General features: G+C 42.2%; 2 protein-coding genes across 2 annotated transcripts; one reads left to right on the top strand and one right to left on the bottom strand.

Moving 5' to 3' along the window:
- Positions 1–9,475: 9,475 nt before the first annotated feature.
- FAM124A (family with sequence similarity 124 member A) lies at positions 9,476–76,908 on the bottom strand. The gene is made up of 5 exons (XM_077806810.1): positions 76,713–76,908; positions 67,071–67,102; positions 31,135–31,285; positions 21,565–22,304; positions 9,476–10,312 (listed from the first exon to the last, which is right to left on the bottom strand). Exons 1-5 carry the CDS (start codon positions 76,744–76,746, stop codon positions 9,476–9,478), a joined length of 1,794 nt encoding a protein of 597 aa, XP_077662936.1. The 5' UTR covers positions 76,747–76,908.
- A 53,026-nt stretch (positions 76,909–129,934) lies between these two features.
- Positions 129,935–136,151, top strand: C1H13orf42 (chromosome 1 C13orf42 homolog). The gene is given in 4 exon segments (XM_077806812.1): positions 129,935–130,320; positions 133,626–133,677; positions 134,693–134,828; positions 135,919–136,151. Coding segments are annotated over 4 exon segments (807 nt in total).
- Positions 136,152–139,973: the final 3,822 nt, after the last annotated feature.

The following is a 139,973-nucleotide window of genomic DNA, read 5'->3' on the forward strand; positions in this document are numbered from 1 at the left end:
AAGCATACAGAGAATGGAAGATGGGAGGGATCAGCAAGGAAAGCTACCTTATTGAGGTCAGAACATGTAGGGATAAAGCGGGACAGGCTAAAAGTCAAGTAGAGTTGGACCTTGCAAAGGGAATTAAAACCAATAGTAAAAGGTTCTATAGCCATATAAATAAGAAGAAAACAAAGAAAGAAGAAGTGGGCCTGCTAAACACTGAGGATGGAGTGGAGGTTAAGGATAATCTGGGCATGGCCCAATATCTAAACAAATACTTTGCCTCAGTCCTTAATGAGGCTAATGAAGATCTTAGGGATAATGGTAGCATGACAAATGGGAATGAGGATATGGAGGTAGATATTACCATATCTGAGGTAGAAGCAAAATTCGAACAGCTTAATGGGACTAAATCAGGGGGCCCAGATAATCTTCATCCAAGAATATTAAAGGAATTGGCACATGAAGTTGCAAGCCCATTAGCAAGAACTTTCAATGAATCTGTAAACTCAGGGGTTGTACCTTATGACTGGAGAATTGCTAACATAGTTCCTATTTTTAAGAAAGGAAAGAAAAAGGTGATCCGGGAAACTACAGGCCTATTAGTTTGACATCTGTAGTACGCAAGGTCTTCGAAAAAATTTTGAAGGAGAAAGTAGTTAAGGACATTGAGGTCAATGGTAAATGGGACAAAATACAACATGGTTTTACAAAAGGTAGATTGTGCCAAACCAATCTGATCTCCTTCTTTGAGAAACTAACAGATTTTTTAGACAAAGGAAACGCAGTGGATCTAATTTACCTAGATTTCAGTAAGGCATTTGATACGGTGCCATATGGGGAATTATTAGTTAAATTGGAAAAGATGGGGATCAATATGAAAATTGAAAGGTGGATAAAGAATTGGTTAAAGGGGAGACTACAGCGGGTCATATTGAAAGGTGAACTGTCAGGCTGGAGGGAGGTTACCAGTGGAGTTCCTCAGGGATCGGTTTTGGGACCAATCTTATTTAATCTTTTTATTACTGACCTGGGCACAAAAAGAGGGAGTGTGCTAATAAAGTTTGCGGATGATACAAAGCTGGGAGGTATTGCCAATTTAGAGAAGGACCGGGATATCATACAGGAGGATCTGGATGACCTTGTAAACTGGAGTAATAGTAATAGGATGAAATTTAATAGTGAGAAGTGTAAGGTTATGCATTTAGGGATTAATAACAAGAATTTTAGTTATAAGCTGGGGACGCATCAATTAGAAGTAACGGAAGAGGAGAAGGACCTTGGAGTATTGGTTGACCACAGGATGACTATGAGCCGCCAATGTGATATGGCCATGAAAAAAGCTAATGCGGTCTTGGGATGCATCAGGCGAGGTATTTCCAGTAGAGATAAGGAGGTGTTAGTACCGTTATACAAGGCACTGGTGAGACCTCATCTGGAATACTGTGTGCAGTTCTGGTCTCCCACATTTAAGAAGGATGAATTCATAGATTCATAGGTATTAAGGTCAGAAGGAACCATTATGATCATCTAGTCCGACCTCCTGCACAACGCAGGCCACAGAATCTCACCCACCCACTCTTGCGATAAACCTCTCACCTATGTCTGAGCTATTGAAGTCCTCAAATCGTGGTTTAAAGACTTGAAGGAACAGAGAATCCTTCAGCAAGTGACCCGTGCCCCATGCTACAGAGGAAGGTGAAAAACCTCCAGGCCCTCTTCCAATCTGCCCTGGAGGAAAATTCCTTCCTGATCCCAAGTATGGCGATCAGCTAAACCTTGAGCATATGGGCAAGATTCACCAGCCAGATACTACAGAAAATTCTTTCCTGGGTAACTCAGATCCCACCCCATCTAACATCCCATCACAGGCCATTAGGCCTATTTACCATGAATATTTAAAGATCAATTAATTACCAAAATCATGTTATCCCATCATACCATCTCCTCCATAAACTTATCGCATTTAATCTTAAAGCCAGATAGATCTTTTGCCCCCACTGCTTCCCTTGGAAGGCTATTCCAAAACTTCACTCCTCTGATAGTTAGAAACCTTTGTCTAATTTCAAGTCTAAACTTCCCAATGGCCAGTTTATATCCATTTGTTCTTGTGTCCACATTGGTACTGAGCTTAAATAATTCCTCTCCCTCTCCTGTATTTATCCCTCTGATATATTTATAGAAAGCAATCATATCTCCCCTCAACCTTCTTTTGGTTAGGCTAAACAAGCCAAGCTCCTTGAGTCTCCTTTCGTAAGACAAGTTTTCCATTCCTTGGATCATCCTAGTAGCCCTTCTCTGTACCTGTTCTAGTTTGAATTCATCCTTCTTAAACATGGGAACTCAAACTGGAACAGGTACAGAGAAGGGCTACTAGGATGTATCATCCGCAAACTTTATTAGCACACTCCCACTTTTTGTGCCGAGGTCAGTAATAAAAAGATTAAATAAGATTGGTCCCAAAACCAAAAGAAGGCTGAGGGGAGATATGATTGCTCTCTATAAATATATCAGAGGGATAAATACGGGAGAGGGAGAGGAATTATTTAAGCTCAGTACCAATGTGGACACAAGAACAAATGGATATAAACTGGCCATTGGGAAGTTTAGACTTGAAATTAGACGAAGGTTTCTAACCATCAGAGAGTGAAGTTCTGGAACAGCCTTCCAAGGGAAGCAGTGGGGGCAAAAGACCTATCTGGCTTCAAGATTAAACTCGATAAGTTTATAGAGGAGATAGTATGATGGGATAACATGATTTTGGCAATTAATTGATCTTTAACTATTCATGGTAAATAGGCCCAATGGCCTGTGATGGGATGGGATCTGAGTTACTACAGAGAATTGTTTCCTGGGTATCTGGCTGGTGAATCATGCTCAGGGTTCAGCTGATCACCATATTTGGGATCGGGAAGGAATTTTCCTCCAGGGCAGATTGGAAGAGGCCCTGGGGGTTTTTCGCCTTCCTCTGTAGCATGGGGCATGGGTCACTTGCTGGAGGATTCTTTGCACCTTGAAGTCTTGAAACCATGATTTGAGGACTTCAATAGCTCAGACATAGGTGAGAAGTTTATCGCAGGAGTGGGTGGGTGAGATTCTGTGGCCTGCATTGTGCAGGAGGTCAGACGAGAAGGGACCAGTATGATCATCTATCTATGAGTCTATGAGCTATTGCAATTATTTACAGTGCTGCACACATCCTGTGAAACCCCCATAATTATGGCCCATCCCCAGAAACTCATGGACCTATTCAGATTACAAAATATTTGTGCAGGTAAATTTGCCCTACCAAAGGTCATGGAATAGAAAACCCAGTTAGAGTCTGATCCTGCTCCCATTGAGGTCAATGGCAAAACTCCCACTGGCTGCAATGGAGCTGGATGAAGCACTTATTCACCATATCCTCTCACTAACCACAGCCATCAGCACAGAAGCAAAGAAATCCTATCTTTTCTCCACCATAGCAGCAGCCACTAATTATACCCCAGTGAACTATTCAAAACCATGAGTGCAGGGGACTGGACTAGATGACCTCTCGAGCTTCCTTCCAGTCCTATGATTCTATGACCACAACAGCTGCATTCCGCTGGACCAATGTCAGGTTCAAGAGCGCAGGACACTGGATCTGAAAATCACTCCCAAGAGATGACAATGAACCTCAAGGCACCTTCGAAGCAGAATGCAAAACGTACTTCTAAAGTGGCACAATGTTAAACTATAAAATACAATAAAACTCCTGACATATCTTTGTGTATACTGTGGAATTCTGGGACGCACTCAGATCCCGTGATGATGAGTGGCTATAGACAGATAGAAAGAGAATGTCATAGTGTAAATGTGGGACAAAGACCAAAAAATGAGGGCCATATAAAAGAAAGTGTTATCACTCTGACCACCAGGGAGGAATTGGTTGCGAATCTGAAGGTTGAAGTGAATTTAGGTGAAAGTGATCATGAAACGATAGATTTCATGATTCTAAGGAAAGGAAGGAGTGAGAGCAGCTGAATAAGAACCACGGACTTAAAAAAAGATTAGCTGAAATTACTGTAAAGTGGGTGCAAAACCAGCTGAAAGACTGTACTGAAAGAGTAGTTTTAGGAATGGTTCATTGTCAAACTGGAGGTATGCATCTAGTGTGGGGCCTGCAGGGCGTCTATTCTAGGGCCAGTTAAGGTGACCAGATGTCCCAATTTTATAGGGACAGTCCCGATTCTTGAGTCTTTTTCTTATATAGGCTCCTATTACCCCTCCACCCCCGTCCCGATTTTTCACATTTGCAGTCTGGTCACTCTAGGTCTAATGAAAATATTGAATAGTACTAATGAGCTAGACGGTGGTGTAGAGATTATGCTTATAAAATCTGCAGATAACATCAAGCTCAGAAGAGCTGCAAGCACTCTTGCAGACAGAGTTAGAATTTACGATGACTTTGCCAAATTTGAGAATTGGTCTGAAAACAATAAGATGAAATTCAATATAGACAAGTGCAAAGTACTACACTTAGGAAGGAAAAATCGAACACGTAGCTACAAAATGTGGAATAACTGCCTAGGTGGTAGTACTGCTGGAAAGGCTCAGGGAGTTATGGTGGCGCACAAACTGAATATGAGTGAACAATGTGATGCAGCTGCAAAAAAAAGGCTAATATCACTCTGGTGTGCATTAACAGGAGTGTCATATGTAAGACATGGCAGGTAATTGTCCTGCCCTACTCAGCCATGGTTAGGCCTCAGCTAAGGTATTGTGTCCAGTTCTGGACACCACACTTTAGGACAAACTGGTGAGCATTCAGAAGAGAGCGACAAAAATGAAAAAAAAAATTTAGAAAACCTGACCTATGAGGAAAAGTTAAAAAACCTTTGGGTTGGACTAGATGACCTCCTGAGGTCCCTTCCAACCCTGATATTCTGTGATTCATATTCTATGAACCTGGGCATGCTCAGTCTTGAGAAAAGAAACTGGGGGGGTAGGGGGGGGCGAACCACTGTAGTCTGCAAATATGTTAATGGCTGTTATAAAGGGGACAGTGATCAATTATTCTCCAAATCCACTGAAAGCAGGACAAGAAATAATGGGGTTAATTTACAGAAAGTGCGATTTAGTTTAGATAGGAAAAAATTCTAACTGTAAGGATAGGTAAGCACTGGAATAGGATTGTAAGGGAGTTTGTGGAATCCCCATCATTGGGGGTTTTTCAGAACAGGTTAGACAAACACCTGTCAGGGATGATCTAGGTTTACTTGGGCCTGTCTCAACATAGGGAGCTGGACTAGATGACCTCTCAAGGTCCCTTCCAGCGCTACATTTCTATGATTCTAATACAGGAGACAAACTGAAGCGGGATTCATATATGTAAAATTTTTCATAACCTGTGTTAGTCATTTAGCTTTACTGGGATAGATAATTTGCAATAAGAAAAGAGAAATAAGACCTGTTTGTAGAGGTAAATCTGAGTCTAAAATAAGAGACATCTCTTGTATTTAAGGCTGTGTTTATTTTATATTTGCTCTATTGATCAACATTGCCCAGAAGTGATGTGCTTATGTCTGATACAGTGATCTTTTGAAATCTGAGGAAGGCCTTGCTAAAGTGACCAATATGACTCCACTGTGTTTAATAAATGAACACACAGAAGTTTAAATACAATTAACTTTCTGACTATTTTATTTGATAAAAGCAACACATGCTGGCATGGGAGAAGAGAAGTAGTTAAGGGGAAATCTGCAATGTTCATAACATAACAACAGTGATATGATACATAAGCAAAATGCCATAGCACGAATCTTGTGCATCTCCAGTCATCTGGATAAGTTCAACTCCCTTTTAAATTATAGAAAAGGGAACTAATGACACTTATTTTAATTGAAACACTCTTCAAAAGCTGGCTTTTATTATTATAACATAAAAGGTTCCAGTACAATATTATTATTCCGTTTCCTCTCAGTGGAGCATTCTGTGATTCCAAAATTTTGTTACACACCCCATGAATTATTCATACAGAACTTAAAAAAAATAGAACATTATTTTCTAGTTAAATATCAGTAAACAGTGTAGAAGTACTTGGAAGAACAGAACCATCTGAGACAATATAAATTCTCTCTTCTGAGTCTGTTGAAATTTATTTGGCTTCCTTCCTATATTGGTTTACGTGATACAGTCTGGAGTTTAGATGTTCCCATTCCTGTATATTTACACCATATTAGTTGCTACTTGGTAATTTGCGATCTTGTGCTAATTTGCAGCCTTTCAACATCATCAGTATTTCTGATGAAGCCAGGCTATTGCTTTTAGCTACGCTGAAGTCCAGTCATAAGGCACACTGTTGGTTGACAGATATTTCCAAGTCTTCTCTCCAGTAGCAGAACAAGCCAGCTTCCGTCAGGAGTCTGAATACTGACATGGTTCCAGGAACAAATAGACATGTCACCTGAAGTCAGTTCTCTGAAGATCTTTTGATTCCCTGTTCTTACGACTTCTTATAAGTATTATAAATATTGTGAATATGCTTTTTCCCCAACAATGAATGATAAAACACATTTTTTGACAAGGTTGAGCCAATTCTTTCCTGTTTATTGTCATATCTGAAAGTGGCTAATGTTGGTAAAAAGGCTTCATAATGTTATTTCGTCATTTATCTTTGTGCCACCACAAATTTTAGAGAAGAATATTGTGCCATTAGTCTAAACCAGGGGTGGGAAAACTTTTTGGCCTGAGGGCCACATTGGGGAATAGAAGTCGTATGGTGGCCCATGAATGCTCACAAAATTGGGGTTGGGGTGCGGGCTCTGGTTGGCGGTGCAGGCTCTGGGGTGGGGTTGTGGATGAGGAGTTTGGGGTGTAGGAGGGTGCTCTGGGCTGGGACTGAGGGATTTGGAGGGCAGGAGGGGCATCAGGGCTGGGGCATAGGGAGAAGCTCGGGGTGCAGGCTCTGAGTGGCCCTTCTCTGGCTCCAACACGGAGGCGCGGCCAGGCGGCTCTGCATGCTGCCCCATCTGCAGGCACCACCCCTGCAGCTCCCATTGGAGCACTTAGGAGCTGGAGTGGGGCCATGCTGCAGCTTCCGGGAGCCGTGTGGAGCGGCCCCCAACCCAGCACCCCAGCTGGAGTGGGGCAAGTCCCAGTGGGAGCTCGCAGGCCAGCTTAAAATGGCTTGCGAGCCAGATCCGGACTGCGGGCCTTAGTCTGACCACCTCTGGTCTAAACCTTTTGGGCCTGATTCTTCACTGCCTTGCACCTTGCATAGTCATTTGCCAAGTGAGTGCAAAATGCTACCATTCTGATCTGGTAGTGTTCTACACATATTTTGCCCAGCTGTAAATAATTACTTATAGCCCATGACAGTGGAGAATCAGGCCTACTGTGCTCTAAGAGTTCTCAGACCCTGCAAAGGAGAAAGGTCTCAGAGCCTGGGCTCCAGCTGAAGTCTGAATGTTTACACTGCAATTTTTAGCTCCACAGCCCGAGCCCCACAAGCCCAAGTCAGCCGACCCAGCCTCAGACTTGATGCTGCAAGTTTTTTAGACATACCCTAAAGTCTCACCTAAACCCCAAGACTCCCACTGACTTTGATGGGCTTTGGAGCAGGCCGATAGTTGGTAAACATTCAAACACCATGTTAAATCCCTCATTCATGCTGTTTCTGCTTCCAAGCATCTCTAGACAGGATTGTTTATCAAAAGTTGGAGTGAACCCAAACAGCTCTGGGTGGTAGTGGTGGGGAAAGTGCTAATATTCAGCTGGGTGTCCAGATCTGAAATACAATCCAATTTTTATAGTTAATAAGGAAGACAAGGTTTCCACGCAGTTCATGTTGTCTCAGTAGCTGACAACAGGCAGGAAACTCATAGATGAAGCAGATGCACCATTCTCTATCACAGTGAGGAAAAAAAAAAGCAAAAAATTCTGAACAGCATACAGGAGGGCCAGTGAATTGACTGCCAATTCCTGCAAGCCTTTACTGTCAATTTCCTGCCTTTTGTGGATTTGGGTTACAACTTTAATGGTGTTTAAACAGAATGATTTTATATTTATTTCTTCCAGACTTCATGTTTTTTAAGGATGGTTTGTGAAATGGTATAAACTGTATATTTAGTTGGGGGTTAGAATGGAGGTTTCTGGAGCTGTTCCACTCTCTTATGTAACTATTTATTTAGGCTGTTTTAAAACGAATAGTATTGTTGTGAGTAAGGCTGCTGAGTAATACACACAAGATCATTTTTCCTCCCTTGGCTTATTTACTGACTGGTCAGAGTGGATCTTCCGCAACTGTACCTGTCTATTGATTAAATACAGATTTGTATACACTACTTTAAACCAGGTAATGTTCTTAGTGCCTAGACCAGAGCAGCAGTCAGCGTCAGTACTGTTTAACACAGAGATATATTGTCAGAACAGTTTGAAATAGATGGTAGAAATCCTCATAAAGGTACTTAGCCATTTCTCAGACTAATGGCTTCGCCATTTAAACATTTTTCCAAAATACCAAATACCAGGACAGCTTGCCACTGTAACAACTTGCCAAAAATGTAACTTGATAAAAGGTACAATTCTACATGTTTTTCCCTTCAGATAAATTAAAAATTCTGATGAAAGTTTGGCAAGAAATTTGTTTTACAAAGAAATTGGGCTGCGACCACCAATATTAAGTTTATGTACGAGGTGAATTTTTTACAACCAAAATAACAAACCCCTAAAAATAGGGAGCCTGCAGTGCATTTCTAACAGTGGGTCACCCTGCTCCCTTCCCGTATGAGGTGGGGAGAAAAGCTGGTCCCCTCATGGCATTTTCCCCAAACCAGTCCCGCAGATTGGGGATGTGGTGCGGGTTCCTTCTTCCACATGAAACAAACAAGACATTCTCTCCCCAAATCTGCAGATTCTCAAAGATCAGCTGGAGGCCTGTGCCCCTACACTGGTTCTGGGGCCCTCAGCCTCCTTGTCTGGCTCCACTGGAGCCATGCTACTAGGGTCTGCCCTTTTCATACCTGCCTCTGGAACCTCATAAAGGAGGTGGGGAAGGGTTTGCCAGCGTGGAGAGAGCTTCTCAGAAAAGTTAGTGCAGCTTGAGGTTGTATTTTCCTTTCAGTATCTTTACAGCTACTTGTCAGGGGAAGGTGGGTTACCATGTGCATCCCTAGGCACTTCCTGCTCTACATGCTAATGGTCAGTCTCCCAAACCCCTTTCGCCAGAGCTAAAGGACACGGAGCACAAACCCCCTATCCGCACAGCTATAGACAGATCTACACATCGAGGATCCTCTCCACATGAATCCAGTGGACACAATCTCACCTGATATTATAATAAACATTTATGAGGCACCCATTACAATGGTGTGGGGGAACCTTTTACAACATTTAGCACACAATGGTGTAACACCTTCCCCTCAAGAAGGAGCAAGGAACCTGCCAGCCCAGATAGCTCAGATAGTGGAAATGCACTACTATAATTCACATATGCACAAATTTACATTAAAAGGTTCAGCATGGAGAAAGCTCAGATGTAGAATTCCTCCTCGTTGGTTGAAGAGCCTGGCTGAATGCTGCCAGGTGTCTTCCTAGCATTCAGAGAACAAGGGTTTGCTCTTGGTGACTGTCTGAGTTGGCAGTGAGATGCTAAGGGGGATGCTGAAGATGACAAGAAAGAACTGGAAGACCACTCCGAGAGAGACGGAAGTGAACTACTAGGGAGCTCAACAGTACTGCACATGGCTGACAACGGCCTTCTCCTGGAGTCAACCCGTTTAGATCTACTGACACTTTGCCTTTGTGAGGGAAGAGAAGCTTCCAAATCACTGCAAAATCCATTAAAGGTAGAGTAGGCTGAGACCACGGACAGATCTGAAAAGGACAGCTTCATCCCTGTGTCGACATCAGTCTCCTGTGAACCCTCCAAGTCCTCAATGTTAAGCTTGGGGCTGCATCTCCATGTTTTTAACCTGTTCACAGGTGACCCAGTATTTAAAATCTGGAATGGTTCACTAAAGTGAAAGGAGTCAGAGCCTGGGGAGGAGCTTGTTGTGGGCAAGCAGAACAGAGACTTGCTTCGCTGAAATGACCATGAAATGCTGGAGGCACTACTGGATCTTCGGGTGAAGTCTCCTCGGTCACCATTTCTCAAGTCCTGCTGGGAGACACCAAGGTACTGACCAAGGCCATTTGCCCGATGCAGCTTGATTTGACCAGCTGACTTCAGATGCTCACTAATTTGATCAGGGGCAGGTCTGTGACTGTGAGGAATGTAGCTTGGTGAAGACGTGAAACAGGAATCCCTTGAAGATGGGAAATGAAGCTTGTTCCGCTTAGCAGACTTCCTATACCAAATACGTGCCTGCTGTGGGGGGCGGGAGGGGGAGGAGAGAAAAGAGGAAAGACCACATTAACACAGACTTGGCAATTTTACAACTGTAAGTCTTCATTGTTGAACTGTTACTGCATGTAACTATAAAGCAAACTGTCACTCAGTACACTCACAGTAAATATTTCACTTTAATAATAAAGAGAAAGCACTGTGCCAAAATCCAAATATTTATATAAGGGTCCTTGGAGGAAAACAAAAGTGAAGCCTGGAGCCTTAAAACTGTCCTGCCTCACAGGGTGAACTCCATGAAACAATAGTGAGATCCTGAGAAAGACACACATCTCCTGGAAGACAGGTGACATTTTAAGACTCTAGGACTGTAGCAAAATTTTCAGATGTGCTCTGAGAATTCTTTATGTAAGATTTTTAAGAACTATAGTATTCTATATGAGATTTCAAAACGCTGAGCTCAGAAAGACCCTTTTGAAAGGCATCTAATTTTATTCCAATTTAAAACAACCTGGCTCTTTACTTGTTTTTAATGTCTCATCTGACATTCAGTAAATCCTGCATTGATTGATTACACACTTAGATAGTATGTGAAAAAACAAAACTATAGGAAATTGACATAAAAAGTCTCTGGAGTTTGTGTGTTGAAGCTCAGGGCACAATTGGATGGGTGAGAAGAGCTAGTTAGTCCAGCTCACCAGGTTTTCCTTTTTAATCACAAAATCCCCAAGTTTTTCTCATTCTGAATTTTAATATATTGATTTATTTATTTAAGCTTTTATGTAAAACCCAAAGAGAAACTGTTTATTGGTATTCTACAAGTTTAACAAGCATGGACTTTTTAACTAATATAGATTATTATGCAACTTCATTCATACTCTACTTCCAGCATTTCTTCTTTTAGTAAAGGAAGTTGAAGATGAATAGTTCTTTCTCCATTCATTTCTTCACTAAGGATGGTGAGAAGTTTGCTACATTCTTCCTTTTGATTTTGACCACTGCCATAAACCCAGAAATCTCATTCTCCCTCTTTTTCTCTGAAACTCACCACCCCTTCCACTTCTCGCTGATCCAACTCATCCCCTACCTTATATTTTGTAGGAATGAAAAGGGCAGGTTACTTAGCTGTAACTGGAGGTTCTTTGAGATGCGTGATCCCTATCTGTATTCCACTGAGGAGATTCAAAATCTGTGCTTCCTGCCTACTCTTGTGAGCCTTGGAACGACTCGTTCCTCCATGGCCAGAACTTGTTGACAGGGCAACATCCTTCTTGGACTTGGAAGAAGACTTTCGGCCATGTTTACGCACATGCTTCCATGACTCATGGCTAGGTCCCTGCATTGGGTCCGTAGGACTGGTACTTGCAGAACCAGATGGAGGTTCCATGGTAGGGGGAGCGCTCTTAGGTTGCTCAGGCTGATGGACAGAGGGGATTCCCTGGCCAGGATCCAATTTTGGCCCCATTGCAGCCTCCATGAGGTGATTTTTGAGGCAAAGAGCTCAGCTTTCCCATGTATGGACAGGGAAGGAGAGGAAGATACTGCACCCAGACATGATGTGGGATTTCCCCAAACAGCACTGGTGCTCATCACTGATGGAAAACAAGCGAGAGCAGAAAGCACAGATTTTGAATCCCCTCGGTGGAATACAATAGGGACCATCACTCGAAGAAGAACTTCAGGGCCATCAACAGCCCTTTCTCCCCAGCCTTCCAACCTCAATTCTTATGATAGAAGGGCACCAATGCCACCACTGTCACCTATAGCCTTGCCCTTATATCATTACCCTGAAACACTCCAATTCTTAGTGTCAGTCAAAACCCACTCTTTGAAAAACACTCACGTCACCCTTCTTCTCTTTTAACATTGCCCTATCTCCAAGATCTATTGTCTGAGCAAGGGACCCTCCCCCTCCCCCGCCCCACCCCCCTACTCCTAGCAAACCCTTTTTGAGTGGTTAATGACTTCCTGGATCCTTCTCCTCATATTAGTTATTTCAATGTGGCTTCAACAGTTTGTATTTAAATCACTCCTTTTGACAGTTTTACTGGAATTTCTCACATGATGCAAATACCAATTTTTGCCCCCCAGATATGCTTTCATGCAATTCCCACAGACTGCAACAGGAGCTTCACACACATCCAAAGTTAGAATTAGGCCTAAATAAGCCAATACCTTATATTTTGTCCTCCACCTCATGACTTAACATGGCATGGTTCAAATACTGTACCACAGAGACAGTGTATCAGAACTGAGAAAGTATCTCACCTCTCAAGTTTCCACATCCATTACTTGACAGCTTGCTGACTTATTCAGCAAATGACTTCATTATTTATATTTTAAATGATGTTATTACTCGATAAATTTTAAGAATTTTAAGATGGTAACAACTGGAATTTAGTGCAGATAGCAACCTACTGTTACTTTAATGCCTAGACAATGTCCAAGCATTGTTGTTGCTCATTTCTCACTAGTGCACGCCCCCATGGTCTTAGTGGCAAAGATGTGCTATTGTGTTTAAATCTTTCATTATCCATTACATTGATTTTAGAGGGAACAAGGTACTTTCACATCTGCAAAAAATTGTTCGCTCATTTGTAACTGTCCATGCCAAGGGTACGTTATGGGACATAAACCCTGTTGAGTTCACTTATGTATTGTGGACGAATACACTAACACATGAAGCTATGGTAATTCATAATACATCTTTTCATAATGTAATAGGCTATTCTTCTTAATGCCATATAGAACTAACTGAATCTTTGAATAAAATTAACTACAGTATTGTACCAGTTTAATTAATAGATAAGGGATCATGATTTCAAAAGAGTCAAACAGAATGGGTCAAACTGAATGGTAGTCAATGAAGTTTTACCAGAGATGAATTTGGAGCTATGTTTCCAAGCTATATTATTTTTACTTATGCAGAAGGCAAGATAAGTTATTTTAGAAATTTCTGCATCAATTTGTATTTGAAGAAATTTCTGGGTAGCCTACAGAATGCAGTATTTCATTTTCAAGGACACAAACAAATTATCCCATTACTTTGTGTGTTTGTGCAGGAAATTATTTTGTTATATTGTTGTCAAGTATATGAATACAGTTTACACTCACTAATGATTCAGATTTTTCTGCAGAATTGTTCTACTGTGAGATAATCCATCTGTTTGCCATACAGCTGAAGTAATTAAAAAATAGATAGTTGATAAATATTTAGACAAAATATGCACCAGTAAAAACTGAAGCTAGACTCAATGGGCTTCCCTGCAGGTGTTAAGAGTTCATATTTGTGGATTCCTGGACTAGAGCCTTTGAAACATTAGATCACAAATACAGTTATCAAGTCAAATGACTTGTACTAGAAAATCTAAAAAATGCTTTGGGGGACAGATGTACCATTGACAAAGAGGCTGGTCTTATGGATAATGCAAAGGACTGGAAATCCAAAGGAGATATGGATTCTACTCTTGCACTGTCAAGTCTTTGGCAAGTTACCATATCCCTGCACCAGTTTCTTTGTGTTAAAATATTTGTAATGTAATGACCTATAGTTTATGGGTCACATTTTCAAATACCATCTTAAATTATATGGGCAAGTGCAATATTTTCTGGAACACTTTCAGAAGCCCTTTATCCCATATCATGGGAAACTATCCTAACAGTGAGATGTATTAGACTGTATAATAATCTCCCAAGTGAAGTAGTGGCAATTCCATCTCTTGGCACATTTTATACCAGACCAGAGAAAACTCTAGCAAATATAGATTAGTGCAGAGGTGGGCAAACTATGGCCCAGAGGTCACATCCAGCCCGCGGGACCGTCCTGCCCAGCCCCTGAGCTCCTGGCCCAGGAGGCTCGACCCCAGCCTCTCCCCTGCTGTGCCCCTCCCCCGCAGCCATGCCGCCACGCGGGCAGCACGGCTTGCACCTGGCTACCTCCCAGACTTTCCAGTAAGCCTGTCCTGCCGCTCTGAGTTGCATGGTAAAAAGGGGCTGGGGGTGTGTAGATAAGGGGCAGGAGGTCCTGGGGGGCAGTCAGGGGACAGAGGGCAGTTGGATGGGGCAGAGGTTCGGAGGGGACGGTCAGGAGACAGGGAGCAGGGAGGTTGGATTGGGGGTGGGGGGTCAGGGAGCAGGGGGGGTTGGGATGGGGAGGCAGTTAGGGATGGGGGTCCCAGGAGGGGGCAGTGGTGTGGATGGGGTCAGGGCAGTCAGGGGGCAGGAGGGTTGGATAGGAAGTGGGGTCCCAGGGGGGCAGTTAGGGACGGGGGTCCCGGGAGGAGGTGGTCAGGGGATGGGAAGTGGGAAGGACCAGACAGAGGGTGGGGACCAGGCTGTTTGCGGAGGCACAGCCTTCCCTACCCAGACCTCCATACCGTTTTGCAACCCCGATGTGGGCCTTGGGCCAAAAAGTTTGCCCGCCCCTGAATTAGTGGATACTCCTCTATTGGTAGAGAGTTGGAGTAGATAAAATGAATAGGACTTTTCCCTCTCTAAATTCTCTGATTTGCTGGATATCACAGAGGGAAAACCATATTTTAGCCTGGATTAAAACTCAGGGGAAATTGGCTCCCAGTCCTGTGTTGAGGCCACTATGCCATGCCTTTACTTACTAGCCAACTACTGTATACAGAGAGCTAGGCAGTCTACTGTTCCTCTTTGCTTTTACCAATTAAATGTATATAACATTTAAAAAAAAATAAAAGAATTGGAACCCATTTTCAAAATGTGATGGACCATAATGAGCCATGAAACATGAGCGAGAGAGACTGATCTTCCTCTGCTACTCTGACCTTGGAGAGATGAAAAGAGAAAAACAAGTGTTTTTCTCTTTTCAAGTAAATGACATGGACATCTCAGATGTTCTTTTTAGCATAATGCCTTTATATTCCCCATGTGGGGCAAATCTTTTGTCTGACTTCAGAAGCAAAATCTCATCAACTAACTCTTTTTTTTCCCCTTCAGCCTCTTTACAGTTTGCTTTTTGCCATGCCCATTACCTCACTGCAGACTGACAAAGCACTGTCTGGTATATCTGTGCTGCTTGTGCTAGAAACAAAAGCTCCAGCTACACTGGAAAAGGATCAGCCATCTGACAGAACAGAAATGCTGTGTACAAACTGACATGCCACTTGCAGTCTCTAGAACACCAAAAAGGTTGATTTTGATTGAAATTCCAAATATAGAGGACGATATATCTGTCCACACCATCTAAGCCTTTGCATGAATACCCATCAGAAAACAACTGTTGATTGAACAGATTAGCTCTATAATAAAAAAAATATATTTTTAAAACCTAATGCTTGGTCTGTTACCCATGCTCACTGTAGTCTTCACAAATCTTCATAAAGTCTATGGGAAATTACAATCTCTCCACATCTCAACAGAATTTTTGGAGGATAACCAGTCAAACATTCAGAAATGAAGGAAACAACTTTTGGTGAAAGCTACAGAGATCTACAGAGGCTATATTATTAGGGCCTCATACATCTGATGAGAAGAATCCAGGACTGCTAGTTAACGTTTTGCATGTTGACAGAAGAAAGGAAATTTCTACCTTAAAAAAAAAAAAAAGATTTCTCTTATTAGTCATTATTTTTATTTCAGTAGTTCCTAGAGGCCTCAACTGAGACCAGGGCCCTGTATAAACACAGAGTAAGGGACAATCCCGACTACAAAGATTTAAGGGTCAGATTTTGACCCTTCTTTACACCAATTAATATCTTACTCTGTTAGATGGGCTGTTGTATTAATTTCAATGGAATATATGGACCCAAAGAGTCAAACGTGTTAAAATGACCTTGTCAGAGATCTCCGCCTGCTTAGTACCATGGTAAACACATTATTACAAATCTGTTAAATCCTTGATTAAAGATACAGAGAAGAAGGAAACAGTTCAGCATTTGACATGTAAAGTAAGTAAGGCTTTTATTTTGATAACATCCCTTGCTCTCTTTCCTTTTAGCTGGAGAGAGTCTTTAGAAGGAAACCCCCCCATTTGGCAGTTTCTTAGATGGCATTAAAGATAGTAATAACTGTCCTTTTTTGGGGGGAGGAGGGAGGGAAAGAAATGAGCTGAGATGAACTGGAGCTGTGATTACTATTGTTGTTGAAGTCTGATCCAGTTTCCCAGAAGACAAAACAAGACAAATACACACAAAAGAGGAGAGAAAAGAATAGCAAATATAGAAAATGCAGCTTCTGTCTCTGGTTGACTTTCACTTGCAACCTCACTGATGGCAAAACACAGGTATGGCACTTAGTCTTATTAGCTTCTCTGAGACCTGGCGAACTCGTACCAGCACCAAGCTACTTAGAACATTGCTTTTAGTTTGCTCTCTTGGCACAGAGTTTCATCAATGTTGCAAAATATCCAGTCTTGGCTGCCTAAGGCAGACTCTTATTAGACAAGAAGAAAACAAGAGAGGGATACGAAGGAGAACAAAGTGAAGGAAAAGGACACACACACGGGGCAGGGATGACAAAATCTCACATCCCAGTTGATGGTTGGGATTTAGCCAGAGCCAGTGGAGGAGGTGACATCATCAGGATCCCTCTCTTTCTCTCTCTCTGACCCAGTCTGGTCAGGACATCTCTCAGGACCAGGGCAACTAAGACTGAACAGTGTCATCATAGATCCTGGGGTTCCAGGAGATGGCATGGGTGGCAGCCAGGATGGTGAAGCTCGCTCCTTCCTTGTCTTTCAGTCAGCCAACATCCACATCTGTCCGCAATCCCCCCTGCTCCCTGAAGTCTTTTCTTTTTAAGAACCCAAAAAGGAGTGTGGTGTGTGTGTGATGGAATAGCCCATCCCCTCATTATTTTGTTTACTAATTAGGCCTAATTCCCAACATACCAATATTGATCCACTGATTTTTGATCCTACACTTTTCTTGTTTGCCAGGCAGGATCCTTGAGTTATACTAGTAGGCCTCTTTGTTTGGACTAATTCAATCTGTCTGTCTTCCTTTTGCACCTTTCCCTATCAACATTTGTTGTTATAGCTTATTGTGACATTTTATAAACTTTCACTCACTTTTTACAGCTGAGCTCACAATTACAGTAAATTTGTAGTCCCAGTCATCACAACAGGAATCTTGTAACATTATATATCTACACTGGCTTTTTCTGACTGTATGTTATGTTTAAAATGGCATTCAGTATATTGATATGCTATTAAAGGTAATTTTTTAAATAAAAAGATATAAAAGAGGTTGTCTTTCTCTCACTCATGGTGAAGGACAGAATGGCTGAAAGATCACTTCCTGTTTTACTTAGCTTCCAAGACCTCAATTTAGGATTGTGTGTTTCTATTAAAACCATCACTGATACTAGAGAACCCACAAACATCTAAGGTAGAAAAGGCAGAGCACATCTTCAGGGAGAAACACCGAGAGGACAAGATTTTTAAAAATACGAAGCAAAAGTTAGGTTCTTATATCTGTAACTAGACACAGGTCTTATCGAGTCAACGGTCTGCCATTTTCAGCAACATGTCCAACACATGCCTATCAAAAGATGTGGTGTACCTCATCCAGTGCACTAAATTCCCCAATAAAAACTATGTGGGTGAAACCAGACAATCACTACGCTCTCAAATGAACCCACACAGAAAAACGATAAAAGATAAAAATACCACAGCACCCATGGGGGAACACTTTTCACAAAACGATCACTCCATATATGACCTCTCAGTCCTTGTCCTCAAAGGAAACCTACACAAAAGATGAGGCTAGAAGCTTAAATTCATAACTTTACTAGATACTAAAAATCTAAAGACACTGGATTTATGGCTTAGTACAACAATCTATAAGCCACCAATCTCCCTTTTTGTCTTATAAGTGCTGGAGTGTTAACAGGACACTTCACCTTGAATGGTCGCTTGAAATATGTGTTAACTATTTATGCTAAACAATCTGTTCCACCTTGTACTTAGCTGTGATGCTCTGAGTACTTTCCCAGACCTCAAGAAGAGCCCCGCGTAGCTTGAAAGCTTGTCTTTTTTACGAGCAGAAGTTGGTCCAATAAAAGATATGACCTCACCCACCCTGTTTCTCTAATTTTCAGCACACTAAGAAATTAAAGGAAACCTTTGTAAAGGCTATTCTTTTTGTCCTTCCAGTCAGAATTCCTCCTTGCCTTCCTTTCCTTTTACTGTTCTATCAAATTTGTTCTATCCACCTGCACCATTAATTTAAGATGTCTCATGCTTTTCTTTAAATCGCCATCCTTTCGTTTTGTTCCGCAGAAGTCGCATTTCCCCGCCTTTTTGGGGGGCTGCCCTTGACTTTCTATTTCCTTTACACCTCCTTTGATTTCTAGTTAGTTTGTTCCCCTCTTTTCCCTTTTTATTTGTTCTTTTAATTGCAATTGCTCAGACTTTGGAAATGGAAATGCATACTGCTATTTATCTCAAAAAGTGTTTGTAGCTATACCGGTTTTGAACACAGGCAAGATAGATAAAGGCAAACCTTTCACTGAATTAACAAATAAATAGTCATATACAAGCTTCTGATCCCTTTTTATATAGTACAACTTATTTGTTGATATTCATTTAGCTCAGTAACCTTAATTCTTTGTGTATTTAAATTTTCTGTACTGTACATATTTATCAGGATCACACAGAATGCCTTCATTTACATAGGTGGAATACCTCTGCACTCACAGATTTACTTCTGGGAGTTACACTGAAATGCTTGACAGTTATTTACTGAACTACTACATACATTGTAAAAATTCAACATATGAAAATAATGCCAGAACCAATACTGATCATAGACAATCTTGCTCACGCTAAATTCAACAACATAGCTACCATTGACTTCAGCTGGAATAAGATCAGGCTGTCTGAGTTAATTTGAGGAAGCAAACAAAGCAAAGATGCCACAACAAAACATTTTTGCGGGGTTTTATGTTTGCAAACAAAGGATATCAAATGCCAGTCTCATCCATTAATAGGTTTTTTTTCTTGCTCTTAATCTAAGGGCCCCAATAATTGCATTTGCAGAATGGGTTAAGAGGATGGAGCAATCTTACTGGTTGGCAGGAGTCCCAACCCCTGTAAGCATGCCACAAGATACACACAGGTCACATTGCTGAGGTATATTAAAATCCCAGTCACATTAAGTACTTTCTTGTTACTCCGAAGTATAAATTTATTATTGGTGGGTATAAGTGATACTTTTGGCATGTGTAGATAATCTGAGTTTTTAGCAATCAAAATATTCTTGTTATTAATAACACAAACCTATATGCAAGTTGAAAAATGTTAAAATGTCATTTTGATGAGAGGTGAAAATTAATACGGCTACTGTGGCAATAGCCATGGAATGTTTAGACCCCTATACAGTACCCTACACACAGACATTACAATTTTTTTCATTCAGTGTCATTGTGCTGTAAATTATTGTAGTTGGAAGATTCACTATTAAAAACTGGAAATCAGAGAGAATTGCTGTAGCTCACGAAAGCTTATGCTCAAATAAATTGGTTAGCCTCTAAGGTGCCACTAGTACTCCTTTTCTTTTTGCGAATACAGACTAACACGGCTGCTACTCTGAAAAGAGATTACTAATAGGATATGGACCCTTTAATCTATAGAAGAAAAGCAATAAGTGAAGGTGATCCCAAGTGGTTACCACATCAAGGTGGTTCGTGGCCATTTTGAAATAAACTGGTTATCCCAACCTAGTGCCTATCCAGTCCACGTCACAAAAACCAGTCCAACAACTAAAGAATTAGTGGCAGTCTCAGCAGAGAGGCCAAGGACTGGATGGTCAGGAAGCGTGAATTGCCTTCTCGGCTGCAGTCAGACTTGAGGCACCTATGATGGGCAGTGCAGTTGCTGCCAGTGGGATAGAGCTTCTACATAGGTGGGATCTGCAAGAGAGGTCTGGTGATCTTGGCAGTGAGAAGAGCTATGGGTACACAGCTGCCCCACACTGCAGAGATGGTCTGCGCACACCCAACTCTGCAGAAGCGTGCGGAGGACAGAAGGAGATATGGGTGCTCAGCAAGTTCAAGCAGAACCTCCCACAATTGTCAGCATCCTGAGCTCCACGAAGCAAAAGGATCAAACCTAGGGTGCCTGTTCTGTAGATAGAGGACTTCAGTAGCAAGGGCACCTTTCACAAAGAAAATTCACTGTAAACCTCCCCCCTTTAAAATCGGAATGATTACATTCTTCTAAATGTAAGGGTCTAACTTTCCTTGACACACATGCTTAGCCCTATTAGCATTAAGAGCATGTGTATTTAGGGAATGATCTGTCCAGTGGATTTTTAAAAATAAAGTGAGCATTAATAGTGGGAGTGGGCTATTTTTATTAAGCAGAAATATAAATCACAAAATATTTAAGAATAAAAGGTTAAGCAAGCCTCAGGAAACCTCTTTAGCGAAGCAGTGGCTTTGAGGCACATTGTTAAGCAAACAGCCACAATGTGTAACTGTGAAGCAACATGCCTCTGTTCAAGCTGTTGTATGTATCTTGATGAAGAGTGCAGTTTTGGAAAGCTTGCTATTTGTTATTCTATTTAACTCACTTGCATATGTTGAAGTGACTCCGAGCAGCCTTAGATACAGTATGGGTACTGTGCCTTTCACAACCTTTCCCCTCCTATTGACCAAACTCTCCATAGAATCTGTCTATGAGTACATGCAGCTTGAGATAAGATTGAGAGGGAAGACTGCAGGGAGCATGTCTCCTAAACAGCTCAGGTTGCTTCTCTGCTTCTCTCTCCTTTTTTCTGGGTCTGATAGCTATTTTGCAGAACAAGAAGATTCCTGGGCCATCTATTGAGGTGCAGTTGGTCACGCAGTGTTTTAATACATATGTAAGAAAATAATTTGTACTATCAAAAATTCTGTTTACCGCTAATAAAAAGCTAGTAACTAATAGCTATTTTATAAATATGTGTGACCTGGGTACTCATGTTTCTTATAAAAACTGCAAAAACATGCACCTTTAGCTATCAGTTCACAATCTTTCCCATTTCTACACTTGGCTCATCTCAGTCTCTTCTTTGCCGAACATGGGGCTAAGGGATATCTGAACATCATGGTATCACCTACAGCTGTATTGATTTTTATATTTTTCCACGCATACAGCATTTTATAAGCTCTCTTTTTAGCAGTATTTTCTTGGGTCTGCCTACCAGGATATTGTTATGGAAGCCCCACTCTTTATTTGCTGTTCTGGGACAAATTAGCATTCTTATACAAATTAACAAATAGATTTCTGTTTCATCACATAAAAAATTAGAGATGTTAGAGAATACCTGCAAAAGGATCTTATTCCCATCATGGTCTTCTGTTTGCCACCTGCCTTCACTGATTGGGCTACAAGGACTGGGCAAGAGAGGAACAAGCTGTCCAACATCTTCTACTCGGAATTCCAGCACCGCTGACTCTGTAGGGGTTGGAATCTGGCCCTTAGGAAGTCTTTTTAAAGAGAACTGAATGTCTATATCCATGTTAGAATAGACAGGAAAGACACAAAAATCTGCCTTTTTCTGACACACTGGTCTTTTCAGGATTAACTGGTACAGTTTCATAATGTCAACAAAGTTTTCATTCCTGCAGTATATGGCAAAGCGGATAATTTCTCTCCCATAATGCACTGGTCGGATGGCCCACAAAGGGGTCCCATGGGCCAAAGTGAAGAAGTCCTGACTACATGGCATGTAAGGGAGGAACTTGCCATGCACTCGTTCTGTATGGTGGTAATGCCAAGGTGCTCTCTGAAAGGTTTCATGGAGCTGTAAGATTGGTTCTTCTCCATATTCCTCTTGCAAAAACAGAATGACTGCAAGGGCTGGCTGAGAAACAGCAGCCTTACCAGACTTCCTGTGCTTCCTCGAGACCCGTCTTTCTGAGACCTGGAACAACTGGAGGTCTGGATGGATCCATGCTAACAGTTTATCAATGGCTTGCTGGAGAACTTTGGATTCACCAGGGTCTGTGATTATATGTATACTAACAAGGAAAGGGTCCTGATTGTCTTCCACAGAAAGTTCACCTGATAGTATAAAAAAAACAAAATCTGTATTAGGTTTTAAAAATTTAGTAATTCCTCGTATTGTGACGTGATTTATGTAGGTTTTGAAGGAGAAATACATTATTCAGTCAGTTACGTGATTTTTCTATATCAAGCTTGCCTACAATAGTCAGTAATATCTAGAGGTAAATATAGCCATAAATAAAAGAACCTAACAGAAAACAAACTAGTATTTATCAAGACAATATACTGCAATAATTATTATTTATACTACTCAAAATGGGCTAGGCACTGTACATTCCTGTGTAGAAAGAGACAGCCCCCTGCCAAAGAGTTTACAGTCTGAAAGGCAAAAAAACAAAGAATTGGGAGAAAGCAAAACAACAAACAAAATGGTCAGGATCAAAATGGATATCTGGCTTGTTCATTCCATGTTTTCGTTTTAATTTGTGCCACCTGGCTTTGTGCATGAAATTTACACGATGGAATTCTATTCTATCACCTTGCCATTAGTATTTCCCACCAAGTTAGAGTATTCAAGGGGCCTGAAGGCAAGTATCAGAAGATTGTATATGCGTAGTGAAGATATCTGCTTAGTAATAGCAAGTAGCACAAACATCATGGTATTCAAAAGCTGAACATCATTCAGGCAAAAATTACTTGTTACCCCTCAAATGCATGAGGGAATCTCTATGATGTAGTCCCTGAAATCTCCATGACTACAAAGAAGTAGGTTTGGCTAATACCAAGTGACAGCTGATTGGAGGTCAGTGGAGACATTGCCAATTTCGCTCTGTTGAAGCTGTGTGTGAAGAGAGGTGTATGTAAGCAGAGACCCCAGAGAGCTCAATAAATCACTTGGCTAATTTAGCTATTTAGTTGAACTTAGGGCTGTCAAGCAATTAAAAAAATTAATCACAATTAATCACATGATTAAAAAATTAAACGCGATTAATCGCTCTGTTAAACAATAGAATACCATCTATTTAAATTATTTTTGGATGTTTTCTACATTTTCAAATATATTTCAACTGCAACACAGAATACAAAGTGTATAGTGCTCACTTTATATTCATTTTTATAACAAATATTTGCAGTGTAGAAAACAAAAGAAATAGTATTTTTCAATTCACCTAATACAAGTACTGTAGTGCAATCTCTTTATCATGAAGGTCAAACTTACAAACGTAGAATTATGTACAAAAAAACTGCACTCAAAAACAAAACAATATAAAACTTTAGAGCCTACAAGTCCAATCAGTCTTACTTCTTGTTCAGCCAACCGCTCAGAAAACAAGTTTGTTTACATTTAGAGGAGATAATGTTGCCCATTTCTTGTTTACAATGTCACCTGAAAGCGAGAACAGGTGTTCGCATGGCACTGTTGTAGCCGGCGTCACAAGATGTTTACGTGCCAGATGCACTAAAGATTCATATGTTCCGTCATGCTTCAACCACCCTTCCAGAGGACATGCCTCCATGCTGATGACGAGTTCTGCTCGATAACTATCTAAAGCAGTGCGGACTGAAGCATGTTTATTTTCATGATCTAAGTCAAATGCCAACAGCAGAAAGTGATTCGGGTTCTGTAGTTTCTGCATCAGAGTGTTGCTCCTTTAAGACTTCTGAAAGCATGCTCCACACCTCATCCCTCTCAGATTTTGGAAGGCGCTTCTTGGGTCGAGTGCGGTAGCTATCTTTAGAAATTTCACATTGGTACCTTCTTTGCATTTTGTCAAATTTGCAGTGAAAGTGTTCTTGAAAAAGAACATGTGCTGGGTCATCATCCTAGATTGGTATAAACACGAAATATATGACAGAATGCGGGTAAAACAGAGCAGGAGACATACAATTCCCCCCCCAAGGAGTTCAGTCACAAATTTAATTAAACACATTTTTTTTTTTAACAAGCGTCATCAGCATGGAGGCATGTCCTCTGGAACGGTGGCCAAAGCATGAGGAGGCATATGAATCTTTAGTGCATCTGGCATGTAAATATATTGTGACACTGGCTACAACAGTGCCATGCAAACGCCTGTTCTCACTTTCAGGTGACGCTGTAATTAAGAAGTGGGCAGCATTATCTCCTGTAAATGTAAACAAACTTGTTTTTCTTAGCCAGGGGTGGGCGAACTGCGGCCTGCGGGCTGGATCCGGCCCATCAGGTCTTTGGATCCAGCCCGTGGGACTGCCCTCTGTGGTGCCGCAGGCCCCACACCACTCTCAGAAGTGGCTGGCACCATGTCCCTGTCGTCCCTATGGGGTAGAGGGCTCCGTGCATTGCCCTTGCCTCCACGCACCGCCCCCCGCAGCTCCCATTGGCCGGGAATGGGGAGGTACCTGGAGGCGTGGCAAGGGCAGTGCATGGAGCCCTGTGCCCCCCTGCTCTCCCAGGGGCTGAGCAGGGCGGTGGCTCTGGCCGCTTCCCAGAGTGGCACAGCTGGGGCCAGGCCAGGCATGCAGGGAGACTGCCCAGGCTCCAGCGTGCGCTGCTGCCACCCCAGAGCCACTTTAGGTAAGCAGCGTCGGGCCAGAGCCCGCACCCCGAACCCCTCCTGCACCCCACCCCCCAACTCCCTGCCCTGAGCCCCGTTGCACCCTGCACCCCTCCTGCACCTCTGCCCTGAGCCCCCTGCACTCCCCACCCCTCCTGCATCCAACTCCCTTTCCTGAGCCCCCTCATACACCCTGCACCCCTCCTCTGCCCCAATCCCTTGCCCTGAGCCCATTCCTGCACACTGCACCCCCTCCCACACCCTGCACTCCCTTCCGCACACCAACCCCCTGCCCCAGCCCTTCATACAATTTCCCCACCCAGATGTAGCCCTCGGCCCAAAAAGTTTGCCCACCCCTGGTCTTAGTGATTGGCTGAACAAGAAGTAGGACTGAGTGGACTTGTAGGCTCTAAAGTTTACATTGTTTTGTTTTTGAGTGCAGTTTTTTTGTACATAATTCTACATTTATAAGTTTGACTTTCATGATAAAGAGATCTCACTACAGTACTTGTATGAGGTGAATTGAAAAACACGTTCTTTTGTTTATCATTTTTACAGTGCAAATATTTGTAATAAAAACTATATAAAGTGAGCACTGTCCACTTTGTATTCTGTGTTGTAATTGAAATTGATATATTAGAAAATATAGAAAAACATCCAAAAATATTTAATACATTTCAATTGGTATTCTATTGTTTAACAGTGCAATTAAAACTGTGATTAATAATGATTAATATTTTTAATTGCAATTAATTTTTTTGAGTTTATCATATGAGCTAACTGCAATTACTTGACAACCCTAGTTGAAATGGTTCTCTTTATTTAGTACTCTGATATTGCCTACATGCATGAGACTGAAGTGGAGACATAATGCCTAAATATGGTAGATTGACCAAGGGTTCCTAAGCTTTTAATTGTGTGGACCACATTTTAATAGCAAGATTATCTTATGGACTGTCTCCCCTTCTATTGGCAACTGTGTGAACGCCTTCTCTCCAGACTGGCAACTGGTATGTACAGCATATACCAAACATGCATTAACCTACAGGAGATTTGGGCAAATCAAACTGATTATGAGAAATATAGTGGCAGCAAAGTTCTCATGTCTCTGTCATGAAATGGGTGATGAGAAGTGACTGTGCCAAGTGGTTAATGGAAGAGAACAACAACCTGCAGCAAATCAATCACTGGTCATAATGATGTCGAAGGGCTCTCCTGCAGAGAATACTGCACGTGCTATTGCTCCAAGGCATCTATTGCTGATGTCCCTCTACAGGCTAGGAACAGTGGCTTTGAAACAAGGAATGGGAATGGGGACAGGGGGGAATCTAATAAAACCAAAAAGAAAACCATGTGGATTAGTTATACAATCACACTTTTTTTAAGAGCGGAATGCAAGATGTTCAAATCTGTTCTCCCTCCATTTCCTTTGATAGCATCTATGTAACAAAGACTGTAACAAGGGACAGGCCTGATATTTATGCAAATAGATGGCTACAGCTTTGTAAGAAGCCTGGGCAGAAGGATGTGAAGCAAAGAGCTGCCATTCCTGTGGGCTGCTTACTTTGCATTAAAAAAAAAAAAATTCACTGAGCATGGCCTTTCTGCCCTCTTGTCGCTCAGCATGGTAGAGGGGTGCTGAATGGTCTAAAGCATTTTTCAAAAGCCAGGCTTTGTGAGAACCAGCATTGGCATTAGTATTCCAGAGCTATCACCAGATGTACCCGTCAGCACAAGACGCTAAAACAAACAGCCTCAGAGGACCACCAGAGTACAGCAGAAAGCCATCATTAGGAGCTAAAGCTACGAATACACCAGAGAAAATCATCTTTTGTTGTACTAGAAGAAACCATGAACTAAGCCAAAGCGGGAATGAGTGTAACTAATAAAAGCTGAAAGAGCTTCCATATCAACTTTACATTAGCAGGAACACTTCTACTGCAGTACTGGTCCTACCTTTTTCCTGCAAAAGACAGCCTTTTCATTAAGGTGTGAAAAATGTAAACAGGAATATGAAGAGAGGAGTTTGATGAAAACGCTCCTAAGCTGATTACATGGTGTGAACTGCTTCTGTGCTATTAGCAAGGCTTTCTACTTCAGCTTGCACTTATCAAGAAAGGGGCAGGGAAAGCGCCACCGCTTCTCAAGTTAGTGCAATTCAGTTTGCCCTCTGGCCAATTGTCATAGAAGCAAATTAAAGTCTCAAATAAATTTGTTAGTCTCTAAGGTGCCACAAGTACTCCTTTTCTTTTTGCAAATACAGACTAACACGGCTGCTACTCTGAAACCTGCATATATATTAGGCTCTCTGTGCAACTGATTAAACCCACCAACAACAAAATGCTGAAACATTTATTTGAACATAAACCGTACAGTTCTCACAACTGTTCTATTTTTGCCCCAGCAGACGGGAATTGTTTCTTTTTAGGGTGTCAGAAACATTAAAATTGCTAAAAGGGAAATATTATCAAGATTTAAATAATATTTATATATATTTTGACTTATCTGTTAACTTGTGTTACTACCATCAGCTGGAAGACTTAAAACTGAGCTATATTAGCAAACTGAGAGCCTGATCCCACAAGGACTGAGTGCCCTCAATGCCCATTAGCTTCAACGGGAGTTCAGGGTGCTCAGCATATTGCAGAACTGGATCCGGAATTTTTCTTTTTCCGCGTGTACAGCTTGATATTCTGTTGCTGTTTGCTTTGTTTAAACTACAGACGTTTATTTATTTCCTGGGCAGAGAAACCGGAGGTCTCATAATGGCAAGGCAGCAGTCCAATCTTCCCTATATTCTCTCATCAGATATTACAAGTATATCTGGTGAGGAATTTTCAACTGGAATAATTTTCCGACAGAAAATGCAGTTTCCACAAAAATCAAAAACTTTCTATAGAAAATTCTTGATTTTTCCGAAAATTCTTGATTTTTCCATCAGGAAAATTTAAATGAAATATTTCATTTGGGGTCGGTTCAACATGAATATGAATATTGTGTTGTTTGAACTGTCCAGTTTTTTCATTGAGACACTGGTCAATAAATCACTAAATTGCATTTTCCGATTAGCTTAGTTCTGGGCCCCATTCTCTCCTATGGGCTGGGCTCCCCGGAGAAGTATGCGTCCCATAAGGTGAAGTGTTCATTTCACTCATGCGAGTCAGGTGATTCTGGGTGCATTATGGGAGATGCATGCCAACCTGGGGAGCCTGGTATATAGCGGGAGAATGGGGGCAGGGGATCATGCCCCTGAATTACAAATCCCATAAGGCAACGTGCCACCTTAAGGAAATGGAGTTTAATGTTGAAATTACTTGAAACTGCGTTTTGGGAATGTTGACATGTTTCACTTGGATCAAAAATATTTCCAACACAAAATATTTTGGAATTTCGCTCCACAGGAAATTTTGTCTTTTCATCCCATTTTGGGACACAAACAAATCCTGACATGTTGAAATTTCCCCTCAGATGAAAATTCCAAGTTTTGCTCAACTCTAATTACAATGTTGACACTTCATTGGAGTGTTTCTTGAAAGATGTACAGTGAGGCACAGGAAGAAAAGTTATTTTATCAACAAATTGCATCATGTCTTGGATCGCTGTGAGAAAAGTAGTTAATGGTCATCTCTGGCCATGGCACTATGTTGTCCTTTGATAAATCAAACACTACTAATAAAACAAGCAAGAGGGAAATCACAGCAATAGATTCACCGGCTCCTCCTTCTCCAGGTTAGTGGCATCTGCCAAATGAAGTGAGAGCAGTGAGCAGTAATCTATTCCTCAACATACCCTACTTTGCATACTGCCTCCGTTTATTCCAAAGGATGCTTGGGAGCAATGAGAAGTGCCGGGGATGCTCACTACAGCCTGTATGACATGCAGTCTCTTCTGTCAGTCCTCCTCTCCACATCTCCACTAGCAGCAGCAGGTGATGATGCCAAGGTGGAATTTCATCTGTATGGGGCTGTATAGGCAATTCATAGCAATACAAGAGTTTTACATGCAGTTCAGGATGGACAGTCCACATCTGCAGAGCCTCCTATGACAGAGAATTGGTGTGCCTTCCTGTGGTCATTTCAGGATAAAATAAGGATGGTGAGTCAAAATGACACTGATATCTAACAAATCATGCCACTCATCTGCTGCTGGAGGTAAAAGATTTCTTCATGACCCATTAATGTGAGCTGGCAGATGACAGGCTGTGATAGTCCTTGGTGCACAGGTTTCAGTTAACACAGCAAAGTCAGCACTGTTACAAATCACACCTAACACCCACCTACGTATTGCTGTGCACATGATTGTCACTCAGGTAAAACATTCTCAACCCTGTTGTACTTCTGATGTTGGCAGGGGTGGAGTAATTGCAACTCCTGGGGTAAGCCACAACCTCAGATTCTGCTCACCAGGAGGTCCCTACTGCAGCCACATCTTCATGCTTCCAAGTTCTGGCCTTTTCCCTCAGTCTACACTGCTAAAGCTCTCAACTACGCTGTGACAAACCCTGCACTGTTAAGGAAGGGGTTAAAAAGCTGCTCTGGGCCCTCATGGTCCCACCTCAATACATCTGCAAAGCATGCATGGCTTCGCTGAGGCGCTCAAAAGGAGAACAGACCAGCTCAGTGTGGCGGCAGAAGGGGAGCTAATTTAGGGCTTGTCTACACTGGTGTCAAGGTTCCTCCCCCACTCTGAACTCTAGGGTACAGATGTGGGGACCTGCATGAAAAACCTCCTAAGCTTATCTTTACCAGCTTAGGTCAAAACTTCCCCAAGGTACAAAGTATTCCACCCGTGGTCCCTGGAATGGCCGCTACCACCACCAAACTAATACTGGTTACTGGGGAAGAGCTGTTTGGACGCGTCTTTCCCCCCAGAATACTTCCCAAAACCTTGCACCCCACTTCCTGGACAAGGTTTGGTAAAAAGCCTCACCAATTTGCCTAGGTGACTACAGACCCAGACCCTTGGATCTTAAGAACAATGAACAATCCTCCCAACACTTGCACCCCCCCTTTCCTGGGAAATGTTGGATAAAAAGCCTCACCAATTTGCATAGGTGACCACAGACCCAAACCCTTGGATCTGAGAACAATGAAAAAGCATTCAGTTTTCTTACAAGAAGACTTTTAATAGAAAATAGAAGTAAACAGAAATAAAGAAATCCCCCCTGTAAAATCAGGATGGTAGATATCTTACAGGGTAATTAGATTAAAAAACATAGAGAACCCCTCTAGGCAAAACCTTAAGTTACAAAAAAGATACACAGACAGAAATAGTTATTCTATTCAGCACAATTCTTTTCTCAGCCATTTAAAGAAATCATAATCTAACACATACCTAGCTAGATTACTTACTAAAAGTTCTAAGACTCCATTCCTGGTCTATCCCCGGTAAAGACCAGCATATAGACAGACACAGACCCTTTGTTTCTCTCCCTCCTCCCAGCTTTTGAAAGTATCTTGTCTCCTCATTGGTCATTTTGGTCAGGTGCCAGCGAGGTTACCTTTAGCTTCTTAACCCTTTACAGGTGAGAGGAGCTTTCCCCTGGCCAGGAGGGATTTCAAAGGGGTTTACCCTTCCCTTTATATTTATGACAACTGGCAAGTTTTGTCACCAAAAACTGGCTTTTGGTGACAAACCAGTGATAGCATACACACTACAATGTGACTTTTCTCAACAACAACAACAAAAACCACCTAGTTTTGGTGACAAAAAACTTTCACCCCTGCGAGACACTTTTGTCTTTTCCCCTCCCTTTATTGTTGCCAAACATGCAGTGTAGAGACCACAGGGTTTTTTTCCCTATTTTATTGGAGCTGAGGCAGGCGTACCATAGGGCGCGGGAGGCGAACCATCGCTCCAGTGCTGCAGCTAAGACCTATAAGGAGCTGAATGCTATCCTCGGTGGTGACTCCATCTCCATTGCCGATAGCCCCATGGATACTTCACAGGCAGGAGAAAGGGAGGGGGTAACCCAGAGGCTGAAGTTCTGGATGAAGAAATCGAGCTAGAAGAGGATGTGCTGCTCCCAGCAGGGTTGCCCGGTGGGGCAGGCAGCCAGGAACTTTTCTCCACTTCAGAAGTGCTCAGCGGGGAGCAGGAAGCAGATAAGATGCCGGGTAAGTTGCTGTGGCTTGTGTAGGGAATCAAAAAGTGGGAGGCAGGTAGTGTTTTCTGTGAGCTGGACATTGCCCTGTGTAGTTAATCTGCATGGCCAAGCAGGGTGTCGATGGACATTGAGACCTGCAAGGAATCCTCCAGAGAGAGGCTCTGGAAAGTTTCCAAGAGGTACTTGTTAATCTGCCACAGATTCCAAGAGATTGCAGCCTTGTTAGTTCCCCCATTGTAGGAAACTGTACCATGCCATTTAGCAATCACTGGAGCTGGGACCAAAGCGGCATATAGCTGAACTGCATATAGACCAGGGTGAAAGCTGCAAGCATTCAGCAGCTGTGCACTGGTTTCTCTGGTCACCCACAGCAGCGCGACGTCAGCCAGCAGGTTGGCCGCCTGTGAAAAAGTGTGGGATAATTTTAGAATGAGTTCCCTGCAAAGCTGTCCTGCAAGCCGTGACCTTTTTGTCCATATGCACAACGGCCTTCCCCCCACTCCCAAAACTCACCATGACTGGGGTGCTCGCGGAGCTGTGTGCCTGCCTAGAGTCTCAGAGAGAAAGTGATTTCTACTAGCAAAAGGCCATTTTTACTAAAATGTTTCAATCACTTGCTGGAACGTAACAATCCCTCTTCTGTTCAGCACAGACCTTGAGGAACACACCATGCACCCCTGAGGACTGGCTTCAGCAGATAAGAAAGAACCCGAGGCGCAGCAAAGAAGACGTGTTCCGGGAGGCGCTGCAGTGCGATGAGAGACAGACCAGGGCACGGAAAGAGTGCTGGAAAGCTGAAAGGCAGGTCAGAAAGGAGAGTGCTGCTTTTGCTAGGCAAGCGACAGAGCGGATGATAAAAGTGATGGAGGATCAGACGGAGATGCTCAAGTCTTTGATACAGCTGCAGACTGAGCAGATCTGTGATCAATCTTCCACTGCAGCACGTGCAGATGCACAATTCTTTGCCAACCCCACCCCACCCTCTATGCCCAGACCTTCCTTTTCACTTCACAGCCCTCCTGAGCCTCCCCATCACTCCACCCCCTCTCACAGCTCGCACAGTGATTGCTGGAGTTACACACACAGTTATGAGGTTTTATCCTTTTTAACAATAAATGAAGGCTAAGGTATTTAACGGCACAGCGTTTTTATTCTGTGTTCTACAAAAGCGTATAGCAATCAATTCACTCTCGGGAACGGGCTTCTAAAGCATTGTGTTGCATGGATCTTGGGCCCCAAAACTGTACACGGATGCACCAGGAAAGCAACTCCATAGCACGTGTAACTGCCCCTCATTGTCAAAGTGGTTCCTCAAAGCCTTTCTGATGTTAATAGCAGCCCTCTGGGCTCCTCTGACAGCCCTAGCATCTGGCTGTTCAAATGTGCAGCCAAGCGCTCTGCCTCAGTGCTCCACACCTGAGCAAATATTTCACCCTTAGATTCACACAGATTATGCAAAGTGCAGCACGTGGCTATGACCACAGGAATATTATCCTTGGTAAGGTCTAGCCTGCCATTGAAACACCTCCAGTGAGGTTTCAAATGGCCAAAGGCACATTCGACTACCATGGGGTACCCGCTCAGCCTGTTAAAACGCTCCTTGCTGCTGTCCAGATGACCTGTGTAAGGTTTCATGAGCCAGGGCTCTAAGGGGTAAGCTGGGTCTCCCAGGATTACTATGGGCATTTCCACATCCCCCACTGTGAACTTGTGGTCTGGAAAGAAAGTCCCTGCCTGCAGCTTTCTGTACAGGCCACTGTTCCTGAAGATGCGTGCATCATGCACCTTTCCAGACCAGCTTGCATTGATGTCCGTGAAACACCATCGGTGATCCATAAGCACCTGCAACACCATGGAGAGGTATCCCTTCCTATTGATGTATTCAGAGGCAAGGTGGTCTGGTGCTAAAATTGGAACGTGTGTGCCATTAATCGCCCCACCACAGTTAGAGAAACCTTATCTTTAAGGCCATTCACAACTGAACTCTTCCCTACATATCCATTTTTCTATCGCATCTTGTCATGTTCTCTCCCTTCCTCTTCCGTTCTGCCAACAATGCCAGCCTTGACTGCCCAATCGATTGCTTCACCAGCTAACACCATCACACTTCCTTTCATGGCATGCATTCTGTGAGGAACACCATTCCCGAGCTAAGGGCTACCCCACCTTCGTTCAAATCCCTCCAGTTCCACTTCTCCTGTCATTCCTTTGATAAATTGCTCACAATTGCAAGCCAGGGAGCCAGTAGGGATTGTCCAGATCATTATATCTATTAAAAGAAAACAAAAACAAACCAACAACCCAAACTCAATCTTCAAATTGTGTGCATAGGTCTCCTATTATTATCCAGGGTTCAAAAAAGAACTAGATAAATTCATAGGAGGATAGGTCCAACAATAGCTATTAGCCAGGATGGTGTCCCTAGCCTCTGTTTGCCAGAAGCTGGGAATGGGCGACAGGGGATGGATCACTTGATGATTGCCTATTCTGTTCATTCCCACTGGGACACCTGGCACTGGCCACTGTTGGAAGACAGGATACTGGGCTAGATGAACCATTGGTCTGATCCAGTATGGCCATTCTTATGTTCTTATCCTCATCTTTTTCCCCCCCCACTCCCTGTTACACCCTCTTGTTGCATCTTTTCTTTACAATCTAAGTTAACTCCACAGGGCAAGAACTACATTTTATTTGGTGTCTGGATAGCACAATGAAGCTCTGACCGTCACTGAGGCCTCTGGGGCCTACTGTAGTAGGAATAAAAACTAATAATAAAAATAAGGATTGGGGGCTTGTGCTCTTGCACTGTGGCAGAAGGTGAGCAGTCAAAATATTTTGTAGCCCCCAGTACACACCTCCTTGTGAAGGTGCTTCCAGCTCCCTCTCCTCCTGATGCAGGGTCAAGGACTCTTTGTCTGCACTGTGACCTCCTCCTTCAGTTCTTACTCCTGAGACTATGAGCTCGCCCACTCCCCAGTGCCACAAATCACCATCCTCAAGCCTGCTGCTCTCCTGACACAGACAGCCACACCTCCTTGGTTATCCTCCACGACTATATGCTGCTGCTGCACTCTGTACTGCCAACCATGAGTATTAGAAATAATAATGAGTCAAGTCCCCAAAATTATGAGATTGGCTTAAAATCATGAGATTAAAATAAATACATAAATATGGGTTATTTTTATTTGTCTCCTTGTTTTTGATCCTTTAGGGTGCAAAGGAGGTACAAGAATGAGGGCTAGAAATTTAATTTAAAAAAAACAAACAAACCAGAGGATCCTCACAAGGCTCCAGCAGCTGGGGCTTTAAGAAAAATAACAATTATTTCAAAATTCACAGTAGCAACACTACCTCTGAGGTAACACTTTGCTTCCCCATGCACCATTATGCTTATGCTACCTATTGGCTTTGGGCTGAACTTCAGGGTAATGGTTCTCAAGGTGTTTTGATAAACTTATGGTACTCATCTTCTGCTCACCTCTTGCTCAGACTTGGAGGAGGCACAGCATGTTGTGCATGTGCATGCATACCCGTTTATTCTATATAACAAACCCAAATTTGGGACATGTTTCATTCTGACTGGTGACCCTAATTTTCCAACCTCCTATACATCCCCATCCCTCCCTCCACAGTTCATTTCTGTCTGTGCTGGACACACACCAACAGTGAACTGCAAAATTAAAGAACTCCCAGATAGTGTTTACAATTTCACAAAGAACCCCCATCAATGGGAGGTTGATGGGATTCTGAGTTTCTGCGGGCGTTACGTGTTTACAGTTCAAAGCTTGCAAATCAGTCTGGTGCAAAAATTAATGGAAAGCTATGTAAACTGGAATTATGACACTAAGCACAGGGGATTAGTAATGGGATTTAGAGCCTTTCACCCCTAGACTGCTGGTGTGAATCCCCCCAAAGTCAGTAATGACTGAAGTTTGTTAAAATGTGAGGATGGTTTAGGAGTCTCTGCCCAAATTCCCATTGCATAACTGCCCATTTCACAAAACTGAGAAATCAAAAAAACACAGAACCCCTCTCTCCTAACAGATGTCAGAGCTTCATGTCCAGGTTCCATAACCACAGGGTGGCCTCTACATCAAGACACGCTAGATATTTTAGATTGTCCTCCAGATGTTGGGTTGGATGCTCTTTCACCACATGATTTACTGTCTGCTATGCTTCTCCACAGTCACAGAATGGGGAGGAAACCAGACCTAGCTACTGCACGCTTGTGGTAACTCTGGTTCAGCCAGCAAGTAACCTATTGAGTCTAGTCCAGGATCTACAATCAAGTGGAGGCAGGTGCAGCAATGGACTCCTGAATTTACTTAGCGTGTTAGACTCTCTTTCCTACTGATGCTTCTAAGGGCGTAATTTTTGGCTACCTGGTGATACTGATCGTCCGTGCATGGTGAAGGATCAGCAGCTCTTTTGTCCAAGAGTGCATGAGCTGCCATAACAAAGGGGACCCGAGAGCGTCATATCCCAGGCCACAGGAATGAGATTCATCCTCTGAATATATCTGAGATTGGGGCACTAGTCAACTGGAGACGTAATAGGCTGTTTTCATCTGTCACAGCTCTCCAAGCAGACCGAACAGTAACAACATCTCACTGACAGTCTGGCAGAGCTCTATGTGCTAGCACATACAGACCGCAGGTTTGTGTGTAGTTCGAACAGCCACTAATGACATGAGTGGCCAAACTCAGCTCTGTGTCGACAAGCTGAATGTGGAGGCTGCAGCCCCAGACTGCAAAACAGTATGCAGCTGGAGCAAACACCAGTGCCAATACAGAAGTATGAAAGACCACAGGGTCTGCTCCCCAGGAGGTTCCCAATAGTTTTCATATCAAGGTGGTATGAAAAGAGATCTTCATTTTCCGGTGTTCCAGGTGAGGCCGTTTGCCAGGCTATGGTGGAGTGACAACTGGATGGAATGGCAGTGGCCACCCTTGGACATGGATCAAGATTGGTTGACTGGCAAAATAACTGCTTAGAAGACAAGTAATTGCCACTATCACAACCTGCTCTAATTGGCAACTTTGTTAGCAGTCTTCCCATAAAAACCACGAATTGACTCTCTCTCTTTCTCTCCATCTGGATACTCAAATGAACTCATTACCTGTGGGCAGTTCCCATGTGAGAGCTGAATGTGACAGCTGAGGTAAACTGGAGAAGCTTGGGAAACTTGCCCTGCCACCCCTCATACTATACCTGTTCTGTGGAGAAATAGGGGAGCTGTCAATTCAGCATCCTTCATAAGCACTGCAGTAACACAAATGAAAAGAGAGACGGAGTACTCAAACAGATCCTGTTTCTGCAACCTTTTTCACACTGGTGAACAGTGTGTTCAACGGGACTACTTGTATGAGTAATTCCACATCAACATGAGTAACAGTAGAACAATGAGGCCTTAAAATAGCAGCTTGTCTTGCTTCTGAAGTTAAAGGTTTAGCAAAAATGTAGAGAAGTCTTAATTAAGTAGTAATTTATAATTAGTATATTTGTTTTGATTATTAGGTAACATATTTAGTTTACAATTGACTAGGGTTGCATCATTTTTAGTGGGGAATAAAAAAAGCTGAAAGACAATGAAGTCTGGATTCTCACCAACTCCAGAATTCCACTTTAGAAGATTTAAGATTTGCAAAAATGTAAGTCCCTTCCAGTCATAAAATTTTTCAAAATAAAAATATGAATTGCTATACTTGGCAGAAACCCAGGTTACTGATCTTTGTTATATTTCAGTTCTCTATTCCAAGTTCGCAAGGTGTACTAATTCAGCAAAAAAATCCATTAATAATCTCTCAATAAATTCAAAACTGTACGATTTGTATGAGCTTTCAAAATGCATCCAAAGAGTTAATCAGTCTTTTCACTCTTTCCTTCAATGGTTTGATTTAATATATGTATGTACTTTACTAAAATCTGGTTCACAAGTGAAACAGAGTTTTTCAAAAGTATGATTAAAAAAAGGGTAGAAAGTACATTGCCTTTTAAAAAATAGTTTGGAGCTGTGCACACTTACACTATTGCTCAATTTGGCCCAAGAGCTAACTCTGTACACTACATAATATCATCTAATTGGCTAAGACATGGTCATATGCTATAAAATATGTTTGTGGTAATGCCTGCACAGGTAATCAATAGTTTGTGTACAAAAAACAACAAACTTCTTAGAAGTAGTAATAATGGAAAACTATTCTGGGGCACATAAACCTTTCAGGTAATAGGACTGTGCCATGAAATAGACACATACACACCTTAGCTGATGGGAAAGGAAAGCAGTAAGAGAAAGCATGCTTTGTGACTGAAGGTCTAATTCTCAGCCCTCCAGTCGAGTCTCACACACAGTCTGTATGTGAAACAAATCAGACCCTTTCCAGGGTATAGAGTTCAGCTGGACCTATCCCAGTACCCCGCCATTGGTATCTCTGTAGCTCTCCCCAGGCTCAGTCTAAGCAATCCTGACCCTGGAATGGGGATGTACCCCCGGGGGCTTCCTCCCGGGAGACACACTCTTTACCTGCTCTGGGCCCACTAAACCATCCAATCCCCTTCCTGGGGTGTTTCACAGTTCAGTAATCAGCCCCTTCTCTGGGCCTTCTCAACTCCCTTCCTCAGGACTTAAGCCACTTTCCTAGTGGCTGATATGGGGGGGGACCCAGAGCCACCCACTACTCCAGGCCACAGCACAGGGACCTTATGAATGGCAGCTACGTGCTGCTGCATTCCCCGTAACTAGCCACCATGCTGCTACCATTGCCTGGGCCACTTCCCCGCGGCCCCAGCACCTTCACAAATGTTTTACCCTTACCATAGGGCTGAAGTCTTTTACTCCGGCCCAACAGCCAGCCAGAAGCGCTCTCTTGCTCCCCCGGTCCCTGCCAGCAACTGATCTGTCCGTGGTCCTGCCAGTCCTTCCGCCAGCCAGGAAAACAATGGTCATTCCTCCAGCTCCAGTCACCAGCTGACTGACTCCTCTGGCCTTGCTGCGCCTTGTATGTGAGCCTGCTGGGCCCTGAATGGCTGCTCTCTGCAGCCTCTCTCATTGGTGCTTCCCCCGCAGCTAGTCTAAGCAGCCTGGAGAACTTCTCTACTGCTCCTTTCTGGGGCAGGGTGTGGTAGGATCCTGAGGCCTCCAGCTATGGGCCTAATACTCCCTCTCTTACAGGGGCAATCTAAAAAAACGTACATGTTTATCACGTACACTAATTCCATTTCAGCTAATGTCCCATGTGACAATTCAAAACAGAAAGGCTCTCCTGGTTTACAAAGTGAAGTTATTTTATGACTTAGTTCCTAAAAGACTCTAGTTGCTGTACTGGAAACAGTTGATGAATATAAATATACACTCTATGCAATTTGCAAGCATTATTCTTTAAAAGCTAGTAATACACTTTTTAAAAATTGAATATTACATTTCTAAAATAAGCATTAATTCAGCTATTAATTTAAATCTTTTTTCCTGTTCCCATTCAAGAATGGATAATTTATTTTAAAAATGTTTAAAATGCAAACTGGTTCTGAGACTCTAAAAAAAAGTCTTGCTCTCAGAAACAGAATGACAAAATGAGGGAAGCTGGCTAATACAGATTGAATACACAGAATATTTAAATAAAATGAAATCCCACATTGCTTAACATAAACTCTGTTTTTAATGGTGGTGGTGCTGAATACATTTACTTCATCATCTATTAGAATCAAGGCATTTTAAACCGTTATTGCATTTTTTAAATTCATTTTTAAATCAATTAAGTTAGACCAAATAACCCAGATACAACAAAGTGCAAGGAAAGAAATGGATAAGTTAGCAGCTAAAATTTGTTTATATCTCAATTATACACTATTACTTCACTGTGTCTCAGTTACCTCCTCCATAAAAAACCCAGAGGAACAAGGATACTTGCTATAAGGATTAGTCTTGGTTAAATTAGTTTGTAAAATGCTACATACATACCAATTATTTTTCCCAAACCCTAAAACTGTAAGTAAATTCTAGATGTCCTCAAAATGGTGTAACACAAGAGAAATCCTTAAAAGACAGTAAAAAAAAATCTCTTAATAGCAATAGCTATTTTTGATAGCATGGAAAGTATTAAATTACAAGGCAGCCAAAGTTAGTTAAGAATTCTGTAAGGGTCTGAGAAATCTGATAAATATATAACCTGAAAGGGCAGAATGGTAAATAATTTACTTCAGAGATACATTTTTACACGCAGTTCAGGATGGACATTCTATATCTGCAGAGTGGCGCACATGATAGAGAATCTGTGTGCCTTCCAATGGTCATTTCAGGATAAAATAAATGTGGTAAATTGAAATGAGATTGATATGTAACAAATCATGCCACTTATTTGCCTGATGGAAATAAAAGATTTCTCCACGGTCCATTAATACGAGCAGGCAAATGACAAGGTGACATTGTCCTTGGTGCACAGCAATGTTAAAAATCTTATTGACTGCCCTTCTACAGGGAAAGAAGAATGCAAGTGGAAATAATAGAATTATTTATTTGTTATGGGACTAAGATTGAATTGATACATTGGTAGGTGACATAAGTGCTTTCTCTGACCTAATTAATTTATCCTTTTAAACAACAATAAAAACATTGTACCGTCCCTTTAGAGACAAATCAAAGCTTCTACATACACCTGTCACCTGCAAAGAAGTGTATGGCCTGATTTCAGCAGTTCTGAACATTCAGAAATCCCACTGAAGTCAATTGATGCTGCAGAAGTTTAGCACCTTAAAAAAAATCACTCACGAAAGTCCAAAATCCTTGCCTTTAGCATGTTGGTAACTGGGCAAATATATTATAAAGCTCTTAGAAATTACACATGAAAAAAAGACTTATTCAAGTCCATTCACCTGCAAGGGCAAACTATGCTCCCAACAGAAAATGTATCAGGTATTAAACTACTACTGCTACTTGCGTATTCTAACTGTGTGTCATTTTATATACCTTGTACATACCCACATGAAGACAATTTATTGGAGCAAACAGGATTTGACACACGCCTACCTAGTGCTCACTTGGAAAAAAAGGTGTATTCTTAACTCAAGTTAGAAAACTTGAGGTAAAATCCTAGTGATAACAAGGCAGTTTGTAGTTTTCACAAGTTAGCAGGCCAAATTAAATCCTAGGCTCCCAACAGCCTTTAACTAGATTTGCTAGTTCGCACGGAAACTACAAGCTGCCTTGTCTTCACTAGGATTTTACCTTGAATTATTTAACTCAAGTTAAGAACATACTGTTTATTCCTAATGAATACACTACCATATAGGTCAACCCACAGAATACAGCAGGAGAGAGAAAGAATGGTACTACAGTGATGAGTGCAACAGAAAAGCTTGTAAGTAATGAGCTCGTCAGATTAGAATAAGAATTTATACTACCTATGTAACTCAAGCCTGTCCCATACCCCTCATCCTCCTCAGCTCATATCTTCTTCTAAATAAGAAATTACTAAAGAGAAATTAATGTAAGACCTGCAGAATACTGATTTCTATTTGTGTATAGGTGCTCAGGTCAGTGGAATACTTCAGAACATTTACTCCAATCAAGCACAGTGTAAAAAGTAATACTGATCTACTTGGAGAACATGCATTTACATGTGGGTTCTGCTCTCTTGATGCACGGAGTGTGATGCATGTACATCACATACATATGGGAAAACTAAATATTTCTCTCTTTAATGTAGACTTCAATACTACTTTGGGAAACTAACTTCAGAAATCTAGCATTTTCAAACACTGGACTAACTTAATGGAAACTGTCTTAAGAACCTCTATTTTCAGAGATCTTCTGTCATTGGCACAGAATAGCAAGCAGCTCTGCCCACTTTATTCTAAATAGTGCATGTGGGTCAGCAGTTAGCATGGGACCAGGTTACCCTTCCTTGCTTCATTCCTTGGCTTTAACCATTTTGACAGATGTCACAAGCTTTTAAAATCATTTTCAGCATCATTTCAGCTGAGCTTGGATTTTCAAGGAAGACCTTTTCTGTAACCCTTAATTCAATGACAAATCTTTCTACCTACTTACTTGCAGTATTTTGGAAGCTGCAGCAATGATACTGTCATATAAGAAAACATAAACCAGGAGACTTAAATATATAATTTTCTTCTGCAAGACATTTTTAGCATCTTTCTTGCTATAACATTAGAGTGCCATTTAGTACCTTTACTGTAGTTAGGGGTTTATTGAGGTTTCCTACAAGCCAAATTTTGATTGTTGGCGAGGAAGAGAAGCAATTTGCTTACTTGTTTTTGGATTTACAGCATGGGTCCTCAGTGCAGTCGCTGCAAAAAAAATACAGGGGGTGGGTCACAGTCAGCCTTCCATTCTTTATGGTTAGATGGGAGGGGAGCCTCACCAGCATTTTGTCTGTTGTGACATGACATTAGGGTATGGAAAACCCTCATTGAGGACCACTCATTTAGAGATCAGATATAGAACTTGTGATGCTCTCTCTGGGTGCTCAGGGCTCATTACTCCCCTATCTCCAGTGAGAGGAACACTTGCTGATACTTAACTGGGTGTCAGCTCCCTGACACCACTAGTCTGTTAGCCACGCAAACAATCTCCTCCGGGCTCTGCCAACCTTTACGTTGCCCTGCAGGATAACAACAGGTGTGCCACAGCTCCCAATCCCCTCTGAGAGCATCCCCTACCATGGCCAGCCCTTACCCACTGGACAGTCACAGAAATTACAAGAGAAGCTGTCCCCACAGGAACAGTGCACACACCTTGTTTGATTCAATTGAGGCTCATATATATAACATCACAGCACTGAGATACATTTATAGTGAAAACAATGATAAAAGTATTATCAAGAGCTAAGTCTTAAGAGACAGTGAATAAGGATAATGGAAACAGAAATGAAAATATATAGAACAAAATCATAAAACACAAAGCTGGGTCTACACTAATCAATGGTTACCTCTCCTATATAATAAAGGAGTTTTCCCCCAAGGATTCAGTCTTTTGCAGAGCTCGCTGGTTTTCTGGCAAACCAGGATCCAAGCATTCATGCAACACCCCTGCTGCTCAGGCCTCCTTGCATTCTACTTATATTCTTCAAAGTTCACACCTGCCCCACAACCAGGGTATAGTCTCCAGTGTTTTCGCATCCCCCTGTTTACTTTGTATGCAGATTTGGCTTCCATTGTGTTGGCTCAGAACTAGGGTTGATGATTAATCATAATTAACTCATGAGATTAATTAAAAAAATAATCACAAGAAATCGCACTGTTAATAGAATACCAATTGACATTTATTAGATATTTTTGGATGTTTTTCTACATTTTCAAATATATTGATTTCTATTACAACACAATACAAAGTGTACAGTGCTCACTTTATATTATTTTTATTACAAATATTTGCACTATAAAAATGGCAAACAAATAGTATTTTTCAATGCACCTCGTACAAGCACTGTAGTGCAATCTCTTTATTGTGAAAGTGAAACATACAAATGTAGATTTTTTTTGTTACAGAACTGCACTCAAAAACAAAACAATGTAAAACTTTAGAACCTACAAGTCCACTCACTCCTACTTCTTGTTCAGCCAATTGCTAAGACAAACAAGTTTGTTTTACATATACGGGAAATACTACTGCCTGCTTCTTTTTTACGTCACCTGAAAGTAAGAACAGGCATTTGCATGACACTTTTGTAGCCACATTGCAAGGTATTTATGTGCCAGATATGCTAAAACATTCGTATGCCCCTTCATTCTTTGGCTACCATTCCAGAGGACATGCTTCCATGCTGATGATGCTCGTTAAAAAATAACGCGTTAATTAAATTTGTTACTGAACTCCTTGGAGGAGAATTGTATGTCTCTTGTTCTGTTTTACCTACATTCTGCCATATATCTCATGTTATAGCAGTCTTGGATGATGACCCAGAACATGTTCATTTTAAGAACACTTTCACAGCAAATTTGACAAAACACAAAGAAGGTACCAATGAGAGAGTTCTAAAGATAGCTACAGCACTCAACCCAAGGTTTAAGAATCTGAAGTGCCATCCAAAATCTGAGAGGGATGAGGAGTGGAGCATGATTTCAGAAGCCTTAAAAGAGCAACACTCAGATGCGGAAACTACAGAACCCAAACCAGCAAAAAAGAAAATCAACCTTTTGCTGGTGGCATCTGACGCAGATGACAAAAATGAACATGTGTGGGTTCTCTCTGCTTTGGAGCGTTATCAAGCAGAACCCATCATCAGCATGGACACATAACCTCTGGAATAGTGGTTAAAGCATTAAGGGACATATGGATCTTTAGCACATCTGGCATGTAAATATCTTGCAACGCTGGCGACAACAGTGCCATGCAAACACCTGTTCTCACTTTCAGGTGAGATTGTAAACAAGAAGCGGGCTGTATTATCTCCTGAAAATTTTAACCAAACTTGTTTGTCTGAGCGATTGGTTGAAGGAGGACTGAGTGGACTTGTAGGCTCTAAAGTTTTACATTGTTTCATTTTTGAATGCAGTTTTTTTTGTACATAATTCTACATTTGTAAGTTCAACTGTCAAGATAAAGAGATTGCACTAAAGTACTTGTGAATTAAAAAATGCTATTTCTTTTTGTTTTTTACAGTGCAAATATTTGTAATCAAAATAAATATAAATATAAAATGAGCACTGTACACATTGTATTCTGTGTTGTAATTTAAATCAATATATTTGAAAATGTAGAAAACATCCAAAAATATTTAAATAAATGGTATTCTATTATTGTTTAACAGTGTGATGAATTGCAATTAATTTTTTTTATTGTGCGATTAATCGCAATTAATTTTTTTAATCACTTGACAGCCCTACTCACTACGCTTAATTTACATAGCCAACAGCAAGACAGGTGAATCAATTTTCTTTGTCTGGCAAAACCTGTTTGACAACCCTACCTAGGACACACTCTCTAAAACTTATTTTCAATACATACACACAACTCCTTAAATATCATTCAGACATACATCTCACAACAATTATGATCTTTGGCATGACATAAGCTTTTATTAGATACCTCACTTGACCCTCTCTGGATAAATTATTATGAAAGAAATGTATTCAGTGTAGTGAGTTTGTCATCACTGTCAAGAGTTACTGTTACAGAACAGTGATCCCTTTGCCTGTTGGCACTGAGGGGTTCTTACGGTCACACAATTATCAAGGTATGAGACATTTAAACAAAACATTGGTGTTTTTCATAGCCACGTGTTTAACTTTAAGCAAGTGAATACAGCATGTACTTAAACTCTTTGCTCAAGCAGGGACTTTGTTCTTATCTTAGAAAAGTCAGAGATAGAGCTTTGAATTGAACCTAAACTGCCTACATCCCATGCTACAGCCTTAACTACAAAGCCATCATTCCTCTATGACCTGGGGCAGTCACTTCATGTGTCCATGCCTCAATTCTTTCCTCTCACCCATTGTCTGTCTTGTCTAGTTAGATCATAAGTTTTTTGGGACGTGACTGTCTTTAATTGTTTTTGTACATGCAGATATTTCATCTCTAATTCCCAGGCGTCTATACTACCACACACAATGACATATCTCAGGGTCCCTAGCACAATGGCAACTCATTTTGGTTGGGGACTCTAGAGGTTTGTAATACAAATAATCAATACCACCACCACGATAGCTTAGGAGATGTTTCCAGGCATTCTATGCCCAGCAATGGTGACATATGCAGATTTCCATGCTGTATATGACAGACAGGGCTCCACTCACATCCTCTGATGATTGGGAAGGGTCAACAGGAAGGATGCCGGAGCCAGTGGGTGAGATCTGCTGCTGCTGGGAGTAAAAGAGGTGGAGAGCTTGCAGGCTGCGCATGGTCAGAAACCACAGTCAAACCTGGAGGAAGTTGGGATGGCAAATCAAGAGATGGCAGCTGGGACGGCAAATCAAGGGCTGAGTTGAAACGAGTGACACTGACTTTGCTTGAGGCAGTGGAGCCAAAACTAGACACTTTCTTCTTGTATTCAACCATCAGTTCTTCCACTTCAAGCCTGGTGGAATCTGATGAGCAGAAACATGGTTTTAGCATAGCTGCATACTGCTAGTGGGTGAGAGCAATGACAATGCTGTTCGTCACACAGCCCGTGAGAGGTTACAGTGCCCTTTACCCCTAGCAGTATGTTACAGGCCAGGATAGAGGTGAAGAAGATACCCTCCTCACATTTTCCACAGAGTTGAACCTTCACTCTCAGCCTTTTACTGCAACTTTTTAAACATATTGTCTGAGTTTTTAATGTTGACAGAGGCTGCAGACTGACTTCCAGATTACTTGGTTCCAATTTCCTGTCCCCACATCCTATTTAATTAGTCTTCTTTTTATAGTAACAACTTCCAGAAATGCATCATGCTAATATAAAGCCCACTATGAAATTATTTTTACAAGAGTATTTAGCAGAGCCTCTCACTAGCAATTCTTAAAAGATCTGTGGAAAAACGAAAAACAATATGGAAAGATTTCTGCTTATTGTAGAAAAAGGAGGGTGAAATCTGCAGAGATTTCTTCGTTTGCAGCAGGAAAAGAAATCCATAACAAAGCTATTCCTTTACATGTCTGCTGAGATATCAGAGTAAATACATATGTAATACAGAATTTAATGCATTTGACAGCTGGTTTGAACTAACTGAACTTGCAGTGGGCAGCTATCTTAGGAAGGTTATTTTTGTGACATGGGTCTTTAAAGGCTAAGTCAAAACCATGCCCCAGCTTGGTTTTCATTACTGTTAGCAGTTACGAAGCAGTTAGTGAAGGCAGCCAGGCTCTCTCTGTATGTTATCATTTCTGTTTGCCTATAAATACATGCACTACTGCAGCTCCTCGAGCCTGTCACTACACTGTAGGTTATCTCTGCAACCAGAAGGGCTAAAGCTTTGTCTTTTAGTGAAAAGATCTAATTCTGGAGAATACACAGAAATGTGCACAGATTTTGCTGTGCTGTATATTTATACGCTTTGCCTCAATGTAATGCAAACTCGAAGAAATTAGAGGTGAAAGAACTTGTGAGGACAGTGACTCCATCCTCCAATAAGTAAAGGGCATAGTTCTCAGATACTAAACTGATCCTACACTTTCCTTTCCAAAAGGCCTCCTTTTCTCTCCACTTTTTCTTTTGGCAATGGATGCAGAAAAGAATAGAATTTCTGTCAGCTGGCAATATAAAAACCATCTGGTCTCACCTATCAAAGTGAAGGGGAGAAAGGGCAGGCAGAGAAAGAGACAAAATTGGAGGGCAGAATAGAAAAACTGTGCTTGCATGTGAATCATTAAAAAAAAACAACCTCTCTTTTCTAACTAGTGGTGTGGGCGTGTCCTACCTGGAAGATTGGAGCCACAAGGAGGCCTGGTCTACACTACAAACTTAGGTCAACATAAGCCATGTTAAGTTGATCTAATAATGTATGTGTCTACACTACCGAGTTCCTTCTGCTGACCTAAGTGGCCTGTAAAGTGGACTTCTGTACTCCACTTCTGTGCAAGGCGTAGCGCTTGATTCAACATCCAGGGGTTGACATGGGGATAGTGTAGACACTGCATTGTGTAATTTGAATGAATTGGCCTCCAGGACGGGTCCCACAGTGCTGCGTAGTGACTGCGCTAGAGAGCACTTTCAACTCCACTGCACGTCAGCCAGGTACACAGGAAACAGCCGCTCCCCTGTTAAAGCCCCAAGAACTTTTGAATTTTCATTTCCTGTTTGATCAGCATGGAGAGCTTGCCAGCACAGCTGATCATGGAGACTTAAGGCTGCACACGCACTTCAGCATGGAGTACACAGGAGGTGGTGAATCTTATTGCTGGGTGGGGAGAAATGTGTCTGTGCAGGCAGAGCTCCGATCCAGCAGAAGAAACGCTGACATCTATGCCAAGATTGCACAGGGCATGGGGGGAAAAGGCTACACCAGGGACACACAGCAGTGCGGCATGAAAATAGAGGAGCTTCAGCAAGCGTATCAGAAGACAAGGGCGGCGAACTGTCCTTCTGGTTCTGCCCCCCAGACATGCCGTTTTTATGAGGAGCTGCATGGGATTCTTGGCAGCGAGCCCACCACTGTCCCAAAACACTCCGTGGATACCTCCCAGCACCCCCGGACAACCTAGAGCAACGATGAGAACGCTGTTGATGATGAGGAGGAGAATGCGTGGCAGGCAAGTGGAGGATCCATTCTCCCTGACAGCCAAGAACGTGATGCCCGGGAAGGTATCTCTGGTGAGTACACATTTCCAATCAAACTGTAGGGGTTACATGCTATTATTTTTTATGTTTAATCTGAACAAAAAAGTAGGTGTAGTAGGTATCAGTGGCCGCTGCAGCTACACAGAGGGTGCGCTCCGAAAAAGACGGTTTATGTGCATGGCGATGGCCCATGAATCCTCCATGGAGATCTCTAGGAAGCTTTCATGGAAGTACTCTGCAATCCTTTGCAGATGGTTTCTGGAAAGGGCTGCAGTAGGACACTTTCCCACACTACTCCAGTATTAACTCTGCAGGCATCATTGCAGCACACAGCACTGCAGCATAAGACCAGGTCTGTTCCCAGATGCTTGCAGCATCTACTCCCTTGCCGCTTCTTTTACCCTCAAGAGAGTGATATTGCATAGGGTCACCTAGGGGAAATGGGGAAGTTTTCAGTGCTAGCCCTTGAACCACAAATAATTCATCCTTTGGTGAAATCTGGGTCACACAACCACGCTTTCCCAAACATGCCATGGTTGTGATTGGAAGGGATCACCTTTTAATGCTGCTTGCAATATACAAGGGGGGGAGGGGTGTTGGTTGCCTGTTTGTCTCCCTTCCCACATAACCCGGTGCCACTTTTGTAAAAAACAAACTATCTGGGGGTCTTTACACTGGTGCCTATCCTCAAGCACCACCCAGGTTGCTAGGCGAAAAGGGGCTTTTCTCAAGTTCCAACCTGTGATCCCAAGGATGTCTTCACAAAAGCAGCAGCACAAGACTTCTTGTCCATGCCTCGTGGCCTTACTCACCATAGCTGGAGCAGCAAACCATCTCTTGCAATAGCCAGCGCTTGTGATTACATTGTGGCTTGCAGTGAAGTGTATCGAGGGGTGTTTTTTTTTTTATAAAAAACATTAACCTTACACCAGAAACAATGTATGCATTGTCAGTGCTACCCTTTTGCTTTGCATTCCTTGCAGCTGAAACGTTGTCTGTAGGTGCATCCTCCAAACCGGGACAGAGATTTTCCCAGATTAGAAGGCAGAAAAAGACGACTCGCAAGAACATATTCAGTGAGTTAATGCACGCCTCTGACAGTGACAAGACAGAGCTCAGAGCATGGAGGATTACACTGTCCGAGAATCTGGACAGGGACAGGGAAGACAAGAGAGCATGCAGGGAACAAGAGCATGCCACGCAGGAAGAGATGCCGTGGATTATGAAGGGGCAATCAGACATGTTGAGGTGTCTGGTTGAGGTTCAAGAAAGGAAGCTGGATGATAGAGTCCCTCTGCAGAGAACCTTCTGCCATCACCACCCAGTTCTACAGCCTTCTCCCACAAACATCCCATGGTGCGCAGGCAGGGGGGGAGGTCAGTATCCCTTGCAAACAACACCAGGGGAGGGTACAAGGACCAGAAGGTGCCCATTCCCACACCTTTGATTGTTATTGCAGTGCATCTGTAAGAAAGCTTTCCCAGTTTCTCCCTCCTCCCCAATGTTATCAGTCTTTTGCCCCAGGTTATCTTATTTTTCTTTGCTGTCTCTGTGTGTTTGTGTGCATAATAAAACTTTACGGATTGAGGAGAAAAGGCTCTGTCTTCACTCAACACATGGAGGTTGGTGGGGTTGGAGTTTACAGGGGATAAAATGCAATGGAGGGGACAGTTTGGTAAGGAACAACACAGATAAGTGTCACATTACTCTGGCTCATTGCTGAAATTGTTTGTCAAAACCTCAGGGAGACACAGAGCCCTTTGATGTGCTCTTCTTACTGCCCTGGTGTCTGCCTGACGGACAATTTTGAGCAGCCAATCTGCCTCAACAGCCCACCCTGGCAGAAACTTTTCTCCCTTTGTTTCACAGATATTATGGAGCACACAGCAGGCAGCAGTAACAATGGGGACATTACTAGGTTAGACCTCAGTGAAAGCAAACAAACGATGCCAGCAACCTTTTAAATGTCCAAAGAAACATTCCACCACCATTCTGCACTTGCTCAGTCTATGACCTGATCGGTCCTTACTGCTGTCCAGGCTGCCAGTATATGGCTTCATGAGCCATGGGAGCAAGGGATAGGCTGGGTCTCACAGGATCACGACTGGCATTTCAACATCACCAATGGTTATTTTGTAGTCTGGAAAGAAAGTCCCTGCTTACACCTTTCTGAACAGACGTGTTCCAAAAGATGCGCACGTCATGCTCCTTTCCCAACCATCCCACGCTGATGTCAGTGAAATGGCCCCTGTGATCCACCAGCACTTGCAACACTATTGAGAAGTACCCCTTTCGGTTTATGTGCTCTTTGGCAAGGTGGTCTGGTGCCAAGATCAGGATATGTGTTCCGTTGACTGCCCCACCACAGTTGGGGAACCCCATCATGGCAAAACCATCCACTATGTTCTGCACATTGCCCATAGTTACTACCCTTCTTAGCAGAAGTCTGTTAATGGCCCTGGAAACTTGGATCACAACAGATCCCACAGTAGATTTACCCACTCCAAATTGATGCCCCACTAACCGGTAGAGGTGTGGTGTTGCAAGCTTCCACAGAGCTATTGCCGCTCACTTCTCCACTGTCAGAGCAGCTCTCATTTTAGTATTGCTGCACTTCAGGACTGGGGAAAGCTCTTCACACAGTTCCTGGAAAGTGGCCTTACACATTCAAAAGTTCTGCAGCCACTGATTGTCATCCCATAGCTGCATAACGATGCAGTCCCACCAGTCAGTGCTTGTTTCCTGGGCCCAGAAACGGCGCTTAACTGTGTCAAGTTGATGCATGACTGTTGCCAGCAACTACGAATTGCTCCGCTCTATGTCTTCCAGCAGGGCTGCTTGCATGACATCACATTGTTCCAAGTGGCGGCTCTTGTATCAGTTGTGTAAAAACTTCAGGATAAGGCGCAAGGTGTTTGTAATGCTCACAACAACAGTGTACAGCTGAGTGGGGTCCATGCTTATTGTGCTATGGCATCCGTGTAGGTAACCCAGGCTTACGAAAAAGGCTTGGTTTGTTTGCCATTGATTTCAGGGAGAGAGGGAGGGAGGTAAGTGTATCACGGGAGGCTAATGCCATATTCCCATAACCATCTGTGCCAATGTTTTGATCCCATAAGGCATTGCAAGTCCAACCCAAAATTCCACTTGTCTATGTGCACTGTGGGGTAAATACCCACATTGCAGAGCTCTGTGCATCGATGCAAGCCCTGCTAGTGAGGATGCACTCTGCTGACACAATGAGCGTAGCGTGGACACGCAAGATTGACTTGCTTAAATCAGAGGCTTGATGTCGACTTAACTTTGTTGTGTAAACATGGCCGAAGATACAAACACCACACGATTAAGTAATCTCAATGTTTTGAGACTTTTACTGTTCCTTTGAGAATGGATGTTGTAAACTACTGCAATGAAGTGCTGAGATGGTGGTATCAACTATGACTAATGAGGAACCTTTAAACAAACACAAAAGGTCCCTCTACCACACATTGAGTAACCTAAAAACCATTTATTTTAATGAGTTAACTGACTGCAAGGATTTATGCGGCTTGAACTTTGGGCCACAGGTCGCACTTCCACGCTATTCCCGGACAGCCTCGGCAGAGCCACTATAAACACACCTTAAGTCCCGGGAGACCAGTCACTGCAGGAAGTGCCACCCACAGTAGAGCTGATTGGAAGCTCCTCCAATGACCTCTGATTGGCCCAGGCCCGGTTCTGAGTCTCAGTTCGGATTCATGGCTCTGACGCTGGTTTGATCCTCGGCTCTGGCATCCAGCTTCTGACTCTGGTTCTGACACTTGTTTCTGTTTCCCAATTCCTGACTCCCGCTCCAACCATAGGACCTGACTACCCTTACCCTGGTTCCTGACACTGACAATTTAGATCGTGTTTCATGGGTGTCAACTGTGATGCTGGCAAACTAGGTGCCAGCTCATGCCAAGGCCCTCATGTTTCAACTGCGCACTGACAAATATATAGATATTGTTAAAATAAGTTGAGTTATAAAAATGTGCTTAATGTTTAGACTTTATGAAATACTTGTAAGATGTTTTATACATTAATCTCACTTATAATATCTGTATCCCATGTTATAAGGTAATATTTAAGTGTTTGCATTGTAATCCTCTGCAACTGTGTAAATCACCAGACAGGAGAGAGACATGAATTAGTGTGAAATGTTGGCTTCCAACAGAAGGTGTTTGGGCCTTTTATGTTGGGCAAGGCCTTCAACACCAGACGAACTAATGGGGAACATCACCTGACAAAAAAGACTTTCCTGATTGCTCCGAGCCCCCCAACTCCCCATGAAGAGGAGACATGCAAGTGAATTCCTTCCATCAGCTAAGTTTGCAATTAGAAGCAGAAGGGACAAAGGAATAAAGTGTCCTAATGAGGAGGAACCGTATCTCTATGCTGCTTGGACTCGGGGAGGCAACGTTTTCTAGGCATAAGCAAGAGATCCCCAGTGTTTAGACTCAGTTAGCCATAAGGGACATAGAGAGCTTGCTTATTATTGAAGCTTCTAGTACCTTCTGAAACTTAAGAGTCTAACTCAATTGTGAATGTATGTTTACCTGCTTTAACCTTGTAAATAACTCATTTCCTTTTTCTAGTTAGTAAATCTTTAGATAGTTTATTACAGAATTGGCTATAAGTAAGGCTAAGATTTTGTCATGGTTATTTTTAGTAAAAGCCATGGACAGGTCACAGGCAATAAACAAAAATTCATGGAAGCTGTGACCTATCTGTGATTGTTGCTGCTGAGACGCTATGTTTCCCCCCCTCCCCCTCTGGTGGCTAGGACAGGGAGCTGCAGGGTTCTCTCCCCCCCACTCCCCGCAAGGCTGTCCCCAGTTGCTGGAACACTAAGGAGGGCTCCCTGAGAAGGCTGTAGCCTTTCACTGGAACCCTGCAGTGGGACCTTGAGGAGGCTGTGACCTGTTGCTGGAAACCTGCCGGGGCCCTACTGGCTGCCAGCTCCAGTCCCGCAGACCCAGGGGCTGAGGCAGAAAATGTCATGGAAGTCTCTGGAAGTCCCGGCTTCAGTGACCTCCGTGACATAAATGTAGCCTTAGCTATAAACATTGTTTTGGTGTGAGATCTGAGGTGAAACTGACCTGGGGTCAGTGACTGGTCCTTTGGAACTGGAAGTAACCTGAATATTGTTGTGATTTTTTGTGTAAGAGACCATTTATCACAAAGGCAATCTTACCTTGCTCACAAGATAGATCAATGTACCTAAGGGGACTGTCTGTGACTCCATGTTAAGGCTGCTATAGAGCCTGAGGAGTTTGTACTTGATATTTGGTTGGTGAAATCTAAGTATAGAATTCACAACCAATTTGGGGTTTGTGCCCTGCTTCTTAAGAGTCTGCTCTGAGATTGGTACTCATGTTCTTGAGCCACTGCCAGACAGCTTGACACTAGACAACTGGAGGTTTGGGGGGGGTGGAAGCAGGTCTTACCCCACTTTTCAAGGATCTGTCCCCATCAGAGCACTCTCTTTGGATGTTACTTGGAAAGTGCACTTGCACAATCCAGTCCGTACAGCAGGAGCTCTGAACCCTCTGGCCAAGGCCTTCTGGTCCTCCTTTTTGACTCTCAGGTGAAACAAAAAAACAATCCAAAGTCAGCAAAAGAAGTTAAACAAAGGGGCAAAGAAAACCACTAGCTTCCTTCCTCAGAGTCCCCTGGGACTCCAGCACAAGCTACAGTCTCTTCCCCCTCTTAGCAGAGATCATCTGTTTTCCTTTTTGAGAGGAAAGAGGTTCTGTTGGCTATCAGACCTCTTCCGGGGAGCTGAGAAACTTAACAACCAGCTCCCTTCCAGGGCTGCCCACTGATGAGTGGTGTTCCCTTCTTCTGAACTCCCTCTTTATGCCTGGCATGACTCGTAGGTGCAGCAGGGCATGGCTACTCAAGCCTACAGCAGCTCCTTACCCCCTTCCATGTTGGTGCAGGATTTATACAGACTGTTTTCCATCCCACTCTCCCCCCAAAAAATTAGTGACTGCATTAATAATGGAAACACTGAGTTTGGAACAGAAGCTAGTTTATCTCACTTGATTAAAAGTGCACAAATTTAGTCATGGTATAAAACCACTCATTAAAAAGAGATTCAACAGCTAGTATTTTTTCTCTCTATCACATGCATGCGTGCCCCCTCCCCATCCCAAAAGCATTGTCTATACCCTGGTGTTTTTATTTCCCCAAACCTTGACTCTAATTCCTGATTAAAAGCAGGGTTTGGGGTCACCCTGCTGCTGCTATCTGGACCGCAACAGAGCAGGCTGCATGCAGGCAATATTCCAGCTCCAATGCTGTCACATTGCGTCAGGTAAGAGTAAATTCCACTCTGTCTTCTCTAGTACAGCTCCAGCTAAGAAGATATTGGGGATGGGTGGGCGGGTGGGGGAGAATCTCAGACTTACCAGTGAGATCTAGAGGCAGATTTTCAAAGGTATCTGGGCAACTAAATATGCTGTTAGGCACCTGGTAATATTTTCTGAAGTGCCTAAGCAGGTTAGGCAACTAATTCCCATTGACTTCAATGGAAGTTAAGCAGGTTAGATACTTAACTCCCATTGAAGTCAATGGGAATTAGGTGCCTAACCTGCTTAGGCACTTTTATAAATCCTACTAGGCACCTATCCTCATCTTTAAGCACCTAAATACCTTTGTAAATCTGGCCCTTAGAGGACAGTGCACTCTATGTGATTCGGGATACTTGTTTTCTGTTCCTGAAACACACCTACTGCATGACCTTGGGCAAAGCAGATCACTTATCTGTGCCTCTGTTCCCCCCCCACCCCGCCCCATTCGTTTTCTCTATTTAGATTGTAAGCTCTTTGAGTCAGGGGCTGTCCCTCACTATGTGTTTGTACAGCACCTAGCACAATAAGGACCTGATCTCTATTGAGTCCTCGAGGTGCTATTGTAACACAAAAAATAATAATTAAAACAACCCTGCTTACAGAAGGAGACAAGATTCTGCTTTCTGGTGGTGGAGAACACAAACAAGACTGAAAGAGGAAGGGAAAGGGTCACTGACAAGTAGGCAGGCAGGGGAGCCATTTGCCATGACGGAAAGATTTGAAAATTGGAGGATAATTGCACCACAAACAACTCTGTGCACAGATGAAACAGGTGGCCTTAAGATGACTCATCATAATCTATGTGACTGACTATCAACATCTAGCTTATGGCTGTTCTTTAGAATGCAAGTATGCATGTAAAAATACTGAATTTCTGTTTCAAATTTTGAAACTGGAAGCCACAGAGCCTCAAACCAACAGCTGGGCTTGAAAGTGAAAACAGTGATTCAGTAGAAAAGCTAACCAGTTTAGGAACTAATCAGCAAAGAAATGCAACTCTGCTCCAAGAAACCACAAGCGTTTACCTCAAATTCAATCCATGCACATGTTCTGCAGTAGGATTAGAGGATATCATTACATTTTTGAAAGAATTATTTCCTATTTGAATAGTGTTACTTTGCATAAACACCATTAATTTATTCTGACTGCACTTAATGAGAACTGCCAGCTGTCAAAATAAGATTAGGCCTTAAAGATCTTAAAGAGAAAGAACACTGACTTACACACACAGAGACAGTATGTTCAAAACTTTTTTTCTTTTATATACACCTGGTACTGTAGTGCTGGTTGTCATCTCTGGGCCATACTGTTCTTTGCAGTGGAGCAGGCCATGGAGAACTGAGCCAGCATAGCGAAGCCATTAGAAGAGAAGATAGCTGGAAGGAGGAATTGCAATGGGAATTTTGCTCAATTCTTGCACCCTTGTTTATCAGTGACATTTCAGACTGATTATATAAAATAATTAGAAAAAAATAAGTCTTGTGGACCCTCCCTGACAAAGAAATCACTGGAGAATTAAAATTCACCACCCATACTAACATTAAAATAGCAGAATTCAACCCATCTTACCAGGTGGCTCCAGCTTTAACAGCTCCATGATACTACCTGGAACCAAAAACCAATAAAACCTCTACACTTACAGTTCTGAAAACAAATATTACACCTGCATAGACACAAGCCCAACAATGGCTGCAGAGCAGCATTGGGATGGTTCTCTCCAAATGAACATACAAAAATAGAACATTCCATTTCCGGTGGCATCCTGACCAAAGCAACACATACTCTTGCCTCTACAAAAGATCTATCCCGTTCTATGTATATATGTACAGTGGCAGCTAGCTGTATATGAATGCAGCCACAGATCACTGCATTTGGATTGCCAACTCTCCCAAGGTAAAAAAGGAAGGTTTATGCTTTATAAAATACAAGTTTTAGAATATGACAAATTTTAAAATTTCCTCAACTGTAATTACACCTTAGGTGTTTCAAGTCAGATATAGAAAACATGAGATTTTTTGATGCACAAAGGAATTCTTGAATAGCCATTCTTTCACTAGGAATAAACACACAAAGTGCACCTTTCAATTTTATTGAGGCTAAAGTCATAATGACTTGAGTTTGGATCCTGTTCTTCCAATGAAGCTCATATGTCATTATTTTAGAGACTGTAAGACCAGAAGGGACCATTGTGATCATCTAGTCTGATCTCTTGTAGAACACAGGCCATAGGACTTCCCTGAATTAGTTCCTCTTCAACCTAGAGCATATCTTTAAGAAAAACATCTAATCTTGATTTAAAAATTTCCAGAGAATAAAATATCCACCACAACCTTTGGTGATTTAATATATGTATCGATCTCAAACTACTTTGTTTTCTGAGCACCATTTTGGTTGTAAGACAGTACTGTCCCTTTCCCGTTGCCTTTTTACCTCCATCTTGGACTGAAATTCCAAGAGAAGTTGCAAGGACTAACAATGCAAAGCAATCAAGGGTCATAAACCTAGAGGGTCTTATTCAAACACAAGCTCTCTTGAGCAGTGAGTCAGCTACCACTCAGAGAAACCCATCCTTCCATGTGAACCAGTAACCAAGCAACTGATCATCTAATGGTGACTCCAGTCACCTGAGGAAGGCATTGATGCTGATCAGGAGAGTAACCTTACAGAGGGGACTAAAGTTTATAAAAGAAAGACTCTCTCACCAGCCATTTGAGTGGGGGAGGGATCAGAAGCACGCTAGAAGGAGCAGGAGGGTCTTGGGACCCTGAAAGGGCACTGACCAAATCCCAAGGGGTTCTTGGAGTGGCGAGGACGCTGGAGGGAAGGCTGTGTGTGCAGGTTTTGTTCTTTCTGCATGGATCTGTAAGTCTCTATGCTTTGTCTAGGAATAAAGTGTATGAGAGTGTTTCCAAAGTTACTTTGCAAAGCTTCTGGGTTCCTTGCTGTAACTGTTACATGTCCCTAATGGGTTAAACTGTAAACCGTAGTACCCACAAGGGCAGCGCTCTGGCAAAGGGTGTGCTTAAGTTACTGAAAAGACTTGGGGGGGGGGAGGGGTCAGCACTGCTCCATGGGGGGTCCAGGGCAGCTGGATTGTGGGGTCCGCACAGCTGACGGGGGAGTATCAGATGGAATCTGCACCCAGGAGTGAGCCTGAGAGGCCAAAGCGGCCAGAGCCAGTACCTGGATACTGCTCAGTCTCAGCTGGTTTAGCATGCAAGATCGAGTGTTTGGGTCTAAACCTAGCAACCAGGTGATGCTCAGCAACCAGGTGACTTGGACAGTGAAGAACTTTCCAAGCAACATATGTGAATGATAATTTTTTTAAACAAAGCATAAAACAGTTTAATACATTCAAACAAAAACTTCAGTCCCTTCAACCTTGACCCTCAATAGAAAAAAGGCTTCCAGCGATGCCTTTCCTGATTTTTGTGCAACAATGCAATGACAAAATGGAAAATTGGATAAACTGAGCACTATGAAACTTTACTGTGGTCTTTGTAGGAGAACCTCACAAAACAAGGTTCTCCTATCTGCTCTGTGCAGACCTTAAAGTTCCCATTACACTTTCCACAAGATTTGGTGTTTGCCTTGGTGTCATCACCAAAATATCCTCTTTCCTCTTGCTCACTGACATCTGCCAAGTTGTGAATTGGTTAACTGCCCCTCTCTATCCCAGATGTGGCTGTATTTCAATGGTGTTGTATGTACAATGTACATTATTTGTGAAGCTCACTTGGATTCTCCTAGATAAAAGGATATATATATATATATATATATAAAAATGTAAAATTATTACTCCTACTACAGTAAATTTCTACAAAAAATTGCAGTGACTTGGCTTGAAATGGAACCATATCCTTTAAGAGATTTTAAAAGAAATATTCAGTTAATCAAAGATTACTGATGACTATGATGAGCATTGTAATACTAGTATTATTGTTTTTTTTAAATAAAAAGAACATTGAGGCATTATCTAATAAGTACGCCTGGAGAATTACTGGAACTTTGCAAATGAATATGAAAATAGAAGGTTGGTTTCTCAGCATACTGATCTTGACAGTATATCCTTTTGTATCTTTTATTAGGCCTACATATTCTCAATAAAAATTATGCATGTTTTTCAAAGGGCGTTCTGAGAGTGAAAAATTAGCACCTCTGTACTAGATTCATGCCATTTGGGCACAGAGTAAGAAGCAGGCAGAGCCACAGGAAGCTAGTCTATGTTACAGAGGCAGACGGCCTCCCTGAATTCTCTTACGCCCAGGGAAAGTACACTCACTGCTACATCCCTTATGAGGTGCAGACTATTCCACTCTGCGTGCCAGATTGGTGTAAGGAGGGGGAGGAACAGCCCAGCTCCCTCCCCATCCTCTTGTGGGGGAAATAGGGAGGGAGAAGTTTTTACATTCCCTGGAGCTCAGTGCATCTGTCAGCACAATTTACAGTAAGTGCCTAGGAAAAACAACTCAGTCAGTCTGCAATCTGACCAGTAGCACTGAATGTTAGCAGACTTGTTTATTTAGATAATCTTCTTCTGTGGGGCTCTGCAACTTCAGAGCACAGAGGAGTTGTGTGTATGTGTCTGGGAGAAGAGATCACCAGGGTATATATTTAGAGAGATTCTTCTAAAGCAACATTTTTACTGGTTAAAAGTAAAAGTTTTAAAAGTACCCAAGTCAATTGACTTTTAATGAGATGTTAGGTGCTTATGTCACTTGGGCAGTTTTGAAAATTCTACACCAAAATTATATGCATGTTTTAAAGCAAAGTGAAATAATTAACACTGAGCACTGATGATAACAGTGAACTCCAAGCTGGAGGCTAGAACACTCAACACTTAGGCTCCTTGTCAATAATGACTCCAACAACTTTGGATCTCACCATAAGAGGTGGTGCTTTAAATAGATTTATATTCATGTCACAACCACTCCATTTTCTTATAACTTTTTCAGAGTGTAGTTCCCCAGACATTCCTTCTGTGCCTCTGTTTAAGAAGTAGTGTCTCTGAAAGGCAGCACTAAATATAGACTATTTATCGTCTTAATTTACAATCAATGTCAACTAGTTAACTAAACAAAATGAATGTATTTACACTAACAAAGGAACAGATTATAAACAGAAAGCAATATGTACACTTTACAATAATACTAGCTAGTTACAGAAGAAATATGGGACCAGATTCTGCTCTCAGCAACTTACACTAGTATAAATCTGCTTTGGAGAAATTACATTGCACTTAAAAAAAAAAAAAAGAGAGCATGGATGAAACTTCCAGGCTTCAATGACGTATACAGCATGAGTATAATTCTTTCATCCTAACCATGAAGATCACAGTAGAGGAATACATACAGCCTAAAAATACCCCAAAAGTATTAGTTCGTTTTCCAGTTACAGTAGGGTGACCAGACAGCAAGTGTGAAAAATCAGGACAGGAAGTGGTGGGTAGTAGGAGCCTATATAAGATAAAACCCCAAATATTGGGACTGTCCCTATAAAATCAGGACATCTGGTCACCCTCAGTTAGAGTCAGTAAATGAAAGGTAGGTCAGTCATCAGCTATAAACTGCAAAGCAGGTGGGTGACATGCCTTTCACTTAATTGAGAACCACAGCACAAACCACAGTATGCTATTCCTCCTCTCACAGTCTTTATTTAAGCTATTTCTATCCAAGAATGACCTCTCACCCATTAAGTTTTAAATTGAAGAGTATTAGTGTTATATTGGTTTCTGGTTAAAACAGATTTTTGCTTTCTGTAGCTCAAGTTCCCTACACACTGTCACAAATACACATCCTATCCAATAGGGGTAGATATGCATTTTGCTCACTGATTTAGCTGAAAGTCGAGTAAATACATATATCCAGACAGTTCCTATTGGTTGCATACCTGAAAAATGCCAAGAGCAAAAGTTATTCCTTAAAAAGCCATTGGTAACTGGCTCCAGATCTAAGTACTATATATTTCAAATGCTACAATGCAAATCAAGGCTTTGCTTAAAAATGCTCAGTTTTGGAGAAAGCCTTGGGAGAATGGATATCCAGAGCTATGCAAATGACCCATTTTTCAGTTTGCTGGCAATTCTGAAAAATTTAAAGAAAGTTCAGTTTAGGTCAAACCAAAACCAATTTTTTGGAGAATCAAAAAAAGTCAGAAAAATTTTCTTTCTGGTTGAATAAAACATTTTTTCTTTGGCATTTTTAACCTTTTAAATGAAAGCAAAGGAAATAAAGGACTACATTCACAAAATGATGGGAGTGTCCTCTCTTATGCCCAATCACCAGGGCACTCACCCAGGTTCAACTATCTGCTCCACAGCAGAGACTATGAATCCACAACTCCTCCACATCAAGATACATTTCTAATCACCAGGCTATAGAGTCAGGCTCATGCTCTCTTTGAGCCAATAACTGATCAAGTATTTTATACAAAGTGAAACAATTTCACGGGAGAGACTGAGAAAGGCCCACACCAGATTAGCCAATAGCCTGGTGATTAGGGCACTCCCCTGAGTGGGGAAAGACCTGGGTTCAAGTCCATATGCCTGAGGAAGATTCCAGCCTGGGTCTCCTGTAGCTCAGATGAGTGCCCTAACCACTGGGCTATTGGGCACCGGAGAAGCAGCATCTCTTCCTCAATGCTGTGCAGAAATCCCCTTGTGAATCAAGACTGAAAAATCAAAATGATCTGTTTTGACATTTCTGAAATTTTTTCTCTTTTTGTTTTGATCAACAAAATTTACTTAAATGGACACAAATTCACAAAATATTTTGGTTGACCCAAATTTTTTTCTCAGAAAAAAAATGTTGAGGTGAAAAATGTCACCCAGCTCTGTTATCACAAATGTACATGCAGAACTGGAGATTTGGAGATCCTCCAAAACTCTACTGAATCAAAAGGTAGACAGAGAGGCTGCTGGCAGCCTCTCAAAATCATAACTTGACAAAAACTTCACAATGGCTAAAAGAAAAGGAGTACTTGTGGCACCTTAGAGACTAACCAATTTATTTGAGCATGAGCTTTCGTGAGCTACAGCTCACTTCATCAGATACATACCGTGGAAACTGCAGCAGACTTTATATATACACAGAGAATATGAAACAATACCTCCTCCCACCCCACTGTCCTGCTGGTGGGGTGGGAGGAGGTATTGTTTCATATTCTCTGTGTATATATAAAGTCTGCTGCAGTTTCCACGGTATGTATCTGATGAAGTGAGCTGTAGCTCACGAAAGCTCATGCTCAAATAAATTGGTTAGTCTCTAAGGTGCCACAAGTACTCCTTTTCTTTTTGCGAATACAGACTAACACGGCTGTTACTCTGAAACCTTTCACAATGGCTAGTAGACTAAGACCACTGCCTACCATATTGACCAACATTGTCTCACTGTTTCCTAGTACTCCCCTGTCAGTGGCTATCTTTTGTCTCTGTCCGTTGTGTGAAAAAAACACTTCCTTTTGTTTTAAACCTCTTGCCCATTAATTTCATTTGGTAACCCCTAGTTCTTGTGTTATGAGAAGGAATAAACAACACTTCCTTATTTACTTTCTCTACACCAGTCATGATTTTATAGACCGCTATCCTTTCCGCCCTTAGTCGTCTCTTTTCCAAGCTGAAAAGTCCCAGTCTTTTTAATCTGTCCTCATGTGGAAGCTGTTCCATACCCCTAATAATTTTTTTTGCCCTTTCCTGAACCTTTTCCAATTCCAATATATCTTTTTTGAGATGGGGCGGTCACATCTGCATGCAGTATTCAAGAAGTGGGCATACCAGGGATTTATATAGAGGCAATATGATATTTTCTGTCTTATTATCTATCCCTTTCTGAATGATTCCCAACATTCTGTTCACCTTTTTGACCGCCGCTGTACACTGAGTTGATGTTTTCAGAGAACTATTCACAAAGATCTCTTTCTTGAATGGTAACAGCTAATTTAGACCCTATCATTTTATATGTATAGTTGGGATTATGTTTTCCAATGTGTATTAAATTGAATGTCATCTGCCATTTTGTTGCCCAGTCACCTAGTTTTGTGAGATCCTTTTGTAGTTCTTTGCTCTCTGCATGGGACTTAACTATCTTGAGTAGTTTTGATTCATCTGCAAATTTTGCCACCTCACTGTTTGCCCCTTTTTCCAGATCATTTATGAATATGTTGAACAGGACGGATCCCCATACAGACCCCTGGGGACTCCACTATTTACCTCTGTCCATTCTGAAAACTGACCATTTATTCTTACCCTTTGTTTCCTATCTTTTAACCAGTTACCGATCCATAAGAGGACCTTCCCTCTTATCCCATGACAGCTTGCTCTCCTTAAGAGCTTTTGGTGAGGGACCTTGTCAAAGGCTTTCTGAAAATATAAGTACACTATATCCACTGGATCCCCCTTATTCACATGCTTGTTGACCCCCTCAAAGAATTTGAATAGATTAGTGAAACATCATTTCACAAAAAACATGTTGACTCTTCCCCATCAAATTATGTTAATCTACGTGTCTAGCAATTTTGTTCTTTACTATAGTTTCAACTAGTCTGCCCAGTACTGAAGTCAGGCTTACCAGTCTGTAATTCCGGGATCACCTCTGGAACCCGTTTTAAAAATTGGCATCACATTAGCTATCCTCCAGTCATTTGGTAAAGAAGCTGATTTAAAGGATATCTTACAGACTAGGCATCTGATGAAATGAGCTGTAGCTCACGAAAGCTTATGCTCAAATAAATTTGTTAGTCTCTAAGGTGCCACAGGTACTACTTTTCTTTTTGCGGATACGGACTAACACGGCTGCTACTCTGAAACCAGACTAGAGTTAGTAGTTCTGCAATTTCACATTTGAGTTCCTTCATAACTCTTCAGTGAATATCATCTAGTCCTGGTGACTTATTACTGTTTAGTTGATCAATTTGTTCCCTCCTCTAATGACACCTCAATCTGGGACAGTTCCTCAGATTTGTCACCTAAAAAGAATGGCTCAGATTTGGGAATCTCCCTCCCACCCTCAGCCGTGAAGACCGATTAAAAGAATTCATTCAGTTTCTCCACAATGGCCTTACTGTCCTTGAGTGCTCCTTTAGCATCTTGAACATCCAGTGGCTCCACTGGTTGTTGAGCAGGCTTCCTGCTTCTGATGTTCTTAATTTTTTTGCTATTATTTTTTGAGTCTTTGGCTAGCTGTTCTTCAAATTATTTCTTGGCCTTCCTAATCATATTTACGTTTCCCCTCAGGTCTATGGCTTTCTCAAGCTTTTGTATTGACAGAGTAGCCTACAAAACTTTTGCAGTCTTCTCTGCAGCAGAGTTTAATAGTCTTCACAATGAGCCACTAAACTGAGTGCAATGAAGTCACCTGACAAGTCACCTTTCCTAGTTTCTTCTTTGGCATCTCTGTAGTAAACCTTTGCTCAGCTGACTTGATTCAGAAATCTGTCAGAAAGAATGGCTTACTAGTTTAAGATTCAAATTTGAAACCCAACACTCCACAGAACCAGAGATTACAATCCTGGCAGGACCAACAAAGCTCTTTAACCTTCTGGGTTAGAAAACTGCCATTCACCAGAAAGGGGTATTTAGACATTTGCAAATCAGACAAAAATGAAAACTGCTAGAGAATCTTTAGTAAGAGTAGGGGTTTGCCCTACTATCTCTGCCCCAAATTTCTTCTCCTCCCTTCTCCAAATTGTTTTGCAGTCTACTATGTGTTGGTTAGTTGCTATCTTCAATCTTGGCAGTTCATTTTAGTGGATCTCTATAGTGCGCACATAATTTGTGAAGTCCTTTGGGATGAAAGCAGCAATATAAAAGTAAACATTACTCCATTGTTTTTACTCTTTACTGGGGACATGGAAACCATTTCTGTCAAGTGATTTAATATTGGGATGTGGAGCAGTGAGTTTTCATGTGGACTTATAAAGCCAAGAGCTAACCTCTGCTCTTTTTTCTAAAGAGTTTTAAAAGAAGCTATCACAATTTATTATTTGCAAAAAGAACAGGAGTACTTGTGGCACCTTAGAGACTAACAAATTTATTTGAGCATAAGTTGTCATGGACTACAGCCTACTTCATCAGATGAATGCATGCATGCATCTGATGAAGTAGGCTGTAGCCCACGAAAACTTATGCTCAAATAAATTTGTTAGTCTCTAAGGTGCCACAAGTACTCCTGTTCTTTTTGCGGATACAGATTAACACAGCTGCTACTCTGAAATTTATTATTTGTAATTCAGTGGCAACTAGAGACCCGAATCAGATTTGGTGCGTGGTTATAGTAGGTGCTCTATAGGGAGTAGAAAGGTAGTCCCTGCCCTGAAGAGTTCACAGTCTGATCTACTCAAATATTACTATTCCTCTTGTGCTGTCTGAACAGACTGACTACACAATGTCTATGAAATAAAAAACTAAATCCCATAATTTGCGGTGCTACACCAGCTTCATTTGTCTTGGAAGCAGAAAAGAGACACATCACATTTTTAAGTTTGTATGTAAAAAGGCTGTCCTGTCTCCTGAACTTTTCTGTCTCTGCGAGAATGATAATACTTCCCAGTACTGACAAAGGACTGGTGTTAAAATACTATTGTAATCCCCACCACATCCTGGACTGCCTTGGTCAGCACAACGTCTAGGTCACCACATTTAATGTGACAAACTGCAGCTGGCATGTAACTGAAATCACTTGTATGTACTAATCTATTACAAGTAAGAATTACCAAGATGAGTTTGCTCCTATTGTTTTCACTCAACACAGCAGTAATATAAATAAATAATTGATTACAAGTCAATGTCTAGACGAGAAATACTTTGCTTTAAGCCTCATCAGTGAGTTCATTTGTCAAATACTAATTATTACTAGGCCCATAATCTGTCAACCATATAGAGAATGATCCCTGCCAGTAGGAAATCAGGAATACATTCAAATAATAAGAACATTCTTAGGCTAAAGGCCTGAACTGCTCACTGGAGACATACATCCAGCAGACAGACAGCTAGCCCTTTGTCAGTCACATCAGCTCAGGATTCAGACATGTAGATAACTTTATTCTTTAAGGGCCTGATACAACTTTCAGTGAATTGGAATTCAACTGAAAGCAACTACAATATTCCCACTGAGTTCAATAAGATAGATAAAACCCCAAATTATTCCTTCTGGCTAGGTGATACCTTGGGGAATTAGTCTGAGAACTGGACACCTGTGTGGAACTGGCTAGAGAAACTCCATTTCACCCAGAATCATGTGCATGGAGGACATTTGACAGCTCTCTTCTAAGAGAATTAGGGCTGCAGGGTGGGAAAGTCATCTTTGTGAATTTCTGTAGTGTTCACTGTGAGTAACAGCTTGCACCTATGAGGAGAAATCAGGAGGGAATTAGGGGGAAGAGATGCCATCTTACATTGATAAGAGGGCTTTATTTGCAGTTTTGCTTGCACAACCATTTCTGGGATTCAGAGAGTAGTAGATACAGTTCTTCCAGTAAATGACAGACTATTTTTGGGAAGATAAAGTCATTATCGTAGAAGACGGAAAAGCACCATGTGAAATTCCTTTTGGTGAAAGCAGAAAAATTTGCCATATCACATCACTGGAAAAAAGAAACCAGATACTGTGTTTCATCTTTTATCACTTAGTTAACCTGAAATCTAATCAGGTCATAAGAAATATTTGGGAAGACTGGAAAACTTTCAGTTCACTTTCTCCCTTCTTTAAGCTCAAACAAAGAAATGCCTTACAGAATTCTCTCCCCTTATGTTTTCTTGGCATCAGTTTATAATAGGCACTCACTCATTTCTAATTCCTGTGGCCTTTGCTGAAACGACATTAATCATTACAAACTCTGAGACTCTATTCACATTGACTAGCCAAACCATGTTTCAGAATTATGCTCTCACTCTACCCTAGGCACGGGCAAACTTTTTGGCCTGAGGGCCACACTGGGTTTTGGAAATTGTATGGCGGGCCGGTTAGGGAGGCTGTGCCCCCACCCCCATCCAACCCCCTTGCTTCTTGCCCCCAACAGCCCGCCCCTCACCCCCACCCCCCCCGGACTCCTGCCCCATCCAACCCCGCCTGTTCCCTGACAGCCCCCCCAGGACCTCTGCCCCATCCACCACCACCACTCCCGCTCCCTGTCCCCTGACCGCCCCCGGAACCCCTGCCCCTGACTACCCCCTACCGCCCCATCCAACCTGACTTCCCTCATGGGACCCCTGCCCCCATTCAACCCCCCCCCCATTCCCCGCCCTGACCCCATCCACACCCAGGCCCCTTGATCACCACCCCAAACTCCCCTGCCCTCTACCCAACCCCCCCTGCTCCCTGCCCCCTTACCGTGCAGCACAGAGCACCAGTGGCTGGCGGCGTTACAGACGCGCCACCCAGAGCGTTGCATCGGTGTAGTGTAGTAAATTGCTCTCCTCCGTAACTGCTACCAGTAGCACTTTCTTATGCGGAGCAGTTTAATACACTACACTGGCAGCATGGCGCACTGAGGCTGCGGGGGAGGGGGAACAGCGGGAGGGGCTGGGGGCGAGCCTCCTGTGCCAGAAGCTCAGGGGCCAGGCAGGAGGGTCCCAGGGGCTGGATGTGGCCAGTGGGCCGTAGCTTGCCCACCTCTGCTCTACCCTATCTTCTTATGATTTTAATGTTTATATCTTTGAGCATGGTTGTAACTCAGTTTGGCCCTATCCACACTGGCCAACCAATCCATCCACTGAACCACTGTTTCCAAACTGAGTTCCAAGCAGAGCATGGATGGGGTCCTTACCATGTAGGTGGCACATGTAATTCCCTGGGAACTCAGCTATCTCCCTGATAACAGCTTTGAAATAGAGCTGTCACTTGGCAGTGGAATACAGGACCAATCTAGGACACCACCCACATAGTGATCAGGGCCACTCCCCTCCTGTGATCTTTGATGACTACTTTTTCCTCTTCTGACTGTATTTTGGGGACTCATCTCAGTCCCCCTTTTTCACTTGCAACAGCTCTGCATGGGTTACTGAAGCCCCAGAGCCTACTGCAGTGAACTTCATAGGCCCATGAGAGGCTAGGGATGAAGATCTGCTTCGTGATGGAAAGAGAGAGTGAGAGGAAATATCTAAATGATCATTTGCATGAGCCCTCTCTACACCCGGCTGGGTCACACAAGGTCAGTGCAAACTGGGCATATGAGTGGTAAGTGTGTTTGGTGCTGCTGTGTAAAGCAGGACCAAGATTTAGGAAGTTTTACTACTGATCTTAATGGGAGCAGAGTTAATCTAGTGCCAAGTGTTTTTGCAAATCCTGCCCATACACTGAAGAACTGATTTCAGTAAACATAATAGCCAAGCGGCTTTTTAAATTGTATACAAGGTTTTTGTAAAAGGTCTGTCCATCAACACTTTTATTTGTCTTTTTATTTCTCCTTTTATTATTATTACTTTGATCTTTAAACACATTGCTGCTAGTGATGGAGAAGAGTTTAGATAGATCCAAAACATATCACTGTAATACAATTTGAAAACCTGGAGACTTCTTTATTGCATTAAGCAGACATTAACAGACAGCAAATGAAAAAGAAAAGGGTGAGATTTTATTTTTGAAAGGTCTTAAAATTATACTTACTGCTTGTAGAGGACATGCGGCTGTACTCAGATCTGCAAGACAAAAATCTTAGTTCAGCAAGGCTGTACTATATTTAAATCTTTAAAAGATCATATACAGATTTGGCAAAGGAAACTATTGACTTTATTTAATTTGCTTTAAACTGTCAAATTGCTTAAAACCTACATACAGTTATTTTTATAGTAAAATAACTCACTATGGAAAATATTTTGAATGTGCCCTCAAGATAGCGGACACTCTGCAGGAATGTTAAAAATATCTACAGAGACTACACAACTAGAGAAGAAACTCTTTGAGGCTGTAACTAGTTTTCCAATACTGCTGGATTTTGACCCTCCTCCCCTTCCAAATATCTCCAAAAATGCTTTGCACCTGAAATTTCTAATGTGCATTATGTAGACAGAAGAGAAATTGAGTTGTCCTTTGCACAACATTTGAAGGAAACCATAAAATTGGTCTTAGAGATATGATTAATTGAAGAACAAGGTTTTTACCCTTTGGAGAAGTCTTTTCTGTCTCTTTTTTTCTTCTTTATAATGTCATATCTCAACAGAGCCCCAGTCTAGAAGTTCCACATTAGTTTTATTCAATTTATTGTCCACAACAAGAACTAGTGCTGTTCAGTATTTTGAAGGAGGCTAGGTAGTTAATTTTGCAGCTGTTCACTATATAACTCTGAATCTTTGAAATTTTTATTCATTCCTGAAGGAGCTAATAAACTTTTATGGTCACCAATTAATCTGTGATTTCATTTTACAAATCAAAATATAAGCCCTTTTTATTGTGAGCTGGGGCTGAAAGAAATTTTTAATAGAAATCACAGGTTATTCACAATGTGTTGACAACTCTAAATGTTGTGATATTTTATGCTTTTCTTAAAGCTCCAGATCTTGGAAGCAAGTCTGAGACTCTCAGCTTTTTATTTTTCAAAAAAAGTAAATTCCTAGCCCTCATGTTTGCACAGAAAAACTGAAAAAGTTACTCAAAAGACTCAGAAATGAGAAAACATCTGATAACTTGCTCACAGAACAAACAAACAAAACCCAAAACAGTATGTTGCTCTCTTTTTCTAATAATGATAGCTAGCTGGAGTACTTGAGTTCTGGAGCTCTTGCAAATATTTTAAGCATTCTAGGTACTATACAAAATGAACAATCACTTTGACAGGTCATAAATTTAAACAAGTTAAATATAGAAGTAAAAATCTCCTAAATCATTTAGCCCCAGCTTCCTGGAATGTCGTTTTGTTCCTGCTAGTTCATGTACTGATGTTGTTCTCATCCCCATTTTAAATGTTCCAAGTGACGGGGCTTCTACCAGTTCCCTCAGGAAAGCGTTCTGTGGTCTGTGTTCTGAACATAGACTGGGGAAGGGATGCAAGAAGCGACTAGTGGAGCAGTAGCAGCTGTTATAGGACTTGATCCTATGTTCACTGAAGTCAATGGCAAAGCTATCATTGACCTTAATGGTGAAGTATCAGGGCCACAGTCTTGGGCAGTACTGGGGACAGAGGCTGGGCTTTGTAGCAGCCATTAGTTCTGCATGTTTTAAATGAAGGATGTTACCCTTTAAAGGCGAAATGGAAGGTGAAATTCAGGCAAGAATGGGTGAGGAGGATGCATCTCCTATACAGGATCATTTTCAGACCTTCCAGGTATCTTAGGGGGAGGTAGTGGAGTAACAAAGGCTCTGAAGCAAGGTGTGTGTGTGTGTGTATTTTATATATATATATATTTTTTATTTATATATATATATATATATATATAAAAATAAAGGGAGTGTGTGTGAAGGGTTGTTTTACTCACTGTCCACTCATTGTTTCTATTTCTAGGTTTAACAGCCTCTCCTCTCTCCCATGTCTAAAAGTCTCCTTCTCCAGGCCTTCTTTATACCAGGAAAAAGAAATTATGTAAGAGCTGACAGCCCTCCTGCTGCCTGCTCCCTTTGCTTGCCCAGCACTGGCATGACGATACCTATTGTACTGAGATTTTTCCCTAGCGCCTTTTACCTAGGAACTATTCTTTCACACCACAGTTATGCCTAAGAGGCTTCTTTTCATCCTTAAATAAACTATTATTAAATAGGCACATGGGGAAGAGCATGGTATAGTGATTTAACTACAGGCTTATGAGTCAGGAGAACTAGATTCTATTGCTGACTCTGACACCAGCTTGCTGCGTGACCTTGAGCAAGTCACTCAGTTCCTATGGATCAGATTATGATTTCACTTACATTGGTATAAATCCATAGCAACTCTACTAACTTCACTGGATTTCCACCAGAGTAACCGAGATCACTGCATTAGTGTAAGTGATAACAGTGTATTTTAATGGAGTTGCTTTGGATTTCTACCAGACAGAGAAAGTTCAGAACATGACCATCTGTGTCTCAATTTAACTACTACAAAGGGATGTTTACTAACATTTTAATGGTTTTGGAGAGCCTCCGGTATCAGTATTCTTCCTGTGCTTTAAACTGCCATTTATAATATTTTACATACAGTGGACTAGAAATAACCACACCAGTATGTGGCACGCAGCTTCTGGTATATTTCTCAGGTGGCAGAAAGCATGATGCTTACCTGCCTAGGATTTTGTACCTTGTTCTTTAAATAGTAGTACACAGTACACCAAAGGAATGAACCACTAACCAATAATGCATACACTGTTCTGGCTCAATTATAGTAGATGTCAGTACAGATCTCCCTGCTAGAAAAATTCAGTTATTAAAGTCTACGTAAAAGTTGCTTTCAAGGACCATATCTATAATAATATATTAGCAGGTTTCTCTACTGAGATATGAAAAAGCACACTGGAACTTTTGCATTACATTGGTGATGTCTGGTGGTAGAAATCATTTCAATTCCAATCTGTGACAAAAGCTCCATTTAACATATTTGAATACTCAAATCACAGGTGAATTCTGTACAGTGCCATGACAAGAGTGATATATAGAAATATAGATATTATGTGAAAGTTACAAAAAAAACCCAAAGGTAAAAACAGTCCTTAAAAATAGGTTACAGCAGCAACGGTTTCTTCTCCTGAGAGGTTTCAGAGTAGCAGCTGTGTTAGTCTGTATCCGCAAAAAGAAAAGGAGGACTTGTGGCACCTTAGAGACTAACAAATTTATTTGAGCATAAGCTTTCGTGAGCTACAGCTCACTTCATTGGATGCAGCATCCGATAAAGTGAGCTGTAGCTCACGAAAGCTTATGCTCAAATAAATTTGTTAGTCTCTAAGGTGCCACAAGTCCTCCTTTTCTTCTCCTGAGAGTTACACATAAATGGACGTAATATATGATGTGAGACTGACATCTGAGGGATGAACCAAATCAGCTAGAAGGAAGGATTTAATCAGAAAAATGTGAATGATAATTGGGAATCGTTTATGAACACCATACAGATGCCAAAATCAAGAAAGAAGGCCATACTGGTTTAAAAAATGACCTGGTTAAGAGGGGAGGTGAAGGCAGCTATAAATATATAACAAATGGAAGAAGGCAGAAGTTGATAACAATGAATATAAATCAAGTAGGAATTGTAGAAAATTGATAAATGAAGCAAAGGGACACAAGGAGAAATCTATGGCAGCACAGTTAAGGACAATAAGAAAGAGTTTTTAAAATATATTAGGAACAAAAAGAATCCTGACAATGGTATTGGTCCATGATTAGATGAAAAGGTAGACTAAATAATAATGCAGAAAAGGAAGACATGTGCAGTGAATATTTCTGTTCTGTATTTGGGGAAAACAGATGATATACTCTCATCATATGGTGATAAGAATACTCTTTCCATTCCACTAGTATTTATGGAGGATGTTAAATAGGAGCTACTAAAGTTAGACATTTTTAAATCAGCAACTCCAGAACACTTGCATTCAAGAGTTTTAAAAGAGCTGCCTGAGGAGCTCGCTGGACCATTAATGTTGATACTTAGATTCCTGTAACGTGTTTAACATAGTATCACATAACATTGTGATTAAAAAACTAGAACAATATACAATTAACATGGCACTCATTAAATGGATTAAAAACTGGCTAACTGGTAGGTCTCAAAATGTAATTGTAAACGGGGAACCATCATTGAACGGGTGAGCTGGGTTTCAGAGCCTGGGCTCCAGCCCAAATGTTTACAATGCTATTTTTAGCCCTGTAACACGAACTTAGCGAGCTCAACTCAGTTGACCCAGGCTCTGACTCTCTCTGCTGTGGGTTTTATTTTCCCCCCTGTGTAGATGTATCTTAACATACAAATGTACAAATTCATAAGAGAGTGTCTATAAGCTGAGCTGTGTGGCACCAAAAAATAAATAAAATCAACTCATGAAACTATTTATTTTATTTTAAGCATCATGGCCTCTTTGTTTGAAGATTAACATTAAATAGATTATTTTAATTCTGTTTCGACATGTAAGTATTTTACACCCATTTTACAGCTAGGTAAACCAAGGTACAGAGGGATTAAATGACTTATCCATGGTTACGTAGTGAGCCAGTGACAGAGCCCCGAGTAGTACCACTACATAACGGTAGCATGGTCAAGAAGCTCACATATGCCATGTAGTGATCAACTGTGAGAACACAATGATGAAAAGGGATGTTTAAGGAAACTTTTAATGCACAAAAAACTAATAAGTAACAATGTAGCCAGGTGCAAAAAGTGTTCATAATTTGTCAAATATACTTTTAAAAATATCTGATATATGATGCATGTTCATATAAGATAAAAAAAGACACCAGCTTGGGTTTCTCGATGTTGACACAAGCATTGCACAAACACCACTGTTTTCCTGCCTCCCAAAATTAGGCAAGAGCTTTACAATTTAATAAGCAGTGGATTCAATTTGAAATGTAACCATGAAGACATATATAAGTGGAACATTTATATTTTACCCATACAGCAAGTTATAACTGCCTTTCTTCTTATGTTCTACATGGGTATTTTTTCCTGACTTTCACTAAAAGGATTAATTATTAATTATTTGAAATGTAAGTGGAAAAGATTCTTAAAGTCACAGTTTCAAATAACTTCTAATTAAAGAAGGGAAAAATTAGAGCTTTGAATATATTAGTAAATTAATATTGCAAGTTGTTAACTCTTTAAAGCTTTTCACATGCATTAAAAACCTTACTACAGACCTCAATCCTGCACTCACTGAATTCAATTGAAGTTTTATCATTGACTTCAAAAGACAGCAAGAATAGGTCCTGGGCATTAAAAAGTATATGCACAACAAATTCTAAAATTATTTTAAAAGATAACTTCGTTTTGGTATTTTTAACGAAAAATATAGCACTGCACAGAAAACTGTGCCTTATGGTTCATATAAAAGGTCATGAATCATAAAAGCCATATAGATTAATTTTAGTAAAACTAAGACAAAGAAAACATATTATGGCAAGTCACTCTTTCAGACAGTTTAGTATATGTATGCAAATGAAAAATTAATATGTCACCATCCTCCTTATTTGTTGCTTCCCCCACCCTTCCTTCCAATTAAAGGAGAGGCTATATATAAGAAAAAAAATAAGGCCATGTATATTTCTCTCTCTCTAAACATGCAGCTTTCCTCAATATCAATGGGTGTTCTGCCACAGATTGCAGCTGTGTATGGTGGCACTTGGTTTTGGGGGCAGAGAAGAGTGTTCAGTAACAACTGAAAAAAAGGCAGTGATTTTGAAAATCAAGAATTACATTGTTCTGAGAAACAGATACATTTAATTTAGCCAAAGGTGATGCTGGAACTCTTTCAAATCTCATTAATAAACAGCCAATACAAACTAATTGGTTTATATGTTCTATTCTCTTTATTTAAGTACTTGGCAACTCAGCCCAATCCAGTCTTATTGGATTCAGTAACTTAAAATATACTGTTTTTGATCTGCTTTCCAACTTGATCAACTGAAGAACATACAATAGCACAAAGATACATTCAAGTGGATTTGTAAAACGATGGTTTAAAACTGGAATCAAACTCTGCTGTAGAATAGGGGTTTGCCTACTATTGTGGCTAACAGCAGCATCAGCTCAGGAAGAAAAATACATTTTATGGAACTATTTCATGAATTATAGTGGTAGTTAGTTGCTATATAACAGTTTTAGCAATACATATATATAAGCTCATGCTTGAATAGAGATGAAAATGGTTCACAAAGCTTGGATTTGCTAGAGTGTCAACACTATTATTCACTGAATGATAGAAAGAGACCACTTAATGTATAATAATAAAACTGCTACTGAATGATTTTGACAGTTGTTCTTAGAATACTTTCATAGTATGATTGTTGAACTTAAAAATAGGTGTCAATTGATTCTTTTTCAACACCGAAATAGCTACATAACAAGGAAACCAGCTGAGTTTTTGCAATACTATTATGAAGATACAGAAAACCCTATTTCTGCTTTAAGAGTAATAAGCAAACAATATGAGTAGCCTTGATAGAATTCAATTTTTATATAATTTTGACACATAATATTGACATTATTTTTAAACATTTTTATCCATTTAAATTTTCACAGTTGAGGGAAATCACGGGTGAGTCAGCCAAAATTATTTAATGACAACCGTTGTGATTAAAAAAGTTAAACTTTATAACCATTAAAACACAAACTGTCAACAACATGTCAAAATATACAAAGTAAATAGCCTTCCATCAAACTCTAATTGGCTAAGTAGGAACTGCTTGAGAACTTATCTGTAAATTTCTATTATTGGTGGAAATATTTTTTCATCCGTTTGTGTATGTACGGTGAAATCAACGTTTATCAACATTTACCAGAAAAAATCTCATCCTTCCAACCCTAAATATGAGCAGCTGATTTGGTGGGTAAACAAAAATAAAAATATAGTTGCATGTACCTCTTTCACATGTTTATCACAGACTAACATCTGCTAAACATAGTAAAATAATGAAAATACAATGACCTATTTCTTTTGAAGACATATTTCAGTGTAAAGCATTCTAGCTGATAATTACCATATGTCATGGTTAAAATTCTGCAAAACAGTGCGTTCTTCTAAAGCTACATGTTCCAGTGTCAAAAGTGTGACAGGGATGTGACACAAAATCATCCATATTAACAGCTCATCAACACCAGACATAAGCAGCTGCCACGCTGATCACTAAGGTCTAAAGGCTAATGTCACCATCTGGGGCAAATCCTTTCAAGTGCCCCTTCCAACAAAAGACAGGTTTTTCTATTTTGGAAGAGCATGGTAAATTAAAAGTGACTTGACATGTCAAGGATTTTCTGAACTTTGACCCAGCTATGAATTAGCTGATTATGTTGTTTTCCCTTTATTCACATTCCAGATTCCCAGAGGGTAAAATGAAAAGCCTGTTGCCCAACAAATAGAAAAAAAAGTGTGGATTTTTTCCTTTATGCTGAAGCCAGATAAAAAACATTAACCTGCAGGGACTAGTCATGTCCACAATATTGTAGCTATTTAAGGTGAAAGGAAAAATAGCCCACAATCTCTCAATCTCAGAAATGTGCAGAAAAATGTGTAATTTATAAACGAAGGTATTTAAATTTTGCTCATTTGATTACGATGAATATAAAAGGAAATCATAAACCTAATCCCATATGCAGCTGAATCCCTTTTTTTTTTTAAACCAGTAATAATATTATTTTGAAATTGTATACCCAGCATCTGACAGCAGGTGGCAGAATCCGTTTCACTGTTTTGTCACACTTCTGGTCTTATACACTAGCATAGTGGCATGGATCTCATACATTGCAAAGGGTATAATCCACCAGCACAAGTTGAGCTCAAGGTGCCTCCTCTTTTCCTGAATCTCACCATGGGACTCAGAAGCAATTTGAACCCATGACTGGTGTGAGAGAGGGAAAGAGAGAAAGCCCCCTTCTTTACTCCCCAGACTCCTGTATGCGGCCAGGGACCAAGGTGAGAAACAGGAATGCTCTTGACTCCTCTGACTCCTTCACAGCTGGAAAGGAAGCATCTGTTGTACACATGCACAACCCTATGCCTCTAGCTTGGGTCATGCAGAGAAGAAAAAGTCCTGGCAAGAACTGAGGAGGTACTGACCTGGGAGGGAAGGATGGCAGGAGAAGACTTTCAAGCCCCTTTGTAGGACCCAGAAAAGATCTAGAGCAGCTGGGACAAGATGGAGAGGTGGCAGCCTCCTCTAAGCAGAGCCAAGAGGCAGCCAAGGGCTAAAGGCACCCCTCCACGGTCTCCCTTCCTCCCCCTAAAGACAGGAGAAGGGAGGGAGATGAGACTAAGAGGTAAGGAGGGCTGCAAATCCCTTGTCCATGGCCCCCTCCACAGAAGTCCTACTTGAGGACTCAGCCTCTCTTCCCACAGGAAGCCAGGTGACAGGAGAAGGCAGCAGCATCTGAGATAGGGCTGCAGTGGAAATACCCTGTCTCTGCCATAGAGAGGGGCAGAAGGTTGCAACAACAGTAGATGGGAGTGAGAACAGAAGGGGATTTGGAAAAAAGTATTGTCTTGTGATCAAAACACTGGACTGATCCTCAGGAGATTTGGGTTCTGTTCCTGGATCTGCCATAGTCTTCGTGTGTGACCTTCACCAAGTCATTTACTATGCCTTGGTCCCCCATCTGTAAAATGAGGATGACGATAAAACTTTCCTGCCTCAGCTGGCTGTTGAGAGAGTCAATTCATTAAGATTGTGAGGTGCTCTGATACTATGAGATAGAATATTTCCTGCTTCCCCAGGGCACTAAACAGGAGGATCAACAGGTGGGAGCTGGCTAAGAGACACCCCCCACCCCAATCCTTTGTGCAGCTGGGCAGGAGGAGACAGGAGCTGGAAGGAGACAGCCTCTTGGCTGCAGCTGTCCCAGTCTTGTGCACAGCAGTACATTTCAGCTCCTGTGCATGTCCCCTGAGAGCCTCTGCTGTGGGCTTGCACATTCCCTTGTTTGTATGGGCCTTTCTGGAATACAGTATAACAAACAGCCAGGAAAACTGAGTCGAAATCAAAGGGGCACTCTGGGGCAGGCCAGCTGCACCAACATAATGATTATTTGTGACTGTCATTATAGATACATCTTTTGTGTGCCCTGACCTAAAGCCAAACCTAGGGAGCAACTACCCTGAGTATTTATGACCCAGCCCAGATTCAGCTCAGCGTTTTCCCAATCCGCAAGGTAACGCTGATAGTGCAAAGCTTGAACCTAACTCACCAGGCAAGACACAGAACAGGGGAGCGAGCTGCGGACCCGCTGCTGCCTCTCGGAGCAGGAGCAAAAGAAAAGAGGAAGCAGAGAAAAGCAACAAGTGCAGCAGCATCTCTGTCCGTCTCGCTGCGAGATCGGGGGGGGGGGGGGGGGGAGAAATCAAACCAGCAAGACGCAGGAGCTGAGCCAGCCAACCCCACCGCCCCCCCACTGGCTCCCCAGGGGATGGCAGCGGGGGGGGGGGAAGTACCGCACCGCCCCCCATGCGAGCCAAGCGGGTTCATTTCTGGGGACCGCTCCCGGCCAGGCTATCCGGGGCTCAGCAAGCCTGCCCCGCTCCCCTGGACCCCATGCCCTCGCTGCAGAGCCGGGGGCCCCTCCACCCGCATCCGGGCCCCAGCGCCCCCCTTTTGCCTCCTCTCCCGCCCCCCGCCCCTGCGCTGCCTGCGCCCCTGCCCGGGACTCACCCTCCTGTCTCGGCTCCCGAGTCCACGCAGTCATCCTCGCCGCCCGGCTTCCTCTCCATGGCACGCGTCAGGGCTCCATCTCCGCGGCCGCCGCCTCCTCCCCTCCCCCGGCGGGCTGCGGCCGCCTCCCGCCAGCGCTGGGGGCGAGGAGCCCGCGCAGGCCGCCGGGCTCCCCTCTCCCTTGGCAGCGAGAGCGTGTGCGGGAGCCTCCCCGCCTGCAACCGGCTCCGCCGCGCGGCTCCGGGTGTCAGCGCCGCTCCTCTGGCCCGGCCCCCTGCCCGCCTTCGCGCGCGGCTCCTGCGGCTCCCCCGCCCGCCCCGTGGCCTGCCCGCGCCACAGCAGCGACTCTCCCGCTCAGAAGGGGGCGCAGCCCTCCCCCCACGCTGCGGAAGGGGTCTGTCCCACAGGTGACATCTTCGCTGAGAAAAGCTCCCCAGCCGGGCCCTATTAGTTATTACAAACACATCTGGGAGTCACACTCACACACACGTGCTTGGGAGCACATGACACAAACTCCAAGGAACCCACCCTGCTAGGCTCCAGTGGCTCTGGCTGAAGTCTGCCTTCTCCCCCCTCGCTTTGCTGGTTACAAGGGCTACCTTTCAGGGGCCTTGGTCGTATATAGTCTGAGACGTACTTTGAGATCTGCTGGGATGAAGTGGGAAGGATTATTGCCTGGGCTTTTCAAAGGGACTTGTCGACACTAGGAAGTGTTGCCAGTTTAACCATACTTGTAGTTAAAGTGGTAACCCACTCCCCTGTCGTGGGCGCAGTAAGGTAGCTATAAAGGTGCTTTCTTTGACTGGTTGAGCTGATTCTGGTTCAGGAAATGAAATAAATTATGTGGGCATAAGGCCCTTCATGCCCCTCTATAACTGCATACAGACTACAGTTTCAGGTGCATAGCAGTATCATGATTTTGGTTTTAAAAAAACCCAACCTTTAACCAACATAATAACTTTTCTAGTAGACCAAGCTGAAGAGAGTTGCGTGCCCAATGCCCATTGAAAGTCACACTCTGATTTCCTTCCTCAGACCTGAAGAGATCTGTGTAGCTCAAAAACTTGAACCTTCTACCAACAGAAGTAGGTCTAATAAAAGATATTACCTCACTCTCTCATTGAAGATATATGGAGCTTTCTCCCTTCTCACCTGGTTTCAACTTGTGCTTGATACTCCAACAAAGTTAAATACAATTACTTTTTAAATATTATCATCCCATTCTGCAGTCAATCAGCACACAATTCCGACTGACTCAAAAGAACCATACAAATAATTCTCATTTCCTACAATCTGTATTATTACTCACTATGACCAAAGAAAGTGGTGAAAGTCTCAGCATTTGTGACATTTAAAACTACATTGGACAAGACATTAAATAATATACTGTGGGAAACAAGCCTATATTGGCAAAAGGTGGACTAGATGCTTTAGTACTATATGTGTTTTCCATCTCTAATTCCCATAGCTCTGTCTACTTTGCCATAGATTTTGGGAAATTTCCCTTTATTGCACCATAACCAGTTCACTTTCATTGGTGGGAGCAGTGTTGACAACACTACCGTAGAGTAAGTACAGGCAAGGCATAGGTTAACGTCCTGTTGTCTAGACCTGTTCTAAGCAAGTCTGTTGTAGACATAGGTAGTTGGCACTATATTAAAAAATGCCTTGTGGTCTGTTTGTACCATCTCTGTTCCTGGAAGTGGGAACTTGTTTAGAAGTAATGCAACAGTGGATGATTCCTAAAACACCCTAAAGACCCTAAACCAAAGGTCCCCAAACTCTGGAGCATTGTTTAAAAAATGCCCCAGAGTGTGTGCGGATAACAAGGGAGGCATGGAGGAATGTCTGTGGGGGCATGGCAGGGCCCAGGCCAGCCTCCACAAGGGGTGGGGAGGGAGTGCCACCCAGCCCCTCCACGTCCCCAGCTCTGCTCTGGTCCCGTCCCCAACCTTGGTGTGGCTCTGCTCCCGGCCCCAGACCCACCCCAACTGTGACCCCAGCCTCGGCTCCCTTACCCCGTCTTTGTTCCCCTGTCCTGAGCCGCATCCCCACTCCCATCCCCAGTTCCAGGAGGACAGGGGGGCATTGACAAGGGTTAGGGGGATGCAACCCTCAAAAGTTTGGGGACCATTGCCCTAAAAAGAATAAGACTATTTCAGTTTCACTGTATGAAGTACATCAGTGTGCAGAGGGGCCATGGGAGTGGCAGAGACTCCTCAGCCCCTGGGCACTATTCCCCTATGGTTCTGTATGGTACTGCAGAGATTGGTCTAGGCATGTGGCCAATGTGTCCATAAATCATACAGATCCATTATCCCCAAATACAATTGGTATATAAGGATTGTAGGCTGTAGCAGTTTTGAATATTTTAATGAATTTTAATATATGTTAACATTGGTTCAAAATAACCTTTCCCCCCCGGAATACAGGATCTCTCCTACTATTCAAATAAAAAAAAGGCTTATATATTGTATAAACTCTGTTCAATGAAGTCCCATCTCCCCCACCCCCACTGAGTTCGTAAAAACTAGTTTGGATAAAGTGCTAGAAAATGTCCTATAAGGAACAGTCCTGCACTTTCAGGGGGATGTCACATATATAGCCCTTTATACATTAAAATATTAAGGGACAGATTCTTCCCCACTCCCCCTGACTCCTGTAGAATAACACAATTGAAATCAATAGGGTTAGTTACATGTGCAAAATTACATCTGAAGGACTGGAGACAGAGTACTGTATTAGGCAGCATAAACAATGGTGGCAGCATCTGGTCCTAAACTAGTTAATCCTCAAAACACCCTGTGAGGTAAGAGGTATTTGTGACGTTTCGCCCTGGTGTTATCTGGACCTGTGATTTGCTAGGTCACTCCAATCCTTGACTCTGGGAGCCAGCCTTACCCTGCTCTGCTGTGAGAACCCCCACTCCTGGGCTGTTCACGCACAGCCTCTGGCATGTAAGCTGCTCCTTGGATTGTGCAACCAAATGACACTAGCCAATATTTCTGGTCCCAGACACAACCCTAGGAACCTCTGTCTTGCAGTGTCCAGTTATGGATGCTGCAAACTTATATGAGTTTGTCAATTTAACAAAGAAATTGATATGTACCAGGCTTTTTATCCTGAGGGGAGTCTCTGACACGCTTCAGACCAAATGCACTGCTTCAGGTAGAATAAACAAACAGATGTATTAACTATAAAGATAGATTTTAAGTGATTATAAGTCAAAGCATAACAAGTCAGATTTGGTCAAATGAAATAAAAGCAAAACGCATTCTAAGCTGATCTTAATACTTTCAGTGCCCTTACAAACTTGGATGCTTCTCACCACAAGCTGGCTGGTTGCTCTTCAGCCAGGCTCTCCCCTTTGATCAGCACTTCATTTGCTTGGTGTGGTGTCTGTAGATGTAGGTGGAAGAGAGAGGAAGAGCATGGCAAATGTCTCTCCCTTTTACCATGTCCTTTCTTCCCTGTTGGCTTTGCCCACCCCCTTCAGAGTCAGGTAAACATTACCTCATCACAGTCCCAAACTGACCAAAGGAAGGAGGTGACTCACTTGAGAGTCCAACAGATCCTTTGTAGTTGCCTAGGTCAGTGTCCTTTGTTCCTGTGAGGCTGGGCTAGGTTTGTCCCATACATGCCCTGATGAGATGTGAACTGCCCCTCTGACTTTGGAGAGTTTTTGTCTGGGCTTGCTTTAAGCCATGAGGATACATTTTCAGCCTCATAACTATATACATGACATTATAACCTATAACATTACTGTAACAACAATTACTATAACATCACTATAACCACAATGCTCAGTGCATCATGAGCCTTCCAAAGACATCAGACACAACAAACTTTGCATTGGATACCACACAATCATTTTACAAGGATGAACATGGGGATGCTGGACGTTCCCTGAAGGGACAGGGAGTCACAGTATTATCCCGTTACAGTTGATGAGATTAAGAGATTTGCCCAAGGCTACAAAATGAGTTAGTGGCAAAATCAGGATTAGAATTCAGTTCTTGGCTCTTAACCTTGGCCCCAATACTGTGAGGCACTGAATGTATAACTCCCATTGATATCAGTTGAGGTCATTGAGCATCTCTCAAAAAGTATTCAGCACTTTGTAGGACAAGGACTCTGGTGTTCAAGTCACTCGTCCTCACTGCCTCTCTTGGATCCAGTCTACACACAGAAATCATACCTAGTTAACTAAATCGATTTATAAATAAATTTTAGTTACATCAGTGCAACTGCATTTACATCAGTTCACTTTAAATTGGTTATAAGTTTGATTTCAAACCAAATTGAACTAAATCAGTTTAAGAGTGGCTAAAACTCATTTAAGAGTGTCTGCACAAAGGAGTTTGTACTGCTTTTACTAAACCAATTTAAAAACAGATGTAGTTAAATTGGTGCAATTTCTTTAAGTAGACTTTTAGATAAGCAACTAATAGATCATTTGCATCTCTGACTTTTACTATTCTAATTAGTAATGTATATGCATTGACTTTTGAGAGGATCTGGAATAGATTTTATGCAGCATTTAAGATTAGTTTGCTCCATCTATCCCAGGGGAAAACCCCCACAAGCTTAAAGGACATATATAATTAAGGTAGTAAGTAAAGCCACCACAAACTAGAAGCTCTCTTTATTTATATATTTGCCTCATTTAACCGTGTTTAATTCTGGTCTTTCAGGTAATTAGGATGAAAAGAACTCTAATAAATTCCAAGCATGTCAGAGATTCTAGTGAATGAGGTGCTAAACCACCTCTTTCACTCAGCTGTTTCTTATTTACTAGTACCTCACATGAACTCTTTTGTGGTATGTTGAAAAGGAAAGTTAATATAAATTTATTTCCTATATTTGGAAGGTCATGTTGGTACTTATAAAGATTAGACTAATGCTAATGCAACTATTCCTGCGTAAGGGTACGTTTACAGTATGAAATTATTTCGAAAGTATTCTATTCAAATTTTCGGAAGCGATTTTATACATTCGGTCTTGTGTGTCCCCACTAAAGCGTGTGCATTCGGCAGACGGTGCAGTATGGTGCACCGCTTCTCTCCTGGTACTATGAATCCACCTCGCATTTCCTCTCATCTTGCTATGTAATCTCTATAAGTATCTCCTCTTTCTCTTCCTCATCGACGGCTTCCGCTGACAACTCTGCTCAGCTATCGTGAACCGAGCAGCATAGCTTCCGTCGCCAGCTCTGCTCTCCCGCTCTTGCCGCGCTACCGAGCTTCTCCATGTTGTCTGTCCTGGGCTCCCGCTACCGTGAAAGCTACAGAAGACAACCATTTCCCGCCTTTTTTTGGCTATCATGAACCAAACAGCACCTCTTCCGCTGCCACTCTGCTCTCCTACATTTCGTGCCCTTTTTCCAGGATTACCCATGCAGGTGCTATAGCGCGGCAAGCATGGAGCCCGCTCAGATCTCCGCTGCAGTTTTGACCATTATAAATACCTCGTACATTATCCAGCAGCATGTGCAGTACCTGCAAAACCAGGTGAGGAAGTGATGTCAGCACGATTACGATAGTGATGAGGACATGGTTCCTAGAAGTGCAGCATGTGGCGATTGGGAGATCATGGTGGCATTGGGCCAGGATCATGCCGTGGAATCCTGATTCAAGCACAGACTGATGGGACGACATAGTGTTGCAGGTTTGGGATGATTTCCAGTGAGTGCAAAACTTTCATATGCGTAGGGCCTCTTTCATGGAACTTTGTGACTTGCTGTGCCCTGCCCTGAAGCGCAAAGACACCAAAATGGGAGCAGCCCTCACAGTTGAGAAGAGAGTGGCCATAGCCCTGTGGAAGCTTGCAATGCCCGACAGCTACCTGTCAGTCGGGAATCAGTTTGGAGTGGGCAAATCTACAGTGGGGGCTGCTGTGCTGCAAGTAGCCAATGCAATCATTGTCCAGCTGCTATCAAGGGTAGTGACTTTGGGAAATGTGCAGACCATTGTGGATGGCTTTAATGCACTGAAGTTCCCTAACTGCAGCGAGGTGATAGACGGAACACATATCCCTATCTTGGCCCCGGAAAACCGGGTGCGGCCAGTACATAAACCGCAAGGGGTACTTTTCCATGGTGCTCCAAGCACTAGTGGATCACAAGGGACGTTTCACCAACATCAGTGTGGGATGGCCGGGAAAGGTGCATGATGCTCACATCTTCAGGAACTCCGGTCTGTTTGAACAGCTGCGGGAAGGGACTTACTTCCCAGACCAGAAAATTACTGTTGAGGATGTTGAAATGCCTATAGTTATCCTTGGGGACCCAGCCTACCCCTTAATGCCATGGCTCATGAAGCCGTACACAGGCACCCTGGACAGTAGTAAGGAGCAGTTCAACTATAGGCTGAGCAAGTGCAGAAAGGTGGTAGAATGTGCTTTTGGACATTTGAAAGCGCACTGGCGCAGTTTACTGACTCGGTTAGATCTCAGCACAAGCAATATTCCAATTGTAATTGCTGCTTGTTGTGTGCTCCACAACATCTGTGAGAATAAGGGGGAGACGTTTATGGCGGGGTGGGAGGTTGAGGCAACTTGCCTGGTGGCCAATTTCACACAGCCAGACAACAGGGCGATTAGAAGAGCGCAGCAGGGCGTGCTGCGCATCAGAGAAGCTTTGAAAGCCAGTTTCATGACTGGCCAGGGTACGGTGTGACAGTTGTGTTTGTTTCTCTTGAAGTTACCCACCCCCTATATATATGAAAGGAAATAAAGTCACAATTGTTTAAAAAACGTTCTTTATTATCTGTTGCACAACACATTGAGAGAAATCAGAAGGTACATCGGGGGAGGAAGGGTACTGGGGGAGGGAGGTGGAGGAGGAGGGAAGGACAAGTCCAGAAACCAAATCAAAATTTCGGATATGCCAGCTTTCTGCTAGCTTGTGCAGTGCTCTGGGGTTGAGTGTGTGGGTCTCCGTAGCTTCCCCCTCTGTGTTCTTGCGTGTCTGGGTGAGGAGGCTATGGAACTTGGGGAGGAGGGAGGGCAGTTATACAGGGGCTGTACCAGCAGTCTGTGGTCTTGCTGCCTTTCCCGCATTAGATCCACTATACAGCGGAGCATGTCAGTTTGCTCCCCCATGAGCTTGACCATAGCATCCTGCCTGCTCTCATCATGTGGGTCCCTCCTCTCTTCGTGTTCATTTAGCATTTTATGGGACTCCGCAATTGTTTGCCTCCATGCATTCAGCTGGTCCCTAGCAGTGCGGGAGGACTGCATGAGCTCGGTGAATATGTCGTCCAGAGTTCGTTTTTTCCGTCTTCTAATCTGGACCAGCCTCTGGGGCAGAGTAGACAGGGGCCGCGTTGAAACATTTGCACCTGCGGGAGGAGAAAAAGGGAGGGTAGTATTTTAAAAGATACATTTTAGAGAACAAAGGGGACACTTTCTCAGTGAAACAGGCAATTCATAACACACAGCACATGTTCTTTCTGTACAAGGTCGCATTTTGCCTCTTATACTGAAGTGCCTGCCACTTTGGTGAGTAAGCCATCACACGCAGCCAGGCAACAGAATTCAGCTTGCAGGCAGCCATGGTAAGCCCTAGGGGCACGCGGGGTTCTGCTTCTTCCGCATTCATTTCAATGCTTTCAAACTGCCAGGCCCCCTTTCCCACAGCAAGCAATGCCTGGTGAGTTTGCTATATAAAAGGAGGACCTGCGGGCTCTCTGGGACGACTGCTTCACACAACACCCCCACAACGCTCCGCACTCACCGTGTGGCTCTGATGAGGCTCTGAGCAGGGATGAGCCCTTTAAACTAAACGCGAACAGCCCAGCGCAGCTGGGTTTTCCTCCACCCCCCACCGCGTGGCTCCAATCAGGCTCTCACTCACCAGAAGTGTCTTCTCCAGGGTCATGGTCCAGGAGCCCACACTGGGAGTGGGGGGAGGCTATTGGGTCCAGCATTAAGAATAGTTTCTGGCTAAGGGGGGAAATGGATTCCCCACTTGCCGCCTGTGCACTGTCCTCCTCTTCCTCGTCCTCCAATAACTCATCCTCCTCGCGCCGTGCAACTCCTCCCTTGCAGGTGTCCACGGACAGTGGTGGGGTAGTGGTGGTGTCACCCCCCATAATTGCATGCAGCTCACGGTAGAAGCAACATGTATGGGGCTGTGACCCAGAGCACCCGTTCGGCTCCCTGGCTTTTTGGTACATTTGCCGGAGCTCCTTGATTTTTATACGACACTGCTCTGTGTCCCTGGAGTAGCCTCTTTCCGTCATGGCCCTGGCGACTTTAGCGTACATATTTGCATTTCTTTTTTTGGAACGAAGTTCTGCCATAATAGATTCATCTCCCCAACATGCAATGAGATCCAGTACCTCCCATTAGGACCATGCTGGAGCTTGTCTGAGAATCCGGGACTGCGTGGTCTCTTGTGATGGTGGATTCTGCATGGTCACCTGTGATGGTGGGCTGTGCTGATGGTCGCCTGTGCTGATGGTGATCGCTCAAATAAATTGGTTAGTCTCTAAGGTGCTACAAGTCCTCCTTTTCTTTTTGCGAATACAGACTAACATGGCTGCTACTCTGAAACCAAACAGGAAATGAAATTCAAAAGTTCCCGGGGCTTTTACTGTCTACCTGGCTAGTGCATCGGAATTGAGAGTGTTGTCCAGAGCGGTCATAAGTGAGCATTCTGGGATAGCTCCCAGAGGCCAATAACGTTGAATTTCCTCCACAGTACCTGTAACCCGGAACTGCAATCTCGATTTTAGCGCTACTCCACTTGCCGAGGTGGAGTACAGAAATCGGATTAAAGAGCCCTTTAAATCGAAAAAAACGGTTTGGTCGTGTGGACAGAATCAGTTTTGTTTCGAATTAACTCAGCTAATTCCGAAATAACCGTGTACTGTAGACCAGGCCTAAATTTCCCCACTTTCTAACCCTTCAGTTGTGTAACAACAATGCTTATAAAAACCATCAGAGACAAAGCACCAATATGAGAGGCAATCTTGCAAGAACCCTGAAAAATAAACTATTCTTATTGAGTGGTTTTTGTACAAAATAAGTCCAGCTAGCACTTAATACAGGAAATTAACATCAGCTCTTCATGCAAATGTTTTGCTAGTTGCTTTGTTCTCAAGATGCTGGCTTTCTCAATGGGTGTTGATGAAGTCATCAGCATAAGCCCTGTTAAAGTGCAGTACCAAACTCAGGACATGCATGTTGGATTTTGGATACAAAATCCAGAACAGTTACATTTTTGGAAGGCAGAGGAGGATTACAGTTTGACATACCATTCAATCTTCATGTTAGATCAGCTCTAAAATGATGGCTTTTGTACAGGTGAATATTGTCAAAATAGTTGTGGTGGTTTCTCACAAAGAGTGGGCTTTTTTAAAGAATTAAGATGAGGTCACATTTCATTGGTGGTGAGTCTCAAGCCATGCACCAAACCTCCTATAATATTTGTTAACAAATATGTATGCAATAAAAAGTTGTTCATTCAGAGTATTAAGGCCAGAATTTACTATGGAGTTCAAGGGAGTTTGGTTCCCAACTTCCATTGTCCTTAGGCTTCTTTGAAAATCCCAGCATACACACATCCACATACAGTGAATGGTGTACTGCATTAGATATATATCCTTATAAGCAAATGACTTGTAGTACTTACATTATAGTATATTAATATGTTATTGAGAAAATCTAGTCGTCAATAACAGCTGTTATAAAATCTTGAGTATTTAGATTCTGTTTGGTTTCAGAGTAACAGCCGTGTTAGTCTGTATTCGCAAAAAGAAAAGGAGTACTTGTGGCACCTTAGAGACTAACCAATTTATTTGAGCATAAGCTTTCATGAGCTATAGCTCACTTCTTCAGATGCATACTGTGGAAAGTACAGCAGATCTTTTTATACACACAAACCATGAAAAAATGGGTGTTTTCTCTCCCCCCCACCCCACTCTCCTGCTGGTAATAGCTTATTTAAAGTGACCACCCTCCTTACAATGTGTATGATAATCAAGTTGGGCCATTTCCAGCACAAATCCAGGTTTTCTCCCCACCCCCGCTACAAACTCACTCTCCTGTTGGTAATAGCTTACCTAAAGTGATCACTCTCCTTACAATGTGTAGGATAATCAAGGTGGGCCATTTCCAGCACAAATCCAGGGTTTAACAAGAACGTCGGGGGGGGGGGGGGAGGGGGTAGGAAAAAACAAGGGGAAATAGGTTACCTTGCATAATGACTTAGCCACTCCCAGTCTCTATTCAAGCCTAAGTTAATTGTATCCAATTTGCAAATGAATTCCAATTCAATAGTCTCTTACTAGGAGTCTGGTTTTGAAGTTTTTCTGTTGTAATATCGCAACTTTCATGTCTGTAATCGCGTGACCAGAGAGATTGAAGTGTTCTCCGACTGGTTTATGAATGTCATAATTCTTGACATCTGATTTGTGTCCATTTATTCTTTTACGTAGAGACTGTCAGTTTAATCAATGTACATGGCAGAGGGGCATTGCTGGCACATGATGGCATATATCACATTGGTGGATGTGCAGGTGAACGAGCCTCTGATAGTGTGGCTGATGTTATTCTGATCCTGTACCACTGAAGTCAATGGGAGTTTTGTCATTGATTTAAAGGGGAAGAGGATTGAACCCCTATCTTTCAATGTGTAAGTTAGAGTCTTACTAGGTTAGGCAATGAAATATGCTATTCATGGTTGGAAATCTGAGATAACTCAGCACTGTGTACTTTAAAAAAATCCAGTGTGCATTTAGGCCCCAATCCTGTAAAATGAGCCAGCTGGACAGGGCTTTACATCCACACAGAACCCTATGCAGGAGCAAGAATCCAGCTTGCAGGACTACAGCCTTTGGGTGAAATTCACACCAGTGAAGAGACTGTGCAAGGCCCTCTGCACCATTTAAGCAGTTAGGGCCAGATCCTCCGCTGGTGTAAACTGGGCAAACTCCAGTTGACTTCAATAGAGCTAGGCTGATTTATACCAGATGAAGATCTGGCACTTAGGTCCAAATCCTGACTCAGTCTTAAGATAGAGTGAGGGCTGCACAAGGTCCTTACTCCCATGTAGAGAGCTCAGTACTGGCTTCAGAGACCCTGAAGATGGTCAGGCTGATGTAGAATGGCCAAGTCCGGCAAAAATTTGGAAGGGGGTCTGTGGATCATGCAAATGAGCTCCACACCTCTTCTACCACTAGCTGCTGGGAGAGGGGTAAAGGAGGGGAACTGGAGCTAAGGCAACAAAGCGTTCCACTGTATTTGTGTGGACTTGGGGCGTTGTCAGAAGGGCACGTACAATCAGACTGTCCTCTGATATACCTGAAGGAGAGAAGTCTTCTGTCCATCTGAAAGGGTCCATTTTGGAACTGTCAGCTTGAACTGTTTGGGCTATACTTCCCTTTTAGAGGCCTCCACATATGACAGGAGACCCCTAGAGACACAGGCCTACACTGAGTTAAGAATGCCTTGTGTATCAAGTCATATATTCTGCCCCTTGGGCAGAGGGTGGACTAAAGCTGCTGTAAAATCGCTATGTGCTGGCCCATAATGGGGGCATTGCTTCTCAGGAATCCAATTACATTCCATGGGCCTGCAGAGCTCAGTGAAGCAGGATTTGAACCACAACTGGGACCTTTAATGATGCACAGGGCCTTGTTGGTTCTCCTGTACTGGGGTGAATTTCACTCTTGCATATCAGGCTTCTGGGGAGCTCAGATGGCATGGAGAAATCTGCACTCCCCTCGACAGGCAGAAACAGTGTTCATATTATTTTATGGGGGGTGTCACCACATACTTGGGAGCGTTAGAGGTTATTAATATGTACTGGGTGTCCACAAGAATTTAAGGAGAACTAGGGGGTTGTTAACAAGTATTATGGGGTTGTTTGCCCCACAAAGTGAGTTTGTGTGTTGGGGGGGGGGTGAGAAAACCTGGATTTGTGCTGGAAATGGCCCAAGTTGATTATCATACACATTGTGAGGAGAGTGATCACTTTAGATAAGCTATTACCAGCAGGAGAGTGGGGTGGGAGGAGGTATTTTTTCATGCTTTGTGTGTATATAATAAGATCTTCTAAACTTTCCACAGTATGCATCCGATGAAGTGAGCTGTAGCTCATGAAAGTTTATGCTCAAATAAATTGGTTAGTCTCTAAGATGCCACAAGTACTCCTTTTCTTTTTGCGAATACAGACTAACACGGCTGTTACTCTGAAGCTCCTATTGGGAGGCTGTTCCAGATCCTCACCCCTCTGATGGTTAAAAACCTTCTTCTAATTGCCAGCCTGAAGCTGTTCATGGTCTGTTTATATCCATTTGTTCTTGTGCTGACACTGTCCTTTAAATTAAATAGTTCTTAACCCTTCCCCCCATGTATTTATAGAGAGCAATCTATCCCCCCTCAGACTTCTTTTTGCTAGACTAAACAAGCAACCTCCCGTTGCCTCTCCTGCTGCCCATTACTGTGGTATCTGAATGCATTCCATGGCAATAGTGAAGTCTCTAGAGGACTCCCTGGAATCTCTGGCTCTTCACTCTTTGGAGGTTATAACAGACTCTTCTGGGGTAGTTATTTTATGGGACAGTGGAGGCATGTTATAGAAGTGGTAGCTAATGTTACTGTGAATGCCATTTAGGTTATGGTAGGAAAAGTTTTATCAAAAAAGCAAGTTTTCCTGAAAGTGATCAGGCTGTGGATTGATCCCCTCTGGAAATTTATTCCACAGACAGATCCCTTCAACTGAGAGTGCTTTGGGCTCAGCTGTCATGTATTTCATTCTGGACTTTACAATCTGTCTTAGGTCTTTCAGGGTATGACTACAAGCAATTAGACACCTGCGGCTGGCCCATGCCAGCTGACTCGGGCTTGTGGGGCTTAGGCTAAGATGCTGTTTAAGTGCGGTGTAGGCATTTGAGCCCGGGCTCTTGGACCCTGTGAAGTGGGAGGGTCCCATAACTCGGGCTGCAGCCCATGCCCAAATGTCTACACCACAACAGGTTTTTAATTGCAATGTAGACATACCCTCAGTAAGTCTGCATAGAGATCCATGCTAACAGCAGGCAAGGCTAGTGTGATTAAATTGTATCTTCTCTGTAATAATGTATGAATACTGGATGTTGACCTGGTTATTGGGATGTTTACTGTATGAATCTATAAAAACAAGCAGGAAAGGACACTGCAGCTCAAGATAAGATTTAAAGGGACTCTCTCTCAAGAGAGGAAGGAGTTCAGGGGAGTTCGCGGGAACCAGATTGAAGTACAGGCACATGCTGGGGATGGTATGCCTTTAGATAATATAGACATGTGTGTAGACTGTTGTTTTAAAATCTTTTTCCTCTATATGCTTTGCTCCTACTGTTAAAGTAAACAATACTTTGGCCTAAGAAGGCTGTCTAATCACTTTTTTCACAATGGTCACTGACTCCCGGAGTCAAGAATCGCAGTTGCCTAACCCAGTTGGATCTGCTGGGTAAACACAGTTGATACACGAGTAACCCGAGGGCCAGTCTAAGGGTAGGAGAATTATGGAATTCCACCCCAGGAGAAGTAAAGGCCCAAGGTCTAACAACTGCGGGGATGCATTTGGAGATCAGGAAGGGGGCAGCAGTGCAGTTAGCCCTGTAACCGTGACAGCGACTATCACAGATCCACTGGGAGGATAGTCACTTCCACAAAATAATGGGTAAGGGATGTCTGCATGATGTTCTAGCAATTGCAATTAAAAAAAAAGCATTAATTCAAGTCTATTTTATCAGCCATTCACAATTTTCATGAGATAAATTGAAACAACAATGGAACTAATTTATGAAAAATCAACTGTCTGCACTTACTTTCTTTCTCTGTTGACTGTTGGATCTTTCCCCAGGCCTTGGCCCATCTAGCCCACAAGTAATATATCCCTGACAGACTTTCAAGAGCACAGAGACAGGCAGTGAAAGGATGTCTTGAGAAAACGGATTGCAAAAGCTACACTCACAGCATCTAATACGTAGCAGCTAAAAAGAAAGACAACAACGCGTACAGGATGCTCTTAATCCAAATCCCAGTAATTGAATTACATGATAGGCTACAGCTTCTTGTCTCTTAATTTATAAAGGGATCAAGCAGTATTAGAATAGGGCTGCTACACACCATGAAGTGCTCATCCTAGCATGACAGCACGTACAAAAACACCACATATCATGAAGGAGCAAGAGAAATGGATTCAGCAGCCATTCTGTAGCTAGAAATTCAAGAAATGGGATCTTCATGTCCTTGTTTTTCTCTTCAGTAACTGAAAGATGCTATTTGTGTTCAATGCAAGTGTATGACTTTCATGAAATGGGAGTTACACGCATGTATCCAGGGCAGAACAGAAATACAAGCACGCAAACAATTAAAAATAAGGCTCATTGACAATTTATGGCTAATCTGAAGATATAATATTTATTATTGTGTACCGAGGCTTTTAAAATGTACATTTTATTTCAGATGTATTTATTTATTGTAATGGAGGACCAGATCCTTAGTCAATTATGTGGTCCCATTGACATTACTGGGACTGCTTGCATTGGTATGTAAGGACTGCTCACACACATAAGGGTTTGGAGGACCGGCCAATAAGTTGTTACATTTCAACTTTTTTTCCTGTTACTAGTACAGCTATAAAAGCTACACAGAAAGAAGAGCAAAACTGAAAAGAAAAACAAAATACAGACTGTGTAAAAACTCGCCAAACTTATAACACAAAGTTACTAAAAGAAGATGCAAGTATTACCAGCCCTCAGGATGAAGTACTTAGTGTCAACTAAAGGGACTCGAACATAATCAGCATTTGGCTCCCATTCTGTTTCAGCTTGTTCTGTATATGAGGAGATTAGGTCAGATTCAAAGTTATTCAGCTAAGATTTATCAAATATACCTTGCTGTACATTTAGACCAAAATTTTCAAAATTTAGACTCCCAAATAAAAGTGGCTTGATTTTCAGAGGTGCTGAGCACACACAAGTCCCACTGCCTGGAATGGGCATTGTCTTTTACTGCCTAACTACGACTTTAGAAGCGTAACTGTCAGCACCAGTTTTGAAAAATATTGTCTGTAAGAATAATAAAATCTTCAAAAATAAAACCAAGAAAGAGGTGGAGTGATTGATATATAGATACGTAGGATGCTCACTGCAATTTATCAGCTCCACAAACTAGTGTCAAATTGCATCTCTGGTTTCGGCATCTGTTTTGCTTTCATTTTCACAGTCAGTTTGCCTCTTCTTTCTCCCTCAACTCCCACGGATGACTTTTCAGAGCTAACGGTTTTAAGACTATCATGGTCTGACCTCCCTGAGCTCTTCTGCCAGACCCCTACCCTGTATACATTTATGTCGCACTCAGTGCTTAATTTGTAATGAAAGAGGTGCCAGGACTCAAGCAATTAGGTGCTGGGGTTCAAGCAATTTTTTTACATTCATAACTGATGCAGCAAGCCCTGAGATGCCAGGGCTATGAACTGCCAAGCCAAGAGGTGCCGGGGCTCAGCACTGGCAAGCCCTGGCACAAATTAAGCACGGGTTCCACTTAAAGACTCATTTCTGCCATGCTGCTCGCAGTGAATCAAAGCGACCTGTGCTTGTTGTTATTCTTTCTCCTTGACTTCTTTCTACCTCCCTGACATTCAGTTGTGAGCTAACATTTGGAGAGCACTCAGCACATCACGGGCACCGCAGCTTATAAATAAATAATATTAATAGTAATCTTCTACATGTAAAACAGGACTCTGTAATCTATTTATAACAGAGCTGCTTCTATGTATTGTTTGAGTGACTGTGGTTGATGCTGAAAAGCCACAGTTCCTGCCCCAGGGAGCTTACAGTTTAAATGTAGATACAGGCAGAACAATTCAGCCATGTCATATGCCAGGTTGCAATCCAAGCCTGCGGTAGTGGAGAACTCTTGAAGTGCTCACTGAAAAGTTTCAAGGAAGAGAAGTGTTTTAAAGGGTAATTAGAAGGCTAAAAGGAAGATTGTTGAAGCATGAAAGTGGGGTGAGTTCAATGAAAAAAGGGGTGCACACAACTTTATTTTACACTCCAAAGGAGCTACAGCTACCCCAAACACATACAGCTCCTAAATTGAACTATTCTCCGCTCCAGGCAGGCTCCCTCCAATTCCTAGCCCTGGAAGACTCTTCTGAATACCTACTAACCTATTGTAGTTAATATGACTACTTTAACTTATCAATCCTAGATGAATATTTCTTGTGGGATAAAACATTTCTCCATGGTGAAATAGTTATTTTAAGTGACTATTTTAGTTACTGTGGTTGCTGTATTGTGAGATCACCCCCATGAAGACTGCTAAGAAAATGTTTATTGTTGGAGTGATTGCTTCCACTCTTCCTTTTTGGCAAGATTTGGTCACTGAGAGAAGTACATGGAACAAGGATCCCTCACTCACGTTCCCCACCCACAATGTATCTAAAAAAAAGTGCAGCCATAATATAACACCATATGTTTAAACGTTTGCTATGTATACAAAAATGCTGAAGTGTGGTAATGTTGGAGGTTTACAGGATAGTTTTGCAACAGTAATAGCTGCAAGAAGAGTATTAGATGGCTCAGAGGACTGGAAAAGGGCTGGGGACCCTTTCACCTCTATGGGGCTGGTTCAATCCAGCCTCCAAAAGTCAGCTATGATTTAAAGTCCAGAATCTAGACAGTGGCTCGTGGGCAATGAATTGGAATTTTCATTGTGGTAAACAGATGATCATATCCCCAAAACACCACCACATTTAGTAGCCTGAATTGAGAGGCAAAGGTATGTAAAGTAACCTATGCTATCACCCCGAGAATCCATCTCTTTAGGATAAGGAGGAGTCATACACAAAGAGCTTTGCTGTTCTGTACAGCAAGGACTCTGATATTAACTAACTAAAATTTACACAGTGCTTTGAAGATACCAAGTGCTGTTTAACTGCTAAGTTTATTATTACAGTTTTTATATAATATTATATATTATATATTCTTAGTACATTTGAAGAACTATTAATCCTGCTGTTAATCTGGTAAATAAAGAGATCAGGAATACTCTCTACTCTCAATTGTCAGTAACAGTGTATTTAATTAGTCAGAGATACTGATATTTAGCCTTTTCATTCTCACGCAATTCTGGCTTTATGATTTGCATTATTTCTGAGCTAATTTTTGGACAGAACAGTTTGGTAGTTTCTGTTTTGTTGCATCTGAGAAATTTAGTAGGGGCCCCAATCCTCTCCTCTGCACAAAGTTCTGGTAAATAGACTTTGTGCAGGGGCTCCCATAGCAGGCATATGCCCTCCCCCTCTTTCAATCTGCCCCAAAGTACTTTTCTGTACGGCTGCAGATGGAGATCCTAGGGAGCAGAGCTCTGCAGTATCTACCCCTCTGCAAGGGCTATCTGAGGTCTCCTGTGTAACAGGAACACGCTCACCTTACAGCCACTCATGCGTAGGGCATATGTGCTGCTTGCAGAGGATGAGGCAGGTTATGCCCCTTGTTTTCTCACAAGGATATATAAAATAATCAACAATGATGAGAGAAACAGGTGTCCACTGGAAAGCTGATGTGGGAAGGTCTGCAATATTACTGTGCATTATTCTACTGAGGTCATCAACCAGATCTGTCATCGTAGGTACAGGAGCCGCCGCAAGCTAAGGCAGAATTTGAGCTCACACTCACATATCTCTTATTTCACAGGCTTTGTACCACCTCCCACTTAGCCTCCTCGTAACATCTGTTTTTTCAATGATTATCAGTGGAAACAAATACTGTGTTGTCTGAGATGTGTGAAAAAGCAGATTGAGAGGTAAAGCTATAGGCAATCACCCACATGACGAGATGCCGTTGCTGTTTGTCTTTGTCTTATTGTCTGAACTCCCATTTAATAACAAAAACCATTCTAGGAGACGTGTACCTCAGAATTGCTAGGACTCAAGACGCAGTCCAGTCCCTGGTAGCTTGGATTAAAAATTACTGGTAATTTAAGATTTCTTTTGTAAGAAGGCATCTCCTCAAGTGCTAAAAATTACAGTTCCAATTCTGCATGACTCTCAAGTTGCTCAGACATAGAGGAGGGAGGCGGCTGAATGAAGAGCAGGAGCAGGCCCACGCTAACTTCTGTCACTGATTTAAGTTCAGACTTTGTGCCAAATGAGGATCAGGAGCTCAGCTCCACTCCACCTCAGCCATGACCCTTTGTGCTGGGACTGGTGTAGGAGGTGACAAGTTTCCTATCAAAAGGCAAATTCTCCACCAGCATGTCTGGCTGTTTTAAGGCCACTTTGTGCTGCAGACATGTTAATGGGCTAATGTAGCACCATGCAGCTTTAGCTCACTGGAGAATTTAGCCCAAAATGGGAGGTAGGGAAAGAGCAGAATCTGCAACTTTCAGCACAGGGAAGAGCCAACTTATTAATTGGAGTGTCCTACCTTATCTATGCTTTGTCCAAGCCCTCCCAATCTCACACCTTTCCTTGTTAAGGAGGAACTAGGTCAGATCTGCAGGTTCTTTTGTGTGTGTGTGTGGAAAGAAAAAAAGCCAGGAACACTCTATCAGTAGCTTCAATTCAACTACCCAAATAAAATGAAGCCTCTTGCTTCCTGATTAGCAGCACTCCCCAAATCCACAAGCAAACCCACCTCACACCTGGCACTCCTGGGAGTCCCACATGCCTCACCTCATAGATTGCCAAAAGAAGACATTTGTGGGAGTAGACAAATGCGGTGTCACAGCTGGTATCATTGGCAGAGTGGAGGTAATCAGTAGAGTCCTGCGTGGTGACATAATCTGTATCCACATCCGAGCCGCAAACATGGTCTGTGGATATCTGCAGATATAACGCAGATATCTGCAGAATTGCAGGGCTCTAATAATGGGGAGCAGAGGGAGAGACAAGAACGGATAAGTAGAGAAGAGCAGAGTTATAAAGGACTCTAAAATTGAGAGCAAGAAACTCATTGAGTCAAAGAGGGAGGCTGTGATATGGCCATTGAGTCAAAGTGCCTTTCATTCCAAAGGATCCCAAAGCACAGTACAACTGAAATGCAGCCACCTCTGGGGTCAGAGGGTGGTAACCAGCCAGTGGATAATAATCTGCACAAAAGTGGAGGCAGGGGAAACTTTTGGCCAAGGACAGTGGAGAAAATGCCCACAATTAGGGAAGAGCCATGAGCTCTTTAATGTAGAAAGGACCTTTCCAAAGAAGTAAGGGCAATTTGAGCTATTGCAACCAACAGAAATGAGGTCTGATTCTGATCTCCCATATTTTCACATAACTCTGTTGACTTCTTTGAAATTCCTCCTGGTAAGTCACCAGCATGAGTGAGAAGAGCATCAGGCCTGTGGACCACAGCATTGCACCTTTTGCGTTAGGACTACTAGTTCCCTTGCTGTGAAAACTTCTCTGTCAGCACTCAGAAAAGTCCACAGAAACACTGAGAAACTAGGAGCAATTTGAAGGACAACTGCCCGAGGGCACGAGACTGCCATGAAAGACTGACAGTTTTTATTTCCGGAAAGACCCTTGTAGCCATTGTTGTCATTGGCAATTTTGTTCTCTTTGACAACAAGGGCGAACGTTATTACAGTTGTGACTCCTGGCGAAAGGAAGTCTGCCTGCCTCTGTATACCCCATTGGCTTCATTCTGTTAACCTAATTGTGTAGGACACTGTAACCAGTACAAAGCTATCAGACCCACCGTGAATAACACAGGCTGGTAAGACTATATTAAAAATGAGACTTGCATGTCTGCTGTAGAAACAAGATGAGTGACGTAATATCTTTTATTGGACCAATTTCTGTTGGTGAAAGAGACAAGTTTTCGAGATTATGCACTAACAGAAGTTGGCCAGTAAAAGATATTACCTCATCCACCTTGTATGGGTACAACACGGCATGTCTACTGTAGGCACTTTGTATCCATTTGTAATATCTGTTTGCAGGCAGATTGTGAATCTCTTACTCCCACATTGGTGAGCTGTTAGGGCTTCTGTTTCTCAAGATTTATTTTCATTTTGGGAGGTTATTTATAGCAATTTTTGAGGTTTATGTCCATGTCTTTCTCTCTGTATATACTATAATGAGTAATGTATGTTGTATAAATTACTCATTCCAGTAGTATTTACTCTAATGAGTAATCTCTTTGTAATGTTCCCTAGTGTGCTTTAACCTAGTACTTCCCCCTGCTGAATGACATCAAAAAAAACCCACCTGAAACAAACAACCTAAACAAACAAAAGTAAAACAAAATAAATAATAAAATACCAATATAGAAATTAAAAAATGGAGTTTTTGTCCCAAAAAAGGGAGAAATGCCACAGACTTCATGATGTCCACAAAAAAACTTCATTATTGTTCTCAATTTTACATGCAAGGCACTCAGATACTACAGTGATGGGTGGCAGTATAAATCCCTAAGATAAAGATAAGGTAAGGTAAGAACAGATACATGGAACAAATTCTTCTTTTACTAACTTATATTGTTCTGTACTATATTGGACCAAATTCTCATCCTCAGTGTAAAATGGCAGAGATCCATTGATTTAATGGATTGACACCAGCTGAGGACCTGTCCTATTGTTCTGTACTTTGTGCACTCTGAGATTTTATCCTTTGTTTGGCACACACATTGTCTATTGTACAACACTCTGCAGATTAGTGGCACTACATAGATAATAGCTTTAGTGTTGGATGTGAGAAAAATAACAGGAATAAAGAGTGGGATTATATTAACTGAGCTTGTAATCCATATATTAGTGCTCAAACAGGCAACAAACATCCTCTTTCTTTTAGCCTTATATGTGAAAGGACTAGGGACAGATGAACATTGCAAAATATTTTCAGTGAATAGTTCTTTGAATTTTGAAAGTAATTTGTTTTGACTGTGTTCCCTGCAGTTCTGGGTTCACTTTTTGTGAAAATTCTCGCAAATGAATATACAGCTTGCCAAAACTATGAGATTTGAAGGGTCTGATCCATCACCCATGGAAAGACAAAGCTGCCACTGACTTGAATGGTACAGGATCCGAACCAAAGCTGATATTCACAGAAAGCAAATTCTGAGTTCATAATCACAAGTGTTCAGAGCAGAACCCAAGTCTAAGAGTTACTCACCCAGTCAGGGGGTATACCCTATGTGACCCATGTTTTGAATCTAAACAGCTTGCATTTTGAATATTTAACACATGCAGTTAATTGCTCACAAACAAGCTATGGAAAATTATTGACAGGAAGTGATGAGTGAATAATTTCTAATAATGAATAAATATGAGAAAAACACTATCAGTTTGTGATCAGAAAAATGTTAGGAGATCCAGACAGCACAGCTATTGTGCCACATAGGATAGGTCATGGGGTGAGCTCCCCGCTGCCCCCTTTGGAGAGTCTAATACTGCTGAGGGCAGCAGTCTGGCATAGTCTTTGTGATCCCTGAGTGTAAAGTATGATCACTAGTGCTTGACCCCTGTGCTGGGACACAGGGATGGGGACGTTCCTATTCCTTGCATCCTCTCCTCTCCATCTATGCAGGACCACACCCAGTCTAGCTCTATATTTATAGTAGGGCTGTAGATTAATCACAGTTAACTCACACAATTAACTCAAAAAAATTGTGATTAAAAAAATTAATCCCGATTAATAGCAGTTTCAATCACACTGATAAACAATAGAATACCAATTGAAATGTATTAAATATTTTGGATGTTTTTCTACATTTTCATATATATTGTATTCTGTGTTGTAATTGAAATCAAAGCATATATTATTTTGATTATGAATATTTGCACTGTAAAATGATAAAAGAAACAGTATTTTTTAATTCACCTCATACAAGTACTGTAGTGCAATCTCTTTGTCGTGAAAGTGCAACTTAAAAATGTAGATTTTTTTGGTCATATAACTGCACTCAAAAACAAAATAAAGTAAAACTTCAGAGCCTACAAGTCCACTCAGTCTTACTTCTTGTTCAGCCAATCGCTAAGACAAACAAGTTTATTTACATCTACAGGAGATAATGCGGCCCTCTTTTTATTTACAATGTCACCAGAAAATGAGAACAGGCATTTGCATTGCACTTTTGTAGCCAGCATTGCAAGGTATTATGTGCCAGATATGCTAAACATTCATATGCCCCTTCATGCTTCAGCCACCATTCCAGAGGACATGCTTCCATGCTGATGACGTTTGTTAAAAAAATAATGTGTTAATGAAATTTGTGACTGAAATACTTGGGGGAGAATCGTATGTTCCCTGCTCTTTTTTACCCGCATTCTGCCATATATTTTATGTTATAGCTGTCTTGGATGATGATCTAGCACATGTTGTTCATTTTAAGAACACTTTCACTGCAGATCTGACAAAATGCAAAGAAGGTACTAATGCGAGATTTCTAAAGATAGCTACAGCGCTCGACCCAAGGTTTAAGAATCTGAAGTGCCTTCCAAAATCTGAGAGGGTTGAGGTGTGGAGCATGCTTTCAAAAGTCTTAAAAGAGCAACACTCAGATGTGGAAACTATAGAACCCGAATCACCAAAAAAGAAAATCAACCTTCTGCTGGTGGTATCACACTCGGATAATGAAAATGAACATGCATCGGTCCGCACTGCTTTGAATTGTTATCGAGCAGAACCCGTCATCAGCATGAACATTTGTCTTCTGGAATGGTGGTTGAAGCATGAAGGGACATAAGAATCTTTAATGCATCTGGCATGTAAATATCTCATGACACCAGCTACAACAGTGCCATGTGAACACCTGTTCTCACTTTCAGGTGACATTGTAAACAAGAAGTGGACAGCATTATCTCCTGCAAATGTAAATAAACTTGGTTGTCTGCGCAACTGGCTGAACAAGAGGTAGGACTGAGTGGACTTGCAGGCTCTAAAATTTTACATTGTTTTATTTTTGAGTGCAGTTATATAACAAAAAAAATCTATATTTGTAAATTGCACTTTCACGACAAAGAGATTGCACTACAGTACTTGTATGAAGTGAACTGAAAAATACTATTTCTTTTATCATTTTTATAGTGCAAATATTCATAATAAAAAATAATATATGCTTGAATTTCAATTACAACACAGAATACAATATATATGAAAATGTAGAAAAACATCCAAAATATTTAATAAATTTCAATTGGTATTCTATTGTTTAATAGTGTAATTGAAACTGCCATTAATTGGGATTAATTTTTTTATCATTTTTGAATGCAGGTTTTCTTTGTACATAATTTGTAATTTCAACTTTCACGATAAAGAGATTGCACTACAGTACTTGTGCTAGGTGAATTGAAAAATACTATTTCTTTTGTTTTTTTTACAGTGCAAATACTTGTAATTAAAAATAAATATAAAGTGAGCACTGTACACTTTGTATTCTGTGTTGTAATTGAAATCAATATATTTGAAAATGTAGAAAACATCCAAAATATTTAAATAAATGGTATCCTATTATTGTTTAACAGTGTGATTAATCACGATTAATTTTTTAATCACACGATTAATTGTGATTAATTTTTTAATCGATTGACAGCCCTAATTTATATTACATATTTGTAACTTTACTATAATTAATTTGGGAATGTAAGTGTATCTTGGAGGTTGGAAAGTGCAATGCTTTGTAAGAATTGGTGGGCAACAATGAATGTCCTAGTACAGCCAATGTCTACATTAATGTCTGATTAGATACAGTCCACCCGTTCTCCAAGAAACGTCTGTGTAATCTTAAATTATTAGAAGTCTCATGCAGTAACTCTGGAGGTCAAGGCTCCCATCTAGTGGTGAAATGTAAAGGTACAAAGGTAGCTACTAGCTGGAATTCGAATGGTTGAAACTCTTGTAAATAGTCACATATAGTGCATCATCTTCCAAGGGCAAGGAAGAGAGAGTCTTAGATGAGTATGTTCTCAGGACAGCTAACCCCTTGCGCTGCCACTGTAGCTACACTCTCTTTTTAGTGCACTTGTTTGATCAGAGCTAGCTGGGGTATGTCTCCCTGAGCTGGGAATTATACCCCAGCTCAATGTGTAGACATACGCTTTGAGCCCTTCAGGGCTGTGCTGTCTGTGCTGCTGCTGATAGGCACCCAATTCAGAAAGGACTTAAGTGTGGGTTAAGGTCAGTGGACCTTCACCGCATGCTTTCAAGTTAAACATATGCTTAAGGGCTATCCTGAATAGGGATGCTTTGCTTTTCTGAATCAGGATGCCAGTGAAGGTTTGGTGCAGAAGAAACAGAGTGACAGGTTTCTGTTACTAGCACAGATAGATATCTATCTCCCCCACTTCCCATAGTATCAGAGAGAGTGACTTGCTGACCTCAGAGAGTAGGGAAGGAGAGTGATCTGGAAGGCTTCCTACGAGTTAGGTTGCTGTTACATAATTCAGTGGGTTGGGGAGGAGAGAGGGAGAGTAGGAGGAGGAGAGACTACAAAAACTAACCAACCTAATAAGAATTCCAAGGTTGGGAAAAGGAAGGAGACGAGACCACAGAGGTCAAGGGAAAGGGGAACATTGTCTATGGCAGGGCATTATTTTTTCTATTTATTAAGATCAGGCATGAAACTTTAATCAGGTGGTGGTAATCAACGGTACTAAATAAGCTATAAAATGTGACACACTGTGTAAGACATGGTTGGATATAAAAAAGAAAAGGATCTAAATGAATTGATCTATGTTTTTAAACTTAATCACTGAAAGCTGCCCACGTTACTGATGGTGATGAGTACAATGATTTTCCCGGTCAAGATCATTCTGTCAAAAGCCCTTGAGCATATCTTATCTCTCACGTGGTTTAGAAATGTAATCTGGTTAATCTCTTCTTGAAGGAAACGCAGAAGTGATGCACCAAATGGAGACTTTCCTGGAAACAGTAATGTTTGTTACATGCTAATTATAGGCTGTGTTACATGCAGTGAACTCCATAAACAAAGAGGGTTTATTACCTTGCAGAAACAGTTTTTACTTCTTAGTATGAAAAAAGTACTTTAAGCACGTGGATTCAGAGCCAGGCAATTTCATGATCTTTATAGAAAAGAATGTTGTAAGGACACATTGTACTGGAAGTCTTATTATTTGCTTTACTGAAAGACCATGTTCACTATGCAAAAAAATGGAGAACAGCAATGCTTTCTTTAAATGAAAGACGCCAGAGCTGTCATGCAGAATATCAAAGTTAATAAAGTGGACTGAACTGGATTAAAGAGAAAGTTTAAAGTTAGTCAACACGTAATAAACCTGGTGCTTTCAGGTAATCGGAATTCTTTGTATAGAAGAAAGATTATGAATGACAGGCTATATTCAACTTTCAGGTACTGTGAGGCAGCTCCATTGGCTTACTAGAATAAATATTTGTGGACATTTTTGCAGTACCCTTAGCTACAGTGGGGTAAGTGGTAGAGGCTCCTTGATGTAGGCTTTGCCTACTCCATTTTGAATCAGATCTTTTGCGATCTTTATATGCTGCTGCTTTTGACTGTAATTTTGTCTGCCGCCTTTGCCTACCCACTTTCAGATATCATCATGCTATCCTGGAGATGGTTTTATTAGTAACGGTTCTAGAAAAGGTCACAAAGGGAGCACTGATTCCCTCAAGCGTTTCCATTTTTTCTGGGCTCTGTGGGTTTGTGCGGGTGCCCAGAGTATCAGTTCTGTGAGAGTCAGCTGTTTCGGTTCACTGGAGTCATGAAAACATTTGCTTCTGTTTCAGTTAAGCTAGTTTCACACTCCCTGTGTTTTGCTGAAAACTTTCAAAGCAAAACATATTTGAAACTCTGTTTCACGCAATTTTGAGTTGAAACGACAAGTTCAGTGTAGTTTTAATGTGAAAGTATAAAGCTTTGTGTGCCCTTAAACCCAACCCAGGTTCACTTGAAAGATTTGCAGATTTTAGTAACATGGTAACTAAACCAGGGAAGTATCACATGGCTTTGTGATTCATTGCAAACATTTTGCCCAGCCTGTCTGCTCGCACCTAAATCGGTTTCCTACTTTTTCAGCTGCCCACAATCTCATCCATCTAACTCTGTGACTTATGTAGGTTCTTGACAATCAAAAAGGCTTGAATCTGGCTGACTTGAGGCTGTCTCTGAGAGGCGTAACTGCTCGTGAAGGCTCAGCCACTCTAGAATTTAAAAAAATATATATAAAATAAATCCCATTCAGTGCTTCCCCTCCACCACCTCAGTAAGACCTGATTCTTGTCTTCAGATATGTAGATGCAGAATCTTGAACAGTTTCTTTGAGTCTAGATGCTCCCCCATTTCCTCTGGTAGGCTAGCACAGCCTAATCTTGTACCCATGAGGCTATTTGCTGGTCAGGAAAAAAAACTGACTGCAGTTCCATGTAGCTACTGCAGCAGACTTTAGAATGAAATATATTTTCCTGAAGTTGCTTGATAATGAGATCCTACATAGTGGGCCTCCTGGAAGCTGTCAACAGTTGTGTGAGATGTCACAGGAGGATGCTGGACATGTTGTAAGTGAAAAGTGCTCAGGCTCTGGTTGTAAAGAGTGCTGTTGCTGTAGAGTCACTCATAGAAGAGGAGAATTTTTCCAGTAACAGTGGTGTAGATTTTTTTTACCCCTTTCTGTCTTTCCTTGTCCTTTTTTAAAAAAATGTAGGGGGATTTATTTTGCATCATTAGGACTGCAGCTGGGCAAACTTCAAAACTCCCAAATATTTTGGCTGACTGTGTTAATAGTCACTCTCTTTCCTTGTAGAAATGCTTTCCATGCAAACAACACACTGAGTGCTGGCAACATTCATTCAGTTAGGCACACTGAAGATTTTCACCATATTGATTCCTTTCAGTTGTGTGCACCCCAGTCAACAATGCTATTGCAAAACTCAATCCCAGTCAAGATTGTGAACCTGGGTTTGGAGCAGCTAAAGTTCTGTTATGGAGAAGGGCATGCAAAGGTGAATGGGAAGCACTGGGTAGCGCCTGGCACAATCAAGTTCTTACTTTGATACAGTAAATAGCCCCAGCTGGTAACCACTTCTGTAGATTCTTAATGGGACACATTAGATGGTCTGCTCAAGGAATTTATGTGAAGGAGAATTATTTTTATTTGTTATTTGTATCGTGGTAGCATCCATGTTCCCCAGTTAGGACCAAGACCCGTTGTGCTAGGCATTATATATACTCACAGGAAGATAGAGTCCCTTCCCCAAAGTTCTTACAATCTAAATAGATAAGATAAACAAACATTATCAAAGCGCTCAAGGTTAGGGTGACCATATTTCCCACAGGAAAACAGGACACAGCATGGGGCTGGCCTGAGCCCTGCCCCCGCTGCCCTCCTGTGCATGGGGCTGGCCCATTCTCTGCCCCTTCTTCCCTCCCCTCCCCTGCACATGGGGCTGGCCCATGCCCTGTCCCCCTCCTGCCCCTGCACAGAGCTGACCCAAGTCACTGCCAAAGATCTGCCTCACTCACACGCAGGGCTCTCGTCCAAGCCCAGTCTGCTCCCTGCGTGGGGCTGGCGTTGCGCCAAGGCCAAGCTCTGCTGCTCCTCTCCCCAAGTGAGACTGGCATTGCTGCTGGCCCAAACCCTGTTTGCTCTGCAGGGCTGGCATCGCTGCTTGCCCTGCGCATATTCCTCTGTGCCCTGCTAGGAGTGCGCACCCCACTTTTTTTTGCAAAAAAAAGCATCAGTTGGCAAGAGCAAGTGGCACAAATGCCCACTTTTGCCAAAAAAAGTCAGGACGGCCGGGACAGGGCTCAAAAAAGGGACTCTCCTTAAATACTCTTAAATACTCTCCTTAAATATCCTATTTAAGGTATATGTTTGGTTTCTTTTTCCACCCAACCCTCCCCAGCATCCACAAAACATTTCAGTTCTGCTCAATCCCTATTGTTCACGTGCCTAAGCCAACCTGCTCCTCCTTTGCTTCCCAGTGTGCCCTGCTTCCTCCCTGACCATTTCACAACATAGATTTTTTGGCAGGAGAGAACAGGGGGGAAAGCCAATCAGAGGGTACCTGTGTTAGTGAAACGTGTTTATGTAAGGGGACTGTTGTCCCCTTACTAACATTCAGTGGGGGTGTTTTAGTTGCTAGCTCCCAGTACTCAGAGGGGAAGGGTTGATGGGGAACCAGGGCCCTGAGACTGACAGTCCCCAGGAACAATGGGGAGAGGCCAATGCTCCAGGTCAGCCTGAATGACGCTCAGGCTAATCAGGGCAGGCTAATCAGGGAGTCAGGAGGCCAGGGAGGTCCCGTCCTCCGTGTGAGCTGGAATGGCCTGGGTCGGGCAGAGTGGGGGCCGAGCTAAGGAGAAAACAGGGGCCCAAGCTGAGCTGGGGACCAGAACTGTGCCAGATTCAGAGGGACCGAAAAGCAGCCCAGAGAGAGCAGATCCTGTCCTGGGAGCAGAGCTGCAGCCCCAAAGCCAGAGGCACAGCCCAGAGAGACCAGACCCTGTCCCAGGAGCAGAGCTGCAGCAACCAGAGCCAGAGGGGCCAGAAAAGCAGCCCAGGACGCATGTCAGTGCTGGGAGCAGAGTCACAGAAGCAGCCTGCAGAGCAGACCTGTCCTGAGAGCAGAGCTGTAGCAACCAGAGGCAGAGGGGCCAAAGAAGCAGCCCAGGGAGCTGGAGGCAGAGCAGCAGAGACAGAGTGGTGGGGCTGGGGCTGGAGCAGTCCGGAGCTGGGTGCGGTGAGCAGCTGGGGAGAACGAGGGGGACCCTGGGCAGCAGGCCCAGCACAGGGAGACGCCTCAGCCAAGAGGCTCTGCAGGCCAGGCTTGGATCGTAACCCCGACAGGGCGGAGGTGACACTGGGAAGAAGGGTCCTACCACTTAGAGCCTGAGAGCGTGTGGCCACCACCAGAGCAAGTGTCTAACCCACAGCATCCCTGCAGCAAAGCCAGGGCCTGAGAAGAAGGCCTGGGACTTACAAGGAACAGCCTGTGAACTGCTCTGACATTCCAAAGACACTGTTTGTGATGTTCCCTGCCACAGAGCGGGTTGATGTGTTTCCTTTAACCTTTCTCATTTTCCCTTATTCTTTTTAAAATTAATTGTTGATTAAATAACTTGCATTTGCTTTAAATTATATGTAATGGTCAGTGGGTCAAAGAAGTGCCCAGTGCAGAGAGAGTACCCCGGAGTGGAGACACCCTAGTCCCTATCCTAGGTGACCGCAGCAGGGTTGGGGGTCGAGCCCCCCAGGAATCCTGGGCCCAGCCTTGTTGGGGTTACGAGGACTCTGCCAGATAGGAGAGTGGAAGGGGAGTCCTCAAGGGCAGGGAGGCCACTGGGTAAAGGAAGTGGGAGCGAGGACTCAGCTCCTTTCGCTAGCCCACTTCACCGGGGTAGTGCAGAAGCCAGGAAAGTTCCCCACAATAGTGGGACTATTCCCCCGCTTACATTTACACAGCTCATGTCTACAGGTCCCTGCTCAGAGTGGGTCCGGTACAGTGCCTGCTATTCTTCTCCTCTGTGGGGGTAGGAGAAGGCCAGTCTGGCCTAGGTTCCAAGAAGCCCTCATGGCTGATCCTTGCCCCAAGTGTTGATGTGGCTTCTGCCAAACTCTCTCTCCATGGAGGACAGGGGCTGCTCTAGCAGTTGCTACAGCAGGCATCCTTCGCAGGAGGAAAAAAATAGTGTATCAGAGTTTAGTTGGAACTAGAAGTAGATCATCTGGGTAAAGATCAGGACAGATAGGTCAGTGACATATCTGCCTCTTATGCATTAATTTGAAGAACTGCTGCTAGCGAAATCCATTCTTTATTTAGTTATCACGAAGGAATCTCAAATATTTATTGCCTCTGCCACTGGAGACTTTATCAGTGGGTTGATGGATGAGGCAGGCTGCTAGCCAGACCTCACAGTAATTCCCCAGCCATCTCTGGAACAAAAGACCCAAGAGGCAAAAGAGTAATCCCAGAGAGACCAATAAAGCCTTAAAAGGTTTTAAGAATGTTTCTACCAAGAGGACACAAATTCCTTCAATGAAGAAAGTAAGGTTTGTCCCTTAACCCTTTGTGATTTACTGAGGGCAAGACAAAGTTTGCTTGTCAGACTTGTCACACAGATGGAGCTGACAAGGGCAGTGGAGTTATATTAGGAAACAATGGGGAGGAAAGGCGAGGTACTGCGTGGATAAATATGATAACCCTTCGCCCCCTGCTGCCCTCTGAGAAATGCTGCCAGCAATAGTCACAAAGACATTCGTAAAAGAGGGAAAGTTTTTTGAGCATCACTATAGCTGTTTCAGAGTAACAGCCGTGTTAGTCTGTCTTCGCAAAAAGAAAAGGAGTTCTTGTGGCATCTTAGAGACTAACCAATTTATTTGAGCATGAGCTTTCGTGAGCTACAGCTCACTTCATCGGATGTTATTGATTCGTCGTGTAATGTCTATTAAACCCAGAGACTAGGAGCATTTAACTAAATTATGCTGAATAATAACATTTATATAGCTCCTTCCAAAGCATTTTCCTGCAGATAAACTGTACATGGTTTGTATTTATCCCATCCTCCACTGAAATGAAATCATCTCTGAGATGGGACACAGCTGTCGTTTCACAATGAGCACCAACACTATATCACAAATAGAGATGAAAATGTCACCTCCAGTCAAACTGTAGGGAAAATGTCCAGGACGTAAGCCAAATGTATCTACTCCTATTGGAATTTGGCCACGACAGAAGGGCTAACACCCATTTTTATGAAACGTTCTGTTGGCTCTTTAATGGGCAGAAGTGATCAGGACCTCAATTTTAAGTCTGGCCTGGGCAGGAAGCCATCAGCTCTCAGGATACTTCGACTAGTACAGAATCCTGCAGTGCATCTCCTCTGCAACATGGGCTAGTGCAAGCTCCTGACGCTGGCTTCCCATAAACTATTGAGCCAAGTTCACGGTCTCTGTCTTTATCTTCAAGGTGCTCAATGGACTTATCTAAGAAACTACCTAAAGCTCCAGAATGAAGACCATGGTTAACAATTCCTTTTTTCTGGCACAGTGGAACTTTCTACAATAAAGGTGAAGCTTGGCTGAGCAGCAGATGGAGTTTTCTTGGGGGCTGGTCCAAGATTATGGAACAAACTCCCCCAGGAACTAAGAACCATCACAAACCTCACCATCTTCTGGTCCAACTGCAAGGCACATTTCTTAGCCCTGCCTTCTCTAACACAAACACATAGTAGCATGTACATTAAAAAAAAAGAAAGCTGAAATAAATTCCTTTCAAAGCAAAGCACCCCGCCACACAAACACAATTCTCCCCCATGGGAGTGGCTGAGAGACAAAACTAATAACAAGGGACAGTTGTTAATCATGTCATGTAACGCGTGAACCTGAATGGAATAAAAAGTAGAAGGGTACTTCCAACAATCACAGTGCCCTATAGCAGCAGAACTATATGGTGTAGTGTATAGACTCAGATGGAAGAATTCAGACAGATCAGTACCATTCCCGGCAACACTGAGCTTTCATTGCAAGTTTCCCATCCCAGACTAGACCAGTTCTGATCATATTTAGTTTGCAAGGTTTGACAAGACCACCACCAAAAGTGCAGGCAAGAGAATGGGCCTTATAGTTCAACAAGGCAGCTCTCCCAAAGTCTGCCACCTAGAGCCTGAGAGTGTGTGGCCATCACCAGAGCAAGTGTCCAACCCACAGCATCCCTACAGCACAGCCAGGGCCTGAGAAGGGACCTGGGACTTTTGAGGAACAGACTGAACTTCCCTTGCATCCCAGAGACACTGGTTGTAATGTCCCTATGCCACAGAGCGGGGTTTTATGTTTTCCTTTAACTTTTCCCATTTTTTTCCTTATTTTTTTTAATTGATTGCTGTTTAATAAATTGTATTTGTTTTGAACTGTATGTAATGATCAGTGGGTCAGGGAAGCATCCTGGAGTGGGGACACCCTAGCCTCTGCCCTAAGTGACCACAACAAGGTTGGGGGTTGAGCCCCCCCAGGAATCCTGGGCCCAGTGTTGTTGGGGTTATGAGGACTCTGCCACACAGGAGAGTGGAAGGGGAGCCCTTGAGGTCAGGCAGGCTTCTAGGTAAAGGAAGTGGGAACGAGGACTCAGATCCTTTCGCTAGCCCATTTTACCAGGGTCGTGTATAAGCCAGGAAAGTTCCCCACAATAGCGGGATCATGCCCCCGCTTACACTATGATCTCACTTCCAGGCTTGTACTAGCTTCTTATTTTTTGTTAATTATTTTTGGAATTTTTAAATTGTTTCCTGCAAGTTGGCAGACTTCAAGGCCAAGAGAAACTGATGGCAACTACTCACACCTTCTTGTCAACTGTTTGAAATGGGCCATCCTGATTATCACTACAAAAGTTTTTTTTCTCCTGCTGATAATAGCCCACCTTAATTGGTTAGTCTCGTTAGAGTTGGTATGGCAACGCCCATTTTTTCATGTTTTCTGTATATATCATCTATATATATATCATAGAATATCAGGGTTGGAAGGGACCTCAGGAGGTCATCTGGTCCAACCCCCTGCTCAAAGCAGGACCAATATATATATTATATCTATCTATCTATCTATCTTCCTATTGTGTTTTCCACTGCGTGCATCTGATGAAGTAGGTTTTAGCCCACGAAAGCTTATGCCCAAATAAATTTGTTAGTCTCTAAGGTGCCACAAGTACTCCTCGTTCTTTTTGCTGATACAGACTAACACGGCTACCACTTTGAAACTTATTCCAAATGTGTGGTCTCAGGATGACTGCATCTCAAACAACTTTGGGGGTTTTGCAGGCTGGAAAGGCAGGGATCTGTGCCTAAAACATTATCAAATGCACCTCTCTGACGCCAACGGGGAATGCCCCATTGTGACTCGCCAAGGAAATTAGTTAGGGAAGTGGATTGGACTGAAGAACTTATGGATCTAAAGGTAGAGGAGGCCTGGGATTATTTTAAATCAAAGATGCAGAAGCTATCAGAAGCCTGCATCCCAAGAAAAGGGAAAAAATTCATAGGCAGGAGTTGTAGACCAAGCTGGATGAGCAAGCATCTCAGAGAGGTGATTAAGAAAAAGCAGAAAGCATACAGAGAGTGGAAGATGGGAGGGATCAGCAAGGAAAGCTACCTTATTGAGTTCAGAACATGTAGGGATAAAGTGGGACAGGCTAAAAGTCAAGTAGAGTTGGACCTTGCAAAGGGAATTAAAACCAATAGTAAAAGGTTCTATAGCCATATAAATAAGAAGAAAACAAAGAAAGAAGAAGTGGGACCGCTAAACACTGAGGATGGAGTGGAGGTCAAGGATAATCTAGGCATGGCCCAATATCTAAACAAATACTTTGCCTCAGTCTTTAATAAGGCTAAAGAGGATCTTAGGGATAATGGTAGCATGACAAATGGGAATGAGGATATGGAGGTAGATATTACCATATCTGAGGTAGAAGCGAAACTCAAACAGCTTAATGGGACTAAATCGGGGGGCCCAGATAATCTTCATCCAAGAATATTAAAAGAATTGGCACAAGAAATTGCAAGTCCATTAGCAAGAATTTTTAATGAATCTGTAAACTCAGGGGTTGTACCGTATGATTGGAGAATTGCTAACATAGTTCCTATTTTTAAGAAAGGAAAAAAAAGGTGATCGGGGTAACTATAGGCCTGTTAGTTTGACATCTGTAGTATGCAAAGTCTTGGAAAAAAATTTGAAGGAGAAGGTAGTTAAGGACATTGAAGTCAATGGTAAATGGGACAAAATACAATGTGGTTTTACAAAAGGTAGATCGTGCCAAACCAACCTGATCTCCTTCTTTGAGAAAGTAACAGATTTTTTAGACAAAGAAAACGCAGTGGATCTAATTTACCTAGATTTCAGTAAGGCATTTGATACCGTGCCACACAGGGAATTATTAGTTAAATTGGAAAAGATGGGGATCAATATGAAAATTGAAAGGTGGATAAGGAATTGGTTAAAGGGGAGACTACAACGAGTCCTGCTGAAAGGTGAACTGTCAGGCTGGAGGGAGGTTACCAGTGGAGTTCCTCAAGGATTGGTTTTGGGACCAATCTTATTTAATCTTTTTATTACTGACCTAAGCACAAAAAGTAGGAGTGTGCTAATAAAGTTTGCGGATGATACAAAGCTGGGAGGTATTGCCAATTTAGAGAAGGACTGGGATATCATACAGGAGGATCTGGATGACCTTGTAAACTGGAGTAATAGTAATAGGATGAAATTTAATAGTGAGAAGTGTAAGGTTATGCATTTAGGGATTAATAACAAGAATTTTAGTTATAAGCTGGGAACGCATCAATTAGAAGTAACCAAGAAGGAGAAGGACCTTGGAGTATTGGTTGATCATAAGATGACTATGAGCCGCCAATGTGATATGGCCATGAAAAAAGCTAATGCGGTCTTGGGATACATCAGGAGAGGTATTTCCAGTAGGGATAAGGAGGTTATACAAGGCAGTGGTGAGACCTCACCTGGAATACTGTGTGCAGTTCTGGTCTCCCATGTTTAAGAAGGATGAATTCAAACTGGAACAGGTACAGAGAAGGGCTACTAGGATGATCCAAGGAATGGAAAACTTGTCTTATGAAAGGAGACTCAAGGAGCTTGGCTTGTTTAGCCTAACCAAAAGAAGGTTGAGGGGAGATATGATTGCTCTCTATAAATATATCAGAGGATAAATACTGGAGAGGGAGAGGAATTATTTAAGCTCAGTACCAATGTGGACACAAGAACAAATGATATAAACTGGCCACCAGGAAGTTTAGACTTGAAATTAGACGAAGGTTTCTAACCATCAGAGGAGTGAAGTTTTGGAATAGCCTTCCAAGGGAAGCAGTGGGGGCAAAAGAGCTATCTGGCTTTAAGATTAAACTCGATAAGTTTATGGAGGAGATAGTATGATGGGATAACATGGTTTTGGTAATTAAATATTCATGGTAAATAGGCCCAATGGCCTGTGATGGGATATTAGATGGGGTGGGATCTGAGTTACTCAGGAAAGAATTTTCTGTAGTATCTGGCTGGTGAATCTTGCCCATATGCTCAGGGTTTAGCTGATCGCCATATTTGGGGTCGGGAAGGAATTTTCCTCCAGGGCAGATTGGAAGAGGCCCTGGAGGTTTTTCGCCTTCCTCTGTAGCATAGGGCACGGGTCACTTGCTGGAGGATTCTCTGCTCCTTGAAGTCTTTAAACCACAATTTGAGGACTTCAATAGCTCAGACATAGGTGAGAGGTTTTTTGCAGGAGTGGGTGGGTGAAATTCTGTGGCCTGCGTTGTGCAGGAGGTCAGACTAGATGATCATAATGGTCCCTTCTGACCTTGGTATCTATGAATCTATGAATCCTTCAAGCAGTTCTGAAGGAGAGGAACCAGCCAGGCTATCACCTTCATACCCTTAAAGGAAAGAAGAAACCTGATTGGTCTACCTTCTTTCCTCTGACCATGTGATGACACCATGTTTGACAAGAAGGCCTATGCTTCCTCCATGCTCCCAGCTGGTCACTGAAGGGTTGGAATCCAGAAAGACCCAACATCTAATATTTGACATCCATCGCTCGCATGCAAATCTGACACTGTTAAACAACTGAACTGAGAAAACCACTGGCTGATCTTTTCATCCACATACCTTCCTGAAACTGAATAAAGGGGAGACATTTCAGATTTCAATGGGGCAGGCAACTTTCATTGGGGGTGCAGGGGTAGCTCAGGCCCCGGAAGCTCTTAGACTGATTTTTACATTTTATCCTTCAAAAAAATCCCCTTTGGGAGCCTTTGTTTCGATTACTTCCTATATTTTGAACAATTTGTATTGGTTTACTACAACAAAATTACCAACACAAGACAGACTGGCAAGCACTCGACACCTGTGGCATGCAGACCCAGTACAAAATGAAACCTAAATTTTAGGGCTGTCAAGCGATTAAAAAATTAATCACAATTAATCACGTGATTAAAAAAATTAATCTCGATTACCATTTATTTAAATATTTTGGATGTTTTCTACATTTTCAAATATATTGATTTCAATTACAACACAGAATACTAAGTGTATAGTGCTCACTTCATATTTATTTTTGATTACAAATATTTGCACTGTAAAAAACAAAAGAAATAGTATTTTTCAATTCACCTCATACAAATACTGTAGTGCAATCTCTTTATCATGAAAGTTGAACTTAAAAATGTAGAATTATGTACAAAAAATAATTGCACTGAAAAATAAAACAATGTAAAACTTTAGAGCCTACAAGTCCACGCAGTCCTACTTCAGCCAGTCGCTCAGACAATCAAATTTGGTTACAATTTACAAGAGATAATGCTGCCCGCTTCTTGCTTCACCTGAAAGTGAGAACAGGCGTTTGCATGGCACTGTTGTAGCCAGCATCGCAAGATATTTACATGCCAGATGCGCTAAAGATTCATATGTCCCTTCATGCTTCAACCACCATTCCATGGGTCATGTGTCCATGCTTATGTTCTGCTCGATAATGGTTCTGCTTGATAATGATCCAAAGCAAAGCGGACCGATGCATGTTCATTTTCATCATCTGAGCCAGATGCTACCACCAGAAGGTTGATTTTCTTTTTGGTGGTTCGGGTTCCATAATTTCCGCATCTGAGTGTTGCTCTTTTAAGACTTCTGAAAGCATGCTCCACACCTCATCCCGCTCAGATTTTGGAAGGCACTCTGATTCTTAAACCTGGGGTTGAGTGCTGTAAGTATTTTTAGAAATCTCTCATTGGTATCATCTTTGCGTTTTGTCAAATCTGCTGTGAAAGTGTTCTTAAAACGAACGTGTGCTGGATCATCATCTGAGACTGCTATAAGATGAAATATATGGCAGAATGTGGGTAAAACAGAGCCGAAGACAAACAGTTCTCCCCCAAAGGAGTTCAGTCACAAATTTAATTAAAGTGTTATTTTTTAACGAGCATCATCACCATGGAAGTATGTCCTCTGGAATGGTGGCCGAAGCCTGAAGGGGAAGACGAATGTTTAGCATATCTGGCATGTAAATAACTTGCAGCGCTGGCTACAAAAGTGCCATGCGAATGCCTGTTCTCACTTTCAGGTGAGCTTGTAAATAAGAAGCATGCATAAGCATCTCCTATAAATGTAAACAAACTTGTTTGTCTTAGCGATTGGCTGAAAAAGAAGTAGGACTGAGTGGACTTGTAGGCTCTAAAGTTTTACATTGTTTTGTTTTTGAGAAAAGTTAAGTAACAAAAAAAATCTGCATTTGTAAGTTACACTTTCAGGATAAAGAGATTGCACTACTGAACTTGTATGAGGTTAATTGAAAAATACTATTTCTTTTGTTTATCATTTTTACAGTGCAAATATTTGTAATAAAAATAATACAAAGTGAGCACCGTACACTTTGTATTCTGTGTTGTAATTGAAATCAATATATTTGAAAATGTGGAAAAACATCCAAAACTATTTAATAAATTTTAATTGGTATTCTATTGTTTAACAGTGCGATTAATCGCAATTAATATTTTTGAGTTAATCGCATGAGTTAACTGCGATTAGTTGACAGCCCTATTAAATTTTTAAGCTTATAAAAACAGAGTACAGAACACACAGGAGACAAATCCAATAAAATACTATTGACCCTAAAGCCCTGATGTATCAATTTTTTAGCCTTTACACAGGTAGCAGTGCTGTCACACCACATGATACATTGCTACTATTTTTTGTAGAGAGCAAAATCAAAGAATTTAATTTTACAAAATCTACCTCCCACCCTCCCCGTGACACTCTGTACCTCAAAGTAGCACCTGGAACCCCATATTCACCACTGTCATATAAGTATGATATGTTTTGCACAAAGTATGCCTTGTGAGGTATCATTTTAAAAGTCTTGATCTGTTGAGCATTAATATTTGTTGGATTGTATGTGCTGTTATTATGTGTGCAGTTATGAAGAATTGCTGTTTGTGTTACTGAAATACGTTGTGAGACGCCCACAGCCAACCTTTCAATTGCAACGAAGGACCAGCCAGACATGTGCTGATGGTCCAATAAAGGCTATCCACTCTCCCCATGGCCACCCCAGAGACTTCTCAGAGACAGCACATATGCAATGGAGACTGCTTGACCAGTGGGGGCTGCCTGATCACCACATCACAGCAACGATCTTTCCAGCAAGCTGGAAGAAAATATAAAAGAGGGGAAGTGACATCATCACTTGGCCGCACTCTCTCCTCCCCCAACTCAACACCTGGAAGAATATCTGGAGCACAAAGATTTTGAAGTGGGGAGGGTGGTCCCAGGTTGGAGGGCAGTCCCAGCCTGTGTTTTGAGCCTGCTTGTACCATCTGTCTGGGTGAGAAAAGCTGTTTGGTTCAACTCTTGCTTAGACTAAAAGTTTAGGATTTAGAAGGTATGTTTAGTTTTTATTTTCTTAAGGTAACTATCTCTGACCTTTATGCCTACCACTTACAATCACTTAAAATCTATCTTTCTGTAGTTAATAAACTTGTTTGATATTTTACCTAAAACAGTGTGTTTTGGTTGAAGTGCTCAGGAAATCTCAGCTCAGTTTACAAGGCTAGCATGTGTCCATTCCACATTGGGGGAGTGGCAAACTACTTAATGAACTTGCACTGCCCAAGGGGGACTTGAGCAGTACAGTCCTGGGGTGCAAGTCTGGGGAGTTGAGTGGGAATTGGCTGGAGCCTCCCTATTGATGGTTCATGAGTGGCTCTGAGATCATTCAGGTAACACAGCTGTGGATGTCTGTGTAAGTGCAGTACTTGTTTGTAGCTTGACATCAGCACCACAGTGTGAGAGACAACCCGGGTTGGTGGAAGGGAGGGCTTAGTGGTCCCATAGTCCAGGTTGCACCTCAGGGACCCCATCTCACCCACTATACATAATCCCCCGTTATGAGGCATAAACAATCTTTACTGCAGGCTGCAGTGTGATCCCTGGTTGCTTCAAGTCCAAAAATAATACCAGGTGGTTTCGTGACTTTCCTCATTCTAATTTAAAATGTTAACTGTGTTGGAGCTGGAATATTTTTCTATAGGAAACAACCACGTGTAGCGCTGCTTGAAGGGGAAAAATGTAAAAGTACATGGAAGCAAGAAACTTCTGATATCAGCTATAGTAGGGGATAACGTCTTGGCCAAGTAATCAATGGCCTTGTTGACATCCAGTTATGCAGCTTCATGCTCAGAGGCCAAGAGCACCAAATTGTTTAAGTGCCTCTCTGCCCTTGTGGATCTTAAGCAGTTTTTAACTCTCTGTAGCACAGAAAAGTACCTCTCATTTGATGCTGGAGTAACTGGGAGACTCAAGACAATGTCGACAATTGGCAACACAGACTGATAACCCCTTGGTAATTTGTTCCAGACAGTCTAGAATTTGATGTCATTTTTGTGGTGCAAAGTGCATTTTAGCAGCTTCAGTTTCTACATCAAGATTGTAAAAATGCGTGCCTGTTGATGCATAGTGATCTGCAATTATCTTTAATTTGTTATAATCAAGGAAACTGTCACTGTTTGGATTACAGGCATTTAGTGCAGAAAGCAAACTAGACTTGGAGGTGAATTGTCTGTCAAGCTCAGCAAGAATTCTATGCATCAAGGATAGTAAAAAATCAGTTTTGGGATTCTTGGCTGCTCTTGGGAACAGGATGTGCCTGTGACTGACTCAGTGAGCCAGAAACAAAGAACTGTGCTAGCTTGGAGGATATTTTGTTTGTTCTTTGTGATCTCGCTGTGTTTGCATTGCTTAGGTCAACCTTTGCTTCTGCCTGACTGGGAATGGCAATTTCAAGTTCCTTGGTCATATTTTCAGCTTCATTTCATAGCTGCTTCCATCTTGGAGAGCAGCAATGTTGCTTGCTACTAGTTCTAGGGCACAAGATAAAGTTAGATTTTCATTTTTGCAGAACTTCTGAAGCACAATTCAAAATCTTGCATACTTTTCCAAAATAAAGAGCCTCAGCAAACAGGAACAGCTCTGCATTCTCCCCAAGAGGCCATTTCCAGGGCTAGCTGATGCTCTATCAGCTGTCTGAATTGAATTAGCTTCCAGTGTTTGCACTACAGTGCCATATCTTGCATGCAATTTTCCAAGGGAATCATACTGGCAAGACCAACGAGTTTCACATAACCCACCAAGCTCAAGTACCTTCTGGTCAAGCTCTTGCTAAGCTTTAACAGCTCATGGCACTTGTAACTACTTCTGAGGAAGATGTAGACCTCCTGAGCAAAGGTAAAGACTTCCTGACACTGGGTGGTGCTAGAACTTGGATCTGCAGTAAAGGGATTAAGCCTGTAAGCATGATGTGCACATAAATGAAATGTGTAATTTTTCTCAAGTTTGATCTTGGACTCCTTGTAAATGCCCACTCAGCACAAAAGCTGCCTCATAGCACAGGGAAACCATGTAACTGATATCAAGCTTCAAACACTGTAGTTCTTGAATAATCAGGCTAGAAACAGATTCAGCAGTTAAGTTTTTCATGTGGAAGCACCTGAGAGCTCTTTCCTAAATGATTCCTTTTCGATGGTAGCGCACTAGGGGATATAACCGTTCTTTTTTTTTTAATGCATCTTTAGTTTAGTCAACAAGGACAGAAAAATACTTGGCTTGTTTGACCTCTTCAGCAATGCTTTACCTCAGGACTTCTGCAGCAGAATGTATTACCTCAATCTGGTACTCATGAGATGTATAACGTCCAAAGCTACTCACTTCTCAGTTGATTGAAAAGGCTGGCTTGAGTAGAAACAACCAGCTCCAGAATGTCAATGTACCTGAAGTTACAACATTTAGTACTTGGGTCTTATTGAATTAGCTAAAGAGACTCTCTAACTGACAAGCTGTGCAGTAAGGGTGAGCTTTCAAAATGCTGTCTGGGATTTTACCTTGCAATTTTCACCATCTTTAACAGGAGCAACATGGCTAGACCAGTATGCACTTCTCTGAAAATGCCCCCATTAACTTATTAGGAACCTGATGCTAATGCTGGTAAACTTTGAGAACAGCTAAACAAATGCAGTTCCGAGACACTGGGTAAAACCTTTTCACTAATACAGCTCAAGAAAATATGAAAATTAAGCAGAGGTATGTTCATTTTCATGAGTAATTTCATAGAATCATTAAAATGCAGGGCTGGAGGTTCAGCAAATTATCAAGCCCAGCCCCCTGTGCTGAGGCAGAATCAAGTTAATCTAGACCATCTCTGACAGGTGTTTGTCCAACCTGTTCTTAAAAACCTCCAATGACAGGGATTTCACAATCTCTCTTGGAAACCGATTCCAGAGCTTTAACTACTCTTATAGTTAGAAGGTTTTTCCTAATGTTTAATCTAAATCTCCTTTGCTGCAGATTAAGTCTATTGCTTCCTGTCCTACTCTCAGTGGACATGGAACCCCTCTGTAAAGACAGTCATCAGGAAGAGGTATCCAGATGTGAAAGGGCCTCATTCTGCAGGGTGCTGAGTACCTCCTTTGAGGTATTAACTGCCATCAAGTTGTTGTAGGAGCTAATAGGAGCTGAAGGCCCTCAGCACATTTTGCCAGGTGCTGAGCAATCCCTGAAATCAGGCCATAAAGGAGTGGAGTAATGGGATGTAAAGATGTAGACAGATACCAGTTTATTAATATAATTAAGTCTTTCCATGTGTGGTGTTGAAAACTAAATATTTTTAGACTGTTAAATACAATTGAACTGTTTTGCATGCATCCTCATCAGAAACTTAACTCTGCACTCTTGGGACAGTTGGTTAGCAAAGCTACAGATTAGCTTTGGCTATTCTAGAGGTGATAGAAGCAAGAGTGTCACCAAAGTCTCTTGGAAATGATGGCCCTGGAATACTGGCTGCTCGAGACATACGTGATGAACCCAAGCCAGGTCTTCGTGTTTAAAGCCTGCCTCATCCTGGGTATTGGAAAACAGTAGTTCAATTAAATGTTTCTGACAGGTGACTCCATCAGTTGATTCCTTGGGCTGGTGGTCTGTACTTTAATTTTTTTTTTTTAAAAAGTACAGTGATTTTTAGGATGACTGAGGCCTTGATACTGCTAACACCTGCAAACTGGTCAATGGAATTACACATACTTAAAATGTATGTATGAATGTTTGCAGGATCAGGGCCTCACTGGCCAAATCTCTGTCACTAAGACAGTAGATAATATGGGGAAGATGGAGTTTTTTAAGTTGCTGTTTAAAAAGACGATCAACTTAATTATTTCAGAAATTGAACAGGTCTTACAATTGGTGCATTCTTCTAGGAACTGTGGTCCTTATTTTTAAATCACTCCTTCCGGTGCTAAAATACTTAAAAAATATATATAAAGTAATGCTTACATCAAGTTTCCAGTGTAAAAAAAGCTACACACTCAACACTACAGTGCTGTGTCTTCTGTGCAGCACCTAGACAGATGGGTTTTATGGGCTCTTTAGGAAACACAGGATTTGCCATACTGGACTGTGGTCCATCTAGTACACTATCCTGTCTCTGACTGGGGTAGTACCAGATTTTTCAGAGTACCAGAAACGTCAGTCGACACATGTAGGATAATCTGCCCTCCACCTTAGGTCTCCCTCTAATCCCTAACAGAGTTTGGTTTAAACCCTGAAGATTTAATATCTCTTCCAAAAATGTATAACAGCATTAACTGTTATAATTGGAGGTTCTTACTATCCATATACACGTCCAATCCCTTTTTGAATCTTGCAAAGATTTTGTCCTTTTTAAATTTCAGTTCAGAGCAAAGTGCAGTTAATGCAACAAGCTCCTTCTCCCACTAATTTGGATCAAGGACCATGTTCCCTACAAGTATGTACAGCTTCAAAATTTGTTACATTTCTGATCTAGATATCTCGACAGTCCATTTCTTAAAATGTTAAAAAGCTGCATTTTTCTCCCCATATCAGTGGCCCAGAGCTGAATAAATATAAACTTTTTGAAGAACTGAAGCGGTACCAGTTACCTTCCTAATGAAGGGGTTTTTTTTTTTCTTTCTTTTGGCCTTGTTGCTTTGAGGATAAATCCAGGGTCCTGCAGCTTTCCCAGGACAGCTCCTCTCTCTGCCTTGCATCCTCCCACCTGGACTACTCTGCTGGCCCTGAAGGGAAGCTCTCCCAGTCCCCAGCGGAGAGACCCTGATTTAGCATGTGAGGGAAGACCCTTCATTATAGATCATTTTTGCACATTCTCAACCTCATAGAGGACTAGTGCTGTGCGTCCCAGGTTTCTTGAGGAAAACAATGCCACCAACTCTCCTGACCTGGCTTAGGACAGCCATGTAAGGTGCCGCTACTGCTTCAGTTTATTGAAAGCCTAATCCAATACACATCGAAGACAATAGGAATTTTTCCACTGACTTCAGTGCTCATTGTATCAGACCCTAATCACACTGGCCCTTCATATCAGAATAGCCATTTTATTGAACAAGGTTGGTTGTTAGTTGATGTATTTGTGTATGTTTGGGGCACTCTTGAAATCTTATGCTGCGCAAATAGCGAAGATCTTTTTCGATAAAGAGAATAAAATACTGAATCAATTTTTTTTAAAGTTACCATCAAAAACATGACTATTTCTAATATGTTAACCTGCAACACTGAGGAAAAGAGATCGCTGCTGAAATATATATATCTAATATAGTCATCAACCTAAAAAAGTTCAGGGTTGGTAAGGGTACTTGGTTATTATCTAATCAAGTTAAAAGACACTTAATCTAAATATTTTCTTAAGTTTTTAACCACATTCAGTGTTCAGTGGGTCATGACGAGCCATGAATCTCTCTCCAATGGCTATAAAGCTGTTTATTTTTAGCAGTCAGTTTCGTGGAACCTTTTTGTTTAGAAATGAAGATTGTAAACAGGTTGATCCATATACTGTACTTGAAATGCTCATTGATTTGCTTGGTCACCCCACTACTGTTACAGAAATACTCTGCGGCTTTTGTTTAGGCTGAAGCTACAACAGAGGTGACACACAGCTATAGTGAAAGTGTAAGGGGGAAAATCATTGAGAAAAGTGAACATACTGTAATTTCCTTTATTGCTGGAGTTCTGTGTTTCATCATGCTCCCCAACAGCAATGTCTTGCACACAGTATGGATACCATTAAAAGTATTTCAACATGCTGTTGATTTTCACCCATGGCAGTACAATGACTGGAAATGAGCATGTGTACAACACATGCCAAACAATTGGTTTCAAGTTTTCTTGTACTCTTGCCATGCAAGGGATGCTGTTTTATGCCTGGAACTGAGTGTATGCTGTTTCAACAAACTTTGACAATCTTCCCATTTCTTAAAACCATGCTCAATGAATGTTCAGCTGCCAATCTGTTCCCTTGGTCTAACTTTGCTTTGAGTAGCAAAGTGACAACATGGAAAACAAACAAACAAAACCCCAACAGAGTCCATTACGGCTGAGTAGTCAATGAACGGGTACAATGAAAACCAACTCTAGCTGAAACATAGACCATTTGTAAGAGGATATAAATTCAATTTAGTCTGTATCGGTTGATCACCTTTTCACAATGAAATATCTATAGCTGCCAAGATGCTGTCATTATTCCCATCATGAGCAGGTAACAATCTGTGCCTAAACAACCTTCTGGTGATATCAGGGCACACAAGGGCTTCTTGAGGCATGCATGTGGTGGCCGTTGATGAGGTATTGCCACTAAGATCATCATCCACTATGTTTTCAGTGTTGATGGCAGGACACTGTTACTTGCAGAAGCTTTTCCACAATTCCTTTTCAAGGATGGCTCTTCAGCTATCACAGTTTTCATTTGCAGGGGCCTTTTGTTTAAAAAACGATAAAATATTATTTTTCAATGGTGGTACAAGCTTCACTGTATGCTGCAAAGAATAAAATAAATATGAGCATAATATGTACCCCAAATCCTACAAATCATGCAATGTACGTTATTATTATAGAACATGTTTGTTGCCTGGTTTAAAAATTTCTCCTAAGACAGGACCTGATACAGTATTTATTTTTGTTTTTCATAGGATTGCAAATACCATTAAAATTAGATGTACAAAGAATTTTCTCAAGTGGAAGTTTTGCACCACTTATTTCTAAACCAAACAATATCACTCTCAATTGACCAATACCATTCTCCACCCAATGTCCCACTTTCAATCAGCGTCACGATCCACAAATCCTCATCACACCAGAGCTTGTAGGCAATCTGCAGCTTGCCTAAGCTTAAGCAAAAGGGGCACCTTTCATATTTTGGTAGAGGGGGGCCAACTTTAACCATGATTCCAAGGGCTAATTAGGCACCTGAAAACCCTAGGGTTTTTTTGCAGATAACTTAGAAATTAGCTGATAGAAGCACTCTATCTAATTCCTATATAAAAAAAGAGGATTTAATAAATATTAGACCCACTCAGCTCTAATACTAACATATTCTCATGTCTTGTGTCAAGTCACTTAATCAACACTAGTTGCATTTTACTGTATATTCTTTGTTACTAACTCTTGAATACAACAATTGAAACAATTGTAGAAAAATCTAGATTGCTTTCTATCACTTTTTTGCAGTTCACTAAGCTTGGAATAGATCATTTAGCTTTGGAAACACACTACGAGGGAAAGGCCCTATGAATTTATACTGCACCTGCCTAGGGCTCTAGAGGTGTCACCTTACTACAAATAATAGACAAGAAACTAACCTTAAACAGGAGTGGAACTGACACTTTCAAGTCACTTTCACAGTATTGCCAATCCCAAATGTTCAAAAAACTTCAATCAGGCTCACCAAAAATCATGAGATTGGCTTTAATATCATGGGATTACGTAAAAACAACAGATTTGGAGTTCTTTTTATTTGCCTTCTGCTTTTTGAACCTTTAGGGTGCACTGGGGTCATATTTTGAAGCTTTCTCCACAGCTACAAGGACTAGAAACTCATTTTTCTTTAAGAATGAAGGCTAAAATCATCACATATCCACTTGACTCCAGGAGCGGGGGCTTTAAGGAAAACAATTATCTTGAGACTTATGACAAAATCATGGGAGTTGGCAACACTGCTTTTACTTCTGTTTAAAGGCTAGTTATTTTCCAGAAGGCCCTTAAACACAACACTACAGCAACTGAGTTGCAGTTCTCACAGGATAATATTTAAAACCAAACACCAAGAAAATTCTATATTTTAAAATTGAGGGAAAAAAAGAGAGACTTCTGAGGTATCTCAGGGCCACTGCAGGCAGGAAATGAAAGGAAAATGAACAGGCACAGGAGCTCTGGGCAGCTCTTCCTTTAGAAAGAAAGTTAGAGGGTCAAATCTTCAAGTCCTTAATCAACTAAACCGTCTATTGCCATCAGTGCCTCCACTCATAGACATAAACATCACAGTGAACATGTGATAACACGTGTGGTCAATAACCGTGCACTCCACACTTACATATCTGAGCCATCTTATCCAGAGTTACATATTTTATATGCATTGGCTCAGGGACTGGATTTTCTGGCATATTTTGAACAGTGCTGAGCGCACAGATGGTGCCCAGTGAATTATGCAAATCATGACAGTAATCACCAACTTTATGGACTCTGTGGATGCAGTTTCTGTTCTTTGTTCTGGAATTGCCTTGAATACAGTGGAAACCCTAAGACTTTGATGTATAATCACATCTGATACTTCAGTGACACTTTCTCATTCCTTCCTTTTCTCAAACTCAGAACAAAAAATGACTGAACAAAATGGGGTTTTCAGTTAAAATTGCACAGCAGCCATTGCTGTACAAACCAGCATGGGGCAGAACCTGCTACCCCGTGGGAGTTAAGTGATCTCCTCTCATCTGATATAAGAAAAGGAGTACTTGTGGCACCTTAGAGACTAACAAATTTATTTGAGCATAAGCTTTTGTGAGCTACAGCTCACTTCATTTTCCAGCCTTCCTATCCTCTGTGCTGCTTTCCATGCTGTCAACCATGATGTCCATCCTGGCACCATTTGCTGGAGTCTCAGAAAACTGGCCGCCTTGTTTTTTTTCCCATCTATCAGAGTCCTCTTTTTTTGCAGCAAGCAGCAGAGAGAAAAGGGCTTGTCTGTTGGATGGGGAAGCTAGCCCTGAAAGACCTGGGTTCTACTCCCCCTAGGGACTTCCTGTCTGGCCACAAGCCAAGGCTTTAAGGACAGAAGGATTTGTGCTGGAAATGGCCCACCTTGATTATCATACACATTGTAAGAAGAGTGATCACTTTAGATAAGCTATTACCAGCAGGAGAGTAGGGTGGGGGAGAGAAAACCTTTTATAGTGATAAACACCCATTTTTTCATGGTTTGTGTGTATAAAAACATCTTCTGTATTTTCCACAGTATGCATCTGATGAAGTGAACTGTAGCTCACGAAAGCTTATGCTCAAATAAACTGGTTAGTCTCTAAGGTGCCACAAGTCCTCCTTTTCTTTTTGCAAAGGTTTTTAGGCACTCAAAGATGCAGCTAGATATCTAGTGGGGTTTACAAAGCACCAAACCTAAATTCATTTGAAAATCTCACTAGGTGCCTAAATACTTTTGAAAATCTGGCCTTTAATCTGTGTGTGCCTCAATGCCCCATCTGTACAATGGGGATTACAGCATTGCTCTACCTCACCAAGGGGCTGGGAGGAGAAATAGGTTAGACGTTGTGAGGCACAGCCTCAGATACCATGGTGATGGGGCCAGATAAGTACCACAGGTAGAGTGGGAACTTCTCGATACACTGCTAGCCTTCCCTGGGTTTGACCTTTTCTTTTCACCTATGCCCCCAAATCTCCCCCTTTTCTGAATGTAACCCAAGCTCAGTGCTTTGCTGGATTTTTTCTGAGTCCCCTTCCCCACCGCTGTGTTCTCCCTAAAACAACCCCTCCTCCCTGGCCCCCCTCCACAGTGGGACTCCTCTTTTACAGGCTAAACTGCCACATTCTTAATTTAATCACCAGCCCTTTCTCATCTTAATCACCCTGCCTCTGTTTGTAAACAAAATACTGACTCCCTAGGGCACCTCTCCTCTGCAGAACTTACATTTCACACTAATGCTGTGCTGTAGTTAAGAGCTTTACCTGGGAGCTTGCACACCTGCTGTACGAAAATTGGCAGGGAGGAGGGCTTCTGTCCCTCTTCCCCAGTTGGCAGCCTTGTTAAGCAAGATATCTTTACCATGGTGATGTGTCCTTCTGGCATACGTGGTGCTTTTATTTGAGTACACTAAGTGCTTCCTTATGCAGAAATATTAATTAAATTAGTGCTTTATTACACTCAGAGCACATTACGAATAAAACACAATGAAAAACACAGTTGGTCAAAGCGTTTTAATTAGGGAAGTCTGTGACATGAACATTCTCAGTGAATGAAGAGAGCGCCTCACTTACTTCACATGCTGAGCTGCCTGTAATATAATCAATAAAAAGTGTTCTTTTATTTTTTGCCAAGCAGCTTAAGTCAGTTGCAGATGGAAATTGACTGAAAACCGAAGATGAACTTCTTTACTGAGTGTGATACATTAGGAATCATAACCAGCCACAAAGACTGATAATCTTTGACAAACTGTGAACCATTTATTAATATATTGGCTAAACCTCTGTGACCGATTTAGTCAGCAAAGCTCCACCAGAATAAAATAATTTGCCAATGACACAGTTTTAAAGTTACATTTCTGACTTGCCAGGATGAGGGTGACGGAAAAACAACTGCCAGCAACTGTGAGTTGTTTGTCATTAATGCTGTCCTGAGGGAATGCTTTGTAGACTAGAGCATGCAAGCCTGTTTCCTGCCACTAATAGCCAGAAGCTTGAGCTGGTAGATTGTAGAATTAGTAGGCACAGGCTGGGAAAATCCTAAAATACAAGAGCAGGAACACAAATTATACATTTTTAGATACATGTATCATTCTTAATATTAACACATGGTCTGAAGCATAGGGGGGAGGCAACCCCCCGCATACACTCACACTCTACCCAAATGGCGCCCTGGCTGATTGGAACAGTAAAAGTCATGACAACTATCTTGCCTAAATAGCAAACGTTTGGGAGTTGTTTTACCAATTTTTATTAATAAGTGATGCCTGTACCTCAGCATTCTTGCGCTTGTAGAGGTTGTTCTCTTTTGTTTAATTCCAGGGGGTGACTGACTGGTTTTGTGTGTGTGTGCGCGTGTAGAACCCATACAATCTGACTGAGAATGGAACCTACAGGACAGTCTCTCAGTCATCTAAAACAACACCAGGCTCAATGACCTTGCTGTCTATGCGTGCAGTTCATGGGTGTGGAGACGTGTTTAAATCCTGAGAAATTGTTATTTTCACCTCCATTTTTGTTCGTTGGAAAAACGTAATAAGCTGTGCTGTTCTCACCTGTGTTGGAATGTCTCATGTAACTATGTTGGGGGAGAAAAAGATTGGTTATCATCATGTGTCTATAATTTGGGCAGTCTTCCTTAATTAGCATCAGAGCTGTAGTTTAATCCAAGAGGGATTAGATGCTCCTTTGTATCCGCCATTTGGCTGCAATATAAATATCAGGTGGCATTGGGATTGATAATGCCCTGTCATTTTGAGGCTGATAGCTAAACAAGGTTTGACTCCTCCTACATTATTAGATATAGCTAATATGGAATTGTTTCATTTGATATGTTTTAACCAACCCGCTAATTAGACTGGTTTGATATTAACTCACTCTGTCTTCATTTGATTTATGTCTTTGATTTTATGTTTAGTTATAAATTATATACAATTGGAAGCCCATGTGGATTGATATTTCTTAACCAGACATCAGGCTCTACAACTGCAAGAACCCTGGGACAGATAACAGAGATAACTTTATAAGACACCTCCTGGTGGTCCATAGAATCTGCCTCCTTCAGTCCTCCCAACAAACCAGAGACAGTGAAGAAAATCATACAGCAGAAAAACATTTTAAAAGTAAAAGCCTTGACTCAGCCAAGTGAAAGTCAAACGGCCAAATGAACGAACACGAAAGGAGAGCAGCATTGTCAAAGCTAGTAATCCTAGATGCCATTAAATATTTAGAATGATCTATTTCTCTCTAGCTCCTGCTTGGGAAGTTTAATAGCTTCCTGCAAATTTGGCACTCTCAATTAACGGGCTAAATATCCTTCTTCAAACAAGTTTGAAGCAAAGAAACCATTCTGGAATAAGAGTTTGGGTTTTTAATTATCAACAGGATTAGATATGGCAGGTATAGTCAGTGCTTATCAGCAAGGCTGGGGAAGAGGAGTATGCTCTCTGAGTGGAATTGCCATTACCTTGCTCATGGGAGCAGTCCTATTTACTTCAAATGGGACAGCTTCCATATGGAAGGGGAATGTAATATGGCTTTGAATAAATAGAGGCCTACTTAGAAAACCACCTGCAGGCGTGAATGCCTGATTCCATGCCCTTGTGGTGGGAGACAGGGGCTCAGGACCCTGCCCTCAGTGCTTAATTTGTGCCGGGGCTTGTCAGGGCTGAGCCCCGGCGCCTCTGGGCTTACTGCGTCAGTTATGAAAGTAAAAAAATTGCCGGACCCCAGCACCTAATCGCTTGAGCTCTGGCACCTCTTTGGTTACAAATTAAGCACTGCCTGCCCTCATCACCACTGAATACACAAGATCTATTCATCGCCTTTAAAGAGAGCCAGAGTCTTGTCTTTTAATCTTAGAAGCATAAGGGTTATTTCAAATACAGATGTGACTCTAGAGAAAACAAATAAATATTCATGTTCCCTACATAGCATAGCTACAGTATTGAGTCATGGATGACTTTTTATTAGTCTCTGCTTGTTAAAATTCATTCTTGAAGCAATAGGAACCTGGTTTCTGGGGGCACAAAATGAACCTGGCCCAGTATTTTTTAAAATGGGGGGACAGGGGGATTTTGGGGTCAGCAAAGCACTAAAGCAGGTGATTAAAATTAAGTATATGCTTAAGATCCACCGCAGGGACTAAAGTCAATAGGACTTAAGCACATACTTAAAGTGCTTTACTGAAGAAGAATAGTTTTCCTCATGTGCTTAAAGTTAAGCAGATGCTTAAGTGCTTTGCTAATCAGGGCATATAACATCTAATGTACTCATCATTAAACGCAGTCCTGGTTTTTGTTTAAAGTTTGATCCACCTTGCAGTGGAACTACTGGTAAATCCAAACGAGATCAATCTGTGATGGAAAGGCAGTGCTTGATCCCAAGGCTCATCTCTGGGGAACTCCCGTTGCCATCAGCAAATCACTGGACTCCAATCCTTCCTGGAGTTCCCATAGATGTTCGAGTCACTGAAGTCAATGGAAGTCCCATGGGCAAGATGGCTACAGGAGCAGACAGAGAGCGCAAACACAGGTGCTCATTACATTCACTGCAACTAAAACCTGAAGATACAGCAAATCAAATCCACTTTAAAGGGATATTATGGACTGATCTCACTTCTTTCAGTTTGGGACAGTAGCTGCACTTTGCAACACTAGTGAGACAGATACAAAGCTCCAAACTAAGGATTATACTTTGTAAGAGAAAATACGTACTAGAAAAGAACCCCACAATGCTTTTTACTATATTACTTTTATGGTCCAGAAGCACTCTCTGCCGTAGACCTGGAGGCACTGGGACATATTCTCATATAGGTGATAATCTCTTTGCACAGCTCTTGGGCTCAAAGGGACCATAAAGTTGGCTTTACCAACTACCTGGAGGGGGGAACACATGCAGAGCACCTCTGGAAGTATTAGGTAATATAAACTTATCTCCATGGTCCAGCTCTCCCCAGCCACTAGATCATAGTCTGCTGGGTGCAGTTTAGAGCAATCCCAAGGCTATTCTTGCTTATAATGGGAGCTAAACCAGCCCCAGAATTAGCTTTATGCCATTTTTGTAGCTCCCTATCTTGAGTCTGCCTTAAATCCTATGCCAAACACAGCTCAACCCTGTCCAGAAGTCAGGGCCTATATGTAAATATTCTCCAAAATTATAGTATGAAATCTTCTCCCAGTGAATCCGAGTTTGTGGAGGAATGCATGAAATTACACACATACATTTATATTATCCAATATCTCCATAGCCAATTGCACAACTGTTATGGTGCCTAAATCCATACGCAAGACTTCCAGTGAGTTCAATGGGAGTTTTGCCTGAGTGGAAACTTTAAGATCATAGTTATTTTATTTTCAGAAATCATGGGTTTCTCAAACACACAGTCCTGAGCAGAATAAGTTACAAATTCGATTGTGAAAATGTAAGCCCTGAACATTCCTGTAGACTTTAGATAAAAGCTAGATCATTCTGACAATGAAAACTGGCTGCTGTCCAATTATTTCCCTTAAAGCACATTCACAATGTGGACACTATGCAAATCATAGAATAGTATGAATATGCTAATATTTACAGTATTTTTCAGACTAAATCCTGCAGCCATAAACACAGTATTCAAATGTTTGCACGTAGTTTTTTTTTTCTTGAACATTCAAAAACCACAGATGTAATGGTTTCTCTGTGCACTAAAATCTCTGCTATTATTTTGAGATACAGGAGTATTTTAGCACAGTTTTACTTCACAGCATTTCTCACACGGTGAAGCTTTTGAATGGGGTGTAATGGATCTGGATACCTGAGTCCACTTTATTTGTAACAATGATGTGCTATCAAATAGCTGTAACCATTCCTCTGTTGCCATAGCACAGAACACAACATCCCTTGTCATAGCAGCTGAACTCCTGCCTGGAGGTGCAATGATCAAGACAATACAGGTGCTCCCTTCCTGATCAGTCAGTCCCTGTTGGTCTAAGCTTATTTGAATGATTTCTTCAGCAAACACCCATTAATGGTCTGCTAAGCCATGTCTCATTATTTCTTAACCAAGAGGATATTTTTTGGACCTTAGAAGTAGTTCAGTACCATGGTCAGCACAAAGACATCTCGAATCTATGTAACTATAAGGTGAAGTAGACAGCTAACGGATCAAGGATGTGACACTGATGGAAACAAAAGAAAGCAACAATGGAGAGGAAAATGTCTTGTCTGATGCTGATGATTTGTATGGGGAGAGCAGAGGAAGGCATTTGACCTACTGTACCACGCTTTAATCAGAGAGAAAAGCAAAGCTGTTTAAGTGATGCAGATGTAAGCGAAAACATTTTGTTGTGATCTTTAACAAAAAATTATATTGCAAGCAGCTGAAGAAGCAATAAACTTTTAGCCTGGTTCAAGTGAGCATCTGGCAAATCTGCCTTCCAGCTAACAAGAGACTCGGTTACTGACTAGCTAATTTTGCCTTAAAATCAAGAGGCTGAAGGAGACAAGGTACAGGGTGAAGAAAGTGGCACATTATGTTCAGAAAGATCCATTCAGTCTTTCACCCCAGCTCCCATAGGAGGAATCTGTCTGATGATATCCCTTGCTATGATGGCATAGGCTCTGCTGTAAGGCTTATCCGCAGCACCTCTATGTACACTCTTGGAGGGGAGCAGCAGAGACTCAATGAATCCTTGAAAAAATGCAAAAGTACCACCAGTATAGATTCGTGTGCATACTTCCCACAGAAAGAGGAAGACAGGGCCTGGATGTACTCCAAGACTCAATATTGCTTACAGTACTTACAGGATCTATTAGCTTTGAGAAAAAAATACCTTGACAGCATCAATGACTTAAAATCCATGAACATGACATCAGAAATTTCTCCGGTGTCAACGAAATCCTCCAAAACAGGGGAAAGGCCACTACACCCACTTCCTACCAGGCACTCCGCTAAGGTAAGGCCTATTGTATCTAAGCACAAGAAAATATTCTTGCCATGTGGTTACCTACCATTTGCCTTGACTGTGTAACATGTAGTTGCATAACCTCTTTTGGTTTTCTGTGTCAATGGTCTTTATTCAAGATCAAGTCCTCTTTTAAGTCCACTCTTATTGTGCCACCATTTGAAATAAAGAATAATTTAATGTGTACAAGCAGTCATACAATAGTGAATAAAGAGCGAATAAAGGTTGGGTAGTACCTGCTGAATTAAATTTGATTTTCTGTGTATCCTGGATGCAAACAGAAGAATTAAGGTATCAACCATAATCTGATGATTGTGCATGTTCCTTTAGGATCTAGATTTGACCTGATAACAGAACATTCTAAAGGAGCAGCTGACTGCTGCTGTCTCTGGGATCCTGGTGGTTTATGAGACCACAGTCAATCATGTGGGGTTTTTGTTAGTTTGAGGTTATCATTTGTGTTATAAAGTGCCACCAATTATAGCCCTCTACCAAGAAGGGGGGGACCTGGTTATATTTCATCAATTTTAGAGGTAGGGTCCAATAACAGCCTTTTTTGGAGAACAGCTGGAGTGCTTTAATAGATTAAAATGGTGACAGATGCCATTTTCTATCTTCCCAACTCTGCCGCAGACCTTCTGTGTGATCTTGGGCAAGTGACTTCATTGTGCCTCCATTCCCCATGCGTAAAAAGGGGATAATAATACTTCCCTTCTGCACAGGAGTGTTGTGAGGAAAATAAACCATAAATACTTAGAAGACACTCAGACAGTACAGTGATAGGGTCATGGAAGTACCTCAATAGGTAGAGAATCCTGGAGTGGGGGGAGATGAGAACACATAGGGCCTGTAAACACATATTTGGAGTGATGTGGCGTGTGCATGAGTCGAGATTTATCTGAATGTTTTGGGGAAAATGTGCGTGAGAGCGAGAAACAGTTGGGTGTGTATGATGTCTGGAAAATGCATCCATAAAATAATTGTGTTCAAGGCTATCATGTCAGATGGCACTTCATGGTTATCCACCTTGGTTGTTTATAGCTGTTACTGATTGGAGAGCTCAGTAATCCATTGAGATAAGTAGGAGGCTTTCTATTGACTTTGCATCAGGCCCCATGTAAACTGCTTTGAAATTTTCTACACAGAGTACATTCTTTTATTGAACCACCATGATTTTCACTGAGCAGCCAGGTACAATGTCATCGGCAGTACTAGTTTTGTCATCGCTACAAGTTTCACTGCCTGCCACGGGGACACGGCCAGTATTAGTTCTCAATACTCCATTCACTAGAAAGCTGCTGCTAACTAATACACTGGCAGATGCTTTAGAAACAGAAAACAAAATTTTGCACTTCACTGTCATTACGCTCAGAACTTTGAAGTAGTCTGTATGAAAGGTGCTATCTCCAACCATTTTACAGAGTAAAGAATCATACAGTTGAAAAATCGAATGCAGCCTTTCCTTTCAGTTGCAGTTTTGGATCTCATGTATCTGAACTGTTTTGTTTGCATCTGCTCAGAAATGAGGCTGATTCAGCCTGGCTTGATTCAGTTAGATACAGAGCTCCCAGCAGTGGAAAGGCTGCCTGCCAGAGTATTGTGTTCATGCAAAGTGGCCACAATCCCTCCTTTGACAGCAGAGCCACAGCTGGCCTGTGCAGGGCCCACAGTGGGTGCAAGCGGGGCAGTGTGGGGAGGGGACAGAGGGCTGACTCGCTGCATCCCTTGGGACTCTCTATCAGCAAGGCATTGACCACACTTTGAAGTCAACCTCCCATGGCAGAAGCCCTGAAGGAGAACACTGGTTCAAATGCTGCCTACCCTCCCACAAGGACAAATTCACCTTTGGATATAGAGGCTTCTGCTACTGCATAGGGGGTGCAAATTGTGCCAGTGGGGGCTGAACGAAGCCTAAAAATTTCTGGTACCAGAGACCATATTTTCTAATACTTTATGGGCCTGATCCAATGCCCACTCTGATCAATGGCAGTTTTCACATGACTTCAGTGGGCTTTGGATCAGGACCTACATTGGTATCATATTCGGTACACTGATGCTCAGTAAATAATGGAGGGGAAGAAGAATTAAGATGCATTGGCAAGGGGAGATGGAGACATTTGTAAAGAGATGAATAATCAAGGAGAGGGAAAGATCCACAATAGACACACTGAGATCTAGGAGGAGTGTGGCTTGCGCTATGCCGATGGGTGCCAGTATAAGAACCTTTTCATATGGATAAGTAGTCTAGGAATTTATGACACACCCTCCCTATAGTTAGTTGGGGTTGGTTCCCTTTTGATTCATGGGAGATTGACAGGCACTGGGGTCACTAACTCCATTGCCATCAGTGGTAGAATTCTGGATCTACCCTTGTGTAACAGAGCAGAATTTGGCCGAGTCAACACAGTGGCAAAGGATGCAAAACACTGCCAACTACAGTAGGTACTGTAGAATAGATCTTACAGACAGAGGGTCCTTACATTTCCTGAGTGGGTTGTTACAGTGCTATATACAATAGAAAATTCCTCTTTTAAAAAAAAAGGAACTCTGGTTTAACAAACAAATGCATCTCTCATTTTCAAAGGTCTGGAGTATTATGTCATCACATTATAACTGACTCGTTCTTATGTATGACCAGCCTTGATTCCTGCTGGAGTGTTAACGCTACCAGCCTCCTGCTCATAAATGGATAATGTATGACATCAGCAGGATACTCTATACAGTGAGTCATTCTCACCAACACAAGCGGGTCGGTCACTGCAGCGTAACACTGGCTTTGAAGAAAGGGGTTCTGAAGGACTCCGGAAGTAATCCAGAATACCACGGGTTATTTGGCTGCTTTCTAAATGGTACTTTTATTTAGTGATCACATGTTTCTTTTTAAACACAGGGATGTATTGTTTTGTACGTCACTATCTGCTTGCATTAACATTACCTTCAGTGAAAATTCATTTCTCTTTCTCTACATGATGAAGAATTAGTAGAAATGCACTCACCAAACACTAAGGAGGTTTGGATTTGGATCTGAATGGCTGTCTCTATAACAGGCTGAACCAAAGCCTGGTTACTGAATGGTATCTGACCTTTGGGTCTGGATTCAGGCTCAAACTTTGACCCTGGGGCTCGTCCTGAGGGAAAAATAATTTGTGTCTTGGATGATATTGACAAGACATTTTCTTTAAACTGTCTTTTAACCATTAAGGGCCAGATGTAATAGCAGTCACTAGTCAGTAGGTGTGAAGTGGCTGCTTCCTTTTAGCACTCCTATTGATGCAAGTCACCCCAAAGAGGTTAGGGAGCAAAGAAGCTAGGTCAAGCTTTATTATCCCCTCACCAGCCTATAGAGCAGAGAGCTGCATCCTTCAAAGATATCTCGGAGAGTCAGGGAGGTAGTGTGGTAGGGACACACTGCTCTCAATGGCACAGTCTGGCCTTAAACCGAGTGAGAACATAAGCAGTCCTTACTTGGGCAGAACTCCGAGGACAGTCAATGGGAGTTTTGTCTATACAGACACTGCAGTACATAGAAACTCCAAGAAGTGTTACTCTATTGTCATAACTGTTTCAGTTTTTACACACAGAAATGTTTATTGAAGAGAGATTTTTAAACCCTACTGGTTTTCATTTGGGGTTATCACCACACTATCAAATTGTCCCCCTTTAGTGGCACACAAGCCTCCTTCCTCCTTAAATAGACTTTATGCACCTCAGTTCCCACATAGGCACCAAAATAAGTGGGCAGATTTTCAGAAGAGCTCAGAATATTGAGTGCCGAGGGCTGTTTGAAACTCTACCCCTGCGTGTCAGGACAATAGATGTTGGCTGACAAGCACTTTGAAAATCTGGCCCTAACTGTTGTGGGGGAGGGCAGGTGCTGAGTATTTGAAAATCTGGCCCATTAGTACCAAGAGGTTCAACCTGTTTGGGAGGCAGTGTCTCCTAATGGGTAGTGCCCGGGCCTGGCATTCAGGAGGTATGGGTTCTATTGCTGGCTGTAGCACTGGCCTGCTGGGTCTTGGGCAAGTCACTTTCCTTCTCCAAGCCTCAATTCCCCATCTGTAAATTGGGGATAATGATCCTGACTTCCTGTCTAAGTGCTCTGAGATCTCCTGATGAAAAGAGCAATATAAGCACTAGGTATTTGTGGACAATTTTCTTAGCTTGGTATGAACTATGGACTAAAGATGGGCCCAAATAAAATCAAAATTTGGGCTGTTTGGATCCAGCTGCAACTCCGCTTTGCAGGGTTCTCTTATTAAGAAGTAGTTCTATATTATTCTCAATGTACTTATTTCTTACACATCTGTTCAACAGATACCAATGGAGAAAAGAGTCCCTCAGCCCAATTCAGATGTAAGAGAGGCAATAGCTTTCTTGGACTCAGTGATTGCAGATCTGGATGCAGAGAGATCGCAGAAAGTTCCTGTGACAGATCTCCCAAACGTGGATGTTGATTTTGATGGTGAAGTCTATATAGTACATCTAAAATACTATTACTAAGGGAAGAGGGGTGGAGGCATGAAGGGAAAATATGTGGATCATAAAAATGTCACACTCCAATTTCTACAACAGGCAGTCTTTATAGAGCTGTTAAAAATATCAGCAGAATAGTCCTTATCTATAGATGACTGAAATATATCTTTCTATATAGATTGATCTCTTTCCTCATTCAGAAATGGTTGGCTGATATTGGTCAACCTTATAAACCAAAAACTCACTGACAGGCACCACTGTGCAAATATTGGATTGGGGGAGGGGTATCACTGACAATTCAATCAATACACTTATTTCAGGTTGATCCAAAAATGAATTTTTCTGAAAAAAATCTGATTAATTGAAAAGTCAGAAAACAAGTAGTTTTTGGTTGAATGAAACATCATGTTTGCTCTGACATGAAATGCTTTGTTTGGATTTCAAGCTTCTCCCTCCCCCTCTCCCCAGTTTAAAATAAAGCTAAAGGTGATTTTGAAACCAAAATTCATTTGGAATCAAACTAAATATTTTGTTTCAAAGAGGTTGAAGTGAAACATTACTTTTGGGGAAATTTGAGAGGTTCCACCTTCCTCCCCCACTACAACCGTTTGCTGAAAAGGACACAAATTCACAGAATCATAGAATATCAGAGTTGGAAGGGACCTCAGAAGGTCATCTAGTCCAATCCCCTGCTCAAAGCAGGGCCAGTCCCCAATTTTTGCCCCAGATCCTGAAATGGCCCCCTCAAGGACTGAACTCACAACCCTGGGTTTAGGAGGCTGATGCTCAAACCACCAAGCTATCCTTATCAGTCAACTAAAATCTGCATTTTTCACCAAGAAAAGTTTTTGTTGAAAGATCTTGCCAGCCTACCTATAAGCTAGAGATAAAGTACAGAAAATTTTAGTCAGAAAGTGAAATTCAGACATTCCTAAAGTAGAAGTCATTATGGAAACTTCACTATGTTACTCAGCATTACTTCTAGAAAGGACCTAATTAACATCCTCCTTTGTCAATTACTAGCTGAACGTCAACATTCATTGGGAAGCTATTAACTAGAACTATCTTCTGTCTTTCAGTTGCTACCAGCACTCGTGAGCACAGTTTACATTCAAACTGGATTCTCCGTGCCCCCCAGAGGCACTCACAAGATGCCTTGCAAATAGAGGCAGCAAGCCAGTCTAAAAGAAACAGCCAGAGAAGAACTGGCTCCAGAAAGAGATTGGAAAGATATCCAATTTATTTACCCAAAGCAGTGGAAGGGGCATTCAGCACTTTAAAATTTAAACCAAAATCATGTAAGAAGGACTAGCCCCAGCTGGAAGATAGCTATATGAAAAGCTAGAATGTGTAGCAGTTACTTCTCTTGGTAAGCTCTGGCCCACCCAACACTGCAGCAGGTACATAACAGTGCATGTTAACTGAAGGCTTTTTATGTTGTTTGTATTGTGAGCCATGGCTATTCCAGGTTTGCAGTGACATTGGAGCATAGCTCATTGAGTTCACGGTGCCTAACAATACTGCTTTATCATTGGGTGCGGGGGAAGCGCCAACTTGGCAAGTGTTTTCCAGTGTTATTGGAAGCAATGATTTCAGCATTGCCTGGTGCAGTCATCTCTCTCCTGGCTCTAGTGCTACAAAGCAGTTCTATTAATCTTTGGTGAATATTTGCACCAGGAGTTCCAATTTCAGGGCAGCAAAATGGACTTTCTTCATCTTTGCAGCAGAGGATTTAGTGTGTGCCATCATCAGTCCCATGACCCGAGAGCATGCAGTGGCACCAACGAGAGGCTGTGGAGAAGGCAGCCTTGAAAGGGCCTTAAAAATAAGAGCAATAAGAGCATCAGCATGAGCAGGGATGTGTTGAGACAATTCTCTCACTGTGTGCTAGAAAAGTCAAGAAGTTCCTGTACTCTGCTCTCTGATGGAAACTGTTTTGATGTGGGAGAAGCACAGAAGCTTCCTTGCAGGTGGAGATTTGTGCAATTCTTTTCATAGGTTACAAAAAATAAAATAAAAATTCCTCAACCATATATTTGAATATCCCAGATGCTGATCAAGCCTTACCTAGATGATGGGAATTTAAAACATTTATATGCACTCCTATAGGTGTGTAATATCTTTGAACAGTAGCATTTGTGAACAAACAGGACATGGACTACTCTCTAATCCGGGGCAGGGGCTGGAGGAGGAAATCATGAACATAAAACATAAATCCTAGCACATCAGCACTAGTTTACACCCATTACCTGGACATCTGTGTTCATTAAGACCTCCAGTAAACACTGGAAAAAACCTGTACTATAGAGGTGCTTCTAAGAAGGTGCTTTTACCTTAGTCATGCTACATAAGCCATTTGGAATTTTTATGACATACAGTATGCCTATTTCTCTAACGAATAGCAAAGTAAAACCTCATGGACTACACTGAAGCATTCCCACCATGTTGCACTGGCTGTTTGGACCAGGCACTGCCATTATGAGTCCCTAGTTTTTGTCTGAACCTCATCCAGGTTAAAGTTGACTTTCTTCAGAATCTGAAAGAAAAGCAAGTTAGAGAAAGTCTATTTTGCTCCAGTGTCTTTTCTTTCTATTGGCCTTCAGTCAGTACTGATCCTTGGTGCATGGCTTATGGGACATGAAATTTACTATTTTAACTGTGTCTGCAATGGGCTACACTCACCTCTCATGAGCACCTGTTGGCCAACTGCGTGTGCCTGCACTCTCTCTCTGTCTTTGTGGTGGGTCTTTGCTGACTCAGCCCTCCAGCCAAGTCTCTCACACACACAATCTGTCTGGGAGTAAAAGCACAGCAAACCCCTTCTGGGGTATAAGTCCAACAGGGGCCTCTCTCAGTAACATCTCTCTCAAGCTGTCCCTGCTCTGGTATAGAGCAATGCCCCAGGGCTCCCTCCCTGGAGGCAATGTCTTCACCCTCTCAGGTCCTTTCTGGCCACAGCTCTCAAGCTGGCCAATGCAGTTCAGTTGTCCTTCTAGGGTGTATCAAGGTCCAGGCCACTTTCCCAGTTGCTGGTGGGGGTGCAGGGTGGTCCCAGCCCAGGGACCCTATAGATAGCAGCTGTGCCATGTCCCTTTATCTAAGGCACACTGCTGCTCTAATTCCCTGGGCCACTTCCCCATGGGTCCAGTACATTCTTCACCCTTACCTCAGGGCCTTGACCTGGTGGAGTACCAGCAGCCAGCCCAGAGCTCCTTCACATTCCCCCAGGGTTCTGCCAGCATTACTCTGTCCAAGGGCCGCCTGCCCGCCCGCCCACCAGCCAGCCACACTCCTCCTAGCAAAGAACTAAACTCTCTCTGGCCCTGCAGCTCTTCTTATACTAGCCTGTTGGTTCCTGATTGGCTGCTTCTGACACAGCTGCTCTAGGCAGCTTGAAGGATTTCTCTACTGCCCTTTTCTGGGGTAGGGTGTGGCAGGGCCTCAGGCCTCCAGCAGGGGGCCTCCGGACCTAGTTCACCCTGTCACAGTGTCCCTTGTGAATTGGGAAGGTACTTTGCACAACTCCCTGCCATTTCTATGTTCAGCATTTCTGCTATACAAGGGACTTGGGTAAAGATCCAGAGGCAGGGACTGCTGAATTAATCAGTTTATTGCATTGTAACCTTCATGAGCATCATGCATGCTGTACTGTAACATTTACTAGACAGCAAGCGTTATAGATCTGCATTTCTATTGCTTCTTGACAGACTTACTTGACCAGGATTCCTGCCACTGGCTAAACATTCTTCAGATCTTATTGAGTTAGGATGCTGTTCTTCACCTGATAGGAGAGTGCCAAGGAATCAGCTGTTCACTGCTGACACCTGCTGATTGAATAACATCCTTTGTTTTTCTTTCTAATGATATTCATGAACTGAGTTTGCTTCTGTTACACTTCAATTTTACATGTTGTTCCTCTACATTCAGCTTAGCCTGTAGTCCTGCCCAATCAAGCAACATAAATTCTGCCAACATCATCCAGAAAGTCTGATGCCATGTTGAAGCAATAAATTGGGGTATAAATGTTGCTCTCCTGTTCCTGTTGCTCATAGACTATAATGGCAGAAGCAACCATCATAATCATCTAGTCTGACCTCCTGCATATTGCAGGCCACAGAACCTCACCCATCTACTCCTGAAATAGGCCCAGAACCTCTGGCTGAGTTAGTGAAGTCCTCAACTCTTGATTTAAAGACTTCAAGTTACAGAGAGTCCAGCATTTACTCTAGTTCAAACCAGCAAGTCACCCATGCCCCAAGTTGCAGAGGAAGGTGAAAAAAGCCCCAGGTTTTCTGCCAGTCTGACCTGAGGAAAAATTCCTTCCCGACCCCAGATTTGGCAATCAGTTAGATCCTGAGCATGTGGGCAACCTACCAGTCAGACACCTGGAAAAGAATTCTCTCTTGTAACTCAGAGCCACCCCCATATAGTGTCCCATCTCCAGCCATTGGAGATATTTGCTAATAGCAGTCACAGATTGGCTACATGCCGTTGTAGGCAGTCTCAACATACCATTCCCTCCATAAACTTATCAAGCTCAGTTTTGAACGTATGGAAACCAGCTAGATTTTTTGCCCTTACTGCTCCCTTTGGAAGGCTGTTCCAGAACTTCACTCCTCTGATGGTCAGAAACCTTCGTCTAATTTCAAGCATAAACGTAATTGATGGCTAATTTATATCCATTTGTTTTTGTGCCAACATTGGCCCTTAAATAACTCCTTTCCCTCCCTGGTGTTTATCCCTCTGATGTATTTATAGAGTGAAATCATAACTCCCCCTCATCTTTCATTTTGTTAGGGAAAACAAGCCAAGCTCCTTATATCTCCTCTCAAAAGGTAGAAATTCTTAATTCCTCTGATCATTTTAGTAGCCCTTCTCTGCACCTATTGCAGTTTGAATTAATCTTTTTTAAACATGGGAGACCAGAACTGTACACACTATTCCAGATGAGGTCTCACCAGTGCCTTGTATAACGGCAATAACACTTCTCTATCTCTGTTCAAAATACCTCACCTGATGCATCCTAGGATTGCATTAGCCTTTTCCATGGCCACATCACATTGGTGGCTCATAATCATCCTGTGATCAACCAATACACCCAGGTCTTTCTCACCCTCTGTCGCTTCCAACTGAT

This window comes from Eretmochelys imbricata, chromosome 1 (genome assembly GCF_965152235.1).
Source record: "Eretmochelys imbricata isolate rEreImb1 chromosome 1, rEreImb1.hap1, whole genome shotgun sequence".
Taxonomy (NCBI): Eukaryota; Metazoa; Chordata; order Testudines; family Cheloniidae; genus Eretmochelys; species Eretmochelys imbricata.

Coding starts and splice junctions, on each gene's coding strand:
- FAM124A (XM_077806810.1), bottom strand. CDS start 76,746: ATGACTGCGTGGACTCGGGAGCCGAGACAGGAGG. Junction 67,103..76,712: donor TCGGGAGCCGAGACAGGAGG/GTGAGTCCCGGG, acceptor TTTGTCTTGCAG/ATCTGAGTACAGCCGCATGT. Junction 10,313..21,564: donor GGAATAAGATCCTTTTGCAG/GTATTCTCTAAC, acceptor CGCCCCCCACAG/CAGGCACGTATTTGGTATAG.